Consider the following 142,245-nt stretch of genomic DNA (forward strand, 5'->3'; position numbering starts at 1 on the left):
TTTCTCCAACTTTGGGGCCAGATTTTTTTTTTTTTTTTTTTTTTTTTTTCTTTTTAGGCTGCTCCTGTAGCATGTGGGAATTCCCAGGCTAGGTGTCAAATTGGAGCTGTAGCTGCGGGCCTACACCAGAGTGGGTCCAGATTTTAGTATATTATAAACCTATAGAGAGAAATCTTCCCAGAAAGGAAGAATTTATTTCAAGAACTATCTTGATGGAACATCAGAAAGGTTTTTTTCTTTCTTTCTTTAATTCAAAAGACTTAATATTGTACTTTATAGAAATGGAAATAAAGGCATAGAACAATTCTCTGTGCTACTTTAGTTGAACAGTTTGAATCCCATGACACATTAAAATTGGTTTATATTTACTTTTAGTATTACACACTGTGACAGAAACAATGCTATCTGTCCATGGCATCTTCTTTCTTGGTTCTCTTCCCAGGCACACAGGAAGTTATACCTCCCAAGCTGCTTAGAGTCAGTCAGGTTTAGTCATGTAACTAGTTCAGGCCAGTGAAATGTCAGCAGAAGTGACAGGTCCACAGCTAGAGGAGGCAAAGAAAAGCCCTTGCTGGATTCTGCAGTCTAGTTCTTCCACAATCCATGATGGGTTGACAGAGCCAGAGGTGGAAGCAGCCGGGAATGCTGAGTTACCCACTTGAAGGTGAGCAGCCTTGTAGAATCACTGCCTACAGGTGACTAATGGAGCGTAATAAGCTAGCCCATCCTTATTCAAACACAGTACCAGGTCCTTACAATCATTATAAGTGAAGTGAGAGAATAGGAACTGGGAATGCCCTCTATAGCTCTAAGATCAAATTATAATGATCAAGTTTATAGCTTGTTTTTGAAATTAAAGTTGTTGCCTTTAATGAGGCAATTTTGCTGTACAAGTATCCCACAACCATTTGCAACCTACTGGAATGAGATATTTGCTCATATTTCTTCCATTTCAATGCTAATCCTCATTAGCCCCACATTAATTGCTAGACTTACATAAAAAAGTTGACTCAAAACACTGTTATTAACTTAATAGGTTTTGAATAGTTTGCATAATCAATATAGCTTTTTATTTAAATTTCATAACTTTTATTATTTATTTATTTATGTCTTTTTGGGGCCACACCCTAAAAAGGCATATGGAGGTTCCCAGGCTAGGGGTTTAATCGGAGCTGTAGCCACCGGTCTATGCCAGAGCCACAGTAACTCGGGATCCGAGCCGCGTATGCGACCTACACCACAGCTCAGGGCAATGTCAGATCTTTAACCAGCTGAGCAAAACTGAGCGAGGCCAGGGATCGAACCCGCAACTTCATGATTCCTAGTCGGATTCGTTTCCTGCTGTGAAGTACAAAAAACAGAAGAAATGACAAAAAGGACTGATGCTATTTCTTTCTTTTCATGCTTTTTAGGTCATGGACTATATACAGATTTTTTTTGTTTTGTCTTTTGTGTTTTTAGGGCCGCACACGTGGCATATGGAGGGTCCCAGGCTAGGGGTCAAATGGAAACTGTAGCTGCTGGCCAGCGCTCACCGCAATGCAGGATCCTCAACCCACTGAGCGAGGCCAGGGATAGAACCTGCATCCTCATGGATAGTAGTCAGGTTCATGTCCTCTGAGCCACAAAGGGAACTCCAGGTTTTTTGAGTGTTGAAATATTTTACTCGTAGCACGGCCAATTTCCCACTAATTTGCTTCAGGTTGATTAAAAATTTGTAATTCTGCTTTATTTGCTATGGTATGTAGTTTCATTAAACTCAAGGTTAGGGGGAGAACGTGGGCATTTCCCGCCCTCCTTTCGGTCAGAATGCCTATGCAGATACGGGCTTCCAAGCAAAACGTGTTAAAGGAACTCCATCATTCTTGCCGTCTCCTCCACCAAAAGTATGCAAAGATCTGGCCTCCACAATTTTCTAAAAGCACTAGCTGTCCCAGGGCTGTGCGAGCTTATTTCACAATTCAGGTAACTACTAACTTTTCCGTTTTATATCTTTAATAATTGAAAGAGGGTATCCGCAGCTCGGAAACCAATCTACCCTGGTAGTGACGGAGTGAGAACGACCGCACTGCAGGGCTTGCGCGGGATGAAACGGGACCCCCTACTGCGTGTGGCCCAGCGGGCGGGCCCGAGCCCGACCTTCCCGGCGTGCCCTGCGCGCCGAGGGGGACTCTTAACGTGAAGTGCTGGGTTACTCAGCCGCGTGGCCGCGCGGGCCGAGGCGGGGGCGCGCGCCGCTGCGGCACTACCGGTCCCCGCGGCGACTGCTCGCGGCGCCGGGTGCGCGCGCCTCCCGGGTGGATTCGGGCCCCGAGCGCGAGAGCGCGGCAGGGAGCGTCAGGTAAGTCGAGGCGCGGGACAGGTTGGAGGCGAAGACCCGGTGTGGCAGCGGGCCTGGCCCCAAAAGGTGCTTTCCTGTCGGGGGCTGGGGAGCCATCTCCTCCGGGCGCCGCTCGGGTGGCCGGCGCCGGGTCGGACCTCCAGTTGAAAGGCCGCGGGGCTACGGTCATCTCGAGGAAAAACGTTGGCAAAGGAGTTGCGGCCGCTGGTTTCCTTGCTGAGGGTAAAGCCTGTTTTTGGGGGGCAGAAGGGAGTCGATTTATGTGGAAATAGCACCGTCGTGGGGACGACTAAAGTATCAACTTGACTTTTCTGCAGGCCTTTTGGTGTTTTTATCCCCAAAGAAGAAAAATGATGAGCCCTGCCGTGTAAATGGATAAAACGTTTGCAGACGCGTTCTTTTCTAGCAACTAATTGAATTCATTAAAAATTAGGTAGTTGGTCAGACTTTTTCCCAAACTCTGGAGCGGAGAGTGCACACTTTTTGCGCCCCTGCTTCGAAGTATGTCTTCTCTGCCACCCACAAATTGCTAGCTTTCATCAGTGCCTCTGAGTGTGAAAGCGCTGGGGGAGCCTGAACCGGTAATTTTCTTTTAAATAAAACCTTGCTTTGTATAGCGTTCAGTGTCTTCAGGTTTACAAGCCTAGTTTTGCTCTATTGAAAAAATCTATTTTGGAGTTTGTGATTCTTTCTGAAAATTCCTGGATTGAACCTACTGATTTTTAATCGAGAAACCAGTGAACAAACTAACAAGATAAACAAGGCTGTGAGGAACTGGTTAACCAGTTTATGAAAATGCGTTTTTCAGGCCCTTTTAATTGTTCCCTTAGTAGCTGTTAAACAGCTATCTGCAGCTGTTACCTGAGAATTTAAGGGTTTTTTTTAATGTTCCCCCAAACAAAGTGTTGTAGTTACAGCAGTTGAATATGATGAATCGGAGTCAAAGAACTTCACCCTCAACGCGTCCTGGTGCCTGACACTTCCACCCACCCCACCCCCCACCTCGATTCTGGGACAGTAGTTCTCAAAATAAGTTTGTGCCTTAAAAATGCCAAAACCCCTCCCAGAAATTTTAAAAATAATTTAAAAAAATTTTATACAATTTTTAAAGGTCACTTTCCATTTGCAGTTATTACAAAATATTGGCTGTATTCCTGGTGTTATACAATGCATCCTTCAGCCTATCTTATACCCAATAGTTTGTACCTCCTTTCCCCCTCCCCTGTATTACTCCACCACCACCACTAGTTTTTTTCTCTATATTTGTGAGTCTGCTTCTTTTTTGTGCTATTCACTGGTTTGTTGTTGTTGTTGTTGTTTAATTTCACATATAAGTGATACACAGTATTTGTCTTTCTGTGTCAGAATTCTTTCACTTAGCATACTGCCCTCCAAGTGCATCCATGTTGCTGCAAATGGTAAAGTTTCGTTCTTTTTTTATAGTTGAGTAGTAGTCCATTTTGTATGTGTATCACCTCTTTTTTTAGCCGTTTATGTTACTTCTTTGTCCTGGGAATTGTAAATAATGCTGCTATGAACATTAGGGCATGTATCTTTTTGAATTAGTGATTTGGGTTTTTTTAGATATACAACCAGGAGTGGAATTACTGGGTCATATGGTAATTGTGTTTTTATTTTTTTAAGAAACCTCCATACTGTTTTCCACAGTGGCTGCACCAATTTACATTCCCACCAACAGCGTACGAGGGTTCCCTTTACATCCTCACCAACATTTATTTGTATTCTTTTTTTGATGATAGACAGGTGTGAGGTGATATCTCATGATTTGTACTACTCCCAGAAATTTGATTCTAGAGATCAGTGATGGATCCTCTAGGCTGCATTTTAAGCACGCACCTCCTCCATTGTTCTGTTCTTGGTGATCCAGGGACCACACTTTGAGAAACGTCATCATAGGGCTGGCGTGAGAATTCTTAGAACTGCCCAACTTCCTTATCCCTTTGTTGATTTACTTTCCTCTGCTGCCTATCCAATCATAAGCCAAGGTCTGACTCTCTGGAAGGAAACTTCAGGAAGGATAGTGCTTTCTTGGACTCTGACACCAGAGTAGGAAATACTTTCATGCGTATTCCGATATTGCCTGAGAGGTAGTCCTTGCCTATTACTCTGTCCTTTTACCTCCTGGGGGCTGCTTTCAGTGTCATCAGTGTGTAAGCCATGCCGTTAGGCCATCTCCCTCTCCTCCCCGCTAATTCAGTCTCCTTCCCCTTAGAACCAGGGCAGCCAATGCCATGTAATTCCCATGGCCTTGAGGTCTCAGATTTCCTGGTGTGTAGCAGCACCAGTAGCATTTATGAGCGCTTTCAGTTCACCTGAACATGAATTCAGTCATCACATACCCCAGTAATGCCTATTTTGTGCAAAGCACTGTAATAGGTCATTTTAGCAACAACACTGCACAGAGGTTGCAGAGTTGCATTGCTCCCTTGAGGCCATAGGAGGGCTGGAGAGCCTCCTCTGCTGCCAAAAGCTTTTTCTGTTTCTTAGTCCCTCTTAAGATCGATGTGGAGAGGAATAAGGCTGGAGTTAGGCTGTGTGTTTTTGACCTTTTTCTGTCTTTCTTTTTGGTGTCCGTTTTTCTTATTAATCTTTTTCTATTGATTTACAAAATGTCATGTCGTTGCTTCTATACTCTGGGCTTCCCGAATCAACATGCCTACCCCTCCTTGGCTAATGGGAGTAAAAAGTTAGGGAAATTGTTGGAATACTGGATGTTTTCTGGTTGTAAGACCCAGAATCATGGAACTAAGAGGCTTAGAGAAACCAGGGAACCTATTGCAAGTTTCCCTAGTGCAATCCCCTTGCCTTTAAGATGAGGAGTCTGAGAGATGAGATGGCTGAGTGAGGACTCCTGGCTCTTAGCCCAGTGTTCTTCCCACTAAATCATTGCAGGAAGAATGCTTCAAAAATGGAAAAAGTTTGAAGAAACTCAGCTATAAGTAGATGAAGAAAACTGAGAGACTTTCACCCGAGTACAAAAGCAGTATTTGGAAAAATGGAGATTGAAGGACACTGTGTTCTAACTACATAAATAAACCATGAAGAGTGGAAATACTAAAATAAGGAACTCTGGAGCTTGAGATAAATAGTAAAAGAGTTCCCTCTGTGGTGTAGTGGGTTAAGGATCTGCAGCTGTGGCATAGGCCAGCAGCTGCATCTTGGATTTGATCCCTGGCCTGGGAACTTCCATATGCTGCAGGTGCGGCCAAAAACCATTAGTAAAAGAACAAATAAGAGCAAACAGTTACCTTGTTAATCCCAAGAAATTTAGGAACTTGGTATTTTTTTTTTAATTCAGTAAAGGTTAAGATAAATACACTGGTGAATTTTTATTATATACTAGATATTTGGACAGTATCCAGAATATTTTGAAGGTGCCACATAACTATACTGTCATCCTTACCAAAGTTATAAGTGTCTTCGTGGAAGATAGAATATAAGACTGATATATAGCTACTAATCTGATTGAGTATACGTCTGAAAAATAGGTTATTGGAATAGTATATGTCTTTCTGCAATAGTAGGCAGGAAGTAACTATGGCTGAAAGAAGAGAATCTTGAGAACTTCTTGCTAAAAATAGCAAGAAGTCCCCAAATTAGACCTTGTTGGATAGTTCTTGTGTATTCATGAAAGTAGAATTAGAAATAGTAAAGACTTAATAATTAGCAGACGTTGTTATGTACCAGACACTCTGCTAAATGTTTTTATATCCATTGTCTCATTTAATTTTCTCCATTTTGTAGCTAAGGGATCTGAGACACAAAGAACTGAAGCTTGCCCAAAGTCATTCACCTGGCAAGTTGGCAGGGCCAGTGTTCAAAACTTAAACTGACTACAAAACCATTTAAGATTTACCCTCAAAAGTGCCCTCATTATACTTCATTGAGTAGTGGTTAAGAATGTTGGCTTTGGAGCCAGTTTTTTCTGGGTTTAAATCCTAACTCCTTCCTTTACTAGCTTGGATATTTGTCAGTTTTTATGTCTCTGAAATGGAGGTTGTAATAGTGCCTTCCTCAGAGGGTTATTAGGATTGAGTTAATTCGTGTAAAATGCTTAGGTCTGTGCCTGACCATTTTAAGTTCTCAGGAGATGCTGGCTATTAGTTATTTTTTAATAATTTAAGATACTATTTTCTTTAGATGAAACTTTATCTCTGTTCTTTACTATAGCATGGGGCAGGGGCTTACTAGAATTTTGGGAAACACTTGGGTGTAGTGGAAAGATCTGTGACAGGATTTGGTTAAGATTATTAAAGTTCAACTTCTTAGAATAAAACAGCTAACATCTATACTTCTACATGAAGATCACAGTTTATACCTTAAAACCATGTAAGACTCCTTCCATGTATTTGCTGTAAATCACTGTTTTGGTGGGAGAGAGTGACATTTAATTTTTGCAGTTGTATCTGTGTTAGAATTTGTTCGAATTGCTGTAACGAAGTACCACAGACTGTTTAGCTTAAACAACAAATTTATTTTCCCACAGTTCCAGAGGCTGGAAGTCTCAAATGCAAGGTGTTGGCATGGTTGGTTTCTTCTGAGGCCTCTCGCATTGGCTGCCTTCTCCTACCTGTGTCTTCCTCTCCTCCTCTCCTTAAAAGGACACCAGTTACACTGGATTAGGGCCCACCTCAGTGACTTCATATCATCATTTTTCTTTTTCTTTCTTTCTTTTTTTTTTTTTTTTTTTTTTTTTGCTTTTCAGGGTTGCACCCAAGCTATATGGAAGTTCCCAGGCTAGGGGTCAAATTGGAGCTACAGCTGAGGCCACAGCCACAGCAATGCGGGACCTGGACCATGTCTGCAACCTACACCACAGCTCATGGCATTGCCAGGGATCAAACCCAGTCCTCACAGATACTAGTCTGGTTCATGATCTGCTGAGCCACAATGAGAACTCCCATATAATCTTAATCATCTCTTTAAAGGTCCCATTTCCAGTTACATTTTGAGGATTTAGGGCATTGAACTTCAACATATGAATTTTGAGGGAAACACCATTTTTTTTTTTTATGGCCACACCCATGGCACCTGAAGGTTCCCGGTCCAGAATTGAACCTGAGCCACAGAATTGAACCTGAGCCACAGCTATGACTTACGCCACAGCTGCAGCAGTGCTGGATTCTTTAATCCACTGTGCTGGGTCAGGAAACGAACTAATGCAGTGATCCAAGCCAAGACGGTGCAGTTGGATTCTTAACGCTTGTGCCTCAGCAGAAACTCAAGGGGAACACAATTTAACATAGCTCATAACAGTCTGTTTAGGGAGTTACGTGCCCTGTAATCTGCATGTTCCATTGTCCTTATTGTTGAATGCCCTCTGCCTTGGGACTCAAGCATCATCCTTCATCCTTCGCCTGCCTACCTTTCCCACCTTCCACCTGTTCTTTAAACCATGCACTATGGAAGAAGAAGCCCATCAGGTCTCTGCATTAAGTCATTGTGTTGGATTTAAAGCTGTCAAGATTATTTTGTCATCCTATTGAATAATCTGCTTGATAAATTATTAATGTATTTGACTTAAATTCCTAATTTGTCTGGTATTCCTAATATTTCTTCTTAAACGCTTTTTTTGGCTTTGCCCATGGCATGTGGAAGTTCCCAGCCAGGGATCAAACCCATGCCACAGCAGTGACTCGAGCTGCTGCATTGACAACAGTGGATCCTTAATCTGCTGAGCTGCAAGAGAACTCCCTCTTCTTAAACTTTAAAAAATTTCTGTTAAACTTTTTTAAGCTTTAAAAAATTTCAATATTTTCTGGAGTTCCCTTGGTGGCGCAGTGGTTAACAAATCCGACTAGGAACCATGAGGTTGTGGGTTCGGTCCTTAGCCTTGCTCAGTGGGTTAAGGATCCATTGTTGCCGTGAGCTGTGGTGTAGGTCAAAGATGCAGCTTGGATCCCGAGTTGCTGTGGCTCTGGCGCAGGCTGGCGGCTACAGCTCTGATTGGACCCCTAGCCTGGCAACCTCCATGTGCCGTGGGAGTGGCTCAAGAAATGGCAAAAAGACCAAAAAAATAAATAAATAAATAAATAAAAATCACATGATAAACCTACAATTAAGGGAGAATAATAAATATTTTCAGTCTTTTTTTCTATGACTATATTGTTTCAACCTGCCTTATTGTTTTCCAATATTATTTCTTGCTATTTTAGTTATTCTTTTTTTTTTTTTTTTTTTCTTTTTAGGGCTGCACCTGCTGCATATGGACGTTCCCAGGCTAGGGGCTGAATAAGAGCTGCTGTGGCTTGGGGCAATGTCAGATCTTTAACCCACTGAGCAAGGCCAGGGATCAAACCCACATCCTCATGGACAGTATGTCATGTTCTTAACCTGCTGAGCCACAATGGGAACTTCTTAGTTATTATTCTAAAGCATATTTTTTTACCTTTTAATCTTATTAATTATATTAATTGATTTTTAGAATGCTTAGCCAACCTTTGTCATAATGGATTATCTTTTTTTATGTATTTGGATTTAATTTTTTAATAATTTGCATAGGATTTTTGTGCTTATGCTCATGAGGGAAAAATGGCCTATGATCCTTTTAGGTAATATCCTTGTCAAGTTTGGGTCAGTGTTATGCTGGCCTCAGAAAATGAATTGGGGTTTATGCCCTCTTTTTCTGCTCTCTAGAAGAGTTTGATAAGCTTGAAGGTGTAGAAGATTTTGCTAGTCAAGCTTCTTGGTCCTGGAGTTTTCTTTACAGGAAAGTTTTAATTATGAATTATGGTTCTTGTGTAGTATTTATATATCATCAGAATAATATATGTCATCTATTTGTGTATAAACACACACACAGTTATTAGGATATTTACTTCAGGGAGTTGGGTGTGTAGGATTGTGGCCACTGGACTAGCCACCAGGACGGGCAGGCTGGGACTCTTGGGCAGGAACTGAAGCCACATTCCAGTCAGATTTCTTCCTCAGAGAATCCTCAGTTCCAGTTGGGCTCTTAAAACCTTTCAGTTGTTTGGATCAGGCTTACCTTACATTATGTAGGATAATCTTCCTTAAACTAAAGTGATTAAAGACTAATCCCATCTACCAGATACCTTCACAGTGACACCTAGATCAGTGTTAGAGTAACTAAGACTGTAACCTTGCAGGCTGACCCTATAAAACTTGACCATAACAGCTTCTCTACAGTCTTAGCTATCTTGCTAGTTGTCTGATACCTTCAAACAGATGCGGTTTTTTTGTTTTACCCATCCTGTGCTGATCAATATAGTATTCTAGGGGATAGGACTTAGCAGTGCAAGGAAGTCATGGTGGGTGCTGGGAGGAAGGCAGACTTCAGCTCAGCCCAAGGGAAAAAAAAAATCCTGCCCCCAGTAAGAATTGCTGTCTAACAGTAGGGTAAAGTAACAAGAGATTCTTATTTGGGGATAGTTTTAGGTAGACTTGTGGACTGGTAGTCCTGAATGGAAGGTGGTTGAGATTTATGATTGGTAAAATTGTAGTAGGGGGGAAATTGGGAGCCCATCATAAGGTTGCCAGCATTTTAGGAAATTTTAAAAAATCTAGCAATCATTTTCTGTCACCATTATTTTATAAATGAAAAGACATTAATATCAAAAAAGTAAAGATTTGATTTAGGTACCAAGAAAGCATTACACTAACATATACCATAATTCTTCAGTTCGTATTTTAATATTTTTGAAGTCAGGATGTATCTTAAAATCATGTATATATTTAATATGATAGTGCTTCTTTTTCTTGAAGTTCTGTTATGAAGTTGATGATGGCTTAGTCAATGTCAGCTGTCTTAGAACTACGATTTTGTGTGTGTGTGTGTGTGTGTGTTACATTATCTCCATTGTCCTCATTTTTGCTAAGAGTCAGTGAAAACTGGTTTTTGGTTTGTTTGTTTGTTTTTTGCTTTCTAGGGCCACACCTGTGGCATATGGAGGTTCCCAGGCCAGGGGTCTAATTGGAGCTACAGCTGCTGGCCTATGCCACAGCCACAGCAATGTGGAATCTGAGCTGTGTCTGTGACCTACACCATAGCTCATGGATCCTTAACTCACTGAACAAAGCCAGGGATTGAACCCACAACCTCATTGTTCCCAGTTGGATTCATTTCTGCTGTGCCATGACAGGAACTCCCGAAAACTTTTTATACTAACTGATACTGGTCCTTCAACCATCTCTGACAGTGGTTTTGGATTGTTTTCAAAATTTTGTTTTGTTTTGTTTTATTTTTTTCTAGGGCCACACTCATGGCATATGGAGATTCCCAGGCTATGGGTGTAATTGGAACTGTAGCCGCCGGCCTAGACCACAGCCACAGCAATGCCAGATCCGAGCTGTGTCTGTGACCTACACCACAGCTCATGGCAACGCTGGATTCTTGACCCACTGAGCGAGGCCAGGGATTGAACCCTCAACCTCATGGTTCCTAGTCAGATTCATTAACCACTGAGCCACGACGGGAACTCTCTGTTTTCAGAATTTTTGATGTTTGTTTTCTTGCTACTAGTACTGATCCATGGATCTACAGACCTTTTCTTGCCATGCAAAAATTTAGCTCTTTCTTATAAAATGGCCTACTGTATTGGGTAATACATTATTATTTTTTTTAGTTTGCACTGCCTTATCCTTTTAAAGACATTATTGTTAATAGTATATCTCTGGGATATTTCCTGGAAATTAGCTTTAAGTAATCTTTAACGGCTTGTGCATTTCTCCCTGTAGAGGGTTTTAGGTAATGGCAAGCAGAAGACTGCCCTGGACATTAGGGACCTCAAATGTTCACTGGCTTTTTCTCAGGAGTCATGAGCTTTGCCTGATTTATTATGTGCCTTGAATTGTTCCTAGCTTAGAGGTATCATTAGAATGACCATAACCAGTTGAATCCAATAAAAGATAAAAGTACCCTGTGTGGAAATTATAGAATTTAATCTATTCAGTTTTTAGGTAATAAGTTGAAAGTTACAGCAAAACTAAGTGGGATCTTAATTTGAACTCAGGGAACTCAGATTGGACAATCAACCCCTATCTGGAGTTAATTGATCTCAAAGAAATTATTTTTAAAAATATTTTAGGAGTTCCCGTCGTGGCGCAGTGGTTAACGAATCCAACTAGGAACCATGAGGTTGCGGGTTCGGTCCCTGCCCTTGCTCAGTGGGTTAACGATCCGGCGTTGCCGTGAGCTGTGGTGTAGGTTGCAGACACGGCTCGGATCCTGCGTTGCTGTGGCTCTGGCGTAGGCCGGTGGCTACAGCTCCGATTCAACCCCTAGCCTGGGAACCTCCATATGCCTCGGGAGTGGCCCAAGAAATAGCAACAACAACAACAACGACAAAAGACAAAAAAAAAAAAAAAAAAATTTTAAAGTTTCATTGAAGTATAGTTAATATATGTGATAATTTCTGCTGTATGATAAAGCGATTCAGTTATACACATACACACATCCATTCTCAAAGCAATTATTTAAACAGTAAGTTGCTAGGTGTGCCCCTTACTGGCACAGGAAGGTCATATGTCCTGGCACAGGAAGGTCATATGTCCTGGCCCAGGTCTGGGCTTGAAGTCATAGCTCCCAACCTGTGACTCTTAGGTAGAATTCATGAAGTAAGTCAGACCTATGAGGAAAGGTAACACAGCTTAAGGGTAACATGCATTTGACTCTGAAGCCAGAAGCCTGGCTGCTATTTATGAGCTATGTAACTGTGGGAACGTTTCTCTTTTTTTTAAAAAAAATTACTTTTAAAATTTTATTTATTTATTTATTTTTGGCTACACCTGCTACATGTGGAAATTCCTGGGCCAGGGATTGAACTATGCCACTGCAGTGACAATTCCTGTGGGAACTTTTCTTAACCTTTCTTCCTCCATTTCCTCATCTCTTAATGGGGATAATAATAGCACCTACTTAATAAAATTTTTTTTTTGAGTATTAAATAACATTTAGGAGCTCTCCTGTGGCTCAGTGGGTTAAGGACCTGACGTTGTCACTGCTGTGACTTGGGTTGCTGCTGTGGTGTAGGTTCAGTACCTGGTGTGGGAATTCCCACATGTGGGCATGGCCCCCCATGATTAATTAGTTAACATTTATAAAATAGAATAATATGTAGCCATGATATATGTTAATAAAGTTTAATAAAGTTTAGGTTGGTACCACCACTATGGAAAATAGTATGGAGGTACCTCTGAAAACTAAATATAAAAAACTACCATATTATCCAGCAATCCCACTTGTAGCCATCTATCAAGACAAAACTTTCATTCAAAAAGATACATGCACCACTATGTTCATTGCAGCACTGTTCTCAATAGCCAAGACATGGAAACAACCTAAATGTCCATTGACAGAAGAATGGATTCAGAAGATGTGGTACATTTATACAGTGGAATATTACTCAACCATGTAAAAGAACAAAATAAGGCCATTTGCAGCAACATTGTTGCAACTAGAGATTCTCATACTAAGTAAGTTTAAAAGAGAAAGACAAATACCACATGATATAACATATATGTGGAATCTAATTGGCACAAATGAATCTATCTATGGAACAGAAACTCATGGATATGGAGAACAAACTATGGTTGCTGAGGAGGGAGTGGGATGGATTGGGAGTTTGGCGTTGGTAGATGCAAACTATTACATTTAGAATGGATAAGCAATGAGGTCCTGCTTTATAACACAGGGAACTATATCCAGTCATTTGTGATGGAACATGATGGAAGATATTATGAGGAAAAGAGTGTATATTTACATGTGTAACTGGGTCACTTTGCTGTAAAGCAGAAATTGACAGAACATTGTAAATCAACTCTAATTTAAAATTTTTTTTAATTTAAGTCCTTCTGACCTTAAGATGAAATATCTGTGGTAATTTAGCATATTGAAGAATCTCAACAGACAAGTTTGTGATTCCAGTGTAAAATGTGTTCTTGAGTAAATGGGTTTAGGTTTGATTTTTAGTTTAAGGAAATAAGAACACTTTGCTGAACTTCTTGAGATATATTAGATACATAAGTTTAATTTTTTAGGATTTACTGAAGGTTTTTTTGAGTACTTAAAAAGATTTGCTTGGTAGATGAAGTGCTAAAGTAAGAAAAGAGAACATATATTAAGATTATAGGTATAGTTTAAAATGTTTAGAAATATCAAACTTAAACGATAGTGGTTTTAGGGGACTCAACTATATTTTATGTTTTGAACTGAGTTTAAAAGTTATTGTATTCTTTCAATCTTTTTAATACATTTTAAATTAGGTAATTTGATAAAGTTGTAAAAGAAACTGTTTAAAGGCCCTTAGTTCTAAAGTCTTAATTTAAATCTGTGTAACAGTAATAGTCTCTTCTATGCACAAAAGTTGTTCTTGGACATAAGTTATGTTGACAAAAAAGGTACTGAAGGCAGTAAGTTAGGGATGTCAAGTAGAGATGACAGGAAAATATATCCAAGCCATTATAACCTTGTCACTACTGTCCCTGTGCTTTTATCTGCCAGCCTGTTAGCCTGGCCTCAGCAATTTATAGCAGAAAAAGGCGAAGGGATGTGGAGTCAGAGGCTCTGCAGCCTTTCTGAGGAATTGAAATGCGCTCTTCTGCATCTCTCTTTTTGTTAGGGTTTTCTTCCAAAGTAGAAACGAGGGAGAGAAATGGTTCTGGCACAGATACCGTCAAATGTGATCCCTTGCCCAATTTGTTTTTTGCCCTAAAATACATTTTGCAGCCTATTCGTATAGCTTCATCAAGCTCTCTTTGGGGTATTTGCCTCTTTTTGCCACCCTTTGCTGCCCATTTTTCTGTTGAGTTATTTCATGAATTTTCGTAAGCCCTCATTGAATATTGTGATAATAACTCTTTGCAGAGTTCCTGCCGTGGCTCAGTGGTTAACAAATCCGACTAGGGACCATGAGGTTGCGGGTTCGATCCCTGGCCTCGCTCACTGGGTTTAGGATCCAGCATTGCTGTGGCTGTGGTATAGGCTGGCAGCAATAGCTCAGATTGGACCCCTAGCCTGGGAACCTCCATATGCTGCAGGTGCGGCTCTAGAAAAAGACAAAAAAAAAAAACAAAAAAAAACAAAAAAAACAAAAAAAAAACTCTTTGTAAAAGTCTGTTGTAAATATAATTTTTAAAGTTTGTTTTTCTTTATAGAATCCCTTGCCATTTAGAAGTTCAAAAATTTTTTTGTATTCAAGTTGGTCTTTCTCTTCTTTTTTTAGCTTCTGGGGTTTGGGTCTTGATTAAAAAGGCTTCCCTACTTCAAGATTATAATCTCCCAGAAATATTCTTCAAAAAGACTACTGTTGTGATTCAGTCTCTCATTCATGAAATGAAAGGGTATACTAGATCATTTGTTCCCAAACAGAGCCAGTTCACAGGATCAGGTGAGGAATTTGTTAAAAATTCACATCGTCAGATACCACCTTTGACCTACTGAACCAGAATCTCTGGGGGGTGGGGCCCAAGAGTATGTTTTTAACAAGCTCCCCTAGGTGAATCTGATTATCAGCTAAACTTGAGAACCACTAGACAAAACAATCACTGAAGTCTCTTCTGATTCTAAAATACCACGTCTCTGTATTCTATAACTCTTGCGTGTTTGTTACACTCTCAACAACTAGATTGCAAGCTCTTTGAAGGTAGGCAGAACCGTGCTTAGGTACTACCCTCGTTTCTGTCAACCCACTGAGATCCTTCCATACCCAGACAACTGCAGTAACCTCTCCTTTTCACTTGTCTAAATGTGGCTGTAATTATCTTAAAGCAACATGTTGATACTTCTCTTATATAAACACTTTGGCTGTGAGACAAAATCCTAGCTCTACATTATTTATTTATTTATTTATTTTAATATCCTGCATTCATGGAGGAGGATACTTTTTTTTTTTCTTTTTAGGGCCACACTTGCAGCATAGAGAAGTTCCCAGGCTAGGGGTCAAATCAGCTATAGCTGATGGCCTACACCACAGCCACAGCAACTTGGGATCTGAGCCGCATCTGCAACCTACCAGCACAGCACAAGGCAATGCCAGATCCCCGACCCACTGAGCAGGGCCAGGGATCGAATCTGCATCCTCATGGATACTACTAATTGGATTTGTTTCCACTCTGCCACAACAGGAACTCCCTAGCTCTGCTTTATAATCAAAGCCTCTGTAAGCTGGCTCCAACTTGTTTTTCAACCTTATATTCTCCCAGGGCTGTTCTGTACAGCCATCTAAGTTGTGTGTTGTACAGCTCCTTAAATGATAGTTTGGTATGGAGTTTGTATTAATTCTTCACTCCAACCAGTTGGTCACCTCCCCACTTCCTCCGTATAGTAGTAAAGCCTTGTTCACTTTACCTTCCTGCCTATTACTTATTCACCTAGTCTAAAATGCCCTTTCCTCTTTTCTATGTCAGTTTCTACCTATTAACATCTAAGAGTTAATTGGAGTGAATTGGGGATATATTGTTAAGTAAAAATAGCAAAGTACAGGACTGGATATGATATTTACTCCATCTTTTGTATAAGAAAAAGAAGAATTAAGAATTTATATTTATATGTATATATACACATTTGCTTATTTTCTATAAAGGGAAACATGAAGGGGAGTTCCCGTCGTGGCTCAGTGGTTAACGACTCCGATTAGGAACCATGAAGTTGCGGTTCGATCCCTAGCCTCGCTCGGTGGGTTAAGGCTCGGGCGTTGCCGTGAGCTGTGGTGTAGGTCGCAGACTCAGCTCGGATCCTGTGTTGCCGTGGCTGTGGTGTAGGGATCTGGCGTGGCTGTGGCCAGCGGCTACAGCTCTGATTGGACCCCTAGCCTGGGGTCCTAGCTCCATATGCCACAGGAATGGCTCAAGAAAAGGTAAAAAGACAAAAAAAAAAAAAAAGAGAGAGAGAGAGAGAGAAACATGAAGGATAAGTAGAAACTAAACTGGTTATTGTAGGGAATAGATGGGAAAATATTGGAGGGAAAAGGGAAGGGAAGGACGCTTTTGAACTATGTAAGTATTTTACATGTTAAAAAATTAAAATTTATGAAAAATAGTAATATTTGAGTGGAAAATAAGAAAACAAACCTAAATTACAGGACATACAGAGAAAAAAATAACTTGAATGTAGCATGTTGACTGTACATCCCTAGTGGGACGTACTTTAAGGACAAAAAGGATTGGTCCCCAAAAGGCACTTAAACTTAGTAGGTTTATTAGTAATGTTGATGTTATAATTTTAAAACTAGTTTATAAAACAAGATTTTCAGTGTATATAGTAGTAATATACAAAATAAGTAAAGAAAAAACATAATGATGAATTTAGGTTGAAAATATCAATATAAACTCATGTTTTTTAAAAAAAATCCTCAACTTTACTGAAATGGCCTAGAAGCAATGACACCCCCATAACTATGAAGGCACCTAGTGCTCAGATCCTGATTTATAAATCTTTTGTCCACTAAGAGGAACAAAAGCTCTAGGGCGTAATGGCTGATTCCATGTCTGGGGCAGAGAGGGTTAAAAGGTGAGCTTGGAAAAAATCTTGTATAGGAAGTAGCCTAAAAAGCCAATGGAATTGTGTTTTAATGACTCAGATGAAGGCTTGAAGGGAACCTCATTAACCATACTTAGGACAGTTTGAACCAAAATTTTGGGACAATTTGGAAAAAATGATGGTAGTAGATTATTATATTAGATTAAAACAAATCTTTGAGTTCATAATGATACTTAACTTATCCCCTGCAGTGGGGTAACCTGGCATTATGTGTTTCTGATATGATGACATTTGGAAGGACACAGCTGTCATCTACACATACACATATTCTTGTTTTTAAAAATTTAACTTGTGTCTAATCCCATGGAAAGAATCAGACAGGTCCAGGATGTTAGAACTGACCTAGACTTTTACATTTAAAAATTTTTTTAAATTTATTTTTACTTTTTATTGAAGTATAGTTGATTTACAAATATTGTTAGTTTCAGTTAGTGTGGGAGGTTTCTAGACTGTTCTGTTGTATTTTTTGGCCACCCCACGGCATATGGAGTTCCCAGGCCAGGGATCAGATCCAAGCCACTGTTTTGACCTACATCACAGCTGCGGCAGCACTGGATCCTTTTACCTACTGCGCCAGGCCAGGGATTGAACCTCTGTCCCGGTGCTGCAGAGACACTACCAGATCCCGCTGTGCCACAGCGGGAACTCCTGACCTAGACTGTTTTAAAATGTTAGTTTTAGGAGTTCCTGCTGTGGCGCAATGGGTTAAGAATCTGACTGCAGCAGCTTGGGTCACAGTGGAGGTTTGGGTTCGATCCCTGGTACCATGCCTAAGTTAAAGGATCCGGTGTTGCCCCAGCTGTGGCGTAGGTCGAGCAGCTCTAGCTCAGATTCTATCCCTGGCCCAGGAACTTCTGTACGTTACCATAAGAAATTAAAAAGTCAATTTCATGTGAAATAAAACAATCCTCCCAAATTGGGGGGTGGGGCTTTTAAATGCAAGATAAAAAGACGCAGAGCAACCAAATGCAGGGAGTGAGCCTTGATTGAATTATGCATCCAAAGAAGACTGAAAGAAGGTAAGAGGCCAGTTGAGTAAATTTAAGAGAATGTTCTAATTCTTAGAATATGTTTGCTGAAGCATCAGGGATGAAGTGTTGTGATGTCTGCAACTTTGTGTGACTCAGAAAAATGTGCTTGGTGGGGAGCAGGCTGACAAACACATGAGGCAGATGATCACTGGTAAGTGTGAAGGATATGTAAGATTGTCCTGATTGTATTGATTTTTTCAGTTTTTCCTGTAGAATTGAAAAGTTTCAAGATAAAAAGTTGAGAAAATCTTATTATCATTTACTTCAGAGCCCAGCTCAGATTTTGTCTCATTTGAAGACTTCCTTTTCCAAACCACACTATCTGGAGGTGGTTTTTCTCAAATGAATTTTTCTGACTTTTTTCTTTTTGGCTGTGTGCCCATAGCACGTCGAAGTTCCCAGGCCAGGGATCTCTGGTTACTGTGCCACAGTGGTAATGAGAGCCACAGCAGTGACAACGCCAGATTCTTGACCTGCTGAGCCAGCAGGGAGCTCCGAATTTCTCTGACTTTTATGTTTATCTTAGAATCTCAAAACCTGAATGCCACATGGGGGCTGCTTGAGAAGTCAGCTTTTTTAAATTACAAATTCCCAGGCCCCAGTTTAAGGATAGGCCCAAGAATCTGGAACCACTGCTTTGAACCACTTATGTGTTTATTACTTAAATTTGCTTATCTTTTTTGTATATCCCCACCTAACCAGCATCAGAACTTAGGGCTAACCCTTGAAAATGTTGCTCAGTCCTTTCTGTCCCATGGTGCTGGCCCGCAGTGCTTTGTGCCTTCCACAAAGTAGGTCTTTGGTAAATATATGCTGACTATGTATGTTGACTAATTTGCTGCTAATCTGAAGAGATTTTGTAAGCTTGAAGCTAGTTTTGAGTATACAAACAGTAATAATAACAAGTAATTTTTTTCAGTGTTTACTATATACAGAGCCTGTGCTTTATCTGAAGTATTTGTAATGCCTAAAACAGTTCCTCCAAGTGGATACTATTATTATTAATTTATTGATGAGAAAATTGAGTCTCAGAGAAGTGTGTTTTTTTTTTTTTTTTTTTTTTTTTGTCTTTTGTCGTTGCTATTTCTTGGGCCGTTCCCGCGGCATATGGAGATTCCCAGGCTATGGGTTGAATCGGAGCTGTAGCCACCGGCCTATGCCAGAGCCACAGCAACGCAGGATCCGAGCCGCGTCTGCAACCTACACCACAGCTCACGGCAACGCCGGATCGTTAACCCACTGAGCAAGGGCAGGGATCGAACCTGCAACCTCATGGTTCCTAGTCGGATTCGTTAACCACTGCGCCACGACGGGAACTCCATGAGAAGTTTGTCATGTGCCCATATTCACACAGTAAGTGGTGGAATCAAGAACCAAAGGAAATAGTGAGGGTTCCAGAGCATTTGCTGGTAAGGAGAGGCAGGGTAACTTAGGTTTAAATATAGCTTCCCTTAATTGGAGATTTCATCATGAGGAAATGGTATGGAAGTGGGAAAGCATGTCATAGCATTAGTTCTTTGAAAAGAAAAAAGCAAAAGAGAAAGGGGTCAGGGGAAGGGGATTGATTTTTTTGTTTGTTTTTTGTTTTTTGTCTTTTGTTGTTGCTGTTGTTGTTGCTATTTCTTGGGCCGCTCCCGAGGCATATGGAGGTTCCCAGGCTAGGGGTCGAATCGGAGCTGTAGCCACCGGCCTACGCCAGAGCCACAGCAACGCGGGATCCGAGCCGCGTCTGCAACCTACACCACAGCTCACGGCAACGCCGGATCGTTAACCCACTGAGCAAGGGCAGGGACCAAACCCGCAACCTCATGGTTCCTAGTCGGATTCGTTAACCACTGCGCCACGACGGGAACTCCAGAAGTTCTTTTCTTGCACAGAAAAAAAAAAGAAGTCTTCTAGTATAGCTGCAATAATAACCTAATTTATCTTTAAAGTATGTAATGTATCTATGTGTATTAAAAAAAGCTGAAATAGTACAGCAGAAATTGGTAAATCAACTATACTTCAATAAAAATAAATTTTTTAAAACATAGCTGAAATAAACTTTTACTTTGAATCAAAAATGTGATTAAACACTGTCTCTCAACAATAAACAGCAAAAAATACTGTAGCATTAATACATTTATTTATCCATACATTTAAAAAAATTTCACTAGAATAAATTATGACTGTAATACTTTTAGGTAAAGCAGATTTTTTTACTTCCATATAGTAAGAGTTAGAACAAAGCTACATTTGTGTGATAAACCAGTATGGGAAATCCATGTGCAGGTGTCATCTCCATTAAGTTTAATGTTCTATAAAATAGAACACAATAATTTTGGTTTTTTTTTTTTTTTTTTTTCTTTTTTAGGGCTGCAATTGTGGCATATAGAGGTTCACAGGCTAGGGGTTGAATCAGAGCTGCAGCCACAGGCCTACACCACAGCCACAGCACAGAGGATCCAAGCCACATCTGTGACCTACACTGCAGCTCAAAGCAATGCCAGATCTTTAACCCACTGACCGAGGCCAGGGATCAAACCTACGTTCTCATGGTTACTAATTGGGTTCATTACCGAGCCATTACTGAGCCATGATGGGAACTCCACAGTAATTCTAAACTAATAAGACTGGTGTACTCACTGCAGAAAAATTAGTCATTAAGACATAATTTTAAAGATTAGAAGAAAAAATGCCTTGTTGACAATAATAATACCATTTTAGGAGTTCCAGATAATTGATGTATAAAAATGAGGTCAATATTGTTAAATTAAAACTATATATTGTATTGGGACAGAATTAAGATTAATCAGTGGAACAGAGTTTAAAAACCAGACCAAGCCTATATTACATGTTAGTATTTGATGAAGGTGACATCTCAAATCAGTGTGAAAACAATGGACTCTTTATATTAAGGCAGTTAGTTGCTTAACCATTTGAATTGTGTTAGATCTGTACTGTGCTATATGCCAACATAAATTCCATATGGAATTTAAAGATTAAATGTAAAAAAGAAAAACCTGTGAAATCAGCTGAGTAAAATTTGGTGCAACCATATATTAAAATTTCGTGTGCCATTCAAAATGATGTATGAGTGTGATTGACATACAGCCAAGTTAATGATATGTTGAGAATATGGTATAGTAGTGTTTATAGCAGAATTTCAAGTTGTAAAAATAGAAAATATAAGGAATACATTTATATATGCTTAAGAAAGTTTGGAAGAGAAATTTTGGGTGATTTTTTTCTTTTTTTTTTCTTCAGTATCTTCTTCCAGGAAAAGTGAACATATACTACCCAAGATCAGGATTATTGTTTGTCTTTGTGTTTTTGAATTCTTCAGGAGTAAGAGCTAAAGAAAAGACAGCGTGGCAGTGTTCGTGAGGGAAAAATGGAAAGACGCAGAAGGTCAGGTGCAAATGGAAAGTTAGGCAATTGAGGCAAAGAATAATTCACAGAATTCTGAAAGCAGTACAGTGTGTCATTTCACTGAATCACAGAGAGAAATGTGTCTGAAAATCAGTAGAACTATACAATAGAACATAGAAAGTATATCTAAAAGTGGAGAATGGGTATGATGAGCTTAAAAAGCCAAATAAATGCTATCTAAGCAGTTGCATAAGAGAGATTCACATATCAACTGTATCTCTTGCCTTTATATAGTACTTTATGAAGTTCCCAGGCCAGGGATCGAACCTGCACCACAGCAGCTTCCCAAGCCACAGCAGTGACAATGCCAGATCCTTTACCCGTTGAGCCAGCCTGGAACTCCCTAGCACTTTATGCTCTTTGAAGGCTTTTCCATACATCGTATTCAAAAAAGAATTACCTAACACGGTAGTGTCAGACATCAACCCATTTTTATGGATGGTAACACTGAAGCTTATAGGACGTTTCCTTGGTGGGGTGGCTTTGTTAGTAACAAAGCCAAAACCAGAACCTGCTTTGTTTCATTCTGGTGGGTGGTCTTGTCCTCATAACCTTGTTGTCATCTCAGACTCCAGGGGTATGAGAGCACAAGTCATGGGAAAACAGCCAGTGATTCTAGTCAAACCTGACAAACTTGACATGAGTTTGGTTTGACTCACTGCTATAGCAACGTAATATCTACCCAGCATGTTTTGGGTTTTTTTTTTTTAACCCCACCCACCCAAAACTTTTAAAGCTCTCAGAGGTGAAATTTTGCAAGTATTGATGAAAATGAATGGTGTTTTAATGACCACATTACAATGAGCTGTCATATTTTGTTTGTCACATTAGCAAAGATGAGGAAGATTGAAAACACTGAACGTTAGCAAGAGTTCTGGAGAATAGATGCTCATGCTGCCAGAAGGAGTGTGAATAGGTATAGAGGAGAGTCTGGCAGTTCATTCCAAAATTTAGAAGTTAGTTACCTTTTTTCATAGCAATTTTACTTCTAGGAGTTTATTCCAAGGATATAGAGGAAACACCCAAAGATACGTGTGCATGTATTTTACCATAGCTTTTTTTTTTTTTTTTTTTTTTTTTTTTTTTTTTTTAAGTACTTGGAGAAGTTCCAGTTGTGGCACAGCAGGTTAAAAACCCGACTAGTATCCATGAGGATGTGGGTTCAATCCCTGGCCTCGCTCAGTGGGTTAAGGATCCAGCATTACCGAAAGGTGCAGTGTGAGTCATGGATGTGGCTTGGATCCAATATGGTTGTGGCTGTGGCGTAGGTCGGCAGCTGCAGCTCCAATTCAATCCCTAGCCTGGGAATTTCCTTATGCCATGGGTGCAGCCCTAAAAAGACCAAAAACTAAATAAGTAAATAAGTATTTATATCTATTTATATTCACTGGATTTTTTTCATTGAGCATATATTGCTTTTATAAGCAGTAAAACACAAATGCTGTTTTTCTCTATGGGAAAAATATAGCCATTCTATCATAGGATTCTTGCATTATGACCATAACTCCTATTTGAAAAGAACTGTAGCAGCAATGATCCTAGAAACTACTGGCTTTCTTTTTGATTTCTGAGAAGCAATAGAAGGAACAACTTCTAGGATCAGTAATGGATGAAAGACAAGACAGTTTGGCGGAAGCAGTGTTCTTGGATGAAAAGAATATGGGAATCAGAGGACCTAGATTTAGAACCTGTCTTTGGGAGTTCCCATCATGGTGTAGTGGAAACGAATCCGACTAGGAACCCTGAGGTTGCGGGTTCTATCCCTAACCTCGCTCAAGTGGGTTAAAAATCTGGCATTTCTGTGAGCTGTGGTGTAGGTCGCAGACGTGGCTTGGATCCGGTGTGGCTGTGGCGTAGGCCAGCAGCTACAGCTCCGATTAGACTCCTAGCCTGGGAATCTCCATATGCCACAGGTGCAGCCCTAAAAAATACAAAAGACAAAAAAAAAACACACAACCTGTATTTGCCTCTTAGCTAGAGTTGTGGTTTAGACCAAGTCGCTAACCTTTCTAAAGCTGGTTGTTTTTCAGCAGTGAAGTGAGGATAATTACAGTCTTTCTCCCGGGGTGGGTTCAGTATTAAATGAGATTTGATTATAAAAGGTCTTTGCAGATTCTGTGATTTGGGAATAATGGTAATCCACATTTAATGAGTGCTGTGTGCCATGCATTGTACTAAGCACTTTAGGTATATTGCTCCGTTTAATCAACCCTGTGTGGTTAACAGCTATTATTCTCTCTTATAAGTGAGAAAGTTGAGACACAGACTTAGAAAGCTGTCCAGGGCCACAGTTATAAGAGGTAGAGCCATAATGGAAAATCATACTTAGGAAGCAGTGGAACAAGAGGTCTCCAAGAAGTATTCTTTTCGCCAGCTGCCAGAGTTCTTTGAGGAAGACAGCAGCGGGGAGGAAGAGAAACCCAGTGGAAATAACTTACTGGCAAAGTCTCTTTTGTTTGCCAGATTATTATGAGTTTAGGGATATATTGTAGAAAAACTGAGATTTGGAAATGCTGTGAATAGATTTTACATGGAATGGTCTAGAGTGGTTTGAATATTTTTAGGAATAATCTGGAAAAAGGAAAACCAGAACGCCTTCAACAGTCAGAAAGCAGAATTTCTTACAAGATTAGAACAGTAGGAAGTGCATATGTAAAGGGCATGAACATAACCACAACAGAAAAACCTCTGTGGAGTTGGTTTAAAAAAAAGTTATACCCATCGGAGTTCCTGTTGTGGCTCAGTGGAAATGAATCTGACTGGTATCCATGAGGACACAGGTTTGATCCCTGGCCCCGCTCAGTGGGTTGAGGATCTGGTGTTGCTATGAGCTGCAGTGTAGGCCACAGATGTGGTCGGAGCTGGTGTGGCTGTGGCTGTGGCATAGGCCAGCAGCTGCATCTCCAATTCGACCCCTAGCTTGGGAACCTCAAGATGTAATGGGTGGGGCCCTAAAAAGACAACAAAAATTTATACCCAGTAGTTTGCATTGTGGCTCAGTTGAAACAAATCTGACTAGCATCCATAAGGACACATGTTTGATTCCTGGCCTTGCTCAGTGGGTTAAGGATCCGGTGTTGCCATGAGCTGTGTGTAGGCCGAAGACGTGGCTCAGATCCCATGTTGCTGTAGCTGTGCTGTAGACCGGCAGCTGTAGCTCCAATTTGATCCCTAGCCTGGGAATTTCCACATGCCATGTGTGTGGCCCTAAAAACAACAACATTTATACCCAGAGTACATTTTGAAGATGACAGCCTCTTAACTATTATTGGTTAATAATATCCTTGAAGGTGATCTTGTAGACGTTTTAGATTGTCTCTATCACCTCTGTTGTCTTCCTCCTTTACACCTTTTTATTTTTATTTATTTATTTATTTTTTGCCATTTCTAGGGCCTCTCTCACGCTATATGGAGGTTCCCAAGCTAGGGGTCTAATCGGAGCTGTAGCCACCAGCCTACACCAGAGCCACAGCAACGTTGGATCTGAGTCTCGTCTGCAACCTACACCACGGCTCACGGCAATGCCGGATCCTTAACCCACTGAGCAAGGCCAGGGATCGAACCTGCAACCTCATGGTTCCTAGTTGGATTCAGTAACCACTGAGCCACGACGGGAACTCCATTTATCCCTTTTCAACTTTCTATTCCCAGAGATCTTGGGTATCCTCACAGAGAGCATATGTGAAGGAAAAGTGGGAAACTTGTTCACCTCTAATAGAACACATTAGCAGAGTTCTCATTACTGTGCACTAAGAAAAAAACCTAATGGAACCAGACTGAAGTCAGTGATAGGCAGTTAAAATAGTTTAAGAAATGTCGTGGTTTTCATGTGAGAATATACTGAAAGGATCAGGATTTGTTAATCTGAAATGAAAGTTTGGCAAAGATGTAATAACTTTCTGAATTCAAGTATGGAGTATAGATGAAGGGTAGATTGGTTCATTTACCAAATTCTGTGCACCTTGCCTCATCTTTACCACCCAGCTTTTACGCAGAGAGGAGACGTGGCCCTAGGTGTAAGAGGATCCTGCCTTTTAGAAGATCTTACCCTCATTAACAGCCTGAAAGCTTTGTGCTCTTGAAATAGATCCAGGTGAAGATTGATTGCCCCCAGTCCCATTCCAACTAGCTTTTCAAGATCTGAATAGTTCAGTTGCAAGATACTAAACTTAATTACATGGATCACATTTCCATTATCTTGTTTTCTTCGTAATAAGTTGATTAGAGGAAATTGCAAGTGAAAAAGAAAATATTAGACTAGAGGTTATTTTGGATAAATACTTGAGATGATTATGTTCTAGGGAGAAACCACTGTGCCCTTTTGTAGGTGCAAAAAATATGTGGAGAAAATTCCACTCTCAAAATGGTATGCAAATTTTCCAAGGTGGGGAGATTATGATGCTGAATGGTTTTGCTATTTCAGGTCAGCAAAATCAAGACTGAAAAAAAAAAAATAGGAGCCTTCACTGGAGGCTTATGAAATAAATAATAAAATATGTATTTGTGTAGCTCTTTAGAGTGTTTGAAATGCTTTCACATACTGTGTGGAAGTGATGCTTGAGCAGGCTTGCTTCACAGCTATAGAGTCTTATTTCCATTATTAATATATTTCTAACTCCTAGCTCTTTTCTGAAACTGTCTCTAAAGTTACTGTTAGGTGTATCAGGGTGTTGTGATCCTTTAGTTCTTACAGTTGTACGTTGCTATGACATGTAGAACTGTGTTGGCCACAAATAGTTTAGTAGCAAAGAGACCTAGATTATTGAAGTGCTTTGCTGATGCTTCCGTCCTCTCTTTCTCTTTCTTTCTTCTTCTGTTTTTCTTTCTTTCTTCTTAGATCTGTTCTGAGGACTAAGATTCATTTGGGGGATGGTTACAGAATTGGAACATGGTAGGCAATAAAAATATACATTCAAAGTCAAATGAAACATCCATCCTGGAAGGGGAGCAGGCCCTTATTATCATGTTTACACTGGTTATGTTGAAGAATTTGATGTCTGTCAATTTTCCTCTTAGGTTTCATAGATCAAAAGAGTTTTGTTCTATCATTCTAGGATTATAGAGGAATTTACTTACAGGGGACTTTGGGAAATGTCGGATTAGGTGATTTCTTAAAGTGTTTGTCATTAAGCATTAATCTTGAGATGGTTTCTTGAAAAAAAGGAGTTCTGAAGCCAAGTTCATTTGGGAACCCTGCAAATTGGGTCCTCTCCTCAAATTTCATAGTACACTCTGATCCTATTCATTGAAGTACTGTTTATAATAGTTAAGTTAGAAAGAACTTAAAAATTCAGAGAGGAGAGCATAATCATAGACTATTATACAGTAGTTAAAAAGGAACAAAGTAGGAATTCTCTTGTGGCATATGTAGAAGGTTAAGGATCTGGCATTATCACTGCAGTGGTTTGGGCCACTGTTGAGGCACAGGTTTGATCCCTGACCCTGGAACTTCCATGTGCCCCAGGTGTGGCCAAGAAAAAAAGGAACAAGCTCAATAAATCTGTCCTCCCAACAAGACTGGAATTTTAAGAATGTTAATTTATAAAAACTTATTACAGAATGAGAATGATATATGTAATATATAGGGTTTTTTAAACTATATGTTTTTGTAGTGTACCTGTGTATATGAAAGCAGTTTTATAAAGTCTAAAAGGATCATACTGGAGTTCTCTTGTGGTTCAATAGGTTGATATGGCATAATGCAGCAGCTCGGGCTGCAGATTTGATCCCTGGCCTGGGAAGGTTTCACATGCAATGGGCGCAGTCCCCCCAATTTTTTATTTATTTTTTTTAATAATTTTTATTTATTTATTTATTTTTAGGGCTGCATGCATGGCATCTGGAAGTTCCCAGGTTAGGGGTCAAATTGGAGTTGCAACTGCTGGCCTACACCACAGCCACAGCAACTCAGGATCTGAGCTGCTTCTGCAAGCTACACCACAGCTCATGGCAATGCCGGATCCCCGACCCACTGAGTGAGGCCAGGGGTCTAACCTGCATCCTCATGGATACTGGTCAGATTAGTTTCTGCTGAACCACAATGGGAACACTTTTTTTTTTTAATTTTTTTTTTTTTAATTTTTTAAAAATAAAAGGATTCATACCAAGCAAGTCAGGATATAGTTACTTGGACAAGTGACTGGGATTGAGGATGATGATCAGTGTCTTTTTTTTTTCTCCCCTTTTTCCTATAGCAATGATAATGGCAGATCCTTAACCCACTGAGCCACTAGGAAAGTGCCAGTGTCCTTTCTTGCCTTATCTATAAGATTTGATTTTTTTTTTTTTTTTGGAAAGGAATACTCATGTATTACTTTTAATAAAAATTAGGTACAAATAAAATGCTTGTTAGGTGCTCAGCAAGTTACTTTCTTTTTCCTCATTAGAGATATATACCACCTAAGTTCTCAGTATATCTTTCTGGTTATTAATTCATTGTATACAAGCTAAACTGAACTTTGAGCCCTGGTATTATAGACTAGGAAGAAATTGTTTTCATTATATACTTTTATAATGAAACTTTGTCACTCATTATAACTAGTCTGCAAATTCTCAAGAAATGAGCATATTCAAACTTACTTTGTTTTGGTCTAAGAGATCTTTTGGAGTGCAGCAAAAAGAAGTTTGAACTTGGTTTTTGAATAGCTAGGAACGAGCTGAGAAGTAGATAGAGTGAAACATAGTTCAAAACCAGTTAAGTTTGGGTGGGGGGATGCGCTAGGGTTGTGGGATGGCAATCCTATAAAATTGGATTGTAGTGATCATTGTACAACTATAAATGTGATAAATTCATTGAGTAATTAAAAAAAATAGTTAAGTTTAAAGAAGCAGAACCCCTTTTGGTCTTTCCAGTGTCGGTAATGCTTTTTCCAGTTTCATGGATTTACTTTATCCTGTTCTCCACACTTGATTTTGACATCATCTGAATCAAACTTGAAGGCAATGGTGGTTCTATTTGACTTTACCAATTGCTAGGGATCAATTTTAAGGGGCTGCATTTTTTTTTAATAAATACATAAATATGTTTTTCTCTAAGCAAGGGTAATCCTGAAAAAGCTGAAGCCACATACCAGGTTTTCCAATAGAATGTTCACTTTATTTCCTCTATTTGCCTCATAAGAGCCATTGTCTTTAAATTTTAAGATATTTATCAACTGTGAAAGCATCTCTTCTTTAAAATTATGTTTTTAGGCATATGTATTGGCTCATTTTCTCAAAGGAATCATTTATATATTTTATGCAAGTTAAAACAGACTAACTGGGAGTTCCCATCATGGCTAAGTGGTTAACGAATCCAACTAGTATCCATGAGGTTGTGGGTTCAATCCCTGGCCTTGCTCGGTGGGTTAAGAATCCGGCGTTGCTGTGAGCTGTGGTGTAGGTTGCAGACGAGGCTCAGATCCCATGTTGCTGTGGCTGTGGCGTAGGCCAGCAGCTACAGCTCCGACTGGACCCCTAGCCTGGGAACCTCCATATGCTGCGGGAGCAGCCCAAGAAACGGCAAAAAAGCCCCAAAAAACAAAAAACAGACTAACTGATCATCTTTATGCTCAAAATGTAATAATATGGGTTCTGCAGTGATTCAAAATTTAATACATGTCACAAGTATTTATTGGCACCTCTACATGTTTTTATGTCAGGAAATACAGATTATTTTTTTTTTTTTTTTTGTCTTTTGTCTTTGTTGTTGTTGTTGTTGCTATTTCTTGGGCCGCTGCCGCGGCATATGGAGGTTCCCAGGCTAGGGGTTGAATCGGAGCTGTAGCCACCAGCCTACGCCAGAGCCACAGCAACGCGGGATCCGAGCCACGTCTGCGACCTACACCACAGCTCACGGCAACGCCGGATCGTTAACCCACTGAGCAAGGGCAGGGACCGAACCCGCAACCTCATGGTTCCTAGTCGGATTCGTTAACCACTGCGCCACGACGGGAACTCCAGGAAATACAGATTATTGAAACATGTTCCTCATCTTAGTGATGTAACTTCTTCCTACAATGGTGTTATACAATCCTTATGCATAAACATTGCTAGCGATGTAAGATAATTCTTCCACCAGAACACCAAGTGAAATTCAGTACAGTATAAACTATGAAACATGGAACATTCTCAAGGATTGACCACATACTGGGGCATAAAACTAACCTCAACAAATTTAAGAGTATAGAAATTTTTTCAAGTATCTTCTCTGACCACAATGACATGAAACTAGAATTCAACCACAGGAAAAGAGAAAAAACTGAATACATGGAGAGTAAACAACATGCTACTAAAAAACCAATGGGTCAATTAGGAAATAAACAAAATTTAAAAATACCTTGAGACAAACGATAACAAAGACACAACTATTCAAAATCCATGGGATGCCACAAAAGCAATGCTTAGAGGGAAATTCATAGTGATACAGGCCTTCCTCAAAAAAGAAGAAAAATCTCAAATTGACAACCCACCACGTAAATGAATTAAAAAAAGAACAAACAAACCCTAAAGTCAGCAGAAGGAAGGAAGGAAATAAAGATCAAAGAGGAAATCAATAAAATAGAAATTCAAATGAAAAACAAGAGAAAAAATCAATAAAAACAAGAGCTGGTTCTTTGAAAAGGTAAACAAAACTGACAAACCTCCGGCCAGATTCACGGAGAAGAGGAAAGAAAAAAACCCAAATAAACAAAATGAAAAATGGAGAAATCTCAAGGGATACTGCAGAAATACAAAAAACTGTAAGACAATACTATGAATAATTATATGCCAACAAATTTGACAACCTAGAAGAAATAGACAACTTTCTAGAGACTTAACAGCCCGCCAAAACTGAATCAAGAAGAAATAGACCAACTGAACAGACCAATCACTTGAAATGAAATTGAATATGTAATAAAAATACTCCCTACAAACAAAAGTCCTGGACCAGGTGGCTTCACAGGTGAATTCTACCAAACATACAAAAAGGAACTTATACCATTCTTCTTAAACTCTTACAAAAGATTAAAGAAGAAGGAACACTCCCGAAGACATTCTGTGAAGCCACCATCACCCTAATATCAAAACCAAAGATACTACCAAGAAAGAAAATTAATAGACCAGTATCTTTGATGAATATAGACACAAAGATTCTCAACAAAATTTTAGGCAACTGAATCCAACAACATATAAAAAAGATGATATACCATGACCAAGTATGATTCATCCCACGTTCACAAGGATGGTTCAACATACCCAAATCAATCAACGTCATACACCACATTAAAAAAAGAAAAGTCAAAAACCACATGGTCATCTCAATAGATGCAGAAAAAAGCATTTGACAGAGTCCAACATCCATTCATGATAAAAAACACGAAGGAACGTGAGTATAGAGGGAACATACGTTAACATAAAGCCGTTTATGACAAATCCACTGCCAATATAATACTCAGTGGAGAAAAGCTGAAAGCCTTCCCACTAAAATCTGGAACAAGACAAGGATGCCCACTCTGACCGCTTTTATTCAACATAGTATCGGAAGTCCTAGCCACAGCACTCAGACAAACGAAAGAAAAGGTATCCAAATTGGAAGAGAAGAGGTAAAATTGTCACTGTATGCAGATGATACTATATATAGAACTATAAGGACTGTATATAACCTAAGGACGCCACACCAAAACTACTCAAACTGATCAATAAATTCAGGATACGAGATTGACATTCAGAAATCGGTTATATTTCTGTATGCTAGCAATGAAATAGTAGAAAAGGAATATTGTACAAAAACAATACCTTTTAAAATCACACCCCAAAAAATTAAATACCTAGGAATAAACCTGACCAAGGAGATGAAAGACTTGTATGCTGAGAACTGTAAAACATTAATCAAGGAAATTAAAGAGGATTCAAAGAAATGGAAAGATATTCCATGTTCCTGGGTTGGAACAATTCATTTCATAAAAATGGCCATACTACACCAAAGCAATCTACAGATTCAATGCAATCCCTATCAAATTACCCATGACACATTTTTCACAGAACTAGAACAAACAATCCAAAAATTTATATGGAACATAAAAGACCCAGAATTGCCAAAGCAATCCTGAGGAACAAAAACCAAGCAGGAGGCATAATTTCCAGACTTCAGGCAATATTACAAAGCCACAGTAATGGTACTGGTACCAAAACAAACATACAAACCAATGGAACAGAATAGAAAACCCAAAAATAAACCCAGACACCTAATGGTCAATTAACCTTCAACAAAGGAGGCAGAATATAAAATGGGAAAAAGTCTTTTCAGCAAGTGGTGCTGGGAAAACTGGAGAGCTGCATGTAAATCAGTGAAACGAACACACCCTCACACCATGCATAAAAATAAACTCTGAATGGCTTAAAGACTTAAAGATAAGACAGGACACCGTAAAACTCCTAGAAGAGAACCTAGGCAAAACATTCTCAGACATCAGCCTTGCAAATGTTTTCTTAGGTTAGTCTCCCAAGGCAACAGAAATAAACGCAGAAATAAACCCATGGGACCTGATCAAACTTAAAAGCTTTTGCACAGCAAAGGAAGTTATAGAAAAACAAAAAGACAACCTACGGAATGGGAGAAAATAGTTTCAAATGATGCAACTGACAAGGGCTTAATCTCTAAAATATACAATTTATACAACTAAACAGCAAAAAAAAAAAAAAAAAAACCCCAACAACCCAATTGAAAAATGGGCGAAAGACCTGAATAGACATTTCTCCAAAGAAGATATACAAGTGGCCAACAAGCACATGAAAAAATGCTCAACATCACTGATTATTAGAGAAACGCAAATCAAAACTGCTATGAGGTACCACTTCACACCAGTCAGAATGGCCATCATTGATAAGTCCACAAGTAAATGCTGGAAAGGGTGTGGAGAAAAGGGAGCCCTCCTACACTGTTAGTGTGAATGTAAATTGGTACAACCAATACGGAAAACAGAATAGAGGTACCTCAGAAAACTAAATATAAAACTACCATGTGATCCTGGGGTTCCCGTCGTGGCACAGTGGTTAACGAATCTGACTAGGAACCATGAGGTTGCGGGTTTGGTCCCTGCCCTTGCTCAGTGGGTTAACGATCCGGCGTTGCCGTGAGCTGTGGTGTAGGTTGCAGACGCGGCTCGGATCCTGCGTTGCTGTGGCTCTGGCGTAGGCCAGCAGCTACAGCTCCGATTGGACCCCTAGCCTGGGAACCTCCATATGCCATGGGAGCGGCCCAAGAAATGGCAAAAAGACAAACAAAAAAAAAATAAAAAATAAAACTACCATATGATCCTATAATCCCACTCCTGGGTATCAATCCAGACAAAACTACAATTCAAAAAAATACATGCACCCATATGTTCACAGCAGCACTATTCACAATAGCCAAGATGTGGAACAACCTAAATGTCCGTTGACAGATGAATGGATTAAGAAGATGTAGTACGTACACACAATGAAATACTAATCAGCCATTAGAAAAGAACAAAACAATGCCATTTGCAGCAACATGTATGGAGCTAGAGACTCCCATACTAAGTGAAGTTAGAAAGAAAGACAAATGCCATAGGATATCACTTATGTCTGGAATCTAATATATGGCACAGATGAACCTTTCCATGGAAAAGAAACTCATGGACATGGAGAACAGACTTGTGGTTGCCAAGGGGGAGGGGGAGGAGGCATTCGTAATGGATAAGCAGTAAGATCCTGCTGTACCCCACAGGGAGCTGTATCTAGTCACTTGTGATGGAGCATGATGGAGGAAAGTGTGAGGAAAAGAATGTGTATATGTACGTATGTGACTGGGTCACTTTGCCGTACAGTAGAAATTGATAGAACACTGTAAACCAACTATAATTGAAAAGATAAAAATCATAAAAAAAAAAGTGCTCATTGTGGTGAATTTCAGGAACGTTTTTAGCAGTTGGGCAGCCCCCATGGGTGGAAGGGCTGCGGGGCAGGGGTGATTACTTAGAAGAAAGATCGCGGCCCCTCCCTTCTGTTGATCCGGGAATGGTGGTATTTACCTGAGTGGTGGGGCTCACCGCAGTTGTGCACTACTGGAGCAGAGAACCGTTTAGCCAGGGACATCTTGGTGTGATTTTGAGGTGGGGGTTGGGATAAACCTGATATACAGGAAGTGAAAGAGAGAACCTGCAAAGGAGAACTTGAACACTGTAAGTAAATTTTGGTTTTATCTTTTAGTGCAGGTGACTTCTGATTGCAACTCTAGAACTAGCATTACAGTTGTGACTCTCATTTCCTAGTGCTTAACTGTTGTAGGAGTGTATGTATTTCAATTTTTAAAAAATATGTGGGCTGGTTTTCTTTAATTGACAGATTGGATTCTGTGCCCCTTATGTGTCATTGTGGTATAAACACCACCAAATTATTTTACCACCATCTAATATGCAGAATTGAATGTGAATGTGGCCAAAGTCAGTGGATTTGACATCTGTTAGCAACATTCTTAGTGAATTACAGCCCACTTCTCAATATAAAATCACAGAAATGTTTAAGGTGTTATGTCTTCTCAGAACAAGCATGAGGGTTGTCTGTTCTTCTGTAGTTTGGAGAGAGTTCTAAATCATGTCTGTCCCTGTCTTCCAGCAGACAGCTCAGGATACACAGTCCAAGGATGAACGCTCACCGTAGCACTGAGAGCGACAGGTCATTGCGGCAGGAGGCCAGCTGCCTCATGGATGAAGCCTCAGCTGTGGCCCCGGAAAAAGAAGCAAATATCCTGGCTTCTTCTGGTCTTCAGACTCTTGCTTATCCTCTAGGTCCCAGGAATGATGGTACGGTGATTAGATCTTGACTTAATTTGGAGGGATTTCCAACACCTGAGCACCTGTTCTACCCAGAAGGCATAAATGTTCTTAATCTAAATAAAATATCCATTTAATTGGCTTAGCTTACATATCAAAGTTATGTAAAGTTTTGACTAACAAAAAATCTCCACTGGAGTTGAGTCTTGGCTCAACAGAAACGAATCTGACTAGTATCCATGAGGACGTAAGTTCAATCCCTGGCCTCGCTCAGTGAGTTAAGGATCCGGCATTGCCATGAGCTGTTGTGTAGGTCACAGATGCGGCATGGATCTGGTGTTGCTGTGGCCATGGTGTAGCCTGGTGGCTACAGCTCCAGTTAGACCCCTAGCCTGGGAACTCCGTGTGCTGCGAGTGCAGCCCTGAAGTACACACACAGGTACACACACACACAATAATAATAATAATAATAATAATAATAATCTCCATTGATCTAATCAGTTTGGTACATCTGACTTGGTAATAATGATGTAAGAAAAATGGTCTCAGGTTTAGAGTTAGAAGACTCATTCACATTCTAGCTCTGCTCCTTACCAGCTATAACCATGGATGAGATCCTTAATCTTTCTGAGCCCTGCTTTCTTAATCTAGACAACAAGCGTATTAATATTCTTCTTAGCTCACACGGCTAGAAGATTATTGAGTTAATGGATGTGAAGCCTCTTGATAAATTGTTAGGTTCTTTAAAACTTTTGGTGAAAACTAACAACAACATTAATAGCAGTTACCGTTCATTGAGCACACACTGAGCTAGAAACTTGACTTACATTTTTTAGATCAGGGGTGGCAAACTATGGTCAAATTTGAACCACTGCCTGTTTTTGTAAATAACAATTTGAAACACAGCCATCATGCCCATTTGGGGTTTTTGTTGTTGTTGTTGATACTGTTTTGCTTTTTAGGGCCACAGCCACAGAATATGGAAATTCCCAGCCTAGGGGTCAAAATTGGAGCTGTAGCTGCCAGCCTATGCCACAGCCACAGCAACACCAGATTAAGGCAACAACACTGCATGCAGCTCAAGGCAACACCGGATCCTTAACCCACTGAGCAGGGCCAGGGATCGAACCCATGTCCTCATGGATACTAGTCAAGGTCATTACTGAACTCCCTCCATTTGTTTGCATACTGTCTGTGGCTGCTGTCTGTTATAGTGGCAGACACTATGACCCACGAAGCCCCAAACAGTTACTTTTTAGCCCTTCACAGAAAGTTTGCCCATCCCTCCTTAGCTTAATCCTCCTTTTATAGATGAAGAAACTGATGTTTCAAAAGCTTAGGCAACTCGGAGTTCCCCCTGTGGCACAACAGGATCAATGGCATCTCTGTAGCACCAAGAGATAGGTTCAGTGACCAGCCCGGCACAGAGGGTTAAAGGACCTATGCAGCTGCAGCGTAGGTCTCAGCTGTGGTTCGGATATGATCCCTGGCCCTGAAACTCCATATGTTGCAGGGTGGCCAAAAAAGGAGATTAAAAAAAACCAAAAAACTTAGGAAACTTGCTCAGGCTCACACTGCTGGGTTTAAACCCTGGTCCCCTACCTCCTATCTTTCTGGCCAGGCTTTGTTGTTACTTATTATATATACATTAATTGACAAAAAAGCAGAGTGTGATTGCCATCCTGAGTGCCCATTAAGGAGAATTTATGCAATGAGTCTCTTTCCTGCTCATGCATTTAAGTAAGGTGGGTCCTGAGGCATCCTTCAGGAATCAACCCAATATAATTGCTTCATTGCTAGGGCAAAAATCTATGTTCTAAAGAACTGAATTAAAAATTAGGTACCTACTCTCATTGTTTTTTTTTTTGTTTGTTTGTTTTTTGACCACTCTGTGGCATATGGAGCTCCCCAGCCAGGGATCAGATCCAAGCCGCAGTGGCAACCTATGCCATAGCTGTGGCAAGCTTATAGCAATTAACACTTTAATCACCAAGACAGGTTTTCAACACTTGAAATGCCATTCTTAAAAATGAAAGCAGGGGAGTTCCTGCTGTGGCATAACGGGATCAGCAGCCTCTTGGGAGCCCTAGGACGCAGGTTTGATCCCTGCTCTAGCACAGTGGGTTAAGGATCTGGAGTGGCTATGGCTGTGGTGTGGGCCGATGGCTATGGCTCCAATTCTAACCTTAGCCTGGGATCTTCCCTATGCTGCGGGTGAGGAAAAAAAAACCTCATTTCATTTCCCAGAGGTCACAGGCAGTGATCCTGTTCAGGAATTATTGTTTACAGATTTAAAATACATGAGAGGTGGGAGTGAGACATTCAGTTGTATCTATAACATTTTATTTCTTTCAAAGATTGAAGGGAAAATTTTTAACTAAGCTAGCCAAATCCAGGTGATGTATGCATATTGTATTAACTCCGCACTCTGATATATTTGAAATTTTTCATTTAAAAAAAACCACATTGTTTTACATTAAAATATATTAGGAGAACTCCTTATTTAAAAGAATCCTCTGGTCCTTTTGAAAATACTTTCCCCTGTTTTCTGTGTACATCTGGATTTCATGTATTTAGGTTTTTTTTTCTTTTCTTTTCTTTTTAGAGCTGCACCTGCAGCATATGGAGGTTCCCAGGCTAGGGGTCCAATTGGAGCTACAGCTGCCAGCCTACACTACAGCTCATGACAACACCAGATCCTTTTTTTTTTTTTTTTTTGTCTTTTTGTCTTTTTGCCATTTCTTGGGCCGCTCCCGCGGCATATGGAGGTTCCCAGGCTAGGGGTCGAATTGGAGCTGTAGCCACTGGCCTACGCCAGTGCCATAGCAACTCAGGATCCGAGCCGAGTCTGTGACCTACACTACAGCTCATGGAAATGCTGGATCGTTAACCCACTGAGCAAGGCCAGGGATCGAACCTGCAACCTTATGGTTCCTAGTCGGATTCGTTAACCACTGTGCCACGATGAGGACTCAGATCCTTAACCCACTGAGCAAGGCCAGGGATCGAACCTGCAACCTCATGATTCCTAGTTGGATTTGTTTCTGCTGAGACACGATGGAAACTCCTCATATATTTAGTTTCAAGCCTGTTGTACATGATGTGGTATTATACAATTTTTTTCTTTTTTTTTTTTTTTTTTTGTCTCATTAGGGCCACACCCTCGGTATATGGAAGTTCCCAGGCTAGGGGTCGAATCGAGCTGTAGCTGCCAGGCTGTGCTGGAGCCACAGCAATGCCAGATCCGAGCCAAGTCTTTGACCTACACCACAGCTCATGGCAACACAGGATCCCCAACCCACTGAGCGAGGCCAGGGATTGAACCCGCAACCTTGTGGTTCCTAGTCAGATTCACTTCCGCTGCACTATGAGGGGAACTCCTGTATTATACATTTTTAAGCCTCTGACATACTTTATTTCAGTTAATAAAGTCAGACCAGTCCTATGAGGTGGATGGAGTGAACATTATTTTCATCTTACAGATGATGGATCAAGTTTGGAAAAAATCAAATAAATCGCTTAAAGAAAATGGCTCTTTGGTGATATTAGGACAAAAACTGAGATTCCATGAATAAATCCTAAACCAAGGCCATTTGCACTGGAACTTTTCTGTTGGGAGCAAGACCTGCCTATTCAAAAAAATGGTGTTGGTAATGTTAGGATTCTCCTATGCATGATGAACAATGCATTTTTTCAGTGAATTTCTAGGAAAAGTGACAGTTGAAGAAGATCACTATCCTTTCTGGAAAATAAAATTTAGAAACATTTTTTAAGAATGTGAAAAACGAATCGTTTTGGCAGAGTTATCAACTTCCTTAAATAAAACACAGGAAATATGAGTTATTTAAAGATAGAAGTGAAAACAGAAATAAAAAAGGGATGCCTCTATAAAACAGGACTTGGGGAGGTTAAGAAGTATGGCAGAGGATTGCTTGTTTTCCACAGAAATTCTTCTCTAATATTTTTTTGTTATTGTTTATTTTTCTTTTTTCTTCTTTTTAGGGCTACTCCCGCAACATATGGAAATTCCTGGGCTAGGGGTTTAATCCGAGATGCCAGCCTATACCACAGTCATAGCAACCTAGGATCCCAGCTGCATCTAGGACCTACACCATAGCTCGCAGAAACACTGGATCCTTTAACCCACTGAGTGAGGCCGGGGATCAAACGCAAATCCTCTTGGATACTAATTGAGTTCTTAACCCACTGAGCCACAACAGGAACTCCCTCTAATGTTTAATTTTTTTTTTTAACCATGTGTGTAGTTTACTTTAAAATTGTTTCAATCATTTTATTTCAAAGTGTGGGCATTCCCCCCTCCCCTAAAACACACACACATGAAAAAGCTCGGGGGTCCAATATGAAGTTTTAGTTTGTTTTTTCTTTACATACTCCAGGTGAGAGCTTTTGCCTGTGGACACAAAGTTTGGGATTGTTTTGTTTTGTTTTGTTGTTCTTGTTCTTTGAAGAGGACAATGTTTATTTTCCCTCCAAGGCTTTTTGCTGTGGAGTTATTTTGGTTTGTTTGTATGATCTTTCAGACCTTTCACTTGACTATGCCTCTCAGCCAGCAAATCTTCAGTTCCCTCACATGATGCCGCTTCCTGAAGACATCAAAGGCTCTTGCTTCCAAAGTGGGAATAAACGGAACCACGATCCCTTCATTGCTCCAGAGCGATTTGGAAATAGCACTGTGGGCTTTGGCAGTAACATTCATTCCCAGGCGCCAGAGAAAGTGACACTGCTTGTAGATGGCACACGTTTTGTTGTGAATCCACAAATTTTCACTGCTCATCCGGATACCATGTTGGGAAGGTAATTGATGATAATTTCCTTCCAAATTCACTCTGTTCTCTATGAATAGAAATACCTGCTGTTTGCCTGGCATTTGATGAGAGAATAAAAACATTGCATTGCTTATTTTTCTACCTTCATACTTCTGAGACAGAGGGAAAACCGATGAAAGCCTTAGCTGTGTTGCTGACTTTGGGGTAGGGAGCTGTAGAACGTAATCTATTGGATCTCTTTCCCAGTTCCTCTATAAACTTGCTCAAAAACGGAAGCCAGTACTTAATTTCTTTTATCCATGATTCATGTAACCTCAGCAAAGTAAGGTTTCCTGTGTTCCACAGGCCAAAGATCCTGGGATAAGGTGATATCTAAGTTGTATCTTTTTTTTTTTCTTTGTTTTGGTCTTTCAATAAAAAAAATACAGAAGTTCCACATTACACAAGATCAAAGCCATCTACTGAAAAGCCTTTTGCCTTCCGTCTATTGCCAATTATGCTTGGCAGTGATGTTATGGTGTCAGTTTCTAATGCCTCCATCGCTATTCAGGTTTTCTGAAACTGGATCTTTGTATCTGGCTATTTTGTTTTGACGACTGCTGTCTCTGTTCATGTTCCATTCTCTGTGCTGCTTCATTCGGATTGTAGTCTTACCCGCCTCTCATCGTCTCCTGCCTTCAACTTCTTAGGGTTAGAGTTGAGGCAACAAGAAGAGCCTGTGGGGAGGAGCACCATCCAGGAAACACTCCTGGAGTCTGGGCGGGGAGTTAGGAGACCTCTTTCTGGCCAACTGCAGATGTCAGCATGGCACAGTGGGTCGGGAGAAGACTAGAGTGATTAGTGTGTGTACACACTAACATTTGACTTTTGAAGATTTTCATCTAGTACTTAGAAGTGGATCTTTTTTTTTTTTTTTTTTTTTTGTCTTTTTGCCATTTCTTGGGCTGCTCCCGTGGCATATGGAGGTTCCAGGCTAGGGGTCCAATCAGAGCTGTAGCCACCGGCCTTCGCCACAGCCACAGCAACTCAGGATCCGAACTATGTTTGCAGCCTACACCACAGCTCACGGCAACGCCGGATCCTTAACCCACTGAGCAAGGCCAGGGATCGAACCTGCAACCTCATGGTTCCTAGTCGGATTCGTTGACCACTGAGCCACGACGGGGACCCCTAGAAGTGGATCTTATTGAAAGATCTAACCTCACTCAGGATGTTGAACTAATTTGAACTGAATTAGAAATCAGGATGGTCCCCACTCATTTGCTGAATTTTAAGCTAAGTGGAATTGAGTTATTCAGGTATATGTATACTTAAACGTATGCATATCAATTCATGATGAACCATTTTTAACCAGAGCCATACCTATGTATTTCTCAATCATCTGAATTAAGATTAAGCTAGAACATTAAGACATTTTCTTTGCATTTTTTTTTTTTTTAGTGCCACACCCACAGCATATGGAGGTTCCCAGGCTAAGGATCGAAATGGAGGTACAGCTGCCGGACTACACCACAGCCATAGCAGCATGGGATCCGACCATGTCTGTGACCTACACCACAGCTCACAGCAACGCCGGATCCTTAACCTACTGAGCGAGGCCAGGGATCGAACCTGCATCCTTGTGGATACTAGTCAGGTTTGTTGCTGCTTAGCCATGACGGGAGCACCAAGACATTTTCTTAATTGGTCCTATATTTTATCAGGCTTGACGTCCTGACTTCAGTCTTGTTTGTTATCACGGGCACCATACCCCCCCAACCAGACTTCCCCTAAAAAGCATTCCTCAGTGTGGGCTGTCTGAAGTAGGTTGCTTCTGAAAGTAGCGCTTGGGGAAAGAAAGGCGAGCATCTTCTGGGAAGCAGATTCCTTTATCTAGGCGGTTCATCAACTAAGTCAGCCAAGGTCATGAATTCTGAGAGTTTCTTAGGTTTTTTTCTGTCCTCTGGCCACATAAGGTGTTTTGAAGCCTAGCCAATGAGCTTACAAATGCGGATCACTAATGGCAAGGGGGACAAGTTGAGACGTTGAGAATGGATTAAATTCAAGTCTAGATGAAGAACCGAGCTCAGATCCCACTGATAGATTGGGGAATTTTATTTATGGCATATTCACTGCTGTGATTCATGGCTGTCTCAGCTAACTTCAACCAGAACATTCCAAAAAAATGTCAGCATTCTTTAAAGACTACCTTTATTAGAATGGATTTCTTGTGTATGGTGTAGTGACTTGGAAAGCAGCCAGTTCAGGGTGGAGGATTAACAGTTTTGAAGACGTGAACAGCGAGGCTTCCAGACAGGTTAAGGAAGGAAATGCAGTGCGTCCCCTTTGGGCTGCCTGGATGCCAGCTGCCTGCCCTGTCCTTTGTGCTGGCTTCTCATCCCACAACTTCTGCACAGAAGTGCAATAGGAGTAGAGGTCTTGGGGCCAGTTTTGCTGGAGGGGATCGAAGAGGATCTGAGGGAGGAAGGATGGGAAGAGATGAATATAAAAACAGGACTCTTTTCATGCCCTCATGACCTCTGAATTCATGCCCAGAGCAGCCCTGTCTCTTTGAATTAGTCAAACTACTGATCACCCTAATACCTAACTTCCTTTTCCACCTGACCCGGAATTCCCATCATTCGTTACTCCTTGGATTGAAAGAGGGCATTTTTTTCAGAGCTCTGCCTTTAAAATGCAGCAGGAAAAGGAAAGCGTTAATATCTGCACCTGTTGCGATAGATCATCCATCAGCTTAGAGCCTGAGAAGCAAGACTCAGAAATACTGAGGCTGGCATGCGGATGGGCACATGTTGATGAATACTGAAAGCAATTGCTGCTGCCTTTTCCTGTCCAAAGGAAGTTTCCTAAGGCTGAGTGTGTCTTATAGGGAGCGAGCCCCAGGGCCCTGTTTTTAACTTACACTGAGAGAGCAGAATGGAGCCTTCTTAGAATGAGGTGAAGCCCAGGGAAGTCTCTTCTGTGAAGAAGCCTACTGGAGAAGGTGACTTTGTTGCCTTGGTGTCTTTCAGGATGTTTGGACCAGGAAGAGAGTACAACTTCACACGGCCCAATGAGAAGGGTGAATATGAGATTGCGGAAGGAATCAGTGCAACTGTATTTCGAACGGTGCTGGTATGTGGTGGTCCTCTCCTTAACGTCCTCTTCCCCAGGGGCGGGCATGGTCGGAAGCCTTGAGAATTCCATCAGACTGTTGTAACTTAGGGAGTTTTCATGTCTAATGACTGCCTTTATTTTCTGTTGTTTTAATTAAGTCCTCCTTGCTTATGTGAGCTCGATCAGGTATCAGGTTGTGGTTAAACATATCAGGATGGCCAGGTGTCACTTTGCCATCTGATAAGCCACCAACTTGGTGATGGTTCTAGTAACCCACCATTTTAATAGGACCAGGAATGAGAGGGGGTTAGAGGGAAGTTTTATTTGTTCTTTGCCTACATTTCTCTTCCTAATCCATTTACAGGACTACTACAAAACTGGTATCATCAATTGTCCTGATGGAATCTCAATCCCAGACCTTAGAGACACGTGCGATTATCTCTGCATTAACTTTGACTTCAACACTATCCGATGTCAGGATCTGAGTAAGTACAGGCGAGGCCGTCAGCTGCATCTGAGAGGCTGAACTTTGAGTTTGCTTGGAATTGACGTTTTTTATTACTAAACAGAAAGCATTTCAAGTGTGAATTGAACATCATCTGTAGATGCAAACTGTTCTGTGTTGAATGGGTATACAGCATGGTCCTACTGTATAGCACAGGGAGCTATATTGAATATCCTGTGATAGACCATAATGAAAAAGAATATGAAAAAGAATGTATATATGTGTGTGTAACTGAATCACTTTGCTGTTCAGTAGAAATTAACACATTGTTAATCAACTATACTTCAATAAAATCAATTTAGAAAATTCCCTGCAGAGGCAGAGACATGGTCCTTTCCATTCCCTCTCTTGCTCCAGAGGGAAGTGGAGTCAGCAAGACAACACGCAGTGGCTTCCAAATGTAGCTCGGCCCCGCCAGTCACCAAGCTAATTGCTTCCCCTCTTGGAACCTTGGTGCCTCACCTCTAACAAATAAGGATACGGATCCTCAGATAAGAAGGCTCACTAATAACAGTCACACACCATAAATTGGTTGGGTTCTTCCTACAGTTTGCCATTATTATTAACTTAGTGTTTAAGTACTTTGTAGATGTGAACTTGCAGACTTTTCACAATTAAACCTTGGAAGATGGATGATCATCTCATTTAACAAATGAGAAGATGGAGAAATTAGCTTGTTCAAAGCTCTAAACATTAAAGTTGAGATTACAACTGCTACAACTCCATGTTTTGTTACCCAGACTTCCTAAAATTATTTTAAAATTTATCTTTTGGGGTTCATGATACATTTCCCGGCATATTCCTTGAAGTTCTCTGGGCGTGTGGTTTCCATACTGGGTCTAGTAGACACTTTAGAGCAAGTCCCCTGGTGTCACCGAACTTGAGATGATCCCTCTTGTGTGGCACTCTGACTCTGTGCAGTCGCAGTCCAGAGCGTCTTCAGAAGAGCTGTAAAGAGTCTTCCCCAAATGATGGTTCCGTCTCTTGTAGGTTTAATGTTTCCGTTCTGACACTGCAGGTCAAAACCGCCTCGGTGGGAACGCTCAGGGTTTGTTAAACAGGAGGAGATTGAAGAGTAGTAGACGTGAAACTTACCGAACAAAATTGGCTTCATTATCACCTTGGAGCAGGAAACACTCATGGATGAGAGGAGCTGTTAGCTCCTGGTCTTCTCACTGCAGTAGTACCTGCATTTGAGTGGAGGGCCTGTTCACCCCCTTTTGTCTCCCAGGTGCTTTGCTGCATGAACTGTCTAACGATGGTGCTCACAAGCAGTTTGACCACTACCTCGAAGAGCTGATCCTGCCCATCATGGTGGGCTGTGCCAAGAAAGGGGAGCGGGAGTGCCACATCGTCGTGCTGACGGATGAGGATTCTGTGGACTGGGATGAAGACCACCCCCCACCCATGGGGGAGGAATATTCCCAAAGTAGGAGCCCCCTGCGTGGTGTAGATGATTTCAGTAAGAAACGTGCTGCCCCAAGTAGCAGCCGGATCCCAGAACTGGTGTGACTGTTGAGCCAGTGATGAGTGCTCCCCTGGCCGCTCAGTTCATCGGAGTGACGCAGATCTGTCATGCTGGGGAGTGTAGTGAACGTCGTCATGCTTCTCACTGCTCCCCCCGGTGTCCGGCTCTGTGTCGCTGCTGAAGCAGGACATTCATGGTGGTGTCATTCTTTTCTCTGTTTTTCGGGGTTTTTGTCTTTTGTCTTTTTTAGGGCCGCACCCGCGGTATATAGAAGTTCCCAGGCTAAGGGTCAAATCGGAGCGACAGCAGCCGGCCTACAGGACAGCCACAGCAACGCGGGATCTGAGCTGCGTCCTTGACCTACACCACAGCTCAAGGCACCACTGGATCCCTAAGCCACTGAGTGAGGCCAGGAATCGAACCCACGTCATGGATGCTAGTCTGGTTCTTTAACCACTGAGCCACGAGGAGAACTCCTCTTTCATTTTTTTTTTTTTTTTTTGTCTTTTTTTTGCTATTTCTTGGGCCGCTCCCGTGGCATATGGAGGTTCCCAGGCTAGGGGTCTAATCAGAGCCGTGTAGCCACCAGCCTACGCCAGAGCCACAGCAACGCAGGATCTGAGCCGAGTCTGCAACCTACACCACAGCTCACGGCAACGCCAGATTGTTAACCCACTGAGCAAGGGCAGGGACCGAACCTGCAACCTAGTCAGATTTCATTAACCACTGCACCACGACGGGAACTCCTCTCTTTCATTTTTAAATCCTTTTGAGTTGGTGTTAATTCAGATCTCAGAAAACAGAAAAAGATAGACATTGAAAAAGTCTTATTCTCACCTCTGCCTCATCCACTCTTTTTTTCCCCTCAGTTTTTTATATCCTTCCAGATTTGTTCAGTGTATATACATGAGCAATTATGTACACTTTTTCCAAACAAGACCATATCATACAGACTGTTCTGTATCATGTCTTACATTAAAAGCTTCCAGTCTTTATGGCTGTTTTGCATGACTGTGCTATAATTGATTTAACCAGCCCTGTTAATGATCATTTAAGCTGTAAATTATAAATAATGCTTCATGAATATCTTTTTAAACATCTTTTCACACATGTGTATGATTATAGAATAATATTCCTAGAAATGGAATTTCTGTCAAAAGCTTTGCACTTTTATAATTTCGATAAGATTTGCCAAATTATCTTCCATAAAGGTTGAGTCAGTTTATACGCAGCCTGTCATACATTGTTTTTTATTTCCCATGTCCTCACCAAGACTAAGTTTTACTGAATTTTTTTTTTTTTTTTTTAAGGGCCGCACCCACAGCATATGGAAGTTCCCAGGCTAGGAGTCAACAAATCAGAGCTGCAGCTGCTAGCCAATAGCGCAGCCACAGCAAAGCCAGATCCAAGCCAAGTCTGCAACCTACACCACAGCTAACAGCAATGATGGATACTTAACTCACTGAGCAAGGCCAGGGATCGAACCCTAGTCCTCATGAATACTAGTCAGGTTCATTGCTGCTGAGCCATGACCAAAACTCCTGAACTTTTATCTTTGCCAGTAATAGGTGAAAAATAGCATCTCATTTGAGTTTTAAGTTGCATTTCTCATTTCATTAATTAGACTGAACATCTTTTTAAGAGCAGTTTTCTTTTTCTGTTAACTGTAATCATGCCTTTTGCTCATTACAAAATTGAATTGTCCTTTACTTAGTGGTTGGTTTAGAAAGGTTGTTTGTGACCACTCTCTCAACAAAATTAGCTATTTGCAATATGAGTTGCAAATATTTTCCCAGTTGATTGTCTTTTTAGCTTTGTTAATGGTGGTTTTGGATAAGCAGAGATTTTTGTTTTGTTTTGCTGTACCTGCAACATGAGAAGTACCCAGAGCCACAGCACTAATACTGGATCCTTAATCTGCTGAGCCACCAGGGGACCCCAAGATGTTGTATTTTTATGTAGTCAAGTATACAGTGACTTTTATGACTTGTAGGTTTTATGTTATACCTAGAAAACCCTTCATTGAGAGTATAAAAAAATTTTAATGGTTTCTTTCTTATGCTTGATTTATTATTTAACATTTAATCTGTGATTCATCTGGATTATTTGGCACCAGGGCTCAGGTGTCTGATCTCTTAGCTCATTTCCTTCCCCTTACAGATGTCTTCATTCCACGACTAACCACAGATTTTTTTTTTTTTTCAGTTCTTTATAGCTCTAAGCTGTACAGGTTTTTCAAATATATTGAGAATCGGGATGTTGCTAAAACAGTGTTAAAGGAACGGGGCCTGAAAAACATTCGCATTGGAATTGAAGGTAAAGAATATCCCAGTTCATATTCAGCTTGCATGGCTCATGGAGTAGGTTGGATCTATGGCCACGCTTATGTACTTAGCCTTCCATGTGCCTTCATGTTGTTTCCATAGACACATATGGAAACTACATGAAGATTCCTATTTTTGTTTTTATTTGCCCGTACGTTTCATTTTATTTCCTGTTGAAAATGCTTTAAAGCTGCAACAGGAGTAACTTCGTTTACTGCCTCAGGATAAAAAGCAGTGAGGGCTAAGGACCCTGGTGGGTAAATGCAGCAGGGCTCATGGGCTCACCCAGTGGGAAGTTCATGTGCCAACAACCTTGGGGAGGCATTTTCTGGGATCTGGAAGTTCATAACTTGGAGACTTAAAATCTGTTTGTTCCACTACCTACCTCTGAGGAGTGTCTGAATGTATTGACAGAACTGCTTTTTTTTTTTTGTCTTTTTAGGGCCGCACCCATGGCAGATAGAGGCTCCCAGGCTAGGGGTCCAATTGGAGCTGTAGCTGCCAGCCTACACCACAGCCACAGCGACACAGGATCCGAGCTGCATCTGCGACCTACACCACAGCTCACGGCAACACTGGATCCTTAACCCACTGAGCGAGGCCGGGGATCAAACCGCTGTCCTCATGGATGCTAGTCGGGTTCACTAACCACTAAGCCACAACGGGAACTCCCTGGAACTGCTTTAAATGATCTTGAGCATGGTTCCAAACCTGTGGTCTCCATGCAAGGGTCTCAGAGACTGATTTCTGGGAGAGTACTGTTCTGTCTCCCCGCCATGGGTCTTTGCTCTTGTGTTTTGCTACTCTAGAACATTCTTTCCAGTACCATTCTTCCCTCTTCTTTCTAGTTCTAGCCAGTGAAACTACTCTGAATAAGATTTCCCCCATTTCCATGTCACAGCCTTTCAGCTATTTTAGGCAGTGTCCCTGCTTTTTTTCCCCTAGGCTTAAAACATTTCATATTTTCTTACCGGCCTCTCACAGAGGATGCCTTCTGAGCAACAGATATAGAGGACGAGAGTAGCCATGCGCTAGTAGCTCTGTTCTGTAGTACTGAAGCCAGTAAAATAAAGACCTCTGAAATTGGCAAGAGGCTTCTCTCCCTCTTCCATTAGAAGGGTAGAATTTTTATTGTTTCCCTTTTAGGGAAAAGACCTGCTAACCTGGGCAGGAAGGAGGAGCATGTAGGTGCTTGGGGCCAGGAGGACATGCTCAGAGGCTGGCCGCCTCCTGGGTCGTTTTCATGTATGGTCTTGGGACTTGGGAGGAAACGATGTGCTCACAGAAGCCACAGTGAGCGAGTGGCTGCTGTCATGAGAATGGCCTTTTTTCCTTGTTTCAGGTTATCCTACCTGTAAAGAAAAAATTAAGAGGAGACCTGGCGGCCGGTCTGAAGTCATCTATAATTATGTACAGCGCCCCTTTATCCAGATGTCATGGGAAAAGGAAGAAGGAAAAAGTCGCCATGTGGATTTCCAGTGTGTTCGGAGCAAATCCCTCACGAATCTGGTAGCTGCTGGAGAAGATGTCTTGGAGGACCAAGAGATACTAATGCATCACCCGCCCCAAGTAGATGAACTTGACCGGCTGAACGCCCCACTTTCTCAGATGGTTTCTAACGACTTTCAGGATTAGAGTCAGCTGTGCGTCCAGCCTGTTGCCAGGCTTCTCTTGGCTGGGATGCCCCCAGCCAGTCTTTCCCATGGTTTGTCTCACACTGAGTAGGAGACAAGCTTCTCCCCCATCCTGTCCTTTCCTTCCATAATTAATGTGTGTTCTTTTCAGTTAGTCTGTGCCTCCGGCAGGGGATGGAAAAGCACTCACTGGTAATTAAGCTACCAGCTTTGCAGCAGCCCTGGTAACTTGAACATTTTGGGTCTGGTGCTGTTCACTGAGTCTTTGCATAACTGCAAAAGCAGGAAAGGAAGTCAAGACTTCCGTTGCCTCATATTCAGTCCTCATCCTTTTCACTGTTACTGCTTTTTTTTTATTTCATACCAGGGCAAATTACTTAGCAGCAAAGGGACCAAACTTAAAAGGAGACAATCTCTATTTTGTATAAGCACGCACTAATGGATGCCCATTAGAGGTTAATGAAGATACCATTCCTGGTGGCCTCTGTGTGGAGGTTGTGTCTGGAAAGAACTTGGCTCTCATTCAAAATGTCCAAAAGGGAGTTCCCGTTGTGGCTCAATGGTAAGGAACCTGACTAGTATCCATGAGGATGCAGGTTCAATCCCTGGCTCTTCTCAGTGGGTTAAGGATCTGGTGTTGCCGTGAGCTGTGGTGTAGGTCGTAGTTTCAGCTTGGTTCCTATGTTGCTGTGGCTGCAGCTCCAATTCAACCCCTAGCCTGGGAACCTCCGTATGGAGTGGGCATGGCCCTAAAAAGACCAAAAAAAAAAAAAAAAAAAAAAAGGCCAAAAGGAAATGCTTAAGAACTTAAAGGTTTTATTTTTCATTATTTCAATGAACAATCCAAACTGCATAGATTCTCTTGATGGGCAAGATAATTCATAATGATGTTTATGAAGCTGTCTTGGCCTGAAGGTTATTGAGCCTAAACAAACCACTCATTTAGAATGAAATTCTAACTCAAGCAGTACCTCTCTAGATCAGGCCACATTGATTTTCCTGGCTCACCCTAGGGCAGCACATTGCTGTGGGTGTGGCTTAAAAGTCTTTCAAGACCCAGAGCAGATTTCTCATAAGTGCGGTTTCTCAGCAAAAAGACTAAAAGGAGTTTGGGGGGGAACATCGCTTTTCCAAGCTTTGTCCCAGTGCAGGAGTTTTCATTTTGTATTCTTTAAATCTTTGAGGAGCCCATCTGCTGGGCTGGGTGAGAAAACCATGCTGATATCATCCCCAAAAGAAGAATGAGCTGCGGGAAGGTTAGGCCAGGTGATGCTGACTGATTTGTCAGCTGGGTAGGCAGTGCAGTGTGTATGTGCAGCCCCGATCACACTCCCCACCCCTCCTGGTACCAAACCCCCTTCCCTGATGTCCCTGTCAGTATCAACAGCGGAGCTAAACTGAGTCCAGAGCCAAAGGGATCCTGAGATTTTCTATCATTTTATGGCAGAGGTTGGCCTTCTAGTCACTACCCTGAATATTTATGAAGTTTCCTTCAAGTGCTTTAAGATAAAAACAGGACTGGTTTTCTCAAATTCCTTTTCCATAAGCTAGTCTAGGGCCTGCCCCAGTTAGTCTCCAAAGGCAAAGTCAGATGGATGTTGAAAGCCACTCTTCAGGCTTGAAGAGGGTTCCTGAGACGCTTCTCTGTGCATGGCACCACCAGGAGATCAGGGCTAAATTAGTGGTAAAGTGGTAAAGGGTTAAACTGAGCCATCCCTACCTACAGAGATAGTCATCGGCGTCCAGTTGTAAGGCTGAGGATCAGGGTTGAAGTTTAAAGTCAGCGTCATGTTGTAGCCAGAGTGTAGTTTTGAGGTCAGATGTGTCTTTGACCTTACTGGTACTACATTCATACCCACTGGCCAGCCCAGAGAATTGTTTAATGGTGCTTGCTTTCCACTTTTCAGTTGACTTTATGCCATCATAAGGGAAATTTGAGTTAACTTTTGTGTAGTCTATGGTCAGTATGTATAATTTATTTTACAGCTTATGTACATTTAAGGGTAAACAGGCCTCAGCTCACACTCTAAAACTAGTCTTTGTGTAGGTGAATAGCTGGGTATGAAAGAGTGATATGTACTTAACACTTTGTTCTCTGTAAATGATTAATTTCCTCAGGCTGGTCTTTTCTCCCCCAAATTGGGTTAATATGCTTTCAGCTCCAACCCTTGGGGTTTGGGTGAGCTGGCAGTCTGGAGGTAAATGCGCTGGGATGGCTGGGTGGTGATGACAGGGAAAAGCCGGGCTTACATGTTCCTTCTCGGGAGAGGAGGTTTCCTCCCTACGAACCCTCCCAGCCTGGAGCGCAGCATCGCTGTAACTGTTCCCAGGGCCAGGACATTCCGCAGTGGCAGGACCTTGCCGTTTTTACAGGGTCAAGAGCTAGGCTGCAGTCATTCCTTTCAGAGTCAGTTGCTGGGCGAGAGGTGTTTCTAATTTTAAAAGGTGGAACTCAGGTTTGGTGTTTGTTTTTTTTTTTTTAAGTGCCTAAATAAGTAAGCCAGGCTGTTTATACAGAAACATTTTCATAAGAAAATGGTTTTATCTAGATTGTCTTACTCAGTTATCTATCATTAAGTCAAGATAAACCTGAATTTGAAGTTTAGGATCTGAGTGTGTGTGTCTACGTCTTATCACATAGTGCTGATTAGGAAAGATTTGCCATAAAGGAATTAGGAGAGGGCAGGGGGACAGTGTCAGAATGTGTCCGGTGAGCTTACTTAATGGTTTCTTCAAAGTGGAGGAAAGGTATTAAAAGAATGATAGTAAAAAAAAGTTAAGGAAGCTGGAAAGTAGCTAGATTGACTGCATGACATGTGATAGCCAATATTATTTTGAGCTAAATTCCAAGAGAAAAGTGTGATACTGAATGTATACAGGTCTCTGAAAAAATACTGTGGACTAAGCCCAGGGAAGATGGACAGTGTTCCAGCACGTCCTTCTGTAAGTAAAACAAAGCACAGCTTTAAATTGTCCAAGTGTGACAGACAGCCTTGTCGAGTAACAGTCAATAGAAAGTTAAGAATCAAGGAGTCTTAGTGATTTATTCAATGCCACTTCTTGCCATCATTTTAAAATTGTTCAACTGGGCACAGTTCAGAAAGCAAACCCAACACCTCTGTGGGGAGAGCCCCCCTCGTGCTCCGGGTGGGATCACCTCTGCAGGAGAGCTTTCCATTCTCTCTTAAAGGCAGAGTGCTTGTAGGTTTTGCCTCTTTACTTTGTATTTACTTTTAAAGTTGCACTTGTTCACCTACCAGTGTTTACAAAATCCTATATTTGGGATGCCTTTTCTATAATAAAATGTTTTTATTTGTGTCCCTGTCGTTTTTCAGCAGAAAATAAAATCAGGGAGTTCACGTTGTGGATCAGCGAGTTAAGAACCATAACATAGTGTTCATGAGGATGCAGGTTCCATCCCTGGCTTCACTCAGTGGGTTAAGGATCCAGCGTTGCTGCGGCTGTACCTGTAGCATAGGCTGGCAGCTGCAGCCCCGATTCAACCCCTGGCTCGGGAACTTCGCATGCCACAGGTGTGGCCATAAAAAGAAAAAAAAAAAAGGAATAAAACTGGAAGATGTTAAAAGGGACTGAAAAAAGTAGCCCCCAGCCTGCCTGTAAGAGTCTTTTTCTTTGCCACAGCAGCCGTGAGGCTTGCCTGGAGCCTGTGTGCTCTTCCCACCCTGCTATTATAACACAAGATCCAGGGCCCTAATGGTCTGCCTTCTTGAGTTTCCAGTTAACTTGTGTTCAAGCCCCCCGAACCCTCGAATTCATCTAGGTAGGTCCCCACAAAGCCAAATGTAAGTTTGAAAGGTAAGAGAATTCACAAACTCCTATGTTCTAGTTTTGGTTTAAAGCAAGTGAGGAAGCCTGCCAGGAATGAATGGCGTGTAAGCAGGTAGGGCAGGGGCCAGGTGGCTCCCCGGGAAGCACTGCTCTAGGGCACCGCACTCATCCTTCAGTCTCTGATTTGGCCCCTCTTCTCATCAGGTGCCTCAGCTTACCTGCCCTGGGAGCTCACTGGTGATACTGACAACTCATGGTGCAAGAGCAAGCCTGGGCCTCCCTGGGAGGCCTGCCTCTCAGCACACAAGTCAAGAACATGCTTTGACCCCTAGCCTGGGAACCTCTATATGCCACAGGTGCAGCCCTAAAGTGAAAAAAATGCTCTGTAAGATTCAAATGGCAGAGGAGTAAGACGTGGCATTAACCTTCTCCCACAAACACATTAAAAAAAAAAAAAAAATCTACATGCAGAACGATGTGCCCAGAATATACTGAATGCTGGCAGAAGACCTTACACCTCCAAAAAGGGTAAGAAACCCCATAACTGGGTAGAACAGGAACAAAAGAAATCAGGATGGGACTAGCACTGGCAAGGGAGCAGTGAAAGAAGAAAAGAACCCACATCCTGGGAAGCCACCCAATGGGCTGAGACAGAGAGATCTCAAAGCCTCAGAAAATCACAGCCACTGGACTGAGGAGGGCAAGACAGAGGGAGAATCTCACAGACCATCAGTACCCCCTCGGAGGATACCACCAGAGGCTGGGTGCTGAGACGCCGGGAGAGAGGACCAGGGTTGGCTGTGCGGAAACAGCCTGAGGGGTTGGCGAGCAGAGCACTGCAGCTGAGAGAACCTGGGAGGAGGCCTGGGCCTGCAGGAGAAACAAGGCACCACTGCTGAGGAGGCCAAGACGAGGCTGGGCAGACTGCCAAAGGATTATCTTTCTCTGCACATGTGTGGACACTTGGCAGGGCTGTGGCTGGTGAGGTCCCTCTTGAATGGTCTACAGACAGCAGAGGCAAACTCCCTCAGACTCCAGAAGTGGGTGTGACCTGCCACCACCAGGGGTCCATAAATAGGCACCACCTATGGCCCTAGTCACCTCAGAGGAGGGCACTCTGAACAATACTGCTCTCACTCCCCTGGGAACACATGCCCTGCTGTGCCACTGCCAAATGCTCCAGGTGCTACCTACCCTGTGCCTGACGGTAACCGTTACTTCACAGGGCCCCGCAACTACAAGCTGCCTGCGCCACCTTCCTGTGGGTCCTTGCCACTGTCAAGGGCCCAGCAACCAGGACCTGGCTACTAGCCCTGCCCATTGCCTCCATCTCCCTGGAAGCACGTGCAGCCCCCTAAAAATAAACAGCAAGCCCTCGCAAAATACCCAGGGGCACTGGCACACGTAAATAGCCCTCCAAGACTACAGTAGTTGGTTTCCCTAAACTTACAGAAAAATACAACCAAAATGAAGAAGCTCAGGAACCATTCCCAGTTAAAAGAACTGGAGAATTCACCTGAAGGAGCAAACAATGAGGCCTCTACAGTATAACAGACTCTGAGTTCAAAAAGGAGATTAACTTAGAAAGGAATTAGAAAAATATGAGAAACCAAGGAAAATTAGAAAATTCATTTGCACAGATGCAAGGTGAGTTAAAGGCACTGAGGAGCAGAATGAATAATGCAGAAGAATGAGTTAGTGACTTGGAAGATAGAATAATGGAAATCACCCAGTCAGGACAGCAGATGGAAAACCAAATGAAAAAAACATGAAAGCAATATAAGAGATCTATAGGATTATATGAGTGGGCTAATCTATGCAAAATAGGAATTCCAAAAGGAGAAGAAAAAGAAATGGGGATTGAAAATATATAGGAAATGGCTGAACACTTTCCAAATCTACAGGAAACAGCTATCAAGATACAGGAAGCACAGAGGGCCCCAAGCAAGTTGAACCCAAACAGTACCACACCAAGACATTGTAATAAAAATGGCAAAAGTTAAAGAGAGGATTCTAAAGTTAGCAAGAGAAAAAGAATTATAGCGGAACCCCCATAAGGCTATCTGCTGATTTCTCTACAGAAACACTACAGGCCAAAAGAGAGTGGCAAGATGTATTCGAAGTTTTTTTTTTTTTTTTTTTTTTTTGTCTTTTTGCTATTTCTTGGGCTGCCCTTGCGGCATGTGGAGGTTTCCCAGGCTAGGGGTCGAATTGGAGCCATAGCCACCGGCCTACGCCAGAGCCACAGCAACGCAGGATCCGAGCCGCGTCTGCAACCTACACCACAGCTCACGGCAACACCAGATCGTTAACCCACTGAGCAAGGGCAAGGACGGAACCTGCAACCTCATGGTTCCTAGTCGGATTCGTTAACCACTGCGCCACGACGGGAACTCCGTATTCGAAGTTCTAAAAGGGAAAGTTTTTCAGCCTAGAATACTCTACCCAGCAAAAATATCATTTAAAATAGAGAAATGAATTTCTCCAGCAAACAAAAACTAAAAGAGTACAGCAATACTAAAAGAAAAACTGAAAGGGCTCCTCTAAATAAAAAAGAAATAGGATGGAAGAAATAACAATTGGAAAGTAATCAGTTAAATAAGCCATACACACATCTAAAAGAATTAAAAAAAAAAAAGCCTACTGTAAAAGTGATGATAAACACAAGGAACAGCAAAAAGAATAAACATGAAGATGTTAAAAAAAGTACATCAAAATCATAAAATGTGGGGAAGGAAAGTAAGAAAATCTAGACTTTTTTTAAGAACATGTTTGAGCCTATATGATTATCAGGCTAAAGCAAGCAGCTATAGGAAGGGATTAACATACTTGAAAACAAAGCAACTACAAACCAAACCAAATAATGCATTCACAAAAACTAAAAAGAAGAGACACAAGCATAAAATAAAAGGGAATCATCCAACAACAAAAAAGAAAGGAACAAAGGAGAAACATAGAATCAACTGGAAAACAAGATTTAAAATGGCAATAAATACATATTTATCAATAATTACCTTAAATGTCAATGGACTGAATGCTCCAATTGAAAGACACAATGATGGCAGACTGGATAAAAAAACAAAAGCCAGAGTTCCCATCGTGGCTCAGTGGTTAACGAATCCGACTTGGAACCATGAGGTTGCAGGTTGGATCCCTGGCCTTGCTCAGTGGGTTAAGGATCTGGTGTTGCCATGAGCTGTGGTGTAGGTTGCAAACGCGGCTCAGATCCCGTGTTGCTGTGGCTCTGGCGTAGGTCAGCGGCTACAGCTCCAATTCGACCCCTAGCCTGGGAAACTCCATATGCCGCAGGAGCGGCCCTAGAAAAGGCAAAAAGACAAAAAAAAAAAAAAGCCTAAAATACGAGTTCCTGTCGTGGCACAGAAGAAACGAACCTGATTTAAGAACCATGAGGTTGTGGATTTGATCCCTGGCCTTGCTCAGTGGGTTGAGGATCCAGCATTGCTGTGAGCTGTGGTGTAGGGTGCAGACTCAGCTCAAATCTGACGTTGCTGTGGCTCTGGTGTAGGTTGGCAGCAACAGCTCCAATTAGACCCCTAATTGGAGGTATGCTGTGAGTGTGGCTCTAAAAAAAAAGACTAAAATATGCTGCATACAAGAGACTCACTTTAGGGCAAAGGACATATAAATTGAAAGGGAGGAGATGGACAAAGATATTTCATGCAAATGAAAAAGACAGGAAAGCAAGAGTTGCAATATTCATATGAGACAGAATAAAAGACTTTAAAACAAAGGCCATAAGCAAAAACAAAGAAGGACACTACTTAATGATAAAAGGATCAATTAAAGAAGAGGATATTACATTCATCAATATATATGTCCCCAATATAGGAGCAAACAGATACTTAAAACAAATACTAACAGACATAAAAGGAGAAAATTATGGGAATACAATAATAGTAGGAGACTTTAACACCCCCTCTTACATCAAAGGACAGATCCCATAGTCAAAAAATCAATAAGGCAACAGAGATCCTAAATGACACAATAGAAAAGTTAGACTTAACTGACGTTTTTAGGACATTATATCCAAAAAAAAAAAAAAATCAGAATATACATGCTTTTCAAGTGCACATGGAACATTCTGAAAGACTAACCACATACTGGGGCACAAAACTAACCTCAACAAATGTTAAGAATAAAGAAATTATTTCAAGTATCTTCTCTGACCACAATGGCATCAAACTAGAAATCAACCACAGGAAAAGAAATGAGAAAAAACTGAATGGAGACTAAACAACAAGCTACTAAAAAACCAATGGGTCAATGAGGAAACCAAAAGGGATATAAATAAGAAATGAAAAAGGAGACATCAATCTCAAGGGATACTGCAGAAATTAAAAAAAAAGAACACTATGAACAATTATATGCCAACAAATCTGACAACTGAGAAGAAACAGACAACTTTCTAGAGACATTCAGCCCACCAAAACTGAATCAAGAAGAAATAGATCAACTGAATGACCGATTACTAGAAATGAAATTGAGTATGTAATAAAAACATTCCCTACAAACAAGAGATGGCTTCACAGGTGAATTCTCCCAAACTTACAAAGAGCAGCTTATACCCATCCTTCTTACACTTCTCCAAAAGGTTGAAGATGGAATACTCCCAAAGACATTCTATGAAGCCACCATCACCCTAATACCAAAAGCAAAGATACTACCAAAAAAGAAAATTATAGGCCTGTATCTTTGATGAATATAGACACAAAAATTCTCAACAAAATTCTAGCCAAGTGAATCCAACAACATATATTAAAAAAGATTATACACCACAACCAAGTGGGATTCATCCCAGGTTCACAAGGATGGTTCAATATACACACATCAATCAACATCATACACCACATTAACAAAAGAGAAGTCAAAAAACACATGATTGGCGTTCCCATCGTGGCACAGTGGTTAACGAACCTGACTAGGAACCATGAGGTTGTGGGTTCGATCCCTGGCCTCGCTCAGTGGGTTAAGGATCCGGTGTTGCCATGAGCTGTGGTGAAGGTCGCAGACTCGGCTCAGATCCCACGTTCCTATAGCTGTGGTGTAGGTGGCAGCTACAGCTCTGATTAGACCCCTAGCCAAGGAACCTCCATACGCCGCAGGGGCGGTCCTAGAAAAGACAAAAACAAAACAAACAAACAAAAAAAAACATGACCATCTCGATGGATGCAAATAAAGCATTTGACAAAATCCAACATCCATTCATGATAAAAACACTTAGCAAAGTGGGTATAGAGGGAACATACCTTAACATAATCAAAGCCATTTATGACAAACCCACAGCCAATATAATACTCAATGGAGAAAAGCTAAAAGCCTTCCCACTAAAATCTGGAGCAAAACAAGGATGTCCACTTTCACCACTTTTATTCAACATGGTATTGGAAGTCCTAGCCACAGCAATCAGACAAACAAAAGAAAGGTATCCAAATTGCAAGAGAAGAGGTAAAATTGTCACTATGCAGATGACATGATACTATATATAGAGAAAACCCTCCAAACACTCCACACCAAAAATACTTGAACTGATCAGCAAAGTAGGATACAAGATTAACATTCAGAAATCGGTTGTATTTCTGTATAATAACAATGCATCATTAGAAAAGGAATATAAAAATATAGTACCTTTTAAAATCTCACCTGCAAATATTAAACATGTAGGAATAAGCATGACCAAGGAGATGAAAGACTTATATGCTGAGAACTATAAAACAGTAATCAAGGAAATTAAAGAGGGCTCAAAGAAATGGAAAGATATTCCATGCTCCTAAATTGGAAGAAATAATATCATTAAAATGGCCATGCTACCCAAAGCAGTCTACAGATTTAATGCAATCCCTATCAAATTACCTATGACATTTTTCACAGAACTAGAACAAACAATCCAAAAATTTATATGGAACCATAAAAGACCCAGAATTACCAAAGCAATCCTGAGGGAAATAAAACCAAGCAGGAGGTATAACTCTCCCAGACTTCAGACAATATCACAAGGCTACAATAATGAAGACAGCATGTTAATGATACCAAAACAGACAGAGACCCATAAAACAGAATAGAGAACCCAAAAATAAATCCAGACACCTAATGGTCAACATCTGACAAAAGAAGGAAGAATAGAAAATGGGGTATTCCCATCATGGTTCAGCGTAAATGAATCTGACTAGTATCCATGAGGATGCAGGTTTGGTCCCTGGCCCCGCTCAGTGAGTTAAGGATCTGGCGTTGCCATGAGCTGTGGTGTAGTTCAGAGACATGGCTCAGATCCTGTGCTGCTGTCGACATGGTGTAGACCAGCGGCTATAGCTCTGATTCAACCCCTAGGCTGGGAACCTCCATATGTCATAAGTACGGCCCTAAAAAGACCAAAAAAAAAAAAAAAAAAAAAAAAAAAAATCAAGGAGTTCCTGCGTGTAAATTAATGAAACTAGAACACATCCTCACACTATGCATAAAAAATAAACCCAAAATGGCTTAAAGACTTAAACATAACACAAGACACTGTTAAACCCCTAGAAGGGAACCTAGGCAAAACATTCTCTATACATCAACTATACAAATGTTTTCTCCCAAAGCAAAAGAAATAAAAGCAAAAATAAACCAATGGAAACTAATCAAACTTAAAAGCTTTTGCACAGCAAAGGAAACTATACAAAAAAAAAAAAAAAAAGACAACCTGCGGAATGGGAGAAAATAGTTTCAAAATGATGCAAACAACAAGGGCATGATCGCCAAAATATACAAACAACTCATACAACTCAACAACAAAAAAACCAATGACCCAATCGAAAAATGGGCAGAAGACCTGAATAGACATTTCTCCAAAGAAAACATACAGATGGCAAACAGGCAAATGGAAAAATGTTCAACATCACTAATTATCAGAGAAATGCAAATCAAAACTACAATGAAGTGCCACCTCACACCAGTCAGAATGGCCATAATTAATAAGTCCAAAGTAACAAATGCTAGAGAGCGTGTGGAGAGAAGGGAACCCTCCTACACTGTTGGTGGGAATGTAAATTGGTACAACCACTATGGAAAACAGTATAGAGGTACCTCAGAAAACTAAATATAAAACTACCATATGATCCAGTCCCACTCCTGGACATATACCCAGACAAAGCTTTCATTGAAAGAGATACATGCATCCCTGTGTTCACTGCAGCACTATTCACAATAGCCAAGACATGGAAACAACCTAAATGTCCACTGACAGGTGAATGGATGAAGACGACGTCATACATTTACACAGTGAAATTCTACTCGGCCATAAAAAAGAACAAAATAGTGCCATTTGCAGCAACAGGGATGGAACCAGAGACTCCCATACTAAGTGAAGTGAGTCAGAAAGAGAAAGACAAATACCATATGATATCACTTATATCTGGAATCTAATATACGGCACAAACGAACCTTTCCACAGAAAAGAAACTCATGGACATGGAGAACAGACTTCTGGTTGCTAAGGGGGAGAGGGAGGGAGTGGGATGGACTGGGAATTTGGGGTTAATAGATGCAAACTATTGCCTTTGGAATGGATAAGCAATGAGATCCTGCTGTATAGCACTGGGAACTATATCTAGTCACTCATGATGGAGCATGATAATGTGAGAAAAAAAAGAATGTATATATGTATATGGGACTGGGTCACCTTGCTGTACAGTATAAAATTAACAGAACACTGTAAACAAGCTATAATGGAAAAAATAAAAATCATTAAAAAAATAACATATGGCACAAAATGAACCTATCTACAGAAAAGAAACAAACTCATGGACATGGAGAACAGACTTGTGATTGCCAAAGGGGAAGGGGAGGGAGTGAGATGAACTGGGAGTCTGAGGTTAGTAGATGCAAACTTGCATTTAGAGTGGGTAAGCAATGAGATCCTGCTGTATAGCACAGGGAACTTGTAATGGAATATGATGGATAATGTGAGAAAAAATGTATATATATTACAACCAGGTCACTTTGCTATACAGCAGGAATTGACAGAACATTGTAAATCAAGCATAATTTAAAAAATAAAAAAGAATATGCTCTGAAGACATAGCCTATTGAGTATGTTCAGTGCCAGGCACTGCTTGGTCACAGGGCATGCTGACTGGGACACAGTTCCTCCTTTCAGAGGGCTTTTGTAACTTCATAGACACCGAATAGTCCAGTTTGCTCCAGAAACCCCACAGGATGGAGTGGCCAGTTTTTACTGTGAGACATAGAGGATTCTATAACACATGAACCAAGTTGTGAATGACAAACACTAGTTGTCCTAGATCCATAAATAAGGGGAGGGGTATTCCAGGCCAAGTCAACTCATAAGCAAAGGTGAAATAGTGCCTTATTGTCATCAGGGAAGAGGCTGGGAGGAAGCGGAGATGAGTTCATAGTAAGGAAGTACTCCTGTACCTCAGACAAAGGAGGAGCCTTAAGGGTTTTATGCAGAGAAGGACATCACACTTGAAATTTAGACTTCCTTTGGCAGCAGGGAGGACCAAGGTGGCAATGGATTTGGTGAGGGATGATGAAGGCACTGGTAGGATGGAAGGCCAGGCCCAGAGTTGTTCGAGTTGACTAATGGGAGTCGTGCAGGGAATTTCTTGCTCGGGCTGGCAGGTAGAATAAGCCAGAAAAGAGGCTGTGGAGGCAAGATGACCTCCCTAAAGAGGCGCCTTTAGTCGGCGCCTCTTAAGCCTTCCAGGCGGCAATTTCTTTTTTTTCTTTTTTAGGGCTGCACCCACGGCATACGGAGGGTCCCAGGCTAGCGGCTGAATCGGAGCCACAGCTGCCAGCCTACACCACAGCAACACAGGATCCAAGGCACACCTGGAGCCTACACTGCTGCTCACAGCAACGCCAGATCCTTAACCCACTGAGTGAGGCCAGGGATCGAACCTGCAACCTTATGGTTCCTAGTCAGTTTCGTTAACCACTGCGCCACTAGGGGAACTCTGCAGATGGTAATTTCTAATAGGCACTTGGCTACATGGGATTTAGGGTTCTGGGGAGGGATCAGAATTCTGGGAAGGGGATCTAGGTAGGCTGGTCATTTTGAAGATCTCACCACAAAAACAACAGCTGGGGAGTTCCCGCTGTGGCTCAGCAAAAACAAATCTGACTAGAATCTATGAAGCCTCGCTCAGTGGGTTAAAGAATTTGGTGCTGCCGTGAGCTATGGTGTAAGTTGCAAATGAGCCTCGGAGCCAGCATTACTGTGGTATAGGCCAGCGGCTGCAGCTCCAATTCAACCCCTAGCCTGGGAACTTCTGTGTGTCGTGAGCATGGCCCTAAAAAGCAAAAAAAAAAAAAAAAAAAAGTGACTGGAGAGTGCTCTTCAAGATAAAATACTCCCAAGCTCCACACCTCTATCACACCACAGGGCCACTCACTGATTCCTCTGCCAAATCACTGCTACTTAGAAACAACTCAGGGTTTGCTGAACAAGTACTGTTACATCAACACTAATAACTAGAGGCGATACTCCAATACTCTTCAGCCAACTTGGTGGCTGGGAATTCTCTCCCCAAACTCATCTGTGGTTCAGAAACACAGTGGGCTCCCTGCTGTACCCCCAGAGCGCCTGGGCTTGAGCTCTGTGGGTTTTTTTTTGATGCCTAAGTATAATATGGGCAAGATAGTTTTTTCTGAAAATATGCCTGAAAAGCATTGTGGAGGCTTATTTTAATCAGTGTTGGCCTTGATAGATCATTCCAGAGACATGTATGCCACCTAGGAAAGGAAAATACCATTCACTGAATCCCTTTGCATTCAATTAAAAACACAATTTGGGTTCCACCGGAGGCCCAGGAGAGTAACAGAAGGTGATCCAGGAAATATACTTCCAAAGGAAATGACTCAGAGATAAAGTATCAGTAATCAATGGCTAAGGATTCCTATTACGCTATATTAGAAGAAGTGTTCAAATTAGCAATCTGCTATTCTGAGCCTGAATGTTAATCCCAAAGGAATTCCCCTCTGACTTTTTTTTCCTTTTTTGGCCACCCTGCAGCTTATGGAGCTCCCGGGCCAGGGATCAGATCTGAGCCTCAGTTGCAACCGATGCCACAGCTGTGGCAACACCGGATTCTTAACCACTGCTCTGGGCTGGGATCAAACCTGTGTCCTGGTGATCCAGAGACGCTACAGATCCCATTGCGCCACAGTGGGAACTTCTCCCCTACTTTTCAAAGTAATGAAAATTCTGATATATTCCTGAATTAAAAAGAGACTGAAAGACATCACTATTCAGTTTCATTTTAGCATGTAGTTCAGTTAAAGTCCTACTATTTTCTTACTCATCCTAAGAGATAGGGCACAGAATTATCTGTGAACAGGACCAACACTGAGCCAGTGGTTCCGAACATGCTTCTTGAAACTCAAGAGCCTTGGAAAGACAACTCATTCTGTCCGGCTGGATTTAGCCTCCCTCTGCCCGAAGTTCCCACCCTGGCTGGGCTTTGCCCAAGACGCCTTCCCCAGACCCAGAGAAGGCGCTAGGAAGTGGGACCCAATGGGACTCCTCAGCAGGGAGCTGAGAAGTCTCATCTTGGGAGCTTGTGAGATTCCTGGTCAACCCTGGGCTGGAAGCAAAAAAAAAAAAAAAAAAAAAGAGGTAGGGTGGGCTGGCCTACAAACGGTTGTATAAAGGGGCCACCTGTTGACAACACTTTCATAAGCAGGTCCCCCTTGGCCTTATGCACTCACTACCCGCTGCCCGTAACGCAGCCAGGGACGGAACACAGGTGTGGGGCCAGCAGAAGACAATCTCTTTACATGGACTCCAACTCTGACGACTTTTCTCGGGAACGGAAAAGCAGGTCCCACCTCCCCTGAGACAGTAAAACACCTCAAGGCGGTGTTCAGTAGTCCAATGGTTTGCAGACCAAGGGGGTAAGAAGAAGCCACCAGCGCTTTGCCTCTTTGAATTACAAATCACATTTGCCTTAAAACACATCACAGATTTATACTGTTTTCACGCAGTTTATTCAGAAGTTTAAAAGTTAAAATGTGGGCATTTTCCCCTAAAACAAATTACCCCCTGCCACTTCCCAACACACAGACTATCACCCTCCTGTTGCTTCTCTTCACCCATGCTTACCACACACTCTTGCAAAACACATGGGGGTCAAGAGCCCAACTATTTGGTAATTCAAAGAAACTACAAAGTTACACAAGAGAACTTCACTTCCTTTTCACTAGCAAACCATGAATGAAATAAGGGGCAAACACATTACCCTCATCCAGAGTCACTATTTCCCTAATATTCTTTTTTCTTCCTCTAAAACATTAAAACCCAAAGCAGTTTCACTTACTACTATAACTTTGATATTCCATTTTTTCTTCCTGAATGGCGAAGCTAGGACATACTTTTCTTTCAGAGCAAATATTACCAACCTCAAGACTGGCAGAAAGCAGTTTCCCAGTTGTAGCTTGGCCATGACACTCTGCAACAGGCAAAGTTACCACACAGGTGCAAATGATGCTTTAAGAATTATCAAAAATTTTAAAAGTAATAATGCATTAATATGGAGCCTCCACATTTTTCTGATGCAGCAAAAGTCCTCTAAAGGCGGTGACAGCTGTGAAAGAAAAGGCACTTTGTGCTAAAATTCAGAGAGTCTCTCATGAGAGAGCACCACAGCAGAGAGGCCTGAACAGCCAGGCCTGCAGGTGACCCTTTAGGGTGGAGAGGACCATCCCCGAGGAAGGCATCTGCAAAGGAAAATGTTCTAATCATGATTCCAAGGCAAAATGGTTACTTAAAATTGGGAGAGGAGAAATACCAAGAAAGAATACAAATATGGTTGCACCAAAGATTGAGGAGTGAACTTTACAAGATTTGTAGGCTGGCTCTGCACTTTGTATTGGGCTGGTTCCGTCTCTACTTGCAAGAAGGTTCTAGAGACAGAGCAGGAGCAGCATCTTAGCCAAGGGGGTTCTAGGCTTCCTGCTTCTGCCTGGGCTCTCCTTGCTGTGTTCCTAGGAACAAACAGAGATCCTGCTGGCAGCACGTGTGGGTATTGCTGGTCCACGGCAACATCCATCAAAGAATTTTTTGATACAGTCCTGAAGAAAAAGTGAGGGTTTTCCATATGATCCGGGACTCCTTGGCATGCCCAGTGGCTTTCTGGGCCTTCTAAGAGCAACAGCAGATCAAACTGGTAGCCCCCCGTCAACACTCAGGAAAGAAGCATAAGTGCTTCAGATGCACGGGAGATAAATCAAAATGGACTGAGGGTCTTTAACCTAGTACCATAAATAAAGTGCACCATGAATGGAGGCTATAAAAAGCCGCTTGCCCAAAGGCTGAGGTTTGGGGAGAAACTACCATCACCACCCACTCCGAGGATGGTGGACCATTTCCTTTAGCCAGAATGCTGGCTGCCAAAGCTCTCTTCATTGCTTTATTTCCTTAATACTATGGAACTTTCAGCTGTAAAGAAAAAAAAAAAAAATACTTGGTGGGCTTGGCAGAAAGCAGGTCACAAAATCACAGGAATTGGCTGATATTTGATAAGTATATTACAATCTCAATAATGTTGAATGATGGCTGTTTTCTCCCTTCATTCTGATGAACTTAGGCAAACTGAAGTCTTCAAATTGGCTCATGATGCTTCTAAGAAGCAGAATAGTTGTTTATGGCTGATAGAGCAGACACAATTGTCTGTCTACAGGTCATCAGAGGCATTATGGAAGAGAATCCACTTACTAGCACACTTCAGGAGAGTTTACCACGACACACTGGTAGGTCCCACTGACTTCTTGGAAGCTCTTTCAAAAGAGTATGTGAGAAGGAAACTGTGACGGTGTACAGAGAACTCTGCTCTATTGAGGATTCCATTTCAAGGAAGCTATTTTGCTGCTTTCATGTAGGAAGGTATTGCTCCCCTTGCAGTCAGGCCCTCAAAGCGCTTGTATGTGTAATTGATGAAGACCCAATCTTTGTTCTTGTAGTCAGTCTCAGGGTGATTACTTGCTGCCACTGAGAAAGAAACAGATATGAGAGTGGATTCACTGCCTCACCCCGCAGGACTACTCAGTGCTGAAGACACGAAATTCTCGAGGACGTACCACAGCTTCTGTTAAAGGTTATTTTTCACTCTGCATATTTTCTGCATTTGCATGCCTATGTTTTTTCACCTTCATATTTTTCCACAATATTTTAAAAGTTTTATTTTCCCATTTCTGTCATTTCAGGTTACCTAACCTTAAATTTAATAAATAACCACAAAAGAGAAAATCTTTGTGATTCACCACCTGGTTGAGCAGTCTAAACGTGGTGTCTGTACTCACTTGTCATTCAACACCATCTCACTGCCGGCCAGTATTAACACTAGAAAAATACTTACAAAGTTCCTCTCTATGCTCTCTACCCTGATTTGTAAACATCACCCCAAAGTTCGGGGAAAGTGATGCACTTATAAGCAGCAGGAAGCAGTGGCAGTATATTACCTGTTGGCTTAAGAATATCAGATTCTGGAAACTCATCGAAATTTGAGGTATCATCAATGCTTTTGATTTCAATAGATATTGCAGCAGGTCTCTCTCTGCCAAGAACAGACATGCCAAAATTACTACAATTTGTAATCACATGGATCACAACTAACAGACCCCTGGTCTGACATGGGAGGACTTTCCATGCAGGCAGCATTTATTTTCTCTGAAAAGCTTATGACCACTGACCAACCACGGCAGCTGATTATATCCAAACAAAATCATGATGAAAAATACAAGTAATTATTCATAGCTAGGAAGAAAGACCAGAAAAATATGGAGAAAAGAAATTAAAATCCAAAGTTAGTGCACTCCCCCAACAGCCTGCCCTGTCCGCTGAAAGGGAAACGGAACCTCTCAGTGTCCCTTCATGTAGGGCAGAAGTGCCAAAAAGCAGAGTGGCTAAAAATGCACAAGGATGGCAAAGGTAAAAACCTCAAGCATGCAAACAAGAGCGCTATGAAAAAGATGACAACTTTGCCTTCTGTTTGGTCTGGGTGGTATGGGGGTAGCCCTCTACAACCACCCCCCTTGACAATTTCAGACCCCCTCACCACCACCCAACCTGTCCTTCTTCAGTCCTTTTTCCTTCTCTATCTCCCAGTGACAGAGCCTACCCTATGGGCAAGGTGGGCCATGTTCTGGGTAGGTGGTCCTCCGCTGTGGAATCCAAAACATGACACTAGAGGTGGACATGTTCTGGGGAACAGCAAACGCAACTGTGGAATCCAAAGCTGCCTTCACTTGGGAAAGACGGCTGGCTTCACCGTATCCTGTGGCACACAGCCCACAGGAAGCTCTGACTCCCAATCCTCACAGTGAATGAACCGGAGTTTCTAAGAGGCTCTCTTCCCATCCTCGGCTTGCCAGTAAGGGTACTTCTGAATTAGCATTAAACAAACTATACGCTTTCTGAAATTATCCTAAAAGCTTTTATATGGATATACCTGATATGTTCCCAGTCAACACCTTCAAAAAAAGGATTACTTTTGATTTCCTCAACTCCAGGGGCTCCAATTCTATGTTCCCATTCACAGCAGAATCTGGAAAAGACAGGCCTTTCAGCGTTACCTCAAGTAGTCGCTTCAAAAAAGAAAGAAATGGGAGGAAGCAGGGGGCAGATCCAGGCAACAATGAAAAATTTTAAAAAATGGATTCACTGTGTCAAAAAAAGACAGGGCAGGGGGCAGGGGAAATGTTCTCTGATACCTCAAAATTAGATCCTTGGCTTTCTCAGAAATAGGAACTTCTGGAGGAAAAGTCAAAGTTTCTTTCCAGTTCATCACCTTCTTATACGTCTCTTGAGGGGTCTCAGAACAGAAAGGTGGGTAGCCTGTAATAAAAAAGGAACTTCACAGCTTTTACATCCCAGAACTTTGAATCTGACTGAGATTATTCTCCTTAATACAATTTTCTATCTCTTTAATGCTCCTCTATGCTCTTCCCCACATGACAGGGCCAGGATTTCTACTCATCCCAGAAAATATCTAAACTCATTTTTCTTTTTTCCCCAAACTCCTAAACCCAAAGTCAAGTTGTGCTTCTGGTACCTTTAGGGAGCCAGCTAGCAGCTGGAGCCAGCAAGGACATAATAGGTTGCAGATGGACTCACTGTGCCCAAAGAATGAAACATCATTAAGCAACAACCCCATCCTAGGAACATCCTTATACAGGCAGAGGGCCCAACCAGTTGAATAAGAAAAAAGCATCACTTTTAAAAGTGACCACCATCCTCTCTTTGAGAACTTAGAGGCGAGAGGAGAGTCATTCCCCCTGCGCTGCACACAGACCACATTGGCCAGCACGGGCATCCTCCCTGTGCTCACAAAGATGCACGGCCAGACATGCCACACGGGTCACACACACGTGCTCTGCTAGCATTTGGGCATGAGGCTGCCCCCACAGACATGCCCCCTAAACACAGACACTCCACCCAAACAGGAGGGGAGAGGTCAGAGGGCTCCATGCCTTGAAGGCTTTGAAAGAGAGGAGACAGCAAATAAGAAGAGTGCCTGAGACACTGCCCAGTCAAGACTCTCTGTATACAGTGGGTGTTCAAAAAACGCCGGGGAGTGAAAGAGCTGCTAGATGGAGGATGAAAAAGTAGAAGAAAAACATGATGAATGATCAGCAAAGCAACCACAGGGGGTCAGGGGGCCAGAAGACAGATGAGTCAGTTGATGGCCCAGTGTTCCACCTAGGAAACTCCACTTTGCAAGACGGGGAGGGGAGGGCTCACTTAGATGACCAACTGAAACAGTCTATTACCAACACTGGACTCTTTCCCTGCTGCACAGGAAGTCCTCTGAGAGCACGCACTTACCGATGAGCATCTCATACATGATCACCCCAAGCGACCACCAGTCACAGAGCTTGTTGTACCCGGTCTGCATGAACACCTCGGGAGCAATGTAGTCAGGAGTGCCTACCGTGGAGAAGGCCTGAAACACGTACCACACGTCAGGGAGGCCCAGCAGGTGGGAGGGTGCCCAGAGTTCTCTTCTAGAGACCAAAGGCTACGAGCACCACCTAGAGCAGCAGAGCCCAGTTTGGGAATTAACTATATCTTGTTCCAAACCATTCCTCTTTCTACTGCATGTATTTTTTAATTTGGAAAATCATAAAGGGAAACTATTACCAAAAGACAAAGTTATAACCTATTAGTCAAAGGTTTATAAATGTCTAATTACCAAACTGAAACATTTAAATAAATAGTTCTTAGAGGAGTATTTTCTAAATTCGAGTAATCGCTCACATACCAGGAAGTACTAGTACTGCAATACTAGGAAGTATAGTCAAAGCCTTCCTGTGCTCAGCATCTGAGGGCTTATTACATAGAAGGCTCTAATCTAAGGCTTTCCATGTTACATAACTTTCAAAATCAAAAGCTACAGCTGTGTTGACTTTTTAAAATATTTATTATGAAACACTGCAAACATACAGGAAAAAAAGGCACAATCAATACCCATTATCTGTATTAAAGAGAAGTTAATATCTGCAATATTTGTCTCAGGACATTTGTCTTGTTAAAAGAAATGAAAGTATAGAATCCCTTCCTTCCCAATGAAGTCATAACTACTCTGATGTTGCTGTGCTATGCTTATATGGATAAATGAAGTATTATTTCTTGTATATTTCAACTTTTAATAAAGGGTTGCATACTGTACTGCATTATTCTGCAATGCTACAACTTGCTGTTTTTATTTCACATTATGATTTTGAGATTTATTCATGTAGCTCTAGCTCACCTCATTTCACTGCTGTAAGCTACTCAATTATACAAATATCACAAAGTTTTTGTACCCATTCTCTGTAATGGACACTTGTTGCCAGTGTTTTTCACATAAGGAGTAACACCTGAATAAACCTTCTTGTAACAGCTCCTAGGCACTGGTGTGAGAACTTCTCAAGAGGATGTGCTACAAGCAGCATGGCTGGGTCTTGCCTTCTGAACGTCTTCAACTTAATCGGACACCTTCCAGGTGTCCTCCAAGGTGGGAACACCTATTTAAACTGGTTCAGGAGGGATGAGTTCTGGGTGCTCCATAATCACCAACATTTCATTTTGTCAGACTTTTTAAAATTTTTACCAATCTGATGAATATGAAATAGAATCTCACTGTTTTAATGTGCATTTACCTTCTTTCTGGAAAGGTTGAGTGTATATGCATGTTATTAGCCATTCAGCTCTTTTTTTCTGTGAATTACTTGTTCAGATCTTTTGACCACTTTTTTTTTTCTTTTTCAGTTCTTATTGATTCAAAGGAATTCTTTACAAATCCAAGGCATGAATCCTGATTCAGGACATTAATCCTTTATAGTTCTACATGTTGCAAACATCTTCTCCCAGATGAGGCTTATCATTTTTTAGTATGATTTTTTTAAATATTTGTTACATACCAAAAAAGGTATTAATTGCCAAATTGTGAAGCACAATGAGTACCCATGAGTCCAAATAAAGAACCAACATACATATCAGTGATATTATTGGAGCTAACCGTGTACCTCCCAGCCTGTCCTCCTGTCTCACCTCCTAACCCCGATGCTCAATTTGCTATTTATCATTCCTCTTTTAAAAAGAAATTTAATTTTGCCACGTGTCTCTCAAACTGAGACGTTAGTCTTGTTTTTGAGCTTTGTAAAAATACTATCATTCGACCTGCTGTCTCCTGCAATTTGATTTTTTCTCTCAATATTTTGTTTCTAAAATTGATCCATGATGTCTCGATTATTTTATATTAGGGCATGTTCAGTTATTTTCACTGCTGTATATTATATTCTATACCAGAATGTAACCATTTTCCTGTCGATGGACACAGGGTTATTTCCAGTTTTTTGCTATTATGAAAATGTAATAAACATTCTTACACATGCCTCCTGGTTCAGAGGTGCAAGCGTTTCTCCAGGACATCTGACTAGGGGCAGAATTGCTGGGTATGCACGTGAACTGTAAGATAATTCCAAAGCAGTTGGACCATGTGGCTTGTCTTTTCATGTGCGTATATCTTTCAATATACAGAAGTTTTTTTCTTTAAAGTAGTAAAATACACCAAGCATTCCTTCATGATTTGTACTTCTTGTCTGTTATTTAAGAAACCCTTCCTTACTTTGAGGTCATAAAGATATTGCCCTGTATTTTCCTCTAAATTTTTTAAAATTTAACTTTCCATCTAATATTTATTTTTTTGAATAAGGTAGAAGTCAATTTTTTCCATATGGATAAATGTACATCATTTCCTTTTAAATGCATGTATTAAATAACATAAGTGCCAGGTGTTGTGTTTTTAAAGCTTTAAGGAGTTCCCATTGTGGCTCAATGGAAACCAATCTGACTAGTATCCATGAGGACACAGGTTCAATCCCTGGCCTTGCTCAGAGGGTTAAGGATCCGGCATTGCTGTGAGCTGTTGTGTAGATCGCAGACACAGCTTGGATCTGGCATTGCTACGGGTGTGGCTACAGCTCTGATTCAACCCCTAGCCTGGGAACCTCCATATGCCATGGTGCAGCCCTAAAAAAAAAAAAAAAGACCAAAAAAAAAAAAAATTAAAGCTTTAAAGTCTGAAACATGGATTGGGACCTCCCCAAGAAGCACAAATATTTTCATTCTAATTATGAAAGTTAAGGAACTGCAGATACCCTTCAACTGAGACTAAACATATACCAGCAAAGCAGAATGTTATGTAAATCTTAGATATTCAAAGATTTCTATTATAAAACCAGAGACCTATTGCCACAAACAAACAAACGAATAAATCCAACAAAAATCCAAAATTTCTTTGAGATAGTAATGTGTAAAAAAAATTCTTGGTTACAGAATGTGGACAACAGCAGACTCAAACCTGTGAAATAAGGTAATGTTCTCACCTTGGAGTCAGAGTCCTGCCTTGGGAGCTCACTCTCACTTTAGCACAGGTAGGTACAGGTAATCCAGGGGCTGCCCTCTTCCCACACCTCTGTTTTCCATAGTGGGGTGTCCTCCCAACTTCAAGCTCTAATACCTCAAAAACCTGTACCCTTGTTTTTCCTTTTGTTGCCTGGTGTTCACAGTGTCAATTAGAGCTGTGCTCTACATGAGTTTTGTTGCTTGTTAATAGTCATTTCAAACACATGATGTATTCCAATTTATGATTTCACTTAGAATTTTAGGAGAAATAAAGCAATTAATTTCCTACTTAATCACTTCTGTAAATTCTATACTAAAAAAAAAAATAAACTAACACAAAAGGGTTTTTTTTTGTTTTGTTTGCTTTTTAGGGCTGCACCTGTGGCAAATGGAAGTTCCCATGCTGGGGTCAAATCAGAGCTGTAGCTGCCAGCCTACACCACAGCCACAGCAACGCCAGATCCGAGCCTCATCTGCCATCTACACCATAGCTCATGGCAACGCCAGATCCTTAACCCACTAAGCAAGGCCAGGCACCGAACATACAATATCATGGTTCCTAGTCGGATTTGTTTCCGCTGCGCCACGACAAGATTTGATGCCTAGATGTACTTCATCTTTTACCTCTGTGGCTTAATAACTTAAATTTAACTCATACTTATTTGCTAATCAGTGACTGGAGCCTAAGCATTACCCAGGACCACACTGGTACTTCAAATATTAAAAGAGGATTTATGCAGCCAAACATGAAGCTTAAGCCTCCACTTTTTTCCAGTGATTCTCAATGGGCTGGAGAGTAACAGGCTGGATGAACAATTACATATGTTAGGCTTAACCTAGAGCAGTAAATTTATATTAAGCATTAACAAATATTAACCTTCCACTTGATACCAGTTGAATGGGAGCACTTACAGAAGATCAAAAGCACAGGGTTAATATGAAGATGACCTTAATACCTCCCCATTTCTACTGTAAATGGAATAAAGAGGCAACAACCTAATCACAGCATGAGAACCTAAGTTTATACAGACTGAAAACAACATTTTAAATATTAAAGGACATTTAACTCCAAACATGGAAATTATGGGAGCTCCCGTTGTGACTCAGCAGAAGTGAATCTGACTAGTATCCATGAGGATGCAGGTTCGATCCCTGGCCTCGTTCAGTGGGTTAAGGATCCAGCATTGCTGTGAGCTGTGGTGTAGGTTACAGAGGCAGCTTGGATTCCAAGTTGCTGTGGCTCTGGCATAGGCCAGTGACCCCTAGCCTGGGAACTTCCATATGCCGTAGGTGTAGCCCTAAAAAACAAAAAAGAAAAAAAAGGAAGGACAAGGTATGTATGAAGCCAGGAATGTTAAAAAAATATATAAAAAACTGGAAGTGTTCATATCAGGAGTTGAAATACATTAAAATATGTGAAAGTTTGGGAGAGGGTTGGAGGAGTTAAGGAAAAAAAAGAAATTGTGGAATCTCCTTCCTTAGAGAACTATAAGTGGTTCCCAGTAAGTTTGACATGACTCCTAAGCGTGTCAAAGGGCATAAAGCATCTCAGAGTATAAAGCTAATTAAAGGTATTTAAGCTTAATTACCCCCAAAATGAAAGTGGCTAAAGGTTAAATCTTGACTTGCTTCAGCAAAAAAAAAAAAATTCTAATCACAGAAGATTCCTTACCCTTTGTTACCTTCCAAAACACAGATGAACATGGTTTCCTAGTTAAGGCAGGAGCTACTACTTAAGAAATAGTCTCTTCAGTAAAGGGTCTCAATTTTCACTGCCCAGTGGTATCACTCAGGGCTCTTTTTAAAAATCAGGTACCCAGACTATATACCCAAATCAACTCCATCAGAATCTCAGAGGGTAGGACCCAGATATCAGTATATTCTGAAGGTCCCCAGGTGATTCTGGTGTGCAGCCAAGGTTAAGATCTACTGCTCTGTAGAGACTTAATAGAGGCATCTGACCAAATTTGTGCTGGACATTCCCTAATCTTCAACAAGTGATGCAAACTATTTCAACCACATAAAAAATTTAGATATTTAAAGAATATCAGAGTTTCTAATAGAAAAAAAGACCATGATGTGACTAGCCCTACCAAACTTAAGTATCCTCAGGTTAATGTTAGAAAAAGATATCAAAGATTAATTTCAATTACTATATCTCCAAAAATGTTTGGTTTGAGTTCATGTCTTCTACAGCCCAGGTTTAACATAAAAATCACAATATTCAAAGCATGACACTGAAGCCCACTGGTGGGCCTCAAATAAATTTAAAAAAAAAAATACAAGCCTTTTCTTTGATTCTTTCTTAATCCTACAGGCTTCCACTTTTACATACGACTAAGAGCTACTTACTAGTAACCTACTAAATGAGTTATTAAAGATACTATAGAAAACCCTAATTCAGTATTTTACTAAGAAGTCTAGCCAAATTATAGAGTTTGGCAAAACCTACCAAGTTACAAAACTACTTATCAACCTACAGAAAGTGCCACCATTTCTAGATAATACACATGCATGAGCATCATTCCAGGTTAATCATCGTTTTCCATCTCTGCTTTTCTTGCGGCCAACTGTTAGTTTAACTTTACCATTTCCACTTTGCTATGGGTTTCCAACAAAGCCTAAGTATGTAGGAGTACACATTTCTATCATATATGGTCAGCAATCTTCTAATAACTAGACATTGGGACATGTTGCATTGCGCTTTAAATATGAACCAAAGAGTCAGAATAAAAGTTTGCCTAGACAGCAATTATGTCACTAGTGAATGCGTACTTTTTTTTTTTTTTTTTTTTTTTGGTCTTTTTTGCCATTTCTTGGGCCACTCCCGCAGCATATGGAGGTTCCCAGGCTAGGGGTCCAATTGGAGCTGTAGCCACCAGCCTTCGCCAGAGCCACAGCAAGGCCAGATCCGAGCCACATCTGTGACCTACACCACAGCTCATGGCAACGCCAGATCCTTAACCCACTGAGCAAGGCCAGGGATCGAACCTGCGACCTCATGGTTCCTAGTCAGATTCGTTAACCACTGAGCACGACAGGAACTCCGAATGTGTACTATTTAAATGAATTCCAAAATACTACTAAGATAAATGCAGTAATGTTTCTTATTTTTTTAAGCTGGAGCATAATTTTATATGCATGTATGCAAATACTAGTAAAGTAAGCATTTCTCTTAAATTTCTCTCCAATTTTTATCACCAAGTCCTTTTTTCCAACATAAAGTAGGAAAGGGTGGGGCAGGTGAATTTAAGGAGCCTTAACTAAATAAATCAAACTTTTCTATGTTTGAGAACTACTGCCTTAAAGCTCTGATTAGGTATTTGTACTTAGTTTTCACTTTGAGAGAACTTAAATATAACTGCTTTATCACCATAAAACCACTCTATCACCATAAAAATAAGGAAAAAATGAAACAGGAAGGAACAGGGTTGTCACCAATGTAAAAGGTCAGAACGAGGTCATTCACTGAAAATGTCCCAACCAAACAACCTCATATTATCTGTCCTCCTTCAAAAGATCACTTTTGGGAATTCCCACTGCAGTGCAGTGGATTAAGAATCCAATTGCAGTGGCTCAGGTCACTGCAGAGGCACGGGTTCAATCCCTGGCTCAATGTGAGGGTTAAAGGATCCGGCATTGCTGCAGGTGCAGCGTAGGTTGAAGCTGCAGCTCGGACTCAATCCCTGGCCCAGAAACTTCCATATGCCATGGTTATGGCCATTAAAAAAAATTTTTTTTTAAAAAGGTCTCTTTTGCTGCTACCAACATTACAGTGCTCTAGCAAGATAATTTAAAACAAGGAATAGATAAGCTGCAAACACTTATCAAATGCAAATACACGTGCGTATTTTTAACCTTTCTCATACTTGGTTTGTAGCATTTAAGAAGTCACAAATATTACTTACTAGCTGACGTCTATTTCTTTTCCAGGTTTCTGCTTTCCTTTTGGAATTCATGTTCTGAAAAGCTAAAAGCAGAGAAAACAAGTTCTAATCAAAGTTCAGACAGGGAGCAATCCCACTCCTGGGCATCTATCTAGATAAAACCACAACTTGCAACGATACATGCACTCTGATGTTCATTGCAGCACTATTTGCAACAGCCAAAACAACCTAAATGTCCATCAAAAGAGGAGTGGATCAAGAAGATGTGGTACAGGAGTTCCCGTCGTGGCGCAGTGGTTAACGAATCCGACTAGGAACCATGAGGTTGAGGGTTCGGTCCCTGCCCCCGCTCAGTGGGTTAACGATCTGGCGTTGCCGTGAGCTGTGGTGTAGGTTGCAGACGCGGCTCGGATCCTGTGTTGCTGTGGCTCTGGCGTAGGCCAGTGGCTACAGCTCTGATTCAACCCCTAGCCTGGGAACCTCCATATGCCGCGGGAGGGGCCCAAAGAAATAGCAAAAAGACAGAAAAAAAAAAAGAAGATGTGGTACATAGACACAATGGAATATTACTCAGCCATCAAAAAGAACGAAATACCAGCATTTTTAGCAACACGGATGGACCTAGAAATTATCATGCTAAGTGAAGTCAGCCATACAATGAGACACCAACATCAAATGCTTTCACCAACATGTGGAATCTGAAAAAAGGACAGACTGAACTTCTTTGCAGAACAGATGCTGACTCGCAGACACTGAAAAACTTATGGTCTCCGGAGGAGACAGTTTGGGTGGGTGGGGGGATGTGCTTGGGCTGTGGGATGGAAATCCTGTGAAATCAGATTGTTATGATCATTATACAACTACAGATGTGATAAATTCATTTGAGTAATAAAAAAAAAAAAAAAAAGTTCGGACAGGGAGTTCCCCTCGTGGCTCAGGGGTTAACAAATCCAATTAGCATCCATGAGGATGCGGGTTAAGTATCCAGCATTGCTGTGAGCTATGGTGCAGGTCACAGACGTAGCTCAGATTCGATACCTAGCCTGGGAATCTCCTTATGCCGCAGGTTCGGCCCTGAAAAGCAAAAACAAAACAAAACAGACGAAAAAAACCAAAGTTCAGACAGGAGTGTTCACTATTTTTTTAGGCTGTAGCCAGGCTACATGAGACCCTCAGATCTTGCTTTTCTGCCCATACATCAATATCTCTGGATACTCCATTTCCCAGCAAATCGGAGGCTCTACAGCATTAACTCAAAGAATCATACAACAAGAGTTGTAAGCAGCACCTCCATGTGGATCACGTGGCCAGAGGGGACACAGACAGGCCTTTAACAGAATTACAGGGAATTTAATCAGAATCACAGGGAATTTAGTCTCATCAGAAGCAAAGGTTCCCAAAGTGGAACGAAAAACATTCACAACTTGGAGTTCCTGTCGTGGCTCAGTGGTTAACGAACCAGACTAGTAACCATGAGGTTGCAGGTTTGATCCCTGGCCTCACTCAGTAGGTTAAGGATCCAGAGTTGCTGTGAGCTGTGGCGTAGGTCGCAGACTCGTCTTGGATCCCACGTGGCTGTGGCGCAGGCCGGCAGATATAGCTCCAATTCGACCTCTAGGCCTGGGAACCTCCATATGCTGCAGGTGTGGCCCTAGAAAGACAAAAAAGTTTAAAAAAATTAAAAAAAAAAATTCACAACTTTACAAGATTACTATCAAATTTCCAAGAGTAGTATCTGTTACATAATTAGAGACTTTTGAATATATAATACACTATTTGATACAAGCTTCTCAAGGATAAATTGTAATTTTACTACTTTTTTTTTTTTTTTTTGCCTTTTTTTAGGGCCATACCTGTGGCATATGGAGGTTCCCAGGCTAGTGGTTGACCGGACCTACAGCTGCCAGCCTATGCCACAGTCACAGCAACACAGGGTCCGAGCTTCCTCTGAAACCTACACCACAGCTCAGGGCAATGGATCCTTAACCTACTGAGCAAGGCCAGGGACTGAACCTGCAACCTCACGGCTCCTAGTCAGATTCATTTCAGCTGCACCATGCCGGAAACTCCAACTCCATTGTTTCTTTCTTTTTTTTTTTTTCCCCCACTACAGTTTCAATGGTTTGATAGTGTTGGAGTGAAAATAACTCATGAACTTCTTCCTCCCATGACAGAAAGAAGCACCAAGGATTAATCTAACCTGCAGCTGTACTCGGGACTTTTTCCTCCACCACTTTTGCTTGTCTGCCCCATTTTTATCCCTTGTAGGTTTCTTGGTAGCTCCAAAGAAAGCTCTTTTGGACACTTGCCTTAACACATTTGGTAGACTTCATCTTGCCTTAACTTTATAGTACAAATCACAGGCAAACCTGGGAAGGTATTTTGATTCTCTAAAGACTCAAACTGTGAGAATCTCCTAACCCATCCTGCCTGTTTTGGTTACCAGGAGAATAGCTCTTCCAGGCCCAGTTAAGGGATAATAAGGCTAAAGGCACTGTTATCACTTACTGAAATCACTGGGGAGGCTGTGGTTCAGATTCCTATAAAATTCTGTCCTATGTGCTTTTTTCAGTCCTGTGCAAAGGCCAAAGTCAGAAAGTTTCACATGGCCCTAGGGGAGAGAAACAAGGTAATGAACAGATGAACATTCATGGATGTGGAACAGAATATCATTTCCCCCAGTTTTGAGCAGTTTCCATTATGACTCCATGGCTAAAGAATGCTGATTATCCTATTACACAAATAAAAGTATTTTCGTTTTCACATATTATCTTTGTTTTTCTCCAAATATAAACTTTTAAGCTAGTTGAACCCTTTAGAGCGTCTAATTTTTTTCACTTGCATCTAATTTTACTTCCTAAACTAACACAAATATTATTGTTTCTCTTCAAAAATCTTTTTTTTTTTTTTGTCTTTTCTAGGGCTGCTCCCAAGGCATATGGAAGTTCCCAGGCTAGGGGTCTAATCAAAGCTGTAGCTGCCCGCCTACACCACAGCCACGCAGGATCCAAGCCAAGTCTGCGACCTACACCACAGCTCACAGCAATGCCAGATCCTTAACCCACTGAGTGAGGCCAGGGAGCGAACCTGCAACATCATGGTTCCTAGTCGGATCTGTTAACCACTGAGCCACAACGGGAACTCCCCAAATCATCATTTTTAATGTCTATATCACACTGTTGTCTACCTATCCCCCGATACTGGATGCTTAGTCCACTTCTAACTCCTCACTCTCAAGTAATGTGGATTAAGATAAGCACACCTTGTGCCAGAGAGGGCCTGTGTTCCCAACCCTAACCATACAAGGTACAGAGTTTGGTCTGAATAAATGGTTGTTAAATGATGAGTAAATAAATCTTTGTTCATATAGCTTCCTCTCCTCCTGAATTATTAGAACAATTTCCAAGGAATAAACTACTCCAAAGACAGAGGGATAATCTTTATTGCATAGTTCTTTTTTTGTTCTGGCCATGACTACAACATGAAGAAATTTCCTAGAGCTGGGACAGAACCTGTGCCACAGTATCAATGGAGCCACAGCAGTGGCAACACCAGATCCTTGATCCACTAAGCCTCCAGGGAACTCCCCTACTGCACAATTCTTCAATGTTGCCACATTGTATTTCAATTTCAATCTTAAGTCTCTGACTTTACCATTCTCTTCAAGGAAAACTCACACCTCTTATGAACCAGGAACCATGCTTTAAATGTGTTGTCTCATTTATAATTCTTAAGTCACACTTCACAGACTCAGAGTCATTAAATGACTTGCTGGTGAAATGGCAGAACCATAGCCAGAAATCAATGCTCTTTCTCTCCAGACCAGGATTACTTAACCTCTCCAACTCCCTGATTTTATCTGGGAAATAGGAATAATATCTTTCTGGTAAGAATGATGAGAATTAATGCATGAAAGGCTCCTAACCTGGTGCCTGGCCCTAAGGAAGAGGAAGGTGTTCCTGGGGTAGTGAGATTTCCCTTGCAGGACATTTGGTCCATGCCAAAAAGTCCTTGATATCCAGTCCTGTCCAAAACCAGTTGGCGTGGATGTTTTGGACTAGACCAAATTTAAAGGGACTTTCCACATGGACCAAGTTTTATGGACATTTTGAATAGGAACAAATGTCCACTAACCAAAATTTTAAGTAGATTAGGAGATAAAACCAAAAATAGGGAGGAAATACTGATGCTTAGGGACCTATGCTGCTCAAACCACACAATCAAAAGTGGTGTTGCTGGAGTTTCCTTGTGGCTCAACAGATTGTCCTTGCTGTGGCTCTGGTTATAGCTGTGGCACAGATGAAATCCTTGGCCTGGGAACTTCTGCATGCCATGGGTACAGCCAAAAAAAAAAAGTGGTGTTGCCAAACTCTGAGCCCCAGTGACATCAACACCTCTAGTCTTTCCATGATACCACCCTCCTTCAGGACTTAACACACAAATTACCCAAGAGTCAAGGCTCTAGAAGCTTTCCTTAGGGTCAGCTTTTGTTCTGTTTTTATAAATCCCATTATCCCATTAAGGGAGTTCCCTGGTGGCCTAGCAGGTTAAGGATCTGGCTGTGGCTCTGGTTACAGCTGTGGCCTGGGAACGAACTTCTGCATGCTGCAGGTACAGCCAACAACAAAATCCCATTAGGTTTTGCCGTGTGTGCGCAGTTGTGTATGTGCATATGTACACACTCCTGCACCAGAGGTAAATTACCAAATATCTTCCTTTCATATTTGCAAATAACGTGTTTTGCAAGCTAAGGAAGTGTTTTATTGTTCTCATAATTAACATGTTTTACCTTGACACCTCTATGAAAAAGGAGTGTCTTAAAAAACACTACCTGGAGCAAATGCTATTCAAACCTAGATGTTCATGGAATTCTGTAGCTCTTCTGAGTATACAGCAGGAACTCAAAACATCTACATTTTCACTCCTCAATCTATACGGCTGAAGACATAAATAAGCTCTCTTCTACAAGTCTGTGCTAGCAGATGGTAAGGGCATATCTATACCAAACAGGGCTCCCCAGTCCCCCTCAGCCAGACTGAGTCCCCAAGCTCTTGGCCTTCAGTATTTTTGCCGGACTTGAACATAGACCACAGGCTACAACTAAGCTGGCACTGGGGTACACGACCAGGGCATCTGAACCCAAGACCACACAAAGTAAGGCTACCACTTTATTAAAAATATATCTGAACTTAATGACAGAAAAATCATCTCATGCACAGAATACCAAGCTATTTACTTTTAGGATGCTAACTGTACATAAAATTAGACACAAACAGAAAAGGTATTGAAGCTATTATACTAAAATAGTGGTATTCTTTGAACAGTGAAATTATAGGTATTTTTCTTCTTTATAGCTCTCTGTACTGTTCAAATTTTCCACACAAGTACACTATTTTTTTTTTTTTTTTTTTTTTTTTGTCTTTTTAAGCCCTCACCTATGGCATATGGAAGTTCCCAGGCTAGGGTCTAATTGGAGCTGCAGCTGCCAGCCTACGCCACAGCCAGAGCAACCCAGATCCGAGCTGCGTCTGTGACCTACACCACAGCTCATGGCACAGTCAGATCCCTAACCCACTGAGCAAGGCCAGGGATCAAGCCTGCATCCTCATGGATGCTAGTCAGATTCATTTTTGCTGAGCCACAATGGGGAACTCCCTATTCTTATAATGAAGAAAAAAACTATTAACCAGAAGAAATTACTGGATAAATCTTCTGTCTTCTTGGAACACAAAGATAAAAGTTTTCAAAGAAAGTAGACCAAAACCTCAGATTTTTCAGATTATTACCAAGAAATAATAATAATAATAATAATAATAAATACCCTAGGAATTAAATTTACCTTTCTATTTAAAAGAAAAATTCAGTCTAAACAACAATTCTATGTAACATACATAACAATTTAGAATTTTAGAGCTGGAAAGGACTTTGGAGCCTCTCTGGATTAATACATTCACTTTATAAGTGAGGTGCTGACAGTGGAGGAACCTGACAAGGAGCATCCAACAATTCAGCAGCACAGGGACTCTCTTCTGATTTGCTGTGCGTTTAAGAGCCAGGCAGCTAAGCTCAGGTGTGTGTCCAAAGATAAACACAAAGAGGTCGGCTGAGCAGGACGCTGGTTTAAGTCAAGGGCCGAGGATTTGGAACCTGCACTTTGTGACAGATCGTTGTGCCTTACTTCTGGTTCCTAGCTGGGATCCTCAACTGGTGAGATGCCCAACCGAGGGTAGCTTGATAGGTGATGCATTAGTACAGCTAAGGACATGCTAAGAGAAGATGACGATCTTTTCTTTTTTTTTTTTTTTGCTTTTCAGAGCCGAAGCTGCAGCATATAGAAAGTTCCCAGCCTAGGGGTTCAATCAGAGCTACAGTTGCCAGCCACAGCCACAGCCACAAGGATTCAAACCGCATCCAACAGGGGATCCAGACCAAGTCTGTGACCTATACCACAGCTCACAGCAACACCAGTTCCCTGACCCTCTGAGTAAGGCCAGGGATCAAAGCTGCAACCTCATGGATACTAGTTAGATTCGTTTCTACTGCACTACAACAGGAACTCCTGAAATGACTATCTTTGGCTTTATTATAAAATAACCTAAATTGGACTTCCCTGGTGGCTCAGTGGGTTAAGGATCAGGTGTCGTCATTGCTATGGCGCAGGTTTGATCCCTGGCCTGGGAACTTCCACATGCCATGGGCATGGCCAAAAAATAAAATTTTTTTAAAAATTAAAAACAAACAAACAAACCTGGAGTTCCTGTCATGGCTCAGCAGAAACGAATCTGACTAGCATCCATGAGGATACAGGTTCGATCCCTAGCCTCACTCAGTGGGTTAAGGAGCCAGTGTTGCCATGAGCTATGGTGTAGGTTGCAGACACAGCTCGGATCCCATGTTGCTGGGGCTGTGGCGCGTAGGCTGGCAGCTACAGCTCAGATTCGACCCCTAGCCTGGGAACCTCCAATATGCCGCAAGTGTGGCCCTAAAAAAGACAAAAAAAAAAAAAAAAACCAAACCTAAATCAATTTTATTCTTAATCAGTTTCCAAAATATCCTTTGACAGGAACATTAAATCAAATTATGGAATCATAAGCCTTTCAGAGAAAGGAAGCAACAGCAAATTTACCTATTTAAAAAAAAAAAAAAAAAACACACACACAAAAAAAACTATACCAGGAAGCCCACAGCTTCCACAAGCCATGCAGATGTTAACACAGAGGCTGCTCAGCTGGGTAAAGACACACTGGTCAGGCTGCTACCCTCCAAAGTACCTTGCTGTCCAGGAGAAGGTTGTCGGGTTTGATGTCTCTGTGGATGAATCCAAGTTGGTGAATGGAGTCTATGGCTAAGACAGTTTCTGCTATATAAAACTGAGTCTCCTCTTCTGTCAGGGTATCTTTTTTCATCAACAGGGTCATCATGTCCCCTAGAAACAAAAATATACAAAGTACACATACACACAACACATGAATAAGTGCCAGTTTTCAGATATGTCTTCCCTATCTGCCAATGCAAGGCAGTGCTAAGCAGGCCTCTGCTGGGTCCCACAGACGACCCACTAGGGGTAGAAATGCCCCTATGAGCAGAAACAGTAAGTAGTTTCTAACACTTAAAAGCTAAAATTCGTAGCCACAGATTTGCAAACCCTAAACTAACTGATGCTGACTACTAAGCTGTGATTTCCATTTTACTTTGGAGAGAGAAAGGAAATTTCTCTCATATTTAAAAAAAAAAAAAAGTAAATTTGCTTAGCATAAATTTCTGGACTAGGGAAGAAGCTGCTTTACCTCTCACTCTGCAAACTTCTCTACCTAGAACCAAATTTACACATAGATTATTAGAGAGGCAGAAATACCAAACAATAAAAATGTAAAAATTTGGGGAGGCCAAAAACAAGCTAATATATATTCACAAAACACTAGAACATAAACAAAAAGGTGGGACTTAGGTAGCCAAGTGTTAGTCAACAAAAACTAACTATGAACTGAAAACACTAAAGACTAGGATGTGTAACACTGCCTCCCAAAAGCGCACAGTGAACACTTCCCAGGATCACTGGGGTTTTTTCTTCAATGTTTTGTTATTGGTACTTAAATATACACCAAAATGCTTTATGCAATTTTTACAATTATGAGCATTTTCACTGTTAAAAGGTAACCTCCTTAGTCTTCTGTGAAATCAAAATTTAATTATTTCTGCTTAATACCATCAGTATAAAATGGTGAAAAAAAGATTCTGACCCTAACTCAACACTTAGACAAATGCAAAGAAAATAGGTGTAAGTAGTTTAAAGCTAAAAGAAACACGAAAGATTCAGTTTAGATTGCATACAAAGTCATTAATGTTAGAAAACAGAGAAAAGGGAAAGAAACCTCTGATTTTAATAGAGCATCATGCTGCTTTTTAAACTTCATTTATAACTCTGAGGGAATTTTTGTATTCTTGAAGAAAAGTGGGTATTTTACACTCAGGCAAAAATTAAGCCACTTATTAAAATACTCTTTTTTGATGCCAAACTAGAAAGACATGATCCCCTAATCACTCCCGGAAGCCACATGTTCACTCTGGAGGTACACCGGAGATGGGGGGGCAGCATGCTCAGGCTGGCTCTAAGTTACCGGTGTGACCTTAGTTAGCACCTGGCCCAAGAGAGCTGCCAATGGCCTCACCTGTGCAAGCTTGCCCAGAGGGGCAGAGAGCAGATGGTCTATGGCTCTGCAGGCCAGCTCCAGCAAGTGCAAAGGGCAGGGTCCAGGGGACAAGAAGCTATGGAAGATGCTGCAGGGAAGGCTTGAGGAGACACACGTCAAGGGGCTGCTGGTTACTGAGCTGGTTCTTACTCCTGTTTAACAACTGGCATCTAAATGTTAACAAGTTTCTTCTCATTCTATCAGACAGATTCTTTTCTAACCTTCATTAATTGTTAATAAAAAAGTTACTGATGATCCTAGATCTGAACCAAAGGTTGCCATAAGATCAAATATTGTATTAGGTTTGCTATAGAAGCAAAAAAGACAAAGTTTTCTCTTTTTTTCCCATTAGTTTGCTCACAGTTCATCTGCTCACTGGGAAACAGGCTGTGTTCCCCAGACCAGATGGCGTGTTCTGTTCTGGGTTTACTTTGGAGCTGCCTTAGAAGATGCACATGCTGAGTTACATAAATCTTGAAATCTCAGCAACAAGAAATTGATTCTGGCTGCTAATATAGATAATGAGAAGTTCACTTCTTTTTTTTTTTTTTTTTTTTTTTTTTTTTGTCTTTTTGTCTCTTCCAGGGCCGCACCCACGGCATATGGAGGTTCCCAGGCTAGGGGTCTAATAGGAGCTGTAGCCACCGGCCTACGCCACAGCCACAGCAACTCAGGATCCCAGCCGCGTCTGCGACCTACACCACAGCTCACGGCAACGCCAGATCCTTAACCCACTGAGTAAGGCCAGGGATTGAACCCGCAACCTCATGGTTCCTGTCGGATTCATTACCACCACTGCACCACGATGGGAACTCCCGAGAAGTTCACTTCTTATACTTTATAGAAAAAGAAACAAAAAAGCTGAAGCAAAGAATGTAATAGCTTCTATTTTGTCACCTGGGTGACTGATTATACATGATCCTCAACTGACAGGAGAGCAGTTTATTCCTATACATTTAAAAAGAAAAAGAAAAATATCCATCTGAAATCATAAGAATGAATGAGGTTACTTTTATGGCACTAAAGCTGTAGAAAGGCACCCCAGCACAGACAGGTTACTAACCTCCTTTACAGACCTAAAAAGATATAGAAAGCAACTTTGTGAGCACGATTAAAAGTGGAAAGGAGGGTTAATTGATGCGAGAGAGAAACCACGAAACAAAAAGGAAAAATGACCTTTCATCATCAAGTAATTACCTCCAGGCAGGAACTCCATGATTAGGTAGAGGTTTAGCTTATCCTGAAAACTATAGAACATTTTCACAACCCACAAACTGTCTGCCTCCACTAGAATGTCACGCTCCGCACGAATGTGGCCAACCTGGAGGTATACGCATTTGATTAATGACAAGCCTTGCTCTGTTTATTAGAATGTATATTTGCTTAAACAATTTAAATACTGTTTTGAGTATTAAATTTCGATGATGCAAAAGATCTAATTTATGCTTAGGCAAACCTACTAACTCAAAACTGACGTTTGACTTGAAGGATTCGGTGATGAAAACTTGAGTGATGAAAGGCTTCAAAAAGGGCAAAATCAATGGCTTTAATGCAAATGGAAACTTTAATAGTGCTATAAGCTGAACCTTTGATTAGTTAAAATTACCATTCTTCTACCTATCTTTTTGTTCTGATAATCTTTGGCAAAAATAGGTCCCCAAGATGAGACTCTCTAGCACATCCTGATGCAGGTCTTCAATGACATCTGCAATGGTAGTGCCCTGAGCTGACAATGCCGTAACATTCTGATGCCACAGCACTGGTTCACACCTGCACACAGTATGTGCTTAACCAGTTCTTACTGAACTGAAATAGAAGCTTGCCTAAGAAAAGTCATAACTTCATATTTATGACATTTCCAGTTTTCTATTTTTACTGAAATACCTAGCGAAGGAGACCAGGCTGCTGAAGGTTTGAGAAGACTTGGTAGAATTACTTCACTGAGGTAATTTTTTTTTTTCTTTTTTTGTCTTTTTAGGGCTGCACCCGCAGCATATGGAGGTTCCCAGGCTAGGGGTCGAATCGGAGCTGTAGCCGCCAGGGCCTACGTGACAGCCACAGCAGGATCTGAGCCACATCTGCAACCTACACCACAGCTCATGGCAGCACCAGATTTTTGACCCACTGAGCGAGCCAGGATCGAACCTGCAACCTCATGGTTCCTAGTCGGATTCTTTTCTGCTGCAACAAGATGGGAACTCCTAAAGTAATTTATTAATATCAAGTCCCACCCCCTTTAAGTGTCACAAGATACAAAACCAGGTGGCATCAGGTCTAAATTTATTAAGACTCAGTCCAATCCTTAAATAGGGGTTTTGGTCTTTTTTTTTTTTTTTTTTTTTTTTAATGGCCACACCCATGGCATATGAAAGTTCCCAGGCCAGGGACTGAATCTGAGCCACAGTGGCGACCTACATGGTAGCTATGGCAACACTGGGTCTTTAACGCACTGTGTTGAGGCAGGGATCCAACCCCCGTCTCCACAGTGACCCAAGCCACTGCAGCTGGATTCTTAACCCACTGTGCCACAGTGGGAACTCTGATACTATTTTAAGTAACAACTCATTTTTTAATTTAAAAAAATTTTTTTGGCTGCACCCACAACATATCAAAGTTTCCTGACTAGGGATCAAACCTGTGCCACAGCAGTGACCCAAGACACTGAAGTATATCCTTAACCCTCCATACCAAAAAGGAACTTCAATTTTGGTCTTAACATATGTCCCAGGGCTGGCTCTGCTACAATGTGTTCAGAGGTAAAGATATACCAAGTTTACAAACTCAGACCATGGTTATTGTTTTGTTTGATACAATGTTCTATATGCTTGTTTGTTTTATTGGAGTGCCTTTTCCAAAGCCAGGCACTCTTGCATTTGGACACAGATGCCAGCTCTCTCTCCCATCCTACCCCTCACCTGCCTCATTCTTCCACACTAATTCCCACAGGCCTTAAAAGCATTTGCATTTCAGTCTCTACTAAAATTGTTCTTTAGGGAATTTTTTTTTGAATTTTTAAATAGCTTCAATATTTTAGAAAATTTACATTTTTACATCCCTACTTATGGTATGAGGGTGGGAAAAATGGAAGATAAGGGTGAGAAGGAATAGCGCTACAAACTCATGAAGCAGCCGAGTAAAGCATCTGCCTTTACTTGGCATTAATTCAAAAGCAAAAGCTCTGGGGAAATGCTATGCTACTTGCTGAAGTGCAGGCATGCCCATCTATGAGCTAGTCAATCACTACACAAAGACTGTCCAAGGCAGCTTTCACCCGCCTCTGCCTCCTTTGGCTCTTGTTAAGGCCCCAACCTACTGCAGGGAGGTACAGAAAAGGAGAGGCACTACCATCTGTCACTCATCTTGGAGGACAAAATGATGACTGCAACATTCCCTGTTTGTTACAGGGAAGGCTATAGGCACTGTGACCACACCTTGCCCTTCTCTCCTGGGGCTAAACAGTAGCTAAGAACCTCAAGATCTAGGAGTGATTTTAGGATAAGGGAGGGAAGAGCCAGAGGTGCAACTCACACCACAGATTCTCTTTCCCCACTCCATAAATGTTTATTGGGGTGGGGAATCATGTGCTAGTTGCCGCCCTAGGCACAAGGAAAGGAGAGATTAAATCCTAACCCTATACTGCCATCACTACTGGACGTTTCCTCTTGCACTGGAATAGAAGCATGAAGAGACTAGCTTAAATACTGGCCTCTTGTCCTTTAAAATTTATTCCCAGGTAGCGGAAATTTCTGCCTTGTGGGACAGAACCACCACCTGAATTCTCAGTGGGCAGCTGTAATTCCTACTCCGTTTAGTAAAAGCAGTTTTCCTCAGATAAGGGACTGATACCCACAAAAAGTTAGGCGTTAACTCCATACTTTGTCAGCACTAAAAGTGACAGATTTGCCCCACAAAGCTGCTTCATGCTCTCTCAAGACAGCTGACCCAGGTAGAGTTTTTAATTGGCCAGATACTTTAATTGGACCACAATGAGATCAAACCTAGGGAGCTGAGTCCATCAGCAAGGTGAGCTACCAATTTAAATTAATGCATCATTTAAAATCCCAATTTGAACAGACATTTCCTTTATTTTCATGTGAAAATTTTTAGAAATTGATTTTGAACAAGGTACAGTACTTGAGAAAGTGTTTTTACACAGTATATTTGGATTGTCCTCTGTTAGCACCTGTCACCTCTGGCCCATGCTATGAAGGATTAATAAGTAAAAATCACAATGTTATGCTTCTCTTTATGATTTTATTCTGAAGCTAAACATTTGAAAAGGAAAGGTTTTTGAGCCTTTGTTAAGACTATAGGAAATATATCTTATAAAAATAAAATTACTTGTGAAATACAAAATATAGTGACTAATCAGCACAGCTTTACATTTTCCTATTCAAGATTAACTGAAACTCTCTCAGTGTTTATACTCACACCTCACTCTAATTTTTAGATATACATAAATAGGGCTGTCATGCATTTTGAATAAGACAGATGTTAGCAAAACTATAGTGTCTGAAGACTTACTGCCAGGATATTGGATACCCTCAACCAAAATTCCTGGGAGTCTAAAGCTTCTGGACAGTATATGAAAGAGAAAATTAAAATTCCAAATTTTGAGCTGGCACTTAAATGAAGGGCAGAGAAGCCTCAGTGATTAAACCTCCTCTCAAGTGGCAGGAAGGACTGGGTGTGGGACCAGCCTCCATCTCAGCTCTCAGGCTCCGTACCCAGAGCTCTCCTTCCCATAGGATCTCTTTGCTCTCCTGTGGCAACTGGTATTTTACAGGATATTTGCAGCCATCACCCACTACAATCTGTTCTTAAGCAACCTACTAAATTAAACTAGATTTACAGAAAGTCTACATTCTTATCTTTAATTTACTGCCCAATATTTAAAATCTTACTTATTCTGTATAAAGTACTTAACGCATTTTCTAAATCCATTTGCAAAATAGGTTTGAGGTTTTGCAAAGTATTCTTATCATTAATGGAGAATGCACACTCCTCTGTAATTTCCATTATATTTTTTCAAATTCATTCTGAAATAAGACTGGTCTCTTTTACGTAGGGATGAGGTACTCAAAAGATCCACTCTGGTTTGTGTGTACAGAATGAGGCATGATAAGTCACATTTTAGATCACAAATTCCAAATTCTAATTCCTAAGCCTCAGCTCCAAGATGTATACACAACTTCTATCTTTCAGCATTTAGTAAGGAATGTGTGTTACCACAGCAAGTATGACCTCAAAAAAAGGCTCCTTATAACAAGGTCAGCATGTGATCAATTTGGGAGAGACAAACATATTTCTCTAATAGGTCTTCAACATTAAGAAGACTATGTTAATGTATGGGCATTATTTATACTTTTAAAATATCTAACTGCTTCTCTTAGGGAGAAAGAAAAGTAATATTACATGTATACTCTTACATGGCAGGGCTTAAAAAAAACTAAAATTAAGCAAAAAGAATGTTCTAGGAAAGAAAAAATCATAAGCTGACAAAAACCACTACTACAATAGTGCTTTACCTGCTCTTTTTCAAGCATGTCTGCTTTACGGAGTATTTTCATTGCATATACATGTCCTGTATCTTTCTTCTGAACAAGCCGCACCTAAAAGTTATAAAAGAAATGCCAAGTCAAAAGTTCACATTGCCAAGCTGATGCTTTCCTGTGTTACAGGAAGTAACAGTTAGACTGAAAAAGTGCTGCAATTTTTATATAAGCAACTAGCAAGAGGAAAACAATTTTCTTTTAATTTTTTTAAATTTTTTTTGCTTTTTAGGGCCCTACCCGCAGCATACGGAGATTCCCAGGTTAGGGGTCGAATCGGGGCTGTAGCACCAGCCTACAGCCATAGACACAGTAACATCAGATCTGAGCTGTATCTGCGACCTACACCACAGCTCAGAGCAATGCCAGATCCTTAACCCACTGAGCGAGACCAGGGATCGAACACGCAAACTCACGGTTCCTAGTTGGATTCACTTCTGCTGTGTCATGAGGGGAACACCAGAAAACAATTTTCAATGCTCCAAAATGGATTATTTCACACAGTGAGGTCACTGCCACACACATCCTCAAGTATCTCCACAGCTCTTGCTCCCTAGTGGAACAAAGAAATCTAATGCATGCAGTTCCCGTCATGGCTCAGTAGTTAATGAATCCGACTAGGAACCATGAGGTTGCGGGTTCGGTCCCTGCCCTTGCTCAGTGGGTTAACGATCCGGCATTGCCGTGAGCTGTGGTGTAGGTTGCAGACGCGGCTCGGATCCAGCGTTGCTGTGGCTCTGGTGTAGGCTGGTGGCTGCAGCTCCGATTCGACCCCTAGCCTGGGAACCTCCATATGCCGCGGGAACGGCCCAAGAAATAGCAAAAAGACAAAAAAAGACAAAAAAAAAAAAAAAGAAATCTAATGCAGACTCTCATTTTTTTTTGTTGGTCTTTTTAGGGCCACACCCACAGCACATGGAAGTTCCCAGGCTAGGGGTCAAATCAGAGCTGCAGCTGCCAGCCTATACCACAGCCACAGCCACACGGGATCCAAGCTGTATTTGCAACCTACACCACAGCTCACAGCAATGCCAGATCCTTAGGAGGCCAGGGATCAAACCCGCATCTTCATGGATGATAGTCAGGTTTGTTGCCACTGAGCCACAACAGGAACTCCCAACCCTCACTTTCTAATTTAAGGACTCATTAAACCCATGGTACATATCATCCAGTCAGCTCAGAAAACCTAAGGAAATGAGTCCAACAATTTTTAAAATAATAGCAACACTCAAGCATAGAAAAAAATGCCTAGAAGTTAAAAAAAAAAAAAACTAAAATGTATAATTAGAGAGTTTTCTGCAGTTTTCTATTTGCCAATTTTTTTTTACGAGAGAACATGTCATTTATGATGAAAAGAAAATGGTCTACAAACCCAAATAAAACTTCCTGGCAATTCCCTGCACATCTTCTTCCTCTCTCCTCAGATACGTTATGTTCCTTCTCCCTGCCATTCCTCATGTTTTCCTTAAGTTCCACCTCCTCTCACTATACAGAAAGCTCTTTTTTTTTTTTTTTTTTTGCTATTTCTTTGGGCCGCTCCTGGGGCATATGGAGGTTCCCAGGCTAGGGGTCGAATTGGAGCTGTAGCTGCCAGCCTATGCCAGAGCCACAGCAACGCGGGATCCGAGCCACGTCTGCAACCTACACCACAGCTCACGGCAATGCCAGATCATTAACCCACTGAGCAAGCGCAGGGACCAAATCCGCAAACTCATGGTTCCTAGTCGGATTCGTTAACCACTGCGCCACGACGGGACCTCCCAGAAAGCTCTTTTATTTTATTTTGGTCACGCCCAGGGATGTAGAAGTTCCTGGCCCACGACTGAACCCGAGCCACTGCAGTGACAATGCTGGATCCTTAACCCACTGAGCCACCAGGAACTTCCCAGAAAGCTCTTCTAGTGGTGGTCCAGCACCTTTCCTTCTCTCAAGGGAACAGGAATTCTGAACACTGAGGGATCAATATAATCTCTCACCTGTGCCTCTGAATATGTACTCGCGTCTCCCCTAGGTACTAGTTTTTAGTAATATGTTGCTCCTTTTATGCAGTGATAATGAAACTATTGCATTTTCCGCTTTGGGTGTTTTCCATAAACAGGGATGATCTTGCAGGGGCTCATTCAAATCCTCCCCAACAGACTGCTCTTGTGACCAAACAGGATGCAAAGAAAAAGACCAGCTAGGACAAAGCTACAAATGCTTTCACTCTCTACCACCACCTATATGGCTTATTTATTTTTATTTATTTATTTATTTTGTCTTTTTGCCTTCTCTAGGGCCACTTCCCACAGCATATGGAGGTTCTCAGGCTAGCGGTCTAATCAGAGCTGCAGCCACTGGCCTACGCCAGAGCCACAGCAACACGGGATCCAAGCCATGCCTGCAACTTACACCACAGCTCACGGCAAGGCCGGATCATTAACCCACTGAGCAAGGCCAGGGATCGAACCTGCAACCTCATGGTTCCTAGTCGGATTCGTTAACCACTGCGCCACAATGGGAACTCCAGCAGCTTATTTCTTTAAATTGTTTCCCAGAGCCATCATTTCAGAGCTGTACCAATCTGATGAGAAGAAATAAAGGGTGGAGATATGCTATGAGTTTGCTCCTGGAGAGGCAGTGTATTGAGAAGAGCAAGCGCTTTGAGACCAGGAAGACCTAGGAGTTCTGTGGCACTCTGGGTTAAGGATCTGACAATGTTACTGCAATGGCTCAGGTTGCTGCTATAGTGTAGGTTCGATCCCTGGCCTGGAAACTTCCACATGCCGTAGGCATTGCAAACAAACAAACAAACAAACATGAAAACCTAAGCCCCACTTCCGGTACCACTGCTCAATGGCTATCTGACACTGGAACATGATATATCCCCTTGGAGTCTTCATTTCATCATCTATGAAACAAGTTATTGCCATGATTATAGAAGAGAAGCACTCAAACAGTAATAAATATTAATTTCTTTCAACCTCTAAACTCTCGCTCTAGATCAGTACTTAAAAGCATCAGTGTCAGGAGTTCGCATCGTGGCTCAGTGGTTAAGGAACCCGACTAGCATCCATGAGGACTCGGGTTCGATCCCTGACCTTGCTCAGTGGGTTCAGGATCTGGCATTACCGTAAGCTGTGGTGTAGGTTGCAGATGTGGCTCGGATCCTGATTGGACCCCTAGCCCAGGAACCTCCATATGCCACGGGTACGGCCCTAAAAAGACAAAAAAAAAAAAATTAGACCAAAAAAAAAAAAAAAAAAAGCATCAGCATCATCTCTGGCAAAACATAGAATAATCAGATCCCTGGGACAGTAGAAAGGAGAAGAAAAAGAGAAGGGCAGGAGAGCGGCTGGGGTGGGGCTGGCATGCTTGATCCATCCATGCTGTATTTTAGTCACATCAACAATCCTGAAGTCACGGTATGTTAGAAGCTTTGAAGCTCTGTGGTTTTTCTGTATTTGATATGTAGCCATGGTATATTTACCTCACCAAATGCTCCTCTGCCTATTACTTTTAAGGACTCAAAATCTTCCAATCCAAGTCTTGTTCGCTTCAAACGAAGAAACTCTGTTTCCTTCCGAGCATGTGCTGATCTCCTGAGTCGTTTCTAATGTTTAAATAAAGAGGGAGAGAGGTAGGAAGAGGAGCAGCTGGAATTCTGAAACTCTAAAACAGAGCTGTATTTGTCGTTTCGCCCATGTGGAAAGCAGGGCCACACCAGATGAAGCATCACCTGTTCACACACAAGAGCACCACAGATGGACCCTTGAGAAGCAACTCCTCCCTTCCCTGGCCTTTAGACACAGCAACCAAGCCAGACTGAACAGACGGGTGCCTGCTCTGAGGACTGACTAACTTCCTCCAACAACCCGCTATTCTAATGTTTCTAACGCAGGAAGGATAAGCAATCGACATTTTCCTTTAACATTTCGTATATAAAATAAAAGCGTGTTTTTAAAATCTCTACCTAGATTTTTTTTAATACATTGCGGCTCATTTAATGCATTAATGTTCTACTACTCCTATGAGTCTTGGGTATTTTTCACCATTTTCCTGGGTTCCATGATTCATTCCTCTTTTAAAAAGCATTGCCAATGCCATTTCAGTTCCTTACGAGGTTTCTCGTTAACTATGTTTCCTATCACACCTTAGGCATTGAGGGGTGGGGCTGATTTGAGAGATATTTTTCCTTGGTAACAATTGCAGAAATTTGCCCCATGTCTATGCAGACTTTTCAGTGAATTAAGAATGCTGTAACTTGCTTTTTAAAAATTTACTTCATCTCTGCCTTTCCTTGAAATTCTAAAGTCAATTAATTGATTACAACTGAGCCTAGAAGTACCTCCTGGGTACTTAATTGTTAACTTCTCTGCATAATGCATAAGCACCTACATTCAGAATCACGCCGGCTCTCAGAATTTCCTGTTACTGAGCCAAAACCCTCCCCCTGGGCACCAAGGCTAACAATTTCCTGGCCAAAATATGACTGCCATCCAGGGTTTCAAGGTAGTTTTTCCAATATTAATTACCTCTTCATCTTTTAGGCCCTCTTCTTCCATCACTTTTTCTAACTTCTTTTGTCTAAAAAAAAAAAAAAGACATATGAAATAACACTGGAATGATAAACTTCCTGAAAAGTCTATACAAACACAATGTTTTAATGATAAAAACAAGTAAATCTCAAACTGCTTCATTAAAACAATAAATTACAGTTACTAAGACAAGCAAAAAGATTCCCACCCTTTGTGAGTTCTACATTTTGACATGGATTGTATAAGACGTTAATGCAAAAACAAAGAATCTTATTTTAAACTGCAAAGTTCTCTTTGTTTTTGTTTTGTTTTGTCTTTGCTTTTTAGGGCCACACTAGAAACATATGGAGGTTCCCAGGCTAGGGATCTAATCAGAGCTACCTGCCAGCCTACACCACAGCCATAGCAATGCTGGATGTGAGCTGCATCTGCGACCTACACCACAGCGCCGAATCTTTAACCCACTGAGTGAGGCCAGGGATCGAACCCACAACCTCACGGTTCCCAGATTCGTTTCTGCTGCCCTACAATAGGAACGCTTTTTTTTGGGGGGGGGGTATTATTTCCTCTTTAACAAACCACAAACAGCTGGCATTCGATAAATTCTTCTAGCAAAATGTTTCTCTCCCTGTCCCTGACTAAAATTTACTTCCTTTATATTCACATCTTCCTCCTCCTCCTCCTCCTTCCTGTCACAAGCAAAGACTAATAAACAAAAGTAAACACAGAATTTGGAGATTCAAGGTGAGAAAATCTTCAAAAGACGTGACTGGCACTGCTATTAAAACTTAAGACTCTAGGAGCTCCCATTGGGGCACAGGGGGTTAAGAATCCCACTAATATCCATGAAGATGCGGGTTCGATCCCTCGCCTTGCTCAGTGGGTTAAGGATCCCACATTGCCATGAGCTGTGGTGTATGTTGTAGACATGGCCCCAATCAGGCATTGCTGTGGCTGTAGCATAAGCCAGCAGCTGCAGCTTCAATTCAACCCCTAGTCTGGCACTTCCATATGCCACAAATGCAGCCCTAAGAAAAAAGACAAAAACCTTAAGACTCTAAATCCTCGGTATACCTTAGAAACATCATCCAAGAATATTTTTTATCTATATTCTTACTGCTTCAATAAAACTGTAAGAAACAAGTAAAGCTTCCTTACAATCAATTCCACGTGACCTTTATTTTCCTAGGCATAATAAATGAAAGCACAGGTGCTAGAGTCTCCTCTACGACTTACTGGAATCCCAGATAATATCAGCAGAGCTGAGAAAAACAGAGGTGCAGGCTACACAAAGCCACAGGGCGGCTGAGGCACATTAAGATGGTTGGCTCTTAGTTCAGAGACAACCAAGAACTAGCAAAGGCCTTGTGCACAAAGGCAACAGCGAAATGAGTTTTCTATTTTAGAACAGCAGCCCACAGTAATGAGTTGATGGGCTGGGAGGGAAAGCAACTGACAGAGATGGGAGCAAGGAGTTCCCATTGTGGCTCAGTGATTAACGAATGTGACTAGCATCAATGAAGAGGCAGGTTCGAGCCCTGGCCTCGCTCAGTGGGTTAAAGATCCAGCATTGCCGTGAGCTGTGGTATAGGTTGCAGACTCGACTTGGATCTGGTGTTACTGTGGCCGTTGTGTAGGCCAGCAGCTGTAGCTCCAATTTGACCCCTAGCCTGGGAACTTCCATATGCTGAGGGTGCACACCCCCCATCTCCCAAAAAAAGGAAAACAAAAAAAAAGATGGTGGCAAACTGAAAGTTTTCATGAGTCGGAAGAGCAGTAAAGATCTGGAGCTGGAAACCTAGAAAGAAGTGAACAGAACTACTGCAAAGATGACCAAATGGCAGAGAGTCACAGGAACAGCCTTAGAATTTCTTATGTGGGAGGATAATGATGCCGCTAACCAGACAGGAAACACAGAGAGGAACATGGGACAATGACTTGTATTTTGGTCAATTAATATTAATTGCAATAGTAGTATTTAGTTAAAATGAATATACCGTTAGAAATCATATTACAGTACAAATCCACAGGCTAAATAAGAAACTCCCAGAAAGTGAAAAGATCTACTCCGACCCTGACAGAAAGAAAGCATGTGCATGGATCCCAGTCTGCTCACTTTTCTCCTCCCAGTTTCCAGATGTTCAGGATGTGCATCTCTGCGTGCAAATGCACAAGGAGAAGGCTGTACTGTTGGCAGTTTCAGGAATGGAAATTAATTCCACTTCATGCTTAAACAGCTGAAGTAGGAAAAAGTAAAAGGAGTCAAAGCATGGCAAGAACTGTAAGAATTCAACCATGGTCAGCTCTTTCTGTGCCCCAAGTGTCAAACACCATCATACCTTCTGACTATATGTACTCTCAACGATCAGACCAGACTGACAGAGTCCAATGTGCTACCACACAATGTGCACCACAGGGACGGCTCCTTTGGAATTTTAAATCTAAATTCAAACTGGACAGTTTTCTACAGCTCGTTTGCAAGTCTAATTAAACTGCTCTCAGCAGACAACCTGCCTGAGTGTGTCAAGTTATCAGAATCAACTCCCTGAACACAATCAGATTCTTTCATTTCATAAAGTATCTAGAAAGCCTATTATGCAAAATTACCACTGTAGTGATTTATCAGGACCAAGTCAACAAAGATCTTGAAGACACTCAAAATGGCAAACATGGTGACATCTTACAAAAGGCTTACAAGTGACATCCTCTATGAGACAATACCAAGGAATTACTGCTAACTTTGTTAGAATCACGTTGGCATTGTGATGATAAGAAAGTGGCATGTTTTTGGAGATGTATACTGAAGTATATAGGGTTGAAATGACAGGTGTTTGAAATTTGCTTTAAAAACATAACAGCAAGAAAATTAAATGTGGAATAGATGAAACAAATTTGGCAAACTCTTGATAATTACTGAATCTGAGGGATGACCATATGGGGGCTCACTGTGTTAGTCTTTCTAATCTCTGTGGGCCTTTAAAAATATCCACAGTGAGTAAGAAATGAGGGCCCCTCCAGGGCTCTGGTCACAGGGCTAGGCCAGCCTTTAGTGAGGCCACTCTTCAGCTCAACTCCAATGTTCTAAACCAGAACCCTGAGAGAGAGGCACTTTCCCACGCAGAGGCCACACCCAACCCCACCCAGCAAGGCTTCCATGAGCTCTATGTATTAGTGTGTTCCCACAGAGATGGTAAGTTCTTTCAAAGGCAAGGACCACATCTGAATTCTCCTTTTCCACTAAGAACAGTGCTTTGGGAGTTCCTATTGCGGCGCAGCAGAACGACTCTGACTAGTATCCATGAGGATAAGGGTTTGATCCCTGGCCTCACTCAGTGGGTTGGAGATCTGGCATTGCTGTGAGCTATGGTGCAGCTCGGATCCCGAGTTGCTGTGGCTCTGGTGTACGCCAGCAGCTACAGCCCTGATTCTACCCCTAGTCTGGGAACCTCCATGTGCCACTGTGCAGCGCTAAAAAAATAAATAAATAAATAAAAATTTTTTTAAAAAGTGCCTTGTATTCAGCAAGTTTTAAAAATGTACATTGCTAAATTTAAAAGGGGGGAAGGGTCAGAATGTGTCACAATGTATACGTCATGACTACTTCCTCTTATAATTAGTCCTCTTTCCGATGCCCAATTTAGGCTGGCCTCCGAGCACAGCTTGAATCAGAGGCAGCAGGGATGGGACGAAAGGCTAGTCCACTCTACAAGAGAGCTGAGTGGAGAATACTTCTAAATTGTTAATGAGACAAACTCAGGGAAAATAGTATAAACAGTCATTATCCCCATGATCAAACTTAAGAATTCTCAAGAAATACCCCAAAAATGAATATTACAATTTTTTTAAAATTTCAACAAATTACTTTGGTTTGACTGGTGAATACCATTAGAAAGTCTAAACTTACCCATCCCTGGGGCTTAAATGAAAATAACTTGCTCACTAATAATAATCACATATTGCAACTCAGTATCAAGGCAGACCAAAAGCAGTCAGAAAAACTGGGGTAAAAACATCAAAGAGAAGTAGTAGAAAATGCTGGTTCTCAAAGGGTAAAATGTAAGAAAGTTCTTGTTTGATTGGGGAGGATAGGAAGAGGGGAAGCATATAATTATTGCCTATTAAATTAGGCTTTTGTGCATTTAATTAATCCACGAAAACAGCATTCATAAAGAACAGAAACGACACAGAATATTGTCTAAGAGAAAATTCTAGTTTCCTCAGTTTTTACTTCAAACTGCTACAAGTTATCCAAGCCTTTAATTTCATGTGAACAACTAGGCAGGCAATTACCAATACCTACTGGGTACCTAGGATCCCATAAGAGAGAACAGGAGAATTGTTATTCCCAGAGAAGTTTACCACAGAGGCTACTGTGGAAAGCAAGACAGATTTAAAAAATATAAACCTGGGAGTTTCCATCATGGCTCAACGACTAGTATCCATGAGGACGAGGCCTCACCCAGTGGGTTAAGGATCCAGTGTTGCCGTGAGCTGCGGTGTAGGTTATAGATGTGGCTCGGATCCTACGTTGCTGTGGCATGGTATAGACCGGCAGCTACTGGAAACTTCCATATGCCATGGGCCCTAAAAAAACAAACAAAGCAAAACAAAATGAACCTACACTACTGACTGCATTGTTTATAATCTACAAGTAGCTTCAATAGGCATTCTGCAACACTGTGTGATGGGACACTAGACTCAGGGAACTTAACTGTTTTTAAATCAATCTGTAGAACTTACTGTAGTGTTTCTATGAAATAGTGTTTCAATGTTCTCATATTCTATTTTATACAGGAAACAATTCCTAGAAGATTTTTATTTTTTCTCCTATCATTAGGCTTTGGTCTCATTTCTCCCTGCAGTAAATCCTTGTTTCCAATATAACCCAGTGCTCTATTATAAATGGGAATAGCACAAAAGTTGCATTAAGTGGGAGAAACTTTAGTGATTTTAAAGGCAACAAAGAATTCCCGTGGTGGCTCAGCGGTTAATGAATCTGACTAGCATCCATGAGGAGGCAGGTTCGATTCCTGGCCTTGCTCAGTGGGTTAAGGATCTGGCATTGCCGTGAGCTGTGGTGTAGGTTGCAGACACAGTTCGGATGCAGTGTTGCTATGGCTGTGGTGTGGGCCAGCAGCTATGGCTCCAATTCAACCCCTAGCCTAGGAACCTCCATATGCCACGGGTATATGTGCGGCCCTAAAAAGTAAAAAAATAAAAGAAAAAATTTTAAAAAATAAAATAAAAACTAAAAAACTTTTTAAAAAATAAAAATAAAGGCAGCAAGACAAGGCACAAAAATAAAAATTTGTATTCACCTGCTCTTCTACTAGTCCCAAAATTTATTAGCCCAATACTTATTATTTCAAACTGTTCATTATATATTAGCCATATACCCATAATAAAATGTTTCTTAAAAAAAAATAAAATGTTTCTTTACCATCAATTATTTCATATCATTAAAACTGCTTATTTATCAAGGTTCTATGACATTTTCCCCATTAACACCAAAAGCTTGAAAATCCATTTCTTTTTCTTTTTGTCTTTTTTTCGGTAGGCCTCACCCAAAGCATATGGAAGTTCCCAGGCTAGGGGTCCAATCTGAGCTTCAGCTGCCACCCTACTCCAGAGCCACAGCAACGCAGGATCCAAGCCACGTCTGTGACCTACACCACAGCTCACTGCAACGCCAGATCCTTAACCCACTGAGTGAGGCCAGGGAGGGAATATGTAACCTCGTGGTTCCTAGTGGGATTTGTTAACTCCTGAGCCATGATGAGAACTCCCGAAGATCCACTTCTGATATGTCTAATTTTAGTTTAGTTACTACTGTGGTAATTCCTGCCAATTAGTGGTTTTATTTTTTTAATACTGAAATTATGTATTCAGTTTTTAAAGGTTCCATTCCATTTACAATTACAAATTATTGGCTATACTCCCTGTGTTGTGCAATGTATCTCTGTAGCCTATCTTATACCCAATAGTTTGTACCTCCCACACTCCCATCCCTATAATGCCCCTCCCCCCGTAACCACTAGTTTGTTCTCTATATCTGTGAATCTGCTTCTCCTTTTTTTGGTCTTTTTAGGGCCACACCTACAGCATATGTAGGTTCCCAGGCTAGGGGTTGAATCAGAGCTACAGCTGCTGGCCTACACCAAAGCCAGAGCAATGCCAGATCCCAGCCACGCCTGTGACCTACACCACAGCTCACAGCAACACCAGATCCTCAACCCACTGATCGAGCCCAGGAACTGAACCTGCATCCTCATGGATACTAGTTGGGTTCATGTCCCCGAGCCATGATGGGAACTCCCACTTATGGTCTTTTTGAAGACAGCCATTCTGACAGGTGTGAGTGATATCTCAACGTGGTTTTGATTTGCATTTTCCCTGTTGATTAGCATATTAAACATATTTTTGTGTGTCTGTTGGCCATCTACATTTCCTCTTTGGAAAAATATCTATTTAGTTATTCAGTTCTTCTGCCCATTTTTTAATCAAGTTGTTTGGTTTTTGTTTTTTTGTTTTTTGTTTTTAGGAGGTTGTTTTGTTTTTTGATGTTGAGTTGTAATGAGCTATTTATATATTGTTTTTCTTTTTAATTTTCTACAAATGATAAAACCTGAAATAATGGTTTTTAGCAAATTGTATCTACAAACTCAAAACCAAATATCAACTCAGGTCCAAGAAAGAGGACACACTAAAAAGATTAAAAAGGAAATACTGATTCTGAAAAGCTCAAAGTATCTACTGCTTTTTTTAAAATGAGAAATGATGATTTGATAACAAAAATTATAAATCAAACATTCTAATCATCTTAAATGTCTTTCTACCGTCTTTTGATCAATTTGGCAGTTTTTTGTTTTTGCTTTTTTTTTTTTTTTAGAGTTGCACCCGTGGCATATGGAAGTTCCCAGGCTAGGGGTTGAATCAGAGCTACAGCTGCCGGCCTCAGCCACAACAACACAGGATCCAAGCCTGTCTGTCACCTACACCACAGCTCACGGCAACGCCAGATCCTTAACCCATTGAGCGAGGCCAGGGATCAAACTCACATCCTCACCGATCCTAGTCGGGTTCATTAACTGCTGAGCCACGAAGGGAACTCCTAATTTGGTTTTTAAGAAAAGCAAAACCACCAAAGCTTTTTGGAAGGTCTTTCCATCTTAAGAATCCAAAACAAAAACGCACTGATTTCAACTCATTTTGGGGTGCAATCTTAGTGTAAGTCACAATATAACACTTAGTAACAATGTAAGTAAAACAGTGTATCATTCTTTCCCTGGAGAATGTGATACATCGATGATACACCCAGGGCAAAGCCAGCAGGATTAAAAACCAACTGACCATTATCAAATCAAGCAAGTAACTTCATCAGAACTCATAAGCATTGGCTTTGTAACTACAACACCAGAAGCTCTGATTTCAAGAGAGTGGTTGCATTTGAAAATAACTATCTCCCATATGTTTCACATGCCCAAGACTGAATGTGCAAATATATTTTTGGATCATATATTCCACATGATCCAAAAAAGGGCACTGTGCAGGCCCTTGTCTGTCCCACCACAGGGTATAAAATAATCTTGCTATTCTACATACAGATCTGCATATTAAGGTCAAATCATATTCCCATGTAAATTATGATTTATTTACACCATCCTGAAGAATATGGTTGCAAAAATCCTTATCCAAATACTAGCATATCGAATCCAGCAACATATAAAGAGAATAATGCATTATGACCAAGATGGTTTCATCCCAGGAAAGTAAAGCTGGTTTAACATTCAAAAATCAGTTCATCTTGGAATTCCTTTGTGATGCAGCAAGTTAAGGATCTGGCATCAGCGCAGCGGCTCAGGTTGCTGCTGTGGTTCAGCAACCCTGGCCCCGGGAACTTCCATACCCAATGGGTGCAGCCAAAAAAAAAAAAAAAGGAAATAAGGAAAAGAAAAAAAAAATCAGTCTATGTAATTCATCACAGTAAAAGAATAAGAGGGGGGAAAAATGATCATTTCAAAGATGCAGAGAAAGCATTTGACAAAATTCAATACCCACTCATGATAAAAACTCTCAGGGAGGGAAACTTCCCCAACCTATTAAGAGTATCTTTGGAAAGCCTATAGCTAACAACACGACTAGCAATGAAATAGTGCATGCTCCTTTACATCACTAACAAAACAAAGACGTCCACTCCCACCATTTGACATTGTACCTGAAATCCCAGCCAATTTAAAAAGGCAAGAAAGGAGTTTCCTGGTGGCCTAGCAGTTAAGGATATGGTATTGTCACTTGTCACTGCTATGGTTTTCAGATCACTGCTGTGGCACAGGTTTGATCCCTGGCCAAGGAACTTCCACATGCTGTGGACACCAAAAAAAAAAAAAAAAAAGTCAAGAAAAAAAATTGAAAAGGTGTATAGATTGGAAAGGAAGAAGCAAAACTCTCTATTTGGCTATGACATGATTGTTTACATAGAAAATCCTAAAGAATCTACAGAAAGCTACTAGAATAAGTAAATTAGCAAGTTGCAGGATATAAGGTCAATATACAAAATTCAGTTATAGTTCTACACGCAAGCAGCAAACAAGTGGAAAATCAAATTTTAAATATTTGCTTACAATAGCATTCTACCGACCCCCCCCCATACTAGGAACAGACAAATAGACATGGAAGACCTCCATCCTACAACTACAAGCATTGAGAAAAATTAAAGACCTAACAAAATGGATATTCATCAGGAAGATTCAATATTGTTAAGATGCCAATTCTCCCCTAAATTGATCTACAGGTTCAGTTATTACAACAAAAATTCCATCAAGTTTTTCTGTAGAAACTGACAAGCTCATTCTAAAGTTTATATGGAGGGGTTCCCATCATAGCGCAGCAGAGGCGAATCCAACTAGGAGCCATGGGTTTGATCCCTGGCCTCAATCAGTGGGTTAGGGATTGGGCATTACCATGGGCTGTGGTGTGGGTCGCAGACGCAGCTCAGATCTGGTGTGGCTGTGACATAGGCCATCAGCTACAGCTCTGACTGGACCCCTGGTCTGGGAACCTCCATATGCCTTGGGTGTGGCCCTAAAAAGCAAACAAAAGGAAAAGAAAAAAAGAAACTTTTTCAAAATAGCCAAAAACTTAAAAAAGCCCAAGTTTTTATCAACAGAACAATATATAAACAACTATGTTATAGTCAGAAAACAGACTACTACTTAGCAACACATATGAACATAAAGGAACAAAGTCTATTCAGCCCTGAAAACAGGCTGAATGCAAGATGTCTTACTCAAATGAATCCATTTACATGTTCCATATATATATGGAACAGACAAGACTAATCTATGGTAAAAACAAAATCATAACTGGGAGTTCCCGTCGTGGCGCAGTGGTTAACGAATCCGACTAGGAACCATGAGGTTGTGGGTTCGGTCCCTGCCCTTGCTCAGTGGGTTAACGATCCGGCGTTGCCGTGAGCTGTGGTGTAGGTTGCAGACACGGCTCGGATCCCACGTTGCTGTGGCTCTGGGTAGGCCGGTGGCTACAGCTCCGATTTGACCCCTAGCCTGGGAACCTCCATATGCCACAGGAGCGGCCCAAAGAAATAGCAAAAAGACAAAAAAAAAAAAAAAAAAAAAAAAAAAAAAAAACCAAAAAAAGTTTTACAAGCAGAAATATTCAGAAGTAAAACATATTGATATCTGCAACATACTTTAAAATAAAGCAGAAAATTAAGATGGATTAATGAGTAGTTAGAGAGATGGACATGTGATAAATGATAATGGTAGTCTCTATGATGTACTATGGGTATTCAGTTTACAATTCTTTCAACTCTTCTGCACTTTTGAATGTTTTCATAAATTGTTGGGAAAAAAAAGTTTAATGAGTACTACGTGGATAGTGCACACCAGATCAGTAACAACAGCTGCCATTAACCAAGTGATCACTGTGTGTGAAGCACTACATCTAATCCACAAAGCAATCCTGCAAACTAGTAGTAGCCCCATTTTCCAGATGGGAGAACGGATAGACACAAAGACTGAGAGCTTGTTCCAACCTCAAATAACTAGAAAATGGTCAAGGCAGGATTCTAAACCCAGGTCTGGCTCCATAAAGGCTGCTCTTTCCATTACATCACACACACTACCTTAACAATGAACTCCAAGGATCTGGCCCAATTAAATTTTTTATACTACCATGGAATTCTACGTTATTGACTAGTAGTAGAAATAAGTGGGTTGACAGCAAGGGCTCTGGAAATTCATGACATTGTCATCCAGTGGAATGGAATAGGCTACACCATGGCTGCTGCTACTCTTGTCTCCTTTCAGCCATATTACGAATGTGACTTACTAGACATGAATACCAAAACCACAACACAATTTTCTCAAACGACCTTCTTTACCTCATTTCTCGTTCTTCATGTTGAGCAATAAGGTTGCTATAAAAGTTCTCCAGTGTCACTTTGGTCATTGTCACCCTTTCCTTTGTGTGATTACTCATGGACGAGCAAGGTGTTGAGCCTGTCATTGCCATGGCCGCTAGAAACAGAGAAAAAAAGAGGTATTCATTTTGGAGTTAAAATTCACCAATTATGCACTCTCTTATCCTGGTAGGAATATAAATTGGCCCAAGTTTCCAGGAGGACAAACAATATATAATAAAAGCCAGACGAACAGAATACTTGGTGAAAATAAGTATATATTAATGCTTTTTGACCCAGAAATACCATTCACAAGTATACGGCTTAGAGAAACTGTCATGCAGGCTCTTAAGGGGACATGCCCAGGGATGTGCATTACTGAGGATGCTCATTATGCTATCATCTGTTATGGGAAGTGGGAGCAATTCCACAAGGAAATAAATAAATCAAATGCTATGGATGCATACAAAGAAATACCATACAATAGTCAGAAGCAAATCTACCCCAGAGTTCCCATCATAGCTCAGTGGTTAACAAATCCGACTAGGAACCATGAGGTTGCGGGTTCGATCCCTGGCCTTGCTCAGTGGGTTAAGGATCCGGCGTTGTCATGAGCTGTGGTGTAGGTTGCAGACATGGCTCACATCCCGAATTGCTGTGGCTCTGGTATATGTAGGCCGGCGGACTACAGCTCCAATTGGACCCCTAGCCTGGGAACCTTCATATGCTGCGGGAGCAGCCCAAGAAATGGCAAAAAGACAAGGAAAAAAAAAAAAGAAGAAGCAAATCTACCTGTACCTCTATGTGACATGAGTGTTGGTTTTGTTTTGTTTGTCTTTTTGCCTTTTCTGGGGCCACTCCATCGGCATATGGAGGTTCCCAGGCTAGGAATCCCAGTCCGCTGGCCTATGCCAGAGCCACAGAAACGCCAGATCCGAGCCACGTCTGGGACCTATACCACAGTTCTCGGCAATGCCGGATCCTGAACCCACTGAGCAAGGCCAGGGATCAAACCCGCAACCTTTTGGTTCCTAGTCCGATTCGTTAACCACCAAGCCACAACGGGAACTCCAAGCGTTACATTTTTTAAAAAGAGAACAAGATCACAACACCAAACACAAAAATTAAGAATATATAATATAAACACAGTACAATTCTTTGCCATCTAGGAATCTTCCTTGAAGATACCAAAGACCCATAAGGAGTCATACAGAAGGGAATTCAATGCAGCACTGTAATAACAAAGAAAAACTAGAGGAACTTGAATAGCCAACAACAAAACTGATAAAATTATGGGTAAATCCTACAGTGAAATAATAAGTAGACAATTAAAATACGTTCCAATGTTAATGTCAGGGAAAATATTTCCAATCTAAGTGAAAATAATAGGTTAAAAACACAAATGTATATATATCATTTCAATTTTATGTGTTTACTGTATGTGCACAGAATTATTAGAAATATATATCAAAATGTTATTAGTGGCTTAAGACTAGGCAGTGAGAATATACTAGATCATTTTATTCCTGTTTGTGCTTTTCCACATTTTCTATATTTTTTCAATGAATGCATACTATTGCCATTAAGTTATCAATGACTCTTTTTCTTTTCCATATGCACCTGCAGCATATGAAAGTTCCCAGACTAGGAGTTAAATCAGAGCTGCAGCTGTGGTCTATACCACAGCCATGGCAATAACAGACCTGAGCCACACAAGATCCTTAATCCACTGATCAAACCCGCACTCTCAGAGAGACAAGATCAGGTCCTTGACCCACTAAGCCACAACAGGAACTTCACCAATAACTTTTACTTCTTAACATTTAAAAAACTTCATGTAAATTTTCAGATTTATTGGCACAAAATTTGTAATCACAGTAGCATCTGTTTTTGGATTTTATAATTGAAATATAATTGATGTACAATATTATATAAGTTACAGGTGTACAACAGTGATCCACAATTTTTGAAGGTTATACTCCATTTATAGTTTTAAAATATTGGCTATACTCCCTGTGTTGTACATGTTACCATTACCTTTTATGTCTTTTTTTTTTTTAAGACCCGCTCACTCAACATATGGAGGTTCCCAGGCTAGGGAACCTCAGAGCTGTAGCTGCGGGCCTACACCACAGCCACAGAAATGCCAGATCCGAGCCATGTCTCCAACCTACACCACAGGTCATGGCAACGGGGGATCCTTAACCCACTGAGCGAGGCCAGGGATCGAACCTGCATCCTCATGGATGTTAGTCAGACTTGTTTCCGCTGAGCCATGACAGGAACTCCACCAGTAACTTTTAAATTTATAATTTCTATAGTTTAAAAAAATCTATGACTAAAATCTTCATCTATATGTACTGTGACATGGCTTACAGTATTTGATAAACATCTGCTATCTATGTGAATTTACAAATTAAACAAAGACCTACAATGGAAACAGTATCACAAAAAAACCCTAAATCATAATTTTAATGACAGAACATACTTTACAAATAAAGAGAACCTAATATCCTAGCTTTACATATTTGAAAACCAATACCAACAAGGTTGGTAGTTTATATATATATTTTTTTTCCCTAACTTTTTATCTCATTTCCCTAGATTTTTTTTTCTTTTTTCGGCCACAAGAGTGGCATATGGAAGTTCCCAGGTCAGGGACTGAATCCAAGCCAGATCCTCAACCCATTGTGCCACAGCGAAAACTCCCGTGGTTTGTTTGTGTTTTTTGTTTTTTTGTTTTTTTGTTTTTTTCCTTTTTTCCCTAGATCTCTTTGGCCAACCTACATTGTCACATTTGGCTGGATTATTCACCAACCTTGACTTGCTCCACCATTTGCAATAATGCTCAATATTTTATCTTTATCATGCCTCCCACAGGACCTGCCTCCATGTCTTATCATGTCAATATGAAGCTGAATGAAAATGAGGAGGGGCCAAGGGCCATTTTCAAAGATAGCATATTTTATGAAAAGTTTTTCTTAAGGTTCTCACCTTAATACTTAGCAGTTTTTTAATTGTTTTGCAGATTAAACCTAGGGCTTTTAAGAAATGTGCAAAACACTAAGAAAAAAGGCTTAACATTAAGTAATTTTAGAGAAAGACACTAAGGGGAAATTACAGAAAGAATAATCTCTTCAGAGCAAAGAGATTCAAAATCAAGGCTCTAGTGGAGTTCTCCTGTGGCTCAGTGGTTAACGAATCTGACTAGGAACCATGAGGTTTCAGGTTCAATCCCTGGCCTTGCTCAGTGGGTTAAGGATCCAGCGTTGCTGTGAGCTGTGGTGTAGGTTGCAGACGCGGCTCGGATCCCAAGTTGCTGTGGCTCTGGTGTAGGCTGGCAGCTACAGCTCTGGTTAGACCCATAGCCTGGGAACCTCCATATGCCTCAGGAGCAGCCCTAGAAATGGCAAAGACAAAAAAAAAAAAAAAAAAAAAAACAAGGCTCTAGTTCAAACATTATGATTCATGATCTGCCAAAATGATCAGTAATCACAAATTCAAGACATTGAACTCATCCCTTCCTTATATAAAATGTTATTTTTTTATGGGGAAGTTTCTGTTACTATCAAAGCAAACTCAAATGTTTTTAGAATATCAGTAGAATTTTTTTTTAAAAAACCTCTGTCTGGTTTATGAAGCTTGGGTGTGGTTCCTTATTTGTCAGTCTGTACCCCCTCCACCCACAATGAAAACCACATGCACTCTAAGTTTGGTGAAGAAATTTTAAAACCAGATTTAAAAACAAGTCTGAAGCAAGAGAGGGTTTTGTACTCCTCCCTTGTAGGAATATTTCTGCAGAGTGTTTTTGTCTCTCTACATATATATATATTTATATTTTAACAAATGAAAGTACTTCACATAAAAATATAACTAGAGAATGTTTAAGCTTAATACAAACAGTGCCTTCCATATAACAGGGCTAATAAACATAAGTTGAGTAAGTTAATGATTTTCAGTTGTCAGCGAAGCTAAGAATAAAATCACATTTACATTGACAGGATATAAAAACTGGGGAACAAAAGTTTTGACCCATTTATGTTGCTAGCATGTTCCCCAACTTTGTAAAAGATCAACAGAAGATTAAGTGTACTCAAAGATGCTCATATGGCAGACCAGTAATTTTCTAGCAGAATGGTTTTCAACCTTCACAGTCTCTAATGTAATAGCAAAGGATGAACTGTCCTTCCCTTTGACCTTTCTTCAAAACCTCCTCCCTGTCCTTTTCCTCCCCTCATAAAAGGATTAGCTTAATTCCAATAACCTTTCATCAAAAATTACAATCACTTTTCCTCTGTAACAATTAGTAGGTTTACTGGGCCCACCAAGTACTTGTTGTAAGACAGGGCTTTTCCTCATGCTTTAGACAACTCAAGCCTTCCTGCCCTGACCACTGAAAGCCCTTGCCCTGTTTCTTTCATTCTCCAACTCCGTAGAATTAATAGCTAATAAGTAGGGGAGAAATTCTTAAAAAGCTTAAAAACTTTAACAAAAAAAACTGTGATCCTCATAAGTCAGGGGTAGGTACTGCAAACAGTAAAAGGAGACCAAATGAAAACTCTTGTTTTATTCAATCCAGGTGATTTACGGTTGACTGTCTCTACAATGGGACTGTTAACTCCACAAGTACCCCTTTTCTCACCAATTCTTTAATTCATTGTGACTAACAACCCAATACTTTCATTTGGACAATTCAACACTGGGGCTAAGACTATTCCTTGAGAGTCACATATCTAATTTCTACTAAACTGTAAGCCACTGAAAGACAAGTACTCTGTCTTATACTACTTTTAGTATCCTTCACCATATATATCATGCACGATGCTATGCACTTAGTAGGTACCTTATAAAAGACTTAGTAGGGAAACGCCCATTTCTTATGCCCATTACTAAGAGCTAAGAACATGTATCTATGAAAGGGGGCGCGGTTAGGACAGGAATGGTTTTCTTAGAGTCAGATAGAGTTGTTCCTCCTGTGCTCTGATGAGGAAGCTGCTATCTAATGTCTGGGTGGAGAGTGGAGCCTGTTATTGTGGTGCTGGTAGTTTTAGGCTTAGGGAAACCACATCCACTGCCTGGCTAAGTCTAATTCAGAGCCAAAGAGAGCTGAAAGGGAGAAGCAGCACAGGGTCTCCTTCACTGCAACCTTTCTCTACACTTTTCCAAAAGAACAAGTTCCTCCGTCTTTTAGTCACCTGGGAGCGCTGGCCTCCCCACTTTCCCTGCTGCACACTTTCTCCAAGTCTTTCTGCACAGACTTTGCTTTAAGTCCTTAGTGATTTGCCTTCTCCACTCTCTTCTTAAAAATCTCCCACTACAGTTTCTTGTGGTTTTCAGATGACCTGAAGCCCGGGACCCTAAGACTAACCGTAGGGAAGGGGGCAGATTCAAAGGTCCCGTGGGGTGGGGGCTTTCGACATCGCTGCCTCACACAACACCTCTCACGTTCTTAGACAACCCCTCCAAAAAGGTGAAAATTGTTAACGACCGACATCCCGGAGGAGACTGAGCGGGTGGCAGTGAGCAGACAAAGCTGGCAACACAGAAAGAAGACAGCCTGGCTCCCCACCCCAAATGCACACGACTAAAGAGAAAGGAGTGGTGGGGAGCCCGGGGCTGGAAAAACGTGCCGAGGACCCACAAGGAGCCTCTGGAAGCCGGGAGGAGGGGGGCTGTCTGTCAGGGGGGGCTGTCTGTCAGGAGGGGCAGAAAGAGCAGGGCTGGAAAGAGGGCGCCAGCAGGCAGGGGAGAGCCCCAAAAAGAGTCGGGGAAAGAGGAGAGATGAAGGGAGAAGCCTGAGCCAGACTGAAGACAACAGCAGCAAGATACTCACCAGAGACCCGGGGGAGGCAGGGCTGAGGGCGCAGACAGCCGCAGACGCCGGCCGAGCCAGCGGACTCGACGTGCGGACAGGCGAAACCCCAGCGGCAGCAGCCAGCCGACCAGAAGAGGGGTGGGGACGCGTAAGGAGCTCTGAGGTAGGGGGCCGAGGGGCGGTTGTCGGTGAGGACAACAGGAAGCGCCCCAACTGCCGGAAAAGACGACAAGCGGAGGGGCCGAGGCAGCCGGGTCCCCAGCCGCGGAGACAGGCTGGCGCGGCGGCCAGGGGCCCAGACTGCGCAAGCGTGACTTCCCAGCGACGCGGCGCGGGCTTTCCGGTCTGCGCGTGCGCGGCCCCGCCCCTCTCCGACTCAATTCAGCAGGAGAGACTGGGTTGCGCTCAGAAGAGTGAGGTGTGGGGCCTTATCCTGGTGGGCGGGGCTCGGCTCGGGAAAGGGTCTTTTTTTTTTTTTTTGAACTTTTTACTTTGAAATAATTTTTCTCACAAGAAGTTGCAAAATCAGTACAAAGAGGTCCTTTTTACCCATCACCCACTCAGCTGCCCTCAACATCTTACATAACTAAAATCTATGATCAAAACCAGGAAATTGACATTGGCGGGATACAATTAACTACACCAAAGCAATTAACTAGATTACAAACCTGCCTCGTATTTAACCAGTTTGGCAGGCACTCTGTGTGTGTGAGTGTGCGCTCGTGCGCGCGCTCGTCTGTAGTTCTATGAAATTCTATCACTCTAGTAGTTGTGATCCCCCGCTTCTCCTGGATGTTTCGACCGTCCTAAATAGGTCCTCTGGAGGGCTTGGCCCCACCTCCTCTTAAAGTAAGGATTAATGCGACTTGACTTGGCTGGGGTCATTGGATAACAGGAGGTCATCCCAGTGTGCCCAGAAGAACCTGCTTTTCAAGGCTACCCAGCAGCTTAGTCTGTACCACCCCTTGGGTTAAAGAGGTCCCAAGCCTTTGGACAGTCATTCCTTCCTTGAGAGTGGAGCGCAGTGCTCTTGACCAGTAAGTGTCAGGCTTCTGGAAACAAGATGAGTAAGACATGGTCCCTGCCAGCCTTCAAAGAAGTCATCTAGGCAACGAAAGAAACATGTGTGAAAGTCATTCTTCAGGGTGCTTTATGATATTATGTTGCCCCCACGCTCTTGTGTAGCTGTGTAAGACCGTGGGTGTTGGTTTTATCCTTCAAGCTTGGGGTCCCAGGCTTTGTTTCCTTAATGGTCTTAAAAACATAGGCCTTCCTTGACTGCTTTCATCTTTCTAGACTTCAAAGCCCGGTTTCCTTTTGTCTAGCACACAAAAACCACTTCATCTTTTGTTCTCTCAGCTCAGAGGCCCTTCTCCCCCAGTGCCTTTGTCAAATTCTTCCCCAGCCTTAACGATTTAGTAACAGTGCCAGATGTTTGCATTAGCATTTTCAGTTTACAAACCACAGGCAAGCACTTAATCTCAGGTGATCCTCAAAACTCTTTTTTTCCTTCTTCCATTTTTATTGAGGTATGATTGACACACAGCATGCTATAAGTTTAAGGTGGGCAGCATAATGATTTGAATTACATACATCTTGAAATGATTATCACAGTAAGTTTAGTGAACATCCATCACCTCATGTAAATACTTTTTTTTTTTTTTTTTTTTTTTTTGCTTTTTAGGGCTGCACCTGCAGCATATGTAAATTCCCAGGCTAGGGGTCCAATCACAGCTCTGGCTGCCGGCCTACGCCTCAGCCACAGCAACACCCAGATCCTTAACCTACTGAGCGAGGTCAGGGATCAAACCACATCCTCATGAATGCAAGTCAGGTTCCTAACCTGCCAAGCTACAACAGGAACTCCCAAAAATATTTTTTCCTTGTGATGAGAAATTATTTACTCACTTAACCACTTTCATATATAACATATGGCAGTGTTAATTATATTTATCATGGTGTACATTATATCTCTAGTACTTGTAATTGGAAATTTGTATTTTTTGACCACCTTCACCTAGCTTCCCCTTCCCCACTCTGGTAACCACAGATCTGAATTCTTTTTCTGAGTCTGTTTGGCTGGTTTTGAAGTATACGACACTGTGTTAGTTTCTATTATACAAAATAGTGATTCAGTATTTCTATACATTTCAAAATTATATAAGTCTGGGAGTTCTCATGCGACTCAGCTACTGGCATTGTTTCTGCAGTAGCTGAGGTCACTGATGTGGTGCAAGTTCGATCCCTGGCCTGGAACTTCCGCATGCCCTGGGAGTGGCCCAAAACAAAAATAAACAAGCAAAAAGAGATATAAGTCTAATTGTAAGTCATCTCACAAAGATATTACATAGTTATTGACTATATTCTCCATACTGTGACTCATTTATTTTGCAACCAGAAGTTTGTACCTCTTAATCTCCCTCACCTATTTCCCCCATTCCTCCTACTCACCTCCCCTCTGACAACCACCTATCTCTGTACCTATAACTGTACCATAATACCCTCTTCCATCCATGTTGTCACAAATGGCAAGATTTCATTCTTTTTCATGACTGAGTAATACTCCACTATATATGCATACACCACATCTTCTTTATCCATTTATCTATTGATGGGCACTCAGGTTGTGTCCATATCTTGGTTGTTTTAAATAATATTGCAAGCGGAGGGCCACAGACCAGACAGGTATAAATAATGTTGCAGAAATGTAGGGGTGCATATGTCTTTTCTAATTAGTGTTCTTTTCTTCAGATAAATACCCAGGAGTAGAAGATGCATCAAATGGTAGTTCAATTTTTAATTTTTTGAGGAATCTTCATTCTGTTTTTCATAGTGGCTGCACCAAAGCCAAGGATAGATCAGCGCTATCAAAAAGCATTGAATGTGGAGTTCCTGTTATGGTGCAGTGGAAATGAATCTGACTGGGAACCATGAAGTTGAGGGTTTGATCCCTGGCCTCGATCAGTGGGTTAAGGACCTGGCATTGCCGTGAGCTGTGGTGTAGGTCGCAAACACAGCTCAGATCCCATGTTGCTGTAGCTATGGTGTAGGTTAGCAGCTGTATCTCCGATTTGACCCCTAGCCTGGGAACCTCCATATGCCAAAGGTGCGGCCTTAGAAAAGACAAAAAAAAAAAAAGAATTCTCTTCCTCAAAAGATGTGCATAGTTACTTTCTCTGAGTGGGTGAATTATGAGTGATTATTATTTCTTATACTTTTCTGTACTTTCCAAAGTTTCCACATTGGACCCATATAACTTTTAATTTAGTTTTCATTTTTATGAAAGTAATACACACATGGACTTGAAAAAGCCAAATGATCTACAAGATTTATAATGATAAACAGCAGTTCCTTGCCCCACCCCCTCCCAGTGGAGTTAGTCAGCAAGCAGCTGCTTTCAGTGCTTTTATTCTACTATTTATCTCTGTTTCTAAATAACATTGTTTTCTTCTCTTAAATTTTCTTTCCTTTTTTTTTTTTTGCTTTTTAGGGCTGAACTTGTGGCATATGGAGGTTCCCAGGCTAAGGGTCCAATCGGAGCTATAGCTGCCGGCCACAGCCACAGCCACAGCAACACCAGATCCAAGCCTTGTCCATGACCTACAGCACAGCTCACGGCAACACCAGCTCCTTAACCCACTGAGCAAGGCCAGGGATCAAACCTGCAACCTCATAGTTCCTAGTCAGATTCGTTTCCACTGAACCCCGACGGGAACGCATCTCTTAAATTTTCAGTTTTTGATGTTTTTAAATTTCCTCAGTGAAGATGAAGATTTAACTTACACCACAACTTCCATAACTTACTTCACGACCATCATTTTCCTTAAATCAGTATTCAGTGTTTATTCTCCAAAGAAGACAGGCAGATGGCCAACAGGCATATGAAAAGATGCTCAACATTGCTAATTATTAGAGAAATGCAAATCCAAACTCCAGTAAGGTATCACTTCACACCAGTCAGAATGGCCATCACCAAAAAGTCTGCAAATAATAAGTGCTGGAGTGATTAGTCCCTTGTCTATTGCATCATTTGCACAGATTTTTTCCCATTCTGTAGGCTGAAGAGAAAGGAACCCTCTTACACTGTTGGTGGAAATGTGAATTGTTTCAGTCACTATGGAGATTCCTTAACAAACGAAAAATAGGAGTATGTGATCCTGCAATTCCACTCCAGGGCATGTATCTGGAAAAGATGAAAACTCTAATTTGAACAGATATGTGTACCTTTATGTTCACAGAAGCACTATTTGTGATAGCTAAGACATGGAAACAACCTAAAGTGTCCATCAACAGATAAATGAATAAAGAAGATGTGGTTCATATTTACAATGGAATATTACTGAGCCACAAAAAAGAATGAAATAATGCCATTTGCAGCAACATGGATGAACCTGGATATTATCATACCAAGTGAAGTAAGTCAGACAGAGAAAGACAAACATCATATGATATCACATATGTGGAATCTAAAAATAAAAATGAGGCGTTCCTGTTGTGGCTCAGCAGAAATGAATCTGATCAGCATCCATGAGGACGCAGGTTCAATCCCTGGCCTCAATCAGTGGGTTAAGGATCCAGCATTGCCGTGAGTTGTGATGTAGGTCGCAGATGTGGTTCAGATCTGGTGTTGCTGTGGCTGTGATGTAGGCTGGCAGCTACAGCTCTGATTCTACCCCTAGGCTGGGAAACTCCATATGCTGTGGTTGAAGCCCAAATAAATAAATAAATAAATAATGATACAGGAGTTCCCCAGTAGTGTGGAGGTTTAAGGATCTGGCATTGTCACTGCTGTGGCTTGGATTGCTGCTGTGGCAGGAATTTGATCCCATGTATGCTGGAGGAGCAGCCCAAAAAAATGATACAAAAGAACTTATTTACAAGACAGAAACAAATTTACAGACATAGAAAACATATTTATGGTTATAAAGGGGAAATGGAGGAGGAGGGATAAATTAGGAGTTTGGGATTAACAGATACACACTACTTACATAAAATAGATAAACAACAAGGACCTACTCTATAGCACAGGGAACCATAATCAATAGCTTGTATAACATATAATGGAAAAGAATCTGACAAGGAATATACATTAAATATGTGTATATGATATATAATGTACATGTATTATATGTATATGTATGTGTATGTAAGATATAATATATAACATATATATAACTGTATCACTTTGCTGTATAACTGAAACTAAGACAACATAGTAAATCAACTATACTTCAATTAAAAAAATAAAATAATAATTCAGTGTTTAAGATTTCCTGTTGTGACTCAGTGGTAATGAACTGGACTAGTACCCATGAGGACTCAGGTTCAATCCCTGGCCTTGCTCAGTGGGTTAAGGATCTGTCATTGCCTTGAGCTGTGGTGTAGGTCACAGACAAGGCTTGGATCTGGTGTTAAAGTGGCTGTGGTGCAGGACTGTGGCTACAGTTCCAGTTCAACCCCTAGCCTGGGAATGTCCATATGCTGCAGGTATGGCCCTAAAAAAAGAAAAAAAAATTCAATGTTTATGACTGAACCATGCAAGGCAGAATAATTACCCCATCTTCTTATGCCCCATTTTGTTTTTCCTGGAGTTAGCAATTGCCTCAATTTTTTTCCCTTGCATAGTTTTATTTTAAAATATCTGTCACTGGAGTTCCCGTCGTGTCGCAGTGGTTAACGAATCCAACTAGGAACCATGAGGTTGCGGGTTCGGTCCCTGCACTTGCTCAGTGGGTTAACGATCCGGCATTGCCGTGAGCTGTGGTGTAGGTTGCAGACGCGGCTCGGATCCCGCCTTGCTATGGCTCTGGCGTAGGCCGGGGGCTACAGCTCCGATTCAACGCCTAGCCTGGGAACCTCCATATGCCACGGGAGCGGCCCAAGAAATAGCAAAAAGACCAAAAAATAAATAAATAAATAAATAAAATAAAATATCTGTCACTGATTTATCTGTAAGCTGTCTGCCAAAGTGGAAAGTTTTTATCATTTTATGGTCATCAACTGCATTTATTTCTCTAGGGTCATCCTTCCTAGAGCTCTCTGTATTAGTCAGGATTTTCCAGAAAAATAGAAGCAATACAGTAGAGGGAGATTTGTTTTAAGGAACTGGCTCACACGATTGTGGAGGCTGACAGATTCTAAATCTGTAGGGCAGGCTGGAAAGAAAGGCAAGAAGTGATGTCTCAGTCTTGAGTCTGAAATTCACAGAGATTCCAGCAGGCTGGAAACTCAGGCAGCATTTCTATGTCATGTTGAGGCAAATTCTTCCTTGGGAAACCTCAGCCTTTGCTCATAAAGCCTTCAACAGATTGGATGAAACCCGCCCACATTATGGAGAGTAAACTCCTTAACTGATCATTGAATGATTATAAAAATTAATAATATGAAATATATCTTCACAGAAACACCTGGACCAGCATTTGACCAAACTGGTACCATATCCCAGCCAAGGAGACACAAAATGAACCATCACACCCTCCATTATCTTAAGTAATCTCTCTCCCATCATGCTTATTTTTTTCTCTTTAGTGTTTCCCTCCCACTTAATTTCACGGCCCTGCCTTTAAATTTCAACCCTAGCTTTCAGTAAATATTTCCCAGGTGAATTAAGACAGCCCATCAGAGAACTGGTGCCAAGGGAGACAGGGGAGTTGGGAGAGTCAGGGGACCCCCTCCTCCACCCCATCCAGCTTCCTTCTCAACTCTATATTTTTCCCCCTGTCCCAGGAGACCAGGAGGGGTTGGCATATACTCTGGGGCAACTGCCAATTACAAAGCCTGGTCAGGAGAGAAATAATTTATTTGCAGCTGCAATTCTTCAGGGAAGCATTAGCATAATCAGCTGGCCCTGCATTACCCATTTGACCAGTCATTTTTATCCTAACACTTAGGCTACAAACCTGAAAATGCAAAGTAAAGAAAGCACTAAATGCAAAAGTACCTTTTCCTGTTGTTTCTTGATTTCAGACTAGAAGATATGCCAGAGTTTTTGTTGTGGCTCAGCGGGTTAAGAACCCAATATAGTGTCCCTGAGGATGCGGGTTCGATCCCTGGCCTCTCTCAGTGGATTAAGGCTCTAGTGTTGCCTCGAGCTGTGACATAGGCCAGCAGCTGTAGCTCTGATTTGACTCCTAGCCTGGGAACTTCCATATGCCACAGGTGTGGTCCTGGAAAAAAAAAATTAAAGATATTCCAACGTGTGGCTCAATGATGACTTTGATCAAATGATTTTGCCTGCTTAGAGGTTTTTGTTTTCTATAAACTGCATTGCTTATTGATGGGGCCAAAATAATAAAGAAGTCTTAAGAAATACAGATTTTAAATTAATTTTTTCCAAATGACTGTGTGTGTGATGAGTCAATGTTTCTTTGGGAACTGAGGGAGAAAAATCCTGAAAACGAATGAAGGATTTGAAGTGTGGCAGGTCCAGTAGCCAAATAATGCATAAACTTTCCCACCTACCTGTTTGGAAGTGAAAACATTAGGGGAGAAGGAATCAAAGAAAACTTTTGGAGCAAGGAGAGAAAGAGAACTATAATTTCTGAACAAAAAGAGTGGTGGAACCAAGTTCTGCAAAGCAGAAACAAACAAAAAAATCTGAAAGCCAGAAGCGAAAGAGATAAGATATCCACTGACCTCATTGTGCTTAGATGGGAAGCTTCCTGTAAAACAAGGGAGTCTCTGAAGCTCCCACTATTGAAAGGTTTTCTTTCAATTGGTGGGGTGGAGAACCGAGTGCATCACAAGACTCTCTGGCACTGTTAGGAATGTGCTCAATCATCCCTCCTTTGCAGAAACCCCAGAACTGAATAACTGCCAAATGATAGCTGATCTCATAAATTCCCTAAAAATACATGAATCCCACTTTTCCAAACAAGACACATTAATAGACACACAAAATTGTTCATATCCATAAGTTTAGAAAATGTTAGGTTAAGTAAAATTATGAGTTTATGGCAGGACTTCTCAGGTCCTTTAATACCATTGTGATTCTCCATCAGGCATTATCCAGGATACTCCAAACTTATTTGAGATGTTTCATGGAGCACTGATTAACATTTCCCTAAACTGGTGCTCTGAAGAACACAGATGTAAGTAGTCATCATCGGGGAGTGGGGGTGGGGGCGTTGTAGGAGAAAAGGGCCAAGAAGATCACTTACTAGTTTTTGCTGTAGCTTCAGGTCCCAGGAGAAATGGAGGGGTTCCCTGGTGGCACAGTAAGTTAAGGATCTGGCATTGTCACTGCCGTGGCTCTAGTTACTGTTGTTGTGGAATTGCGGGTTCAGTCCCTAGTCGGGGAACTTCTACATGCCACGGGTGGAGCCAAAAAGAGAGAAAAGAAAGGCGCAAAAGGAAACACAACAGCCCGCTACCATCTCCTGGCTTTGAAAAATGATCTCAGGAGAGTTCCCCTTGTGGCTCAGTGGATTAAAGACCCAACATTGCCTCCGTGAGGATGCAGTTTGATCCCTGGCTTCACTTAGTCAGTTAAGGACCTGATATTGCTGCGAGCTCTGGTGTAGGTGGCAGATGCAGCTCAGTTCCGGCATTGCTGTGTCAGTGGCGTAGGCTGGCAGCTACAGCACCGATTCAACTCCTAGCCTGGGAATTTCCACATGCTGCAGGTGTGGCCATAAAGATTAAAAAAAAAAAAAAAAAAAAAAAACTCATAAATTCCCCTTTAGCTCTAAATTGCTAATAACTGCTTCAGACTCCAGTAATATCAGAGCTAAAAGAGAACTTAGAGACCTCTTCATCTAATTCTCCCATTTTACAGAAGGGAAAAGTGGCCTAAAGAGAGGAATTAAGTGGCCTGAAATCACAGGTGAATTAAATTGCAAACCCTGTTAGAACCAGCTTTCCTGACTTCCTGTCCATTGCTCTTTGTCCTGCCCTGGTGCTTCTCCCTAAGACTGAATCCATACACTAGCCAGGGGCTGTTACTGCATGATTTTGACAAAAATGTCTATAATTTAAAAAGAGATCTAAGACCAGATGATAGCTCATGTTATCTCAAACAAATCTCAGTATGATAAAATAATTCAGACTATCAATGGCATTTGAAGTAGCAGGATTTGACCTATGGTTTCAATACCAGATTCTTCATTTATCTCTAAGCCCATAGCCTCATAATATCTTCCCTGAAAACTGAAGTGTAAGTCCTGTAGATGTCATGGTCCTTCTCTCTTTATAAAGCCTTTGAAGAGGTTTGTATTGGAGTTCCCTGGTGGCTCAGCAGGTTAAAGATTGGGCCTTGTCGCTGCTGTGGCATGGGTTCAATCCCTGGTCCTGGAATTTCCACATGCTGGGGGCACTACCAAAAAAAAAAAAAAATAGGTTTGTATTATTCAAAAATTGATCAAGGATGGTAAAAGGTTCACAGTGTAAAAAAATCTCATTCCTACATCTGTCTCTCACCCTCCCATTTCTCACCTTCCCTCTCTACATAGTTAGCCATTGACACAGTGTTTTGTGTATTCTTCCCAAGTTCTTCATGCAGTTATGGAGAGACTTATTTTCCTCCCTTATTTACACAAAATTGCATGCTCTCTCTCTCTCTCTCTTTTTTTTTTTTTCTTTTTAGGACTGTACCCGAGGCACATGGAAGTTCCCAGCCTAGGGGTTGAATTGGAGCTGCAGCTGCCACCTACATCACAGCCGCAGCAATGTCCAAGTTGCATCCGTGAGATATGTTGCAGTTTGTGACAATGACAGATCCTTAACCCGCTGAGCAAGGCCGAGGATTGAACCCACATTCTCAGGGACACTACGGCAAGTTCTTACCCCTCTGAGCCACAGGGGGAACTCCCACGATGCCTTTATTAGGCAACCCTCTTACCCTTTAGCCTCAGTGTCCTCACTTAGAAAAAAAGAGGCTAGTACCAGCTCTCCAGGAGCCCTTCTCTCTGACATTCTCAGATGTTGGGATTGAGTCAAGCCCCCTGCCGCTTGACAACATTTGGCTTTTTGAAAAGTCACAACTGGCATGGCTGGTTTTGTTGTTGACCTCAAATTTAGAGGACTCAGGGTGTGTCTTGCAGACTCTGGTATTTCAAGCTTTAAGAAAATCCAATACGCAAATGTCAACATTTCCAAAGCAAATTAGGGAGTGGCTGTTTGCATTACAAATGAACCTTGCAAAATGATTCACCAGAGGCATTTTTTATGTATTTACATGGATTGATTTATTAAATAAATAATACTTAGTACAACATTCAAAAGAGTATGATGAAAATTCTCTACCTTGATCCTCGCTCACTGAGCTCTCCTCCCCACAGGCCACCTTTGTCACCAGTTTCTTCTGTTTTCTTCCGTATTCTTTGTATATGCAAACATATCCATTATAGATCCTTTTTTGAAAAGAGCACTCTAAATGCACTGCTTTGTACCTTGTCCTTTTCACCGAAAAATATATCTTGGAAATCCTCCATATTAGGACAAGTAGAACTGCCTCATTCTTTTTTTGAGGGTTGCATAATTTTCAATGATGGCTATACCAAAATAAACTAATCTAAAAGGAGTTGTTTGGAGTTCCTGTTGTGGCTCAGCGGGTTAAGAACCCGACTAGTATCCTTGAAGATGCAGGTTCAATCCCTGGCCTTGCTCAGTGGGTTAAGGATCTGGTGTTGCCACAAGCTGCAATGTAGGTCATGGATGCAGCTTGGAACCCACATTGTTGTGGCTGTGGTGTAGGTCGATTCGACCCCTAGCCTGGGAACTTCCATATGTCTCAGGCAAGGCCCTAAATAATAATAATAATAATAATAATAAAGGGGGTTGTTCAGGGTTCTCTTGTGGCACAGCAAGTTAAGGATCCAGCTTTGTCACTGCAGTGGTTTAGGTTCAAACTCTGGCCTAGGACATCCATATGGCCTGGGATATCCATGTGGCATGGGTACAGCCAATAAAATTAAAATAAAATAGGAGTTCCCATCATGGCACAGAGGAAACAAATCCAACTAGAAACCATAAGGTTGCAGGTTCAATTCCTGGCCTCGCTCAGTGGATCAAGGATCTGACTTTGCCATGAGCTGTGGTGTAGGTCTCAGACTCAGCTCGGATCTGGTGTGGCTGTGGCTGTGGCTGTGGCTGTGGTGTAGGCCGGCAGCTACAGCTCCAGTTAGACCCTAGCCTGCGAACCTACATATGCCATGGGTGCGGCCCTAAAAAGAGAAAAAGACTAAATAAATAAATAAATAAATAAAATAAAAGGGGTCGTTCTTTTTAACAGTGAACTCCATTCATCCATGGGCAATCTGACTTAACCCCTGACATTCTGGTTTAGCTACACTCTGTTGTCGGAAACAAGATTCTCTCAGGGTGCTTCCCTCTCTGCACAATGAAAGCAGGCTTTAGTGCCTACATATGAACTCCTGCCAAACAGAAACTCAGAGTTTTTACCTCCTCAAACTTTTTTCCCCAAAAAAAGTCTCACATATTTATCAATCTCCTAGTGCAGAAATATGGAAACAGGAGTTCCCATTGCGGCTCAGTGGTTAACGAAACCGACTAGGAACCATGAGGTTGCAGGTTCAATCCCTGGCATTGCTCAGTGGGTTAAGGATCCGGCGTTGCTGTGAGCTGGGGTGTAGGTTGCAGACGCGGCTCCGATCTGGCGTTGCTGTGGCTCTGGCCTAGGCTGGTGGCCACAACTCTGATTAGACCCCTAGCCTGGGAACCTCCATATGCCATGGGTGCAGCCCTAGAAAAGGCAAAAAGACAAAAAAAAAAAAAAAAAAAAAGAAAAAAAAAAGAAACATGGAAACAAAGGGAAAGATCATTTCCCCAATAAAACACATCCAGCTGTCCAGAGAGGCTCATGACTAAGTACCACAGAGTACGATTCCTCATAGACCCGCTTAGTGTCTGTGAGGATGCAGGGTCCATCCCTGGCCTTGCTTAGTGGGTTAAGGATCCAGCATTGTGCAGCTTGGATCCCAAGTTGTTGGCTGTGATGTAGGCCAGCAGCTGTGGCTCTGATTCAGCCCCTAGCCTGCAACTTCCATGTGCTGCTGGTGTGGCCCTAAAAAGGAAAAAATAAAATAAAGAAATAAGAAAATAAATAAAATGTTCACTTCCCTTAGTTCTACAACACAACATCCTCCTGCTTTTCTTGCTACCTTCTGAGTTTCCTTTGCTGATTCTTCTTCCTCTGCTAGACCTTTTTCCCAAGTTTGGCTCCTTGTCCTCTTGTCTCTTCCTGAGGCATATGTCAGTGACTCCGGACTCCAAAGACAAACACCGTTTTCTTTTTTTATTTTTCTTTTTTTCTTTTCTTGGCCATGGTGTGCAGTGACCTGATGTGGGATCTCAGTTTTCAGACCAGGGACTGAATGTGGGCTATGTCAGTGAAACCACTGCATTCTAACCACTAGACCACCAGGGAACTCCCTGACAAACACTCTGTTCTGATGGACCCCAATTAATGTTTTCAGACCATATCTCTTCTCTGGAACCATGAATCCAACTGCCTCCCTGTCATCTCATCTTTTTTTTTTTTTTTTCTTTTTAGGGCCACACCTGCAGTATATGGAAGTTCCCAGGCAAGGGGTCCAATTGGAGCTGTAGCCGATGGCCTACACCACAGCCACAGCAACGTTGGGATCCACAGCTCAGAGCAACACTGGATTCTTAGCCTGTTGAGCGAGGCCAGGGATCGAACCCACCACTTTATGGTTATTAGTCGGCTTTGTTTCTGCTGTGCCATGATGGGAACTCCTAAATTTTATTTTTAATTTAATTTTATTGGAGTATAGTTGCTTTCTCTTGGGGTTTTTTTTTTTGTTTTGTTTTGTTTTGTTTTGTTTTGTTTTGTCTTTTGTCTTTTTAGAGCCACACCCTCGGCATATGGAGGTTCCCAGGCTAGCGGTCTAATCGGAGCTGTTGCTGCTAGCCTACACCACAGCCACAGCAACATAGGATCTGAGCCGCGTCTGCAACCTACACCACAGCTCATGGCAAGCTGGATCCTTAACCCACTGAGCAAGGCCAGGGATCAAACCTGCAACCTCATGGCTCCTAGTCAGATTCGTTTCTGCTCTGCCAGGGAACTCCTGCTTTCTCTTCTTGAATTGACTAGTATGAAACCACTGCCCCCTAAAGGACTGATAGCTCAACGAGGAAATAAAGGTACTGGTGGTAAATCAACTACGCTTCAGTTAAGAAAACAGGAGTTCTTGCTGTGACACAGTAGGTCACAGTAGGTCCCCTGGTGAGTAACTTCCATGTGCCGCACATTCGGCCGAAAAAGAAAAAAGAAAAGAAAGAGAACACAACAGCAAAAAAAGCATTAGAGGTACTGAGATGTAAGAGTTTGCTTGCACATCTAGAATTTGTTTCCACTCCACTAGCTATTTCACGTGGCTACGTTTCTCAATTCTTTGATCTTACTAACCTTTGCCACTCACCCACCCTAATTAGCAAATCTTCCCACTTCGTAGAGGCCATTAGACAGCTCCCTCACCTCTGCCACCAACTCCACAGCCATCTCCAGCCCTTTCTTCTCCTATTTAGGTCAATTTCCTACCCAGGAAATTTGGCTCAGGTCACTTCCTAGTTCCTCAGGGGTCTTTTCCTAATGACGGTCGTTCCCCCGCCCCATTCATCCTTCCTCCTTTACCTGCTCTCTCTACCTGTTGCTCCCTATCAATGTTTACACATATTCAAAGGTTCCCCAACCAAAAAGCCTCTTCCTCGGACCCCCTATCCAGCTCCCATGATTGCCCTTCACCATTCCCCGCACAGCCAAACTTCACAAAAAGCCGTGTTAATTTCTACCATCTTTATTTCCACACCTCCCATGTGGAGCCATTTTTCTCTCTCCCCACAGGCTGCTGAAACTATTCTTGACAAAGTCGACACCGTGTCTTCTGTATTCTTTAATCCAAGGGTCCTTGGGTTCCTGTGACCTCTCTGCAGCATTTCCCACTACTGACCAGTCCCTTCTTCTCCTTTCCTTGTTGTTTGCCTCACAACAGTAGTTCATAAATGGTTCTGGGTGGCTCTCGGGGTAATTGCCAGCCCAGGGACTGTGTTTTCTTTCAACCTTCACAAACACCTGGTTATCTCTAACTCACCCTTCCCTGTCCCTCTAGACCAGTCCACAGTGCCTCCTGTGCTTTGTCTGACTAATAATGATCACAGATTGCAATTAGATGTGTGGGGTCATTCTGCACCCTCAGCTTTCCCCTGGGGTTTTACCTAATTCTGGGGACTTCTATGGTGACAAGACACAGGGGAGAGTGGCTTTCAGCTCCTGAATATCACCTGCTGTGGTGGCCAGGCTGAAATATATGGAGAGCTCATAAGCCTCATGCATGCAAGTTTATTTATTTACCTATTTATTTATTTATGCCATGCCTGTGGCATGTGGAAGTTCCCAGGCCAAGGACTGAACCCATGCCACAGCAGCGACCCAAGCGGCTGCAGTGACAATGCCAGATCCTTAAGCTGCTGTGCCACCATGAATGCTAGCTTAAAGGGTTCTAAATATTTCCCTTCATTCTTCTCACGTGTTTAATTTTGTTCCCCATATGCTGCAAGTGCAGGCCTAAAAAGCAAAAAAGGAAAAAAAAAATTGTTCCCTATGGTTTTCCAGACTTTATCCAAAGTGATCATTGGCAATGATTAAAGCAGCAGTCTCTGAGGCTGGCCTGAAAGTGGCCACACAGCCTTTTTGTATGAAACAACAACAACAACAACAAAAACCCTAGTTATCAGGGCATTCGTCTCATTCTCCTTCCTAACACCACCCCGAAGGGCTGGTCAAATTGTGGAAGCACAGCACCAGGAGCGTGGGGAATACATGACTTTCCCCGTCATCCTCTCCTCTGTCTGGGGACCCTCGTCTCATCCAGAGGTCAGATAGGCTCTTGCCAACCTTGAGTGTTGTCTCTGCACGTGAGTCCTTTCTGTCTCCCAAAGCCAGGAAAAGACTCCTCTTTCAGCTGGGTCTACCCTTCCCTGAGTTGAGACAACAAAAATTTAGTTCACCGAATGGGGGGGAAAGGCCATGGAAAAAAAGAAAATCCCCAGGCGCAGAAGCCACTGGTCAATATTCCACAGTAGCCTCGTGACATAGTAACTGTGGAGAATGGAGGGAAATATGGGTTTGGAGGCAACAGACGAATCCAGAACCGCCAGTGTCCTTAGTAGACAAACAGATGTGGCAGAGGAAAAACTCATCTTGTCAGTGAATAGAAGAAGAAGGGCCTTTTAATTTCAGCATTCCACTGAGGAATTTCTGGGGGGAGATGTGAAGTTTGTGATTGTGGAGTTGCAAAGGGTATGAGTCATTTGTAAATATTAAGAAAAATAAAACGTGTGCTTAGGCCTAAATGCAGCTAACAAGAAAGTGAATAATCAGTCACCCACATATCTCCCCTTAATTATCTAATTAATCTAATTGCCTCCTCCCATCGTTTGACCTTTCTTCTCCCACACATTCCCATTTATTTATTACCTAAATGACACAGCACAGTCCCCCCCAAACAAAAAACCCACATAAAACTAAGAGAAGCCACATGTTTGGGAAAGACTCCTGTTGTATTTTCACGGAAGTCTTTTAGAATCTCAAACCTTGGGAGGAGATTAAGATGCAAGTGGAAGGCAAAGTGACCTCATGCTTTTCTACAAATACTGTTGGTTCTCCAGGGGGCAGGAAATTGTCTTCAGGGGTTCTTGCTTTTGATAATCCCTCAGGACACAGCAGCACAACAAGAATAAAGTGTCTGAATACAGGTGACTAAAACTTTTTTCCCTCTTTTTAGGGCCGAACCTGCAGCACATGGAAGTTCCCAGGCTAGGTGTCAAATCGGAGCTGCGGCTGCTGGCCTACACCACAGCCACAGCAATGCCAGATCTGAGCCGCATCTGCAACCTATGCCTCATAGCAACACCAGATCCTTAACCCACTGAGTGAGGCCAGGGATCAGACCCACATCCTTTCAGATACTATGCTGGGTTCTTAACGCTCTAAGCCAAAACAGGAACTCCTCAGTGACTAAAACTTGACTCTAGGAGTTCACTTGTGGCAGAGTGGGTTAAGGATCCAGTATTGTCACTGCATCGGCTCAGGTTCAGTCCCTTGCCTGGGAACTTTCACATGCCATGGGTATTCCCCCCCCCCAAAAAAAACCACAAAAAACTTGACTTTACCAGAATGGAGTTTGTCCAGTTGCTTCCTCTCTCAACACCAAAATGCATCTTGAAATCTGCCTGTTTTTTGGTAAACTGAGAAAGAATAAAATAGGTAAATATTTTTCTTCTTATTGACATCCACGCAGTGGAAATCTGACCTTTGGGGGCCCCTGCAGCTGAATTTATCCCATGATACTCTCTCTATCCACCTTTGTTTTTGGATGCTCTGCTTTCTTATTCCCACTTAGGCTTCTCTTTGGAGAGACAGCTTTGGAGAAACCAAAATAATTGGACTCCAGGGAGAGCTGAGTTGCAGAGCTGAGAGGTTTAAATGAAATGACAGAATAATTTTTCCCCATATGATTTTTTTTTTTCAAAACCTTGCTTAAAACTTCAGCAAGTTTCTTTCACTGATAGTCTGGCGTCCATGGGAAACAGCAATGGTTACCCATATTTCAGAGATTAAAAAACTGAGTGTCAGGACTGATGAGAGGCAGACAGAGGCAAATAAATAGGAAGCTAGGGAAACTTAAGCCACAGGGCCCCCTCTTACACGGCCCCCTTTTTTTATTCTTTTTTATGGCTACACCTGAGGCATAACGAAGATCTTGGGCCAGGGGTCTTATCAGAGCTGCAGCTACCCACCTACACTGACGCCACAGCAATGCCAGATCCAAGCTGCATCTGGGACCTACACCACAGCTGGCAGCAATGACAGATTCTTAACCCACTGAGTGAGGCCAGGGATCGAACCCACATCATCACAGAGACTATGTTGGATTCTTAACCTGCTGAGCCACAGTGGGAACTCCTTACATGCCTCCTTGGAAGCCCTGCATTTAATTCTGAATCTATGAGCTTTATTATTCTCCTTAGGAAGAGCTTTCAAAATTATGTAAAGCTTCAGTCCCCACAAAGTCTGGATCTGTCCCCAGTGTGCAGCCAGAATCATCTGACCTGGAAGTCTATGCTCTTCACACAGAACTATTGTTCATCGTGAAATATGATCAGAAAATATGACTTCTGCTCCCTAAATCTGCTGTAACTTTGAACACGCCAATAACCATAACAGAGCACTCTGCTCAAATACGACCTGAATCACTCCTTTGGGGAATCAGGGACATCCATCAGCAGGTACTTATCACCATGTGCAGGTAGGAGGAGAGGGGCCCTGTGAGAGAGTGGCTCAAAGGACAGGCTTTGGAGATGGCTCCCTGGGTTAGAATTCTGGTTCTCTTGGCGTTCAGGTGGTGGATCTGGTGTTGTCACTGCTGTGGCTCAGGCCGCTGCTATGGCATGGGTTCCAGCCCTGACCAGGGAACTTCCACATGCCATGGATGTGGCCAAAAAAAAAAAAAAAAAGCTATATCTAAAAGGTATAAGAGACTCAGTTTAAACCTTTTGGGGAGTTCATTACTGTAGCTAAGCAGTAACGAACCCAACTAGTATCCAAGAGGATGCAGGTTCAATTCCTGGTCCTGCTCAGTGGATTAAGGATCCAGCATTGCCATGAGCTATTGTGTAGGTCTCAGATGTGGCTTGGATCCCATGTTGCTGTGGCTGTAGCCTAGGCTGGCAGCTACAGCTCTGATTCGATCCCCAGCCTGGGAACTTCCATACGCCTTCAAGTGCGGCCCTAAAAAAGACAAAAAAATTTTTTTTGGCTAGACTACCGTTAAAGTAGTGTTGTGTGTTCTTACTACATCATCAGAAGACCTCTAACCACCTAGACCCATCACTGATTCAACTGTCTTTATCCACTGAAAGGATAAAGACGGTTATCCTTTTCTGTTATACTATTACATCAACTCCACCTTCCAGGTGAGACTGAAAGGGAACCAATGTGGTTGCTTTTTTTTTTTTTTTTTTTTTTTGGTCTTTTTAGAGAGCCGCACCTGCAGCATATGGAGGTTCCCAGGCTAGGAGTCAAATCAGAGATATAGCAGCTGGCCTACACCACCGCCACAGCAACTCAGATCCGAGCTGTGTCTGTGACCTACACCACAGCTCACGGCAACATCAGATCCTTAACCCACTGGGTGAGGCCAGGGATCAAACCTGTGACCTCGTGGATGCTAGTCAGATTCATTTCCACTGCACCACAATGGGAATTCCCCAACGTGGTATTAATTGGCACTGTGTCTCCAATTTTCTATCAATCATTCAATTTTTAGCAGCTTAATTTATGTATAATTGACATACAATAAATGACATATCTTGGAGTTCCTGTCATGCCTCAGTGGGTTAAGAACCCAACTAGTATTCATGAGGATGTGGGTTCAATCCCTGGCCTCGCTCAGTGGGGTTAGGACCCAGCATAGTTGCAAGCTGTAGCCTAAGTTGTAGATGTGGCTCGGATCTGGTGTTGCCGTGGCTGTGGCGTAGGCTGGCAGCTGCAGCTCCAATTCGACCCCTCACCTGGGAATTTCCATATGTCATAGGTTCAGCCCTAGAAAAGAAAAGAAAAAACAAACAAACAAAAAAACCCACCAAATGTAGTATTTTACAGTTCTGTCAATTGCAAGTTTAACATTGGTCTCACTGGGTTTAAATCAAGGTGTCGACAGGGCTTCATTCCTATGTGGAGCTCTAGGGGAGAATCTAGTTCTGCCTTTTTTTTTTAACATTTTAATTTATTTTATTTTATTTATTTATTTTTTGCTTTTTAGGGCTGCACCTGCGGTATATGGAGGTTTCCAGGCTAGGAGTCTAATTGGAGCTACAGCTGCCGGCCTACGCCACAGCCACGGCAACACCAGATCCGAGCCACATCTACAATTTAGGCTACAGCTTGCAGCTATGCTGGCTCCTAACCCCACTGAGCGAGGCCAGGGATTGAACCTGCAACCTCATGGTTCCTAGTCGGATTCATGCACCATGGCGGGAACTCCTAGTTCCTGCCTTTTCAAGCTTCTAGAGGACATCCACATTCTTTGGCTCATGGTACCCTTTGACCATCTTTTTTGTTTTGTTTTGTTTGTGCTATGGCATATAGTTCCTGGACCAGGGATCAAACCTGTGCCACAGCATCAACCCGAGGCACAGCAGTAACAATGCTGGATCCTTAACTTGCTGAGGCACCAGGAAACTCCTCTCATTCATTTTTAATGACCCTTGTGATTATATAGGGCCCACACAGATAATCCAGGATAATCTCCCCATTTTAAAGTCATCTGATTCTCAACCTTAATTCAATCTACTATCTTTATTTCATTTTGCCATGTAGCATACATATTCATAGGTTCCAGGTGTCGGGATGTGGACATCTTTGGGGGCCATTATTCTGCCTACCACAGTATGCTCTGTGATCCTCAAAGACTTATGTCTGCCCCATATGCCAAACATATTTACCCATTCCAAGGTTCCTAAAAGTCTCAACCCATTAAAATATCAACTCAAAATTCAAAAATCTCATCCAAATTTCATCATTAAAATCATCTAAATTAGGAGTTCCCTGTTGGCTCAGAGGGCTAAGGATCTTGGTGTTGTCACTTCGTGGCTCTCGTTGCTGCTGTGGCTTGGGTTTGATTCCTGGCCCAGGAACTGCTGAATGCAATGCTCTCGGCAAAAAACAAAACAAAACAAAGCAAAAACGGTAGGGCTGACATAAGATAACAGTTGCAGACATCCCCATTCAAAAAGAAAAAAAAAGGAGTTCCTGTCGTGGTGCAGCAGAAGTGAATCCAACTAGGAACCATGAGGTTGCAGGTTCGATCCCTGGCCTCCCTCAGTAACCCACTGAGGATCCGGCATTGCCATGAGCTGTGGTGTTGGTTGCAGAGGCAGCTCGGATACCACGTTGCTGTGGCTCTGGTGTAGGCTGTCAGCAACAGCTCCGATTAGACTCCTAGCCTGAGAACCTCCATATGCCGTGGGTGCGGCCCTAAAAAGACAAAAGACAAAAAAAGAAAAAAAATAGAAGGGAAAAAAGAATTTTTTGGAATCTTGGTCCAAGAAATTTCAAAACCCAGCCTTGTAAACCCCATTAGGTTTCAAGGGCTGAGAATAATTTCCTAGAGCTCTCAGTTCTGTTCTGTGGATTGTTGAAGCTCCATCATTTGAGCCTCTGTGTCATCCTTCCTTTTTCATGGAAGGTGCACATGTTTACAGCTGAGTAGTTTTATCAGCCTGCTTCATGTCTATGGAATTTTGACGGGAGGGTAGTGGTAGGCACAACAGACTTCTTTCAGTTTATCTTCTCTCTGACACTTTCAGTTCAAGCTGTCAATGTTTCTGGCAGTATAAAATTCTCAAGAGTCTTGTGATCTCCTGTGAATGTCATGGGAATTCACTGTAATAGACAACAGCCTCCTTAAAAAAGGAAGGAAAAAAAAAGAGGCTCTTAACTTTGCTGAAAAATCCCACCTCTCTTTTTTCTTTCTTTTTTTGGTGTGGGGGTGCTTGCCCACCGCATGCAGAAGTTCTTAACCCAGGGATTGATCAAACCCTTGCCACAGCTATGACCCGAGACACAGCAGTAGCAACACTGGATCTTTTTAACCCGCTAGGCCACCAGGAAACTCCTCCACATTTTTCTTTTGTTGAGATGGTTAAGGGGACCTGTGAGTCACACCCTAATTTCTTCAAACAGCCTTTTCAGTCTATTACCAAAAAACATGCTATAAATATTCATGTATTAAGTCTGTATGGTTGTATGCTTTCTTATCTCTTAGGTAAACACCTAGGAGTGAAATGGCTCAGTCATACGGTGTTAAGTTATATGCTTAAGTCATATGCTTAACTTTTAAAGAAATTGCCAAACAGTGTTGCAAAGTGGTTGTACATTTTACATCCCACCAGTACTATATGAGATTTCTAACTCCTTCACATCCTTACTAACACTTAGTATGGACAGGCTTTTAATTTTAGCCATTCTAATGGGTAGATTACCTAATGATTTTAACATCAGTTGACAAAACTTGCTTAAATCAAATTCACTAGAGCTTTGAAGTTCCTATCATGGCTCTGTGGTTAACAAACCCGACTAAGATCCATGAGGATGCAGGTTCGATCCCTACCTCGCTCAGTGGGTTAAGGATCCAGCATTGCCCATGAGCTGTGGTATAAGTCCCAGACACAGCTCAGATTTGGCATTGCTATGGTTGTTGTGTAGGCCAGCAGAGCTACAGCTCCAGTAGGACCCCTAGCCTGGGAACTTCCATATGCCGAGGGTGCGGCCCCAAAAATAAAAAAAAAAATTTCACTAGACCTTGCGTGAATGCTGATTTATTATTTCTACATTGATTAGCTGGCATTCTTCAGTAAAATAGGACTTTCTCTAAACTAATAATCTAAACTGAGATTATGTAGTTACACTAGAAAGAGGTTAGTACCACCTCATACTGGTCACGTCGTTAATAAGTCTACAAATAACAAATGCTCGAGAGGGTGCTGTGGAAAGGCAACCCTCCTACACTGTTGGTAGGAGTCAGAAAGAGAAAGACAAATACTATACAATATCACTTACATGTGAAATCTAAAATATGGCACAAATGAACCTATCTATAAAAGAGAAACAGACTCTCAGACATAGAGAACAGACTTGTGGTTGCCAAGGGGGAAGCAGGAGGGAGTGAGATGGACTGGGAGTTTGGGGTTAGTAGATGCAAACTATTACATTTAGAATGGATGGGCAAAGAATTCCTGTCTTGGCTCAGCAGAAACAAATTCGCCTAGGAACAATGAGGTTGCAGGTTCAATCCCTGGCCTCAATCAGTGGATTAAGGATCTGGCGTTACTGTGAGCTGTGGTGTAGGTTGCAGACACGGCTCGGATCCTGCGTTGCTGTGGCTGTGGCATAGGCCGGCAGCTGTAGCTCCGATTTGACCCCTAGCCTGGGAACCTGCATATGTCGCAAGTGTGGCCCTAAAAAGCAAAAAAAAAAAAAAAGGATGGGGTGATGAGGTCCTGCTATACAGCACAGGGAATTATATCCAGTCTCTTGGGATAGAACATGATGGAAGATAATATAAGAAAGGGAGTGTATATATACGTACAGCTGGGTTACTTTGCTGTACAGCAGAAATTGGTACAACATTGTAAATTGGCTGTACACTAATTTTTTAAAAAAAGAAAGGAGGTTAAATGTTTAATTCCTTCCCTTAATTGCCAATTTTCTAAACAAAACAAACAAAAAAAAAACCTTTAAAGCTTTATATACCTTTTTGATTCAGGTAGGTCATTCTTGTTTTCCCATTTTGCAATATGAAAGATGTGACTGTGAGACTCGAAAAACGCTTAAAGAAATTGCTCAAGGTCTCAGTCTTAGCCAACAGTCCAGACTCCTGATTAAGAGTTTGCTTCTAAAATAAAAGTCTTGGTTGCCAAGGTACTTTGAAAACTTGTCACAGTCTGCCTGTTACTGGGCGCCTGCTTCCTAGTAACACGGTCAGAGTCTGTTGAGAAACATCTCATCTTCCCACCTGCCGTTAACTCCCTCCCTGCAGCAGGGTCCTTACCCCAGTGCCTCACAGGCTGTCTTGCTGCCCTTCCCAGCACGGGCTAGCATGAGGCGGAAACTGAACACTGTGGCCCAACAGGCCTGGAACACCTTCCTTCACTGACTTCTGTCTAAGCAGACGGCTTTTCTTTCAGAAATTAGAATTAATTAGGGCTGACCACCTGGGCTCTTTTCCAAGAAAGGATGGGGCAGAAATAGAAAGTGACAGAAAAGCCAGGACTCTGAAAGTGAGGTTAGATGCAGAGTCAGTGAGGGACACAGAAGCTAAGCAGTAGATGGAGTGATGTTCAGCTGGAAGGCTCTGGATCAGAGGTAGCAGGTGCTAAAATCTTCAAATAATCTGTGTTCCTGTAAATAGCTGCTGCTCTGAGAACACCCCTCCCCAACACACCCCAGTGCCTGGCTTCCTCCCACCGCAGCGCTCCCTCTCTTCTCTCATCACCCTCCCGTGACTGTTTTGATTAGCTAGGGTCCAGGCTAAACTATGGTTAAATATTTTGAATAACTGCCCTGGGTGTGGACACAAACTGGATTGGAATTCTCATTGGTGTGACCTGGCACCTATATTCTAACTTGAACATGGTGTTGTCAACAACAGTTGAGACAGCCTAGATGCTGCCTACTCTTAGGTTACATACTTGTGGGTTTTGTTTTTTTTTAAGATTCTTTTCCTTTATAGGTTATTAGAAAATATTGAATATAGTTCCCTGTGCTTTACAATAGGTTTTTGTTGGTTATCTTTTTTTCTTCTTCTTCTTCTTTTTTTTTTTTTTTTTTTTTTTTTTTTTTTTTTTGCTTTTTAGGGTCACCACATGTGGCATACGGAAGTCCAAGCTAGGGGGTTGAATCAGAGTTACAGCTGTTGGCCTACACCGCAGCCACAGCAACTTGGGGTCCGAGCCATGTCTGTGAGCTAGCTACACCACAGCTCACAGCAATACTGGATCCTTAGTCCACTGAGCAAGGCCAGGGATCAAACCTGCATCCTCATGGATATGGCTGGTAACCTGCTGAGCCACAACAGGAACTCCTGGGTACTGGGTTATGACGTCACGTGTGTTTCTTACACTTGGGATTGAAAGTTTGAAAAACTCAAGCTAGGGCAGAGCATGCAGAAGAGACTGAATGCAGAGGTGCACAGCTTGTTTCTGGAAAGGAAAGACAAGATGACTAGGAGGTAGGCAGGGCTGGGATGAAGGCTGCAAGGCTCTTGGTGAGTCAAGACTGGCCAGAGGAGTTCCCATTTCGGCTCAGCAAGTTAAGAAGAAGAAGCAGTGTCCATGAAGATGCAGGATTGATCCCTGGCCTCGCTCAGTGGGTTAAGGATCTGACATTGCCGTGAGCTGTGGTGTAGGTCAAAGATGAAGCTCGGATCTGGCATTGCTGTGGCTGTGGCTGGCAGCTGTAGCTCTGATTCAACCCCTAACCGCTTGGAACTTCCATACGCTCAGGAGCAGCACCACCCTGCAAAAAAAAAAAGGAGTGGCTGGGAAGCTGTGAGACTCTGATGTGGGACATGGGATGGAAAGAAAGTAAACTGGAGGTCTGGTTCAGGTGTGAACGAATAATCACTCCATCAAAGATAAGACATAGAACTAAAGTCCTGAAAGTAGATGAGATCCTTCATGGACAGAGATGTGCAGGGATCCATATGCAGAGGGATCCTCAGGGCTGGTGCATTACTGGGCAGTGGAGGAAGCAGCACTGAGAAGGAGCTGCTTGGGAACTTGCAGAACTGGAAGGGAGAAGCCAGAAACACAAGCGTAGGGCTCCACAGGCTGAAATGTAGTAGGTCAAGTAAGATAAAAGCTCCAGATAGCTGGGGTGCCTCAGAAGCAGTGTGGGCCTATCATTAGTATCCTGACGGCAGGGACAAACATGGCTTTGGTAATTCTGAACTCTGGGACCTCGGGCAAGTGACTTCAACTCTTATGACTCAGTTTCTTTTCATCCATAAAATGTAGATAATAAGAACATCTACCTCATAGAGTTTCAAAAATTAGATGAGAGAGTAAGACTCTCTGAACTAGGCTTCAAAGGTTATTCCAGGAATTCCCTGGTGGCACAGCAGGCTAAGGATCTGACATTGTCACTGCTGTGGCTTGGGTTCCTGCTGTGGCATGGGTTCGATTCCTGGTCTGGACCTAAGATTATTCATGCAACATATAAGCATATACTGAATTATGACAACTACAGCACCTGCCACCTAAAATTTTTATACTTTCCAGACTTGAGTTTCTTTGCATCGGTGTATAAACTGTAGAAACTCAGGAAAGAGGAAAGAAAGACAGCAATGGGGGAGCTGAATAAAAACACATCTCTTTCTAAACACAGAATTAAGCACACATTAAATATTGTGACATGGGCACCTCCACTCTGCTCTCTTCAGCTGCTTCTTGTAGTTTGTTTTTGAGCCTAACCTTGCTCCTGTACTTGCGACTTCCAGAGCACAAGCCAGGGTCACTGAAATAAAGATTTCTCCACCGCTAGCTGCACAAGCAATCCTTTTATTTTTGCCTGGATCCTTTTCCAGTCTTCTTTGTGGCTTTGAGGACCAAATAAGGTAATACACTGAGCCAGGCGCTGAAGTTCAGGCGCCACCGCCAGGGAGGGGGAAGAGGGTGGAGTTGAAATCAGAAAGGGAGGCTCAGGAACTGAGCTGCCTCAGGGGGCTGGGCTCAGCAAGGAAGGACAACTGTTCATGTAACATGTTGTTCCTTGGGGTTCCCGGAGGAACGTGGGAAGCTGAAAAAACAAACACACATTCCCAGAGACATCAAAGGCAACCTTTCCAAAGGGCCACAATTTCTGAGCATTGCTGCTTTCCACTCCGCAAGCTAACACCAGGCTTCAGAGCCAGGCTTGGGGTTTGATTCCCAACTTCATCCCTTACAAGCTGTGTGACCTTGGGCAACTTACTTAACCTTTCTGTATCCCAATTTCCACTTGTTTTAAGTGCTACAGATAAATCCCAGAAAATCAATGTGTGTATTATGAGTTGCGGGGGGCAGGCAGGGGCGGGTAGGTTGCTGCATGTGAAGAAAGGTATTTAGTGAGGGGGAGCTGTGTCAGGGAAATAGAATTACTCAAATGTTCTCTGCTAACTCACAAACTTCATTTGTCGTGTAACATATACTCAGACTAAGAGAAATCAGATAATTAAGGATATATTGTACAGTAGAGAGAGTATAGCCAATATTTTAAAACTTTATAATAACTTTAAATGGAGTATAATCTATAAAAATTTTGAATCACTATGTTGTACCTCTGACACTAATACAATATTGTAAATCAACTATACCTCAATAAAAAATTAAATTAAAAAATTTTAAGGTTTCATGGAGTTCCCGTCGTGGCGCAGTGGTTAACGAATCCGACTAGGAACCATGAGGTTGCGGGTTCGGTCCCTGCCCTTGCTCAGTGGGTTAACGATCTGGCGTTGCCGTGAGCTGTGGTGTAGGTTGCAGACGCGGCTCGGATCCTGAGTTGCTGTGGCTCTGGCGTAGGCCGGTGGCTACAGCTCCGATTCGACCCCTAGCCTGGGAACCTCCATATGCCGCGGGAGCGGCCCAAGAAATAGCAACAACAACAAAAGACAAAAGACAAAAAAAAAAAAAAAAAAAAAAAAATTTTAAGGTTTCAACATAAGAATTTTGGGGGAACACATTCTATTACAACAGATTTATAAGAATTGCTTATAAACGTATATATAAAAGGCTTAAAACATTTGTTATAATTTTCTTTCTTTTCTTTTTTAAGGCCATACCCATGGTATATGGAAATTCCCAGGTCGAATTGGAGCTGCAGCTACTGGCCTACACCACAGCCACAGCCACAACCATGCCAGATCTGAGCTGCATCTGTGACCTACACTGCAGCTCAGGGCAATGCTGGATCCTTAACGCACTGAGTGAGGCCAGGGATCAAACCTGCATCCTCATGGTTACTAGTCGGGTTCTTACCCCACTGAGCCACAACAGGAATTCCTGGTTGTTTGTCTTTTTGTTGTTGAGTTGTAAGAATGCTTTAGGAGTTCCCTGGTGGCTCAGTGGGTTAAGAATCTGGCATGGTCACTGCTGTGGTGTGTGTTTGATCCCTGGCCCAGGAACTTCTGCATGCCGTGGGAGCGGCCAAAAAAATAAAAGGGATGCTTTATACTAATTGTGGATACTATACCTTTATTAGATATATGCTTTGCAAATATTTTTTCCCATTCTGTAATTTGTTATTCCATTTCAACTCCAACTGTTAGAACACCAGCTGGTATACTGCAATGTAATTTGACATTAGATAGTCAGAGTTAGCATCCAATACTATATGTCTAAAGGCTTGGTTCCCAACAAGACTGCCTTCACTTCAGACACCAGCCATAGGGAGTGTTTAGGGGATCTCTAGGCCTCCTGCCACTTTGAACACAGGGTTACAATGTAGTTCTCACAATCCCCTCATGTTGGATATTCACTGGAATGACTCACAGAACTCAAGAAACCACTATGCTTGCTGTTCCATTTTTACCATAAAGGATGAAATCAGGAACATCCAAATAGACAAAAGCATTGGGCAAGGTCTGGGAAGGTCCTCAACGCAGTGCTTCTGTGCCTTCTCCTCACAGAACCAGGGTGCATCACCCTTCAGCATACCAATGTGCTCACCAACCAGGAAGCTCCCCTGAGCATCAGTCCAGAGTATTTAATGGAAGTTTCTTACACAGGCTTGATTGATCTAATCAATGGCTCCATGATTGAATTCCATCTCCAGCTCCTGTCCTTTCTTCTCCCCAGACACAGGGCTGGCTCATAGCCTCAACCCTCTAATCATGTGATTGCTCAGGAAATTCCAAGGGTTTTAGAAGCTCAATTCCAGGATCCTGGAACAAAGACTAGACAAGTTCTTTATTGTACAAAAGTTGCCTTTTTACTTACCTCATAATGCTCTTTAAATACACATTTTAATTTTGATAAAGTTCAATTTAACTATTTTTTTCTTTTGTTGCTTGTACTTTTGGTGTCACATCTAGGAATCAATTGCCAAATCCAAGATCCTGAAGATCTGCCCCTACCTTTCTTTCTTTTCTTTTCTTTTTTGGCTGCATTGCCAGCATGTGAAAGTTCCCAGGCCAGGATCAAACACATGTCACAGCAGTGACCAGAGCTGCTGCAGTGACAACACCAGGCAGTGACAACACCAGGTACTAAACCTGCTAAGTTACAAGGGAACTCCTTAACTTCTGATTCTATTGAAGATTTATCTAAGGACAGTGGGAATTGTTGATCTTATTTTAAAAAACATTAGATTAAAAAAATAAAACAAAAATGATTGGAAATTTAGTTTAACTGTATAGAAAGAACTGGATTGGAGTTCCTGTTGTGGCGCAGTGGTTAACGAATCCGACTAGGAACCATGAGGTTGCGGGTTCGGTCCCTGCCCTTGCTCAGTGGGTTAACGATCCGGCGTTGCCGTGAGCTGTGGTGTGGGTCGCGGACGCGGCTCGGATCCCGCGTTGCTGTGGCTCTGGCGTAGGCCGGTGGCTACAGCTCCGATTGGACCCCTAGCCTGGGAACCTCCATATGCCGCGGGAGCGGCCCAAGAAATAGCAACAACAACAACAACAAAGACAAAAAAAGACCAAAAAAAAAAAAAAAAAGAAAGAAAGAAAGAACTGGATTTAAGAATTTGAGTCCCTGCTGTGGCACAATGGGATCAGCAGCATCTTGGGAGCACTGGGAGGCAGGTTCAGTCCCCAGCCAGGTATAGTGGGTTAAGGATCCTGAGGTGTAGCAGCTGTGGCTTAGGTCACAACTGCAACTAGGATCTGATCCCTGGTCTGGGAACTCCATATGCTGCCAGGTGGTCATAAAGAAAAAAAAAAGAACTTAAATTTAATATTAATCAGAACACCAGAATTAATCATCATACCTTTCCAGGCACAAGCGCACTTCTCAGGAAATAAAGTCCAATTCTCACCTCGAATCTTCTAAGTGGAGGAGGGGGGAAAATCTCCTGGGTCCACATACTTCTCACATATCATTAGAGCAGCCCTCTGGGTCTTTCAGAAGATACATAATAAGTAGTCAATGTTTACTGATTGAATGCAAGTGGTTGATTCATCTTTGTCTTATTTTTTTATTATTTATTTATGTATTTATTTTGCTTTTTAGGGCTGCACCCGTGGCGTATGGGAGTTCCCAGACTAGGGGTCGAATAGGAACCACAGCTGCCGACCTATGCCACAGCCACAGCAACGCAGGATCCAAGCCGTGTCTCTGACCTACACCACAGATCATGGCAACACGGGATCCTTAACCCACTGAGGGAGGCCAGGGATAGAACTTGCATCCTCATGGATCCTTATCGGGTTCGCTAACTGCTGAGCCACGAAGCGAACTCCCCATTTTTGTTTTATTGAAAGCACTTACTAGGCACTTGGTAAATACTTGATATGTGAATAAATACATGTACAACATGAACATTTTATGTATTAATAAAATTTCAAATCTTTTCCTTACTTTGTGCTTCATCCATGCTGGCTTTTTTTCTTTCCTTCTTTTTTACCCGCCCCCGTGGCATATGGAAGTTCCTGGGCCAGGGATTGAATCTGAGCCAGAGCTGCCACCTACACCATAGCTGCAGAAACGCTGGATGCTTAATCCATGGCACTTTGCCAGTGATTAGACCAGCGCCTCCACAAAGACAAGCCAGATCATTAACCCACTGCACTACAGCAGGAACTCCTTTTTCCTTTTTAGTTCCTCTAACTTACTACAGGAACTTTCATATTCTTTTTCTTTTTTGGTCTTTTTGCTATTTCTTGGGCCGCTCCTGCAGCATATGGAGGTTCCCAGGCTAGGGGTCCAATCAGAGCTGTAGCCACCGGCCTATGCCAGAGCCACAGCAACTCGGGATCCGAGCCGCGTCTGCAACCTACACCACAGCTCACGGCAACGCCGGATCGTTAACCCACTGAGCAAGACCAGGGACCAAACCCGCAACCTCATGGTTCCTAGTTGGATTCGTTAACCACTGAGCCAGAACGGGACTCTGGAACTTTCATATTCTATTTCCTCTTCCAGGAACATTCTGTTACTCCTCTCACAAACTTTGCCAGATAACCCCTGCTTCTGCTAAATCATCACTTCCTCCTGGACGCCTTCTTTAGGCTTACCTGATCAGGCCAATCTTTCCTATGATATGTTCCTAAGACACCGTTTACCTCTCCAGACCATTTTCTACAGGAGTTATTTCACAACCACTTGTCTGATTCTTTTTCTTTTTCTCTTTGTATTATTGGAATTTAGTCCTATGATGGCAGCGAGAGACTCTGTTTCGGCTTACTACTTTTGCCTCCAAATCCATTTTAGTATTTAGAAAATAGAAGGTTTCTAGATATCCCGAAGTTCCTGGGCCAGGGATCAAACCTGTGCCACAACATGACAACCAGGTCCTTAACCTGCTGAGCCACCAGGGAACTCCCAAATTTAATTTTAATAATATAGTTTATTTAATACATCAAAAATATCATTTCAAAAAATCATTTCCACATTTAACCAACAAAGAATTAATAAAATATCTTACATTCCTTTTTAAAATACTAAGTATGTATTTTATTTACATTTACAGCATGTATTTTACATTTATAGCACATCTCAATTCAGACTCAAATAACCACATGAGGAGTTTCTGCTGTGGTACAATGGGATTGGCAGCACCTTGGGAGTGCTGGAATGCAGGATCGATCCTGGGCCTTGCACAGTGGGCTAAGGATCTAGGGTTGCCACAGCTGTGGCTTAGGTCACAGCTGTAGCTCAGATTTGCTTCCCAGCCTGGGAACTTCATATGCTGTGGGGTGGCCAAAAACAAAAAATAAACAAACAAAACCCACATGAGCCCAGTGGTTGTTGTACTGGACAATGCCACCCTAGGTCAGTTTCCAGTCTTCTCTGCCTGGCTCTGTGCCCTGGGAGGCTGACCTGGGCTTGTGTCACCCAACTCTCTTGCCCTCGCTTTTCCAGATAGCTTTGGGCACTAGAAGGCACCATTAAAACACGGGACTATAGGAAGAGAGAATAGTCCAGTTATTTCATCTCTGCCCACCCCCACCCTGAGCTGGGCTGCCACACTTCCTCTGCCTAAGGCCATCATGGCTTTTCTTCACCACTACAGCATTTGTCTTGTTCTGGTAACCCTGCTGCCTTCCTTGCCTCATTGGGCCTAAGAGCTGTCTCTGGGAGCTGCCCCTTCCCTGTGGGTTTCCTTAACCCTGCCCACACCTTTGTCAGTAATTAGCTCTTCAGTTGAGCTAATTTGTTGAGTATGCCATCTGCTCATTTTCTTTTCTTTTTTTTTTTTTTGGTCTTTTTAGGGCCACATTCATGGGACCTTGAGGTTCCCAGGTAGGGGTCAAATCCGAGCTGTAGCTGCTGGCCTACACCACAGACACAGCAACACCAGATCCGAGCCAAGTCTGTGACCTATACCACAGCTCACAGCAACAGGGGATCTTAATCCACTGAGCGAGGCCAGGGATCAAACCTGTGTCTTCATGGATCCTAGTCAGGTTTGTTTCTGCTGAGCCATGACAGGAGTTCCTGCTCTAACTCTTATACATAGATGCCAATGCCTGACCATAAGTAGCTTTTCTTTCTCAAGTTCTAAAAGGCACTTAACAAATTCGTAACAGATGAACTTTAGAATTGGAAGATAACTTACAGCCATGGTTCCTTTTTTTTGGCCACCCCACTCTGCCAGGCCAGGGATCAAACCTGTGTCCTGGGGCTGCAGAGATGCCACCGATCCTGTTGTACCACAGTAGAACTCCATTGCCATTGTTCTTGACTTGAAATAGTGAGAAGTCTGTGTCAGAGTAATTTCAGTATTTGGAATTCTTTTGTTTGCAAGTGGCAGGAAAAGAAATAAAAAGCGGCCTAGGCAAGTCAGGGGAAGAGATGTATGTTGGAACACCTGGGAATCCCCAAAGTGGACCTGGGTGCAGGGCTTCTTAAACAAGAGTTCTGGAGCTCCTTATTCCTCATTTCTCCTCTCAGTTCTCCTCTTTAGGTTGGAAAGGAGGCTGCAGGCTGCTTCCTCCTTCCCGGATAGAAGTTGGCAGCCAGGTTCAGCACCCCAACAGTCAGAGGAAAGGAGAACACTTCTCTTTGGTTGACCTGGCAGCAGTGGTGGCAAGACAGTAATTCATGGAAGTAACATGGTACATCAGGAGTTCCTGTTGTGGCTCAGTGGTTAACAAATCCGACTAGGAACCATGAGGCTGCAGGTTCAATCCCTGGCCTCGCTCAGTGGGTTAAGGATCTGCGTTTGTAGGTTGCAAACGCGGCTTGGATCCCGAGTTGCTGCAGTTGTGGTGTAGGCCGGCGGCTACAGCTCCGATTTGACCCCTAGACTGGGAAGCTCCATATGCCAGGGGTGTGGCCCTAGAAAATACAAAAAAAAAAAAAAAAAAAGGTACATCAGTAATTGTACTGGTCTTGGAGTTCCCAGATAGGTTAGCAGTTAAGGATCTGGCACTGTCACTCCTGTGGTGCATGTTTGATCCCTGGCCCAGGAACTTCACATGCCTTGGTAGGGCCGAAAAAAAAGAAAAAAGAAAAGAAAAGAATTACATTGCTCTTAAAAATTTATATGGGTATTTTTTGGCAGTATACAACTTGAAGAGGTTTAAATTGGAAGGGTTTTTAGAAAAAGGAGAGTAGATTATGGCTCTAATGTGGCTAATACAGAACTTGATTATCCTTAGGGTTCAAATTTGCAAATTACTTTAACCAGAACCCTAGGACAATTTCATGGCTTGTAAAAATATGGAAGATAGAAACTGTTAAAACCTTACATTGTACATTTAGATTGTGGCTATTAAAAGGTAATTTCTAAGGTAACAAGTCCCAGGAATTCTGTCATGGCACATTGGAAATGAATCTGACTAGTATCCACGAGGATGTGGGTTTGATCCCTGGCCTCGCTCAGTGGGTTGGGGATCCAGCGTTGCTGTGAGCTGTAGTGTAGGTCACAGATGCAGCTTGGACCCTGAGTTGCTGTGAGCTGTGGTGTAGGCCGGTAGGTGTAGCTCAGATTTGACCCTGGGAACTTCCATATGCCACACCTTGGGCCCTAAAAACAGAAAAAGTAAAGTAACAAGTCCTGGAGTTCCCACTGTGTTCAGTGGGTTAAGTTTCCATGAGGATGTGGGTTCGATCCC

The 142,245-nt window shown here is 41.9% G+C and overlaps 2 protein-coding genes across 5 annotated transcripts; one reads left to right on the forward strand and one right to left on the reverse strand.

The window, feature by feature from the left end:
* Window positions 2,157–51,188, forward strand: KCTD20 (potassium channel tetramerization domain containing 20). 4 transcript variants are annotated; one of them, XM_005665921.3, is made up of 8 exons: window positions 2,157–2,341; window positions 33,899–34,086; window positions 38,598–38,871; window positions 41,855–41,957; window positions 42,304–42,424; window positions 43,676–43,873; window positions 46,118–46,228; window positions 47,579–51,188. In XM_005665921.3, the coding sequence occupies exons 2-8, from the start codon at window positions 33,927–33,929 to the stop codon at window positions 47,869–47,871; spliced, it is 1,260 nt and encodes a 419-aa protein (XP_005665978.1). In that variant the 5' UTR covers window positions 2,157–2,341; window positions 33,899–33,926; the 3' UTR covers window positions 47,872–51,188. The 4 variants fall into 4 exon arrangements, with proteins under 4 accessions (XP_005665978.1, XP_013833311.1, XP_001929578.1 ...); XM_001929543.5 differs by having other exon boundaries at window positions 2,210–2,341; window positions 33,902–34,086; XM_005665922.3 differs by having other exon boundaries at window positions 2,341–2,563; window positions 33,902–34,086.
* On the reverse strand, window positions 62,645–109,786 carry STK38 (serine/threonine kinase 38). The gene is made up of 14 exons (XM_001929552.7): window positions 109,460–109,786; window positions 103,609–103,744; window positions 93,204–93,255; window positions 92,159–92,281; window positions 88,666–88,749; window positions 84,335–84,458; window positions 81,719–81,873; window positions 76,956–77,058; window positions 74,469–74,530; window positions 67,498–67,615; window positions 66,384–66,507; window positions 66,122–66,217; window positions 65,133–65,227; window positions 62,645–64,662 (listed from the first exon to the last, which is right to left on the reverse strand). The coding sequence occupies exons 2-14, from the start codon at window positions 103,737–103,739 to the stop codon at window positions 64,532–64,534; spliced, it is 1,398 nt and encodes a 465-aa protein (XP_001929587.1). The 5' UTR covers window positions 103,740–103,744; window positions 109,460–109,786; the 3' UTR covers window positions 62,645–64,531.

Source organism: Sus scrofa, chromosome 7 (assembly GCF_000003025.6).
Source record: "Sus scrofa isolate TJ Tabasco breed Duroc chromosome 7, Sscrofa11.1, whole genome shotgun sequence".
Lineage (NCBI taxonomy): Eukaryota > Metazoa > Chordata > Mammalia > Artiodactyla > Suidae > Sus > Sus scrofa.

Coding starts and splice junctions, on each gene's coding strand:
- STK38 (XM_001929552.7), bottom strand. CDS start 103,739: ATGGCAATGACAGGCTCAACACCTTGCTCGTCCATGAGTAATCACACA. Junction 93,256..103,608: donor CATGAAGAACGAGAAATGAG/GTAAAGAAGGTC, acceptor TTTTTTTTTTAG/ACAAAAGAAGTTAGAAAAAG. Junction 84,459..88,665: donor ACATGCTTGAAAAAGAGCAG/GTAAAGCACTAT, acceptor GTATACCTCCAG/GTTGGCCACATTCGTGCGGA.
- KCTD20 (XM_005665921.3), top strand. CDS start 33,927: ATGAACGCTCACCGTAGCACTGAGAGCGACAGGTCATTGCGGCAGGAG. Junction 34,087..38,597: donor TCTAGGTCCCAGGAATGATG/GTACGGTGATTA, acceptor ATGATCTTTCAG/ACCTTTCACTTGACTATGCC. Junction 42,425..43,675: donor TATCCGATGTCAGGATCTGA/GTAAGTACAGGC, acceptor TTTGTCTCCCAG/GTGCTTTGCTGCATGAACTG.